General features: G+C 48.9%; 1 protein-coding gene across 1 annotated transcript; it reads left to right on the top strand.

Moving 5' to 3' along the window:
- The first annotated feature begins 17,112 nt into the window (after nucleotides 1-17,112).
- Nucleotides 17,113-85,979, top strand: PTCH2 (patched 2). Its single transcript, XM_077450820.1, has 24 exons — nucleotides 17,113-17,630; nucleotides 23,345-23,537; nucleotides 49,729-49,918; nucleotides 50,848-50,917; nucleotides 51,903-51,994; nucleotides 57,444-57,639; nucleotides 57,947-58,068; nucleotides 58,981-59,128; nucleotides 59,407-59,538; nucleotides 60,033-60,188; nucleotides 60,920-61,012; nucleotides 61,113-61,238; nucleotides 67,139-67,257; nucleotides 67,348-67,753; nucleotides 67,854-68,166; nucleotides 68,581-68,723; nucleotides 69,602-69,782; nucleotides 69,881-70,161; nucleotides 70,912-71,049; nucleotides 71,277-71,419; nucleotides 77,965-78,064; nucleotides 80,114-80,389; nucleotides 80,835-81,338; nucleotides 82,849-85,979. The coding sequence occupies exons 1-23, from the start codon at nucleotides 17,484-17,486 to the stop codon at nucleotides 81,336-81,338; spliced, it is 4,269 nt and encodes a 1,422-aa protein (XP_077306946.1). The 5' UTR covers nucleotides 17,113-17,483; the 3' UTR covers nucleotides 82,849-85,979.
- The last annotated feature ends 58,200 nt before the right edge of the window (nucleotides 85,980-144,179 follow it).

Consider the following 144,179-nt stretch of genomic DNA (forward strand, 5'->3'; position numbering starts at 1 on the left):
GTGCCTCAGTTCCATCTCTCTCTAGTAGGGGGAAATGAGCCATACCTCCGCCTACTGGAGACAGACGGAGCTGAGCCACGCCTCCCCCTACTGGAGAGAGACGGAACTGAGCAATGGCTCGCCTTACTGGAGAGAGATGGAACTGAGCCACGCCTCCCCCTGCTGGAGAAAGACAGAACGGAGCCACGCCTCTCCCTGCTGGAGAGAGATGGAACTGAGCCACGCCTCCCCCTACTGGAGAGAGACAATTCTGACCCAGGCCTCCCCTACTGGAGAGAGACGGAACTGAGCCATGGCTCCACCTACTGGAGAGATACAGTACTGAGCCACGCCTCCCCCTGCTGGAGAGAGACAGAACTGGGCCACGCCTCCCCCACTGGAGACAGAAGGAACTAAGCCACGCCTTCCCCTACTGGAGAGAGAGACGGAACTGAGCCGCGCCTCCCCATACAGGAGAGACACGGAACTGAGCCACGCCTCAGCCTACTGAAAAGAGACAGAACTGAGCCACATCTCCCCCTACTGGAGAAAGACGGAAATGAGCCGCACCTCCCCCTACTGGAGAGAGACGGAACTGAGCCACGCCTCCACTACTAGAGAGACGGAACTGAGCGACGCCTCCCCTACTGGAGAGAGACAGAACTGAGCCACACCTCCCTCTACTGAAGAGAGATAGAACTGAGCCACACCTCCCCCTGCTGGAGAGAGATGGAACTGAGCCACACCTCCCCTTACTGAAGAGAGACAGAACGGAGCCACGCCTCCCCCTACTGGAGAGAGACGTAACTGAGCCACGCCTCCCCCTACTGGAGATAGACGGAACTGAGCCACGCCTCCCTTACTGGAGAGAGACGTAACTGACCCACGCCTCCCCCTACTGGAGATAGACGGAACTGAGCCACGCCTCCACTACTAAAGAGACGGAACTGAGCCACGCCTCCCCTACTGGAGAGAGACGGAACTGAGCCACACCTCCCTTTACTGGAGAGAGACAGAACTGAGCCACACCTCCCACTGCTGGAGAGAGATGGAACTGAGCCACACCTCCCCTTACTGAAGAGAGACAGAACTGAGCCACCCCTCCCCCTACTGGAGATAGACGGAACTGAGCCACGCCTCCCCTACTGGAGAGAGACGTAACTGAGCCACGCCTCCCCCTACTGGAGATAGACGTAACTGAGCCACGCCTCCCCCTTCTGGAGAGAGACGGAACTGAGCCACACCTCCCCCTACTGGAGAGAGACGGAACTGAGCCACACCTCCCACTGAAGAGAGACAGAACTGAACCACGCCTCCCCCTACTGGAGATAGACGGAACTGAGCCACGCCTCCCCTACTGGAGAGAGAGGTAACTGAGCCACGCCTCCCCCTACTGGAGATAGACGGAACTGAGCCACGCCTCCCCCTTCTGGAGAGAGGCGTAATTAAGCCAAACCTCCCCCTATAGGAGAGAGACGGAACTGAGCCACACCTCCCCCTACTGGAGAGAGACGTAACTGAGCCACGCCTCCCCCTACTGGAGAGAGATAGAACTGAGCCACGCCTCCCCCTACTGGAGAGAGACGGACCTGAGCCACGCCTCCCCCTACTGGAGAGAGACGAATCTGAGCCATGCCTCCCCCTACTGGAGAGAGAAAAAACTGAGCCACGCCTCCCCCTACTGGAGAGAGACGGACCTGAGCCACACCTCCCCCTACTGGAGAGAGACGGAAATGAGCCACGCCTCTGCTACTGGAAAGAGGTGGAACTGAGCCATGCATCCCCCTGCTGGAGAGAGACGGATCTGAGCCACGCCTCCCCCTACCGGAGAGAGACGGACCTGAGCCACGCCTCCCCCTACTGGAGATAGACGGAACTGAGCCACACCTCCCCCTACTGGAGAGAGAGACGGAACTGAGCCACTCCTCCCCCTACTGGAGAGAGAGACGGAACTGAGCCACTCCTCCCCCTACTGGAGAGAGACGGAACTGAGCAACTCCTCCCCCTACTGGAGAGAGACGGAACTGTGCCACGCCTCCCCCTTCTGGAGAGCGACGGAACTGAGCCAAAGTACCCCCTGCTGGAGAGAGACAGAACTAAGCCTTGCCTCCCCCTACTGGAGAAAGGCAGAACTGAGCTATGCCTCTGTCTCTCTCCAGTAGGGGGAGGCGTGGCTCAGTTCTGTCTCTGTGCAGTAGTGGGAACTGAGCCATGCCTCCGCCTACTAGAGAGAGACAGAATTGAGCCACGCCTCTGTCTCTCTCCAGTAGGGGGAGGCGTGCCTCAGTTCCATCTCTCTCCAGTAGGGGGAACTGAGCCATACCTCCGCCTACTGGAGACAGACGGAACTGAGCCACACCTCCCCCTACTGGAGAGAGACGGACCTGAGCAATGGCTCGCCTTACTGGAGAGAGGTGGAACTGAGCCACGCCTCCCCCTGCTGGAGAAAGAGAGAACGGAGCCACGCCTCTCCCTGCTGGAGAGAGATGGAACTGAGCCACGCCTCCCCCTACTGGAGAGAGACAGATCTGACCCACGCCTCCCCCTACTGGAGAGAGACGGAACTGAGCCATGGCTCCCCCTACTGGAGAGATACGGTACTGAGCCACGCCTCCCCCTTCTGGAGAGAGACGGAACTGAGCCACGCCTCCCCCTGCTGGAGAGAGACAGAACTGGGCCACGCCCCCCTACTGGAGAGAGAAGGAACTAAGCCACGCCTTCCCCTACTGGAGAGAGAGACGGAACTGAGCCGCGCCTCCCCATACAGGAGAGACACGGAACTGAGCCACGCCTCCGCCTACTGGAGAATGAAAAAACTGAGCCACATCTCCCCCTACTGGAGAAAGATGGAAATGAGCCACACCTCCCCCTACTGGAGAGAGACGGAACTGAGCCACGCCTCCCCTACTAGAGAGACGGAACTGAGCCACGCCTCCCCTACTGGAGAGAGACGGAACTGAGCCACACCTCCCTCTACTGGAGAGAGACAGAACTGAGCCACGCCTCCCCCTACTGGAGAGAGACGGAAATGAGCCACACCTCCCCTTCCTCTAGAAAGACGGAACTGAGCCACACCTCCTTTACTGGAGAGAGACAGAACTGAGCCACACCTGCCCCTATTGAAGAGAGACGGAACTGAGCCACACCTTCTTTACTGGAGAAAGACGGAAATGAGCCACACCTCTCCTCTGCTGGAGAGAGAGATGGAACTGACCCACGCCTCCCCCTGCTGGAGAGAGACAGACCTGACCCACGCCTCCCCCTGCCGGAGAGAGATTGAACTGAGCCACACCTCCCCCTGCTGGAGAGAGACGGAACTGAGCCACGCCTCCCAGATGATGTCATCAGTCTGCTGCAGGCAGGAGAAAGCATTTCCTCAGTCTCCCCTCCCCCAGTGATCAGACCTTGTAACAAGGTAAAAGGAAGCATCAGGGACACTGTGCGTTGCGCTATCCTATGTGGTGTGTAGGGGATAAACAAAACTGAGCCCCGCCTCCCCCTACTGGAGAGAGACGGAACTGAGCCACGCCTCCCCTACTGGAGAGAGACGGAACTGAGCCACACCTCCCCTACTGGAGAGAGACGGAACTGAGCCACGCCTCCACTACTGGAGAGAGACGGAACTGAGCCACGCCTCCCCTACTGGAGAGAGACGGAACTGAGCCACACATCTCCCTACTGGAGAGAGACGGAACTGAGCCACGCCTCTGTCTACTGGAGAGAGATGGAACTGAGCCACGCCTCCCCCTACTGGAGAGAGATGGAACTGAGCCACGCCTCTGTCTACTGGAGAGAGATGGAACTGAGCCACGCCTCCCCCTACTGGAGGGAGACGGAACTGAGCCACTTCTCCCCCTACTGGAGAGAGATGGAACTGAGCCACATCTCCTTTACTGGAGAGAGACGGAACTGAGCCACACCTCCCCCTGCTGGAGAGAGACGGAACTGAGCCACGCCTCCCCCTTCTGGAGAGAAACGGAACTGAGCCACGCCTCCCCCTACTGGAGAGAGACAGAACGGAGCCATGGCTATCCCTACTGGAGAGATACGGTACAGAGCCACGCCTCCACCTTCTGAAGAGAGGCGGAACTGAGCCACGCCTCCCCCTACTGGAGAGAGAGGTGGAACTGACCCATGACCCCCCTGCTGGAGAGAGACAAATATGAGCCACACCTCCCCCTACTGGAGAGAGACTGAACTGAGCCACACCTCCCCCTACTGGAGAGAGACGGAACTGAGCCACTCCTCCCCCTGCTGGAGAGAGACGGATCTGAGCAACGCCTCCCCCTACTGGAGAGAGACGGAATTGAGCCACGTCTCCCCTTGCTGGAGAGAGACAAAACTGACCCACGCCTCCCCCTGCTGGAGAGAGACAGATATGAGCCACATCTCCCCCTACTGGAGAGAGATGAAACTGAGCCACGCCTCCCCAACTGGAGAGAGGTGGAACTGAGCCACGCCTCCCCCTACTGGAGATAGACGGAACTGAGCCACGCCTCCCTCTTCTGGAGAGAGGCGGAATTGAGCCACACCTCCCCTACTGGAGAGAGACGGAACTGAGCCACACCTCCCCTACTGGAGAGAGACGGAACTGAGCCACGCCTCTCCTACTGGAGAGAGACGGAACTGAGCCACGCCTCCACTACTGGAGAGAGACGAAACTGAGCCACGCCTCCCCTACTGGAGAGAGACGGAACTGAGCCACACATCCCCCTACTGGAGAGAGACGGAACTGAGCCACGCCTCCCCCTACTGGAGAGAGATGGAACTGAGCCACGCCTCTGTCTACTGGAGAGAGATGGAACTGAACCACGCCTCCCCCTACTGGAGGGAGACGGAACTGAGCCACGTCTCCCCCTACTGGAGAGAGATGGAACTGAGCCACATCTCCTTTACTGGAGAGAGACGGAACTGAGCCACACCTCCCCCTGCTGGAGAGAGACGGAACTGAGCCACGCCTCCCCCTTCTGGAGAGAAACGGAACTGAGCCACGCCTCCCCCTACTGGAGAGAGACAGAACGGAGCCATGGCTATCCCTACTGGAGAGATACGGTACAGAGCCACGCCTCCACCTTCTGAAGAGAAGCGGAACTGAGCCACGCCTCCCCCTACTGGAGAGAGAGATGGAACTGACCCATGACCCCCCTGCTGGAGAGAGACAAATATGAGCCACACCTCCCCCTACTAGAGGGAGACTGAACTGAGCCACACCTCCCCCTACTGGAGAGAGACGGAACTGAGCCACTCCTCCCCCTGCTGGAGAGAGACGGATCTGAGCCACGCCTCCCCCTACTGGAGAGAGACGGAATTGAGCCACGCATCCCCTTGCTGGAGAGGGACAAAACTGACCCACGCCTCCCCCTGCTAAAGAGAGACAGATATGAGCCACATCTCCCCCTACTGGAGAGAGATGAAACTGAGCCACGCCTCCCCAACTGGAGAGAGGTGGAACTGAGCCACGCCTCCCCCTACTGAAGATAGACGGAACTGAGCCACGCCTCCCTCTTCTGGAGAGAGGCGGAATTGAGCCACACCTCCCCCTATAGGAGAGAGACGGAACTGAGCCACACCTCCCCCTATAGGAGAGAGACGGAACTGAGCCACACCTCCCCCTACTGGAGAGAGACGGAACTGAGCCACGCCTCCCCCTACTGGAGAGAGACGGAACTGAGCCACCCCTCCTCCTACTGGAGAGACACGGAAATGAGCCACGCCTCTGCTACTTGAGAGAGGTGGAACTAAGCCACGCTTCCCCCTGCTGGAAAGAGACAGATCTGAGCCACGCCTCCCCCTTCTGGAGAGAGACGGACCTGAGCCACGCCTCCTCCTACTGGAGAGAGACGGAACTGAGCCACGCCTCCCCCTGCTGGAGAGAGACGGAACTGAGCCACGCCTCCCCCTACTGAAGAGAGACGGAACTGAGCCACGCCTCCCCCTACTGGAGAGAGACGGAACTGAGCCACACCTCTCCCTACTGGAGAAAGACGGAAATGAGCCACACCTCCCCTACTGGAGAGAAACATCACTGAGCCACACCTCCCCCTACTGGAGAGAGATGGACCTAAGCCACGCCTCCCCCTGCTGGAGAGAGACGGAACCGAGCCACTCCTCCCCCTACTGGAGAAAGACAGGACCGAGCCACGCCTCCCCCTACTGGAGAGAGATGGAAATTAGCCACACCTCCCTACTGGAGGGAAACGTCACTGAGCCACGCCTCCCCCTACTGGAGAGAGACTTAATTGAGCCAAGCCTCCCCCTGCTGGAGAGAGCTGGAACTGAGCCACACCTCCCCCTGCTGGAGAAAGAAGGAACTGAGCCACACCTTCCCTACTGAAGAGAGACGGAACTGAGCCACGGCTCCCTCTACAGGAGAGAGATGGAACTGAGCCACACCTCCCCCTACTGGAGTGACACAGAACTGAGCCACGCCTCCCCCATCTGGAGAGAGATGGAACTGAGCCACACTTCCCCTACTGGAGAGAGACGGAACTGAGCCACACCTCCCCCTACTGGAGAAAGAGATGGAACTGACCCACGTCTCCCCCTGCTGGAGAGAGACAGATCTGAGCCACACCTCCATCTCCTGGAGAGAGAGATGGAACTGACCCACGCCTCCCCCTTCTGGAGAGAGATGGAACTGAGACACGCCTCCCCTACTGGAGAGAGGTGGAACTGAGCCACACCTCCCCCTGCTGGAGTGAGATGGAACTGAGCCACACCTCCCCCTACTGGAGAAAGACGGAACTGAGCCACACCTCCCCCTGCTGGGGAGAGAGAGATGGCACTGACCCACGCCTCCCCCTTCTGGAGAAAGACGGGACTGCTCCACACCTCCCCTACTGGAGGGAGAGAGATGGAACTGAGCCACGCCTCCCCCTACTGGAGGAAGATGGAATTGAGCCACGCCTCCTTTACTGGAGAGAGATGGAACTGAGCCACGTCTCCCCTACTGGAGAGAGACAGAACTGAGTCACACCTCCTTTACTGGAGAGACACGGAACTGAGCCACACCTCCCCCTGTTGGAGAGAGATGGAACTGAGCCACGCCTCACCCTTCTGGAGAGAGACGGATCTGAGCCACGCCTCCCCCTACTGGAGGGAGAGAGACGGAACTGAGCCACGCCTCCCCTACTGGAGAGAGACAGAACTGAGGCACTCCTCCTTTACTGGAGAGAGACGGAAATGAGCCACACCTCCCCCTGTTGGAGAGAGATGGAACTGAGCCACGCCTCACCCTGCTGGAAAGAGACGGAACTGAGCCACGCCTCCCCTACTGGAGAGAGACGGAACTTAGGCACTCCTCATTTACTGGAGAGAGACGGAACTGAGCCACACCTCCCCCTGTTGGAGAGAGATGGAACTGAGCCACGCCTCACCCTACTGGAAAGAGACGGAACTGAGCCACGCCTCTCCCTACTGGAGAGAGAGATGGAACTGACCCATGCCTCCCCCTTCTGGAGAGAGACGTGGAACTGACCCATGCCTCCCCCTTCTGGAGAGAGAGATGGAACTGACCCACGCCTCCCCCTGCTGGAGAGAGACAGATTTGAACCACGCCTCCCCCTTTTGGAGAGGGATGGAACTGAGCCACACCTCCCCCTACTGGAGGGAGAGAAACAGAACTGAGCCACACCTCCCCCTTCTGGAGAGAGACAGAAGTGAGCCACACCTCCCCCTGCTGGAGAGAGACGGAACTGAGCCACACCTCCCCCTTCTGGAGAGAGAGATGGAACTGACCCACGCCTCCCCCTACTGGAGAGAGACGGAACTGAGCCACGCCTCCCCCTTCTGGAGAGAGAGATGGAACTGACCCACGCCTCCCCCTGCTGGAGAGAGACAGATTTGAGCCACGCCTCCCCCTTCTGGAGAGAGATGGAACTGAGCCACAACTCCCCCTACTGGAGGGAGAGAGATGGATCTGAGCCACACTCCCCCCTTCTGGAGAGAGACGGAACTGAGCCACACCTCCCCCTTATGGAGAGAGAGAGATGGAACTGAGCAACGCCTCCCCCTACTGGAGAGAGATGGAACCGAGCCACACCTCCCCCTACTGGAGATAGACGGAACTGAGCCACGCCTCCCCCTTCTGGAGAGAGACAGAACTGATCCACGCCTCCCCCTACTGGAGATAGATGGAACTGAACCACGCCTCCCCCTACTGGAGATAGACGGAACTGAGCCACGCCACCCCCTTCTGAGAGAGACGGAACTGAGCCACGCCTCCCCCTGCTGGAGAAAGACAGAACTGAGCCACACCTCCCCCTTCTGGAGAGAGACGGAACTGAGCCACACCTCCCCCTCTGGAGAGAGAGATGGAACTGACCCACGCCTCCCCCTACTGGAGAGAGACGGAACTGAGCCACACCTCCCCCTACTGGAGGGAGAGAGACAAAACTGAGACACACCTCCCCCTTCTGGAGAGAGACGGAACTGAGCCACACCTCCCCCTACTGGAGGGAGAGAGACAAAACTGAGACACACCTCCCCCTTCTGGAGAGAGACGGAACTGAGACACCCCTTCCCCTTCTGGAGAGAGAGATGGAACTGACCCACGCCTCCCCCTACTGGAGAGAGACGGAACTGAGCCACACCTCCCCCTTCTGGAGAGAGAAATGGAACTGACCCATGCCTCCCCCTGCTGGAGAGAGACAGATTTGAGCCACGCCTCCCCCTTCTGGAGAGAGATGGAACTGAGCCACACCTCCCCCTACTGGAGGGAGAGAGATGGAACTGAGCCACACCTCCCCCTTCTGGAGAGAGACGGAACTGAGCCACACCTCCCCCTACTGGAGATAGACGGAACTGAGCCACGCCTCCCCCTACTGGAGTGAGACGGAACTGAGCCACGCCACCCCCTACTGGAGTGAGACGGAACTGAGCCATGCCACCCCCTTCTGGAGAGAGACGGAACTGAGCCACGCCTCCCCCTGGTGGAGAGACGGAACTGAGCCACGCCTCCCCCTACTGGAGATAGACGGAACTGAGCCACACCTCCCCCTACTGGAGATAGACGGAACTGAGCCACGCCACCCCCTTCTGAGAGAGACGGAACTGAGCCACGCCCCCCCTGCTGGAGAAAGACGGAACTGAGCCACGCCTCCCCCTGCTGGAGAGAGACGGAACTGAACCACGCCTCCCCCTGCTGGAGAGAGACGATACTGAGCCACGCCTCCCCCTGCTGGAGAAAGACGGAACTGAGCCACGCCTCCCCCTGCTGGAGATAGACGGAACTGAGCCACGCCTCCCGCTACTGGAGATAGACGGAACTGAGCCATGCCACCCCCTTCTGAGAGAGACGGAACTGAGCCACGCCCCCCTGCTGGAGAAAGACGGAACTGAGCCACGCCTCCTCCTGCTGGAGAGAGACGGAACTGAACCACGCCTCCCCCTGCTGGAGAGAGACGATACTGAGCCACGCCTCCCCCTGCTGGAGAAAGATGGAACTGAGCCACGCCTCCCCCTGCTGGAGAGAAATGGAACTGAGCCACGCCTCCCTCTGTTGGAGATAGACGGAACTGAGCCACGCCACCCCCTTCTGAGAGAGACGGAACTGAGCCATGCCTCCCCCTGCTGGAGAAAGACGGAACTGAGCCACGTCTTCCCCTGCTGGAGAGAGACAGAACTGAGCCACGCCTCCCCCTGCTGGAGAGAGGCGGAACTGAGCCACGCCTCCCCCTGCTGGAGAGAGACGGAACTGAGCCACACCTCCCCCTACTGGAGAGAGACGGAACTGAGCCACGCCTCCCCCTACTGGAGAGAGACAGAACTGAGCCACGCCTCCCCCTGCTGGAGAGAGACGGAACTGAGCCACGCCTCCCCCTGCTGGAGAGAGACAGAACTGAGCCACGCCTTCCCCTACTGGAGAGAGACGGAACTGAGCCTGTCACTCCATCTCTAATTTATAGCCGCCGAAGCACCAAAGGTGAAAATGGTCCCCTCCCCACCGGACAACGTTTATTTACATTGCACGCATTTTAGCAGGGGGATTGATAACGCGTTTATCTGATAGATTGCCATTAATAATTGCCAGATTGATAACACACACGGACCGGAATCCATTTTGCCGTCTTCACAAATAGCCAAAAAACAAAAATGTTTTATCAATCTGGCTTATTTGTAATATAAAATACAATTTTCACCTCTTCTTTTCATTTAGTGAACTCAGGGCTGCCGATTTCCTGCTGCCTGTTTGCAGCCACTTCCTGTCTACATATATCGATACAATGATGACATTTATCAGGGAGGGGCCCCTGATGGTGACTACAGCCGACCATGTCTGTGTACTGTGTGCTGATTGGCCACTTATAGTTCCCATTGTAATGGGGTGACAACACAGGAGCACAATTAGGAGAGAAGGAAAGAGCGTTGTCACCCGATAACAGGAAGTGCCTGAGCAAAGACCTCCATGGCGGGATCCAGGAACTCCATGATTATAAATCTATGGTCGGTCATGTGACTTCTTCTGGAATCTTCTTCCAGATCTGTGCCGTCATCCAGTATGAGCCTTCCTGTAATAAAGACCGCCCACTGCTGCCCTCTCTCATTGTCTCCGCCCCTCCTGTCATTTTCTGCAGTGGGTGGAGCCTTTTGGTCCACTCCCACATCTCTGCTCTCTGTACAGGTCAGTGATGATGTCACTGTTACTTTTACAAGGTAATATCTGGGTTTACAAAGTGCATTTATATCTTTTGTGTGTAATAAGGAATAAACCCCCTAAATGCAGACCCCAAATCCCAACCCCCTCAACGCAGACCCCAAATCCCAACCCCCTCAACGCAGACCCCAAATCCCAACCCCCTCAACGCAGACCCCAAATCCCAACCCCCTCAACGCAGACCCCAAATCCCAACCCCCTCAATGCAGACCCCAAATCCCAACCCCCTCAACGCAGACCCCAAATCCCAACCCCCTCAATGCAGACCCCAAATCCCAACCCCCACAACACCGACCCCAAATTCCAACCCCCCCAACGCAGACCCCAAATCCCAATCCCAACACCCTCAACACCGACCCCAAATCCCACCCCCTCAACACCGACCCCAAATCCCAACCCCCACAACACCGACCCCAAATTCCAACCCCCCCAACGCAGACCCCAAATCCCAACCCCCTCAACACTGACCCCAAATCCCAATCCCAACACCCTCAACACCGACCCCAAAATCCCACCCCCTCAACACCGACCCCAAATTCCAACCCCCTAAACGCAGACGCCAGTTCCCAACCCCCTCAACACCAACCCCAAATCCCAACCCCCTCAACACTGACCCCAAATCCCAACCCCAACCCCCTCAACACCAACCCCAAATCCCAACCCCCTCAATCCCAACCCCAAATCCCACCCCCTCAACACCGACCCCAAATTCCAACCCCCTCAACGCAGACGCCAATCCCAACCCCCTCAACACTGACCCCAAATCCAAACCCCCTCAACACCAACCCCAAATCCCAACCCCCTCACACCGACCCCAAATCCCAACCCCCTCAACACTGACCCCAAACCCCAACCCCCCTCAACCCCTACCCCAAATCCATACCCCCTCAACACCGACCCCAAATCCCAACCCCCTCAACACCGACCCCAAATCCCAACCCCAACCCCCTCAACACCGACCCCAAATCCCAACCCCTCAACACCGACCCCAAATCTCAACCCCCTTAACCCCAAATCCCAACCCCCTCAACACTGACCCCAAATCCCAACCCCAACCCCCTCAACACCGAACCCAAATCCCAAACCCTCAACACCGACCCCAAATTCCACACCCTCAACACCGACCCCAAATCCCAACCCCAACCCCCTCAACACCGACCCCAAATCTCAACCCCCTTAACCCCAAATCCCAACCCCTCAACACCGACCCCAAATCTCAACCCCCTTAACCCCAAATCCCAACCCCCACAACACCGACCCAAATCCCAACCCCAACCCCCTCAACACCGACCCCAAATCCCACCCCCTCAACACCGACCCCAAATCTCAACCCCCTTAACCCCAAATCCCAACCCCCTCAACACCGACCCCAAATTCCAACCCCACCCTCTCAACAGAGACCCCAAATCCCAACCCCCTCAACATTGACCCCATATCCCAATCCCCTCAACACCGACCCCAAATCCCACCCCCTCAACACTGACCCCAAATCCTAACCCCAACCCCCTCAAAACTGACCCCAAATCTCAACCCCGACCCCAAAACCTAACCCCAAATGCCAACCCCAACCCCCTCAACACTGACCCCAAATTCCAACCCCACCCTCTCAACGCTGACCCCAAATCCCAACCCCCTCAACACTGACCCCAAATCCCAACCCCAACCCCCTCAAAACCGACCCCAAATCCCACCCCCTCAACACCGACCCTAAATCCCAAACCCAACTCCCTCAACACCAACCCCAAAACCTAACCCCAAATCCCAACCCCAACCCCCTCAACACCAACCCTAAATCCTATCCCCAACCCCCTCAACACCAACCCCAAATCCTAACCCACACCCACACAATGCCATCCCCAAATACTGAACCCAACTCCCTCAACACCAACCCCAATCCTAACCCCAACCCCCTCAACACCGATCCCAAATCCTATCCCCAACCCCCTCAACGCTGACCACAAATCCTAACCCCAACCCATACAACGCCAACCCCAAATCCTAACCCTAACCCCCTCAACACCAACCCTAAATCCTATCCCCAACCCCCTCAACACCACCCCAATCCTAACCCCAACCCCCTCAACACCGATCCAAATCCTATCCCCAACCCCCTCAACGCTGACCACAAATCCTAACCCCAACCCATACAACGCCAACCCCAAATCCTAACCCTAACCCCCTCAACACCAACCCCAAATCCTAACCCCAACCCCCTAAACATCAACCCCAAATCCTAACCTGAACCACTCAACCTGAACTTCAATCCACCAACCTCCGTAATCTCAACACCAACCCCAAATCCTAACCCCAACCCCCTCAATACCAATCCCAAATCTTAACCCCAACCCCCTCAACACCAACCCCAAATCCTAACCCCAACCCCCTCAACACCTACCCCAAATCCTAACCCCAACCCCCTCAATACAACCCCAAATCATGACCCCAACCCCCTCAACACCAACCCCATATCCTAACCCCAACCACCTCAATGCCGACCCCAAATCCTAACCCCAACCACCTCAACACCAACCCCAAATCCTAACCCCAACTCCCTCAACACCGACCCCAAATCCCAACCCCCTCAACACCAACCCCAAATCCTAACCTGAACTGCTCAACCTGAACTTCAATCCTCCAACCTCCGTAATCTCAACAACAACCCCAAATCCTAACCCCAACCCCCTCAATACCAACCCCAAATATTAACCCCAACCCCCTCAACACCAACCTCAAATCCTAACCCCAACCACCTCAATGCCGACCCCAAATCCTAACCCCAACCCCTCCACATCAACCCCAAATCCTAACCCCACCCCCTCAACACAAACCCCAAATCCTAACCCTAACCACCTCAATGCCAACCCCAGATCCTAACCCCAACCCCCTCAACACCAAACCTAACTCAAACCTTCTAACTCTAAACCCCTATCCTCAACCCCAATCCCCTAAACCTATATCCATAACCCATCCCTATAGCCCTAACCTCTAATCCTAAACGTCTATCCCTAACTTCAGTCCCTAACCTTAACCCCGATCCCTTAACCCTAACCTTCTAACCCAACCCCCTAGTTCTAACCCTAACCTTCTATTCCCCAGCCCCCTAATTATAACCCTAACCTTCTAACCCCCTAGTTCTAACCCCCTAGTTCTAACCCAAACATTCTGACCCCTATCCTATCCTAACCTTATATCCCTAACTCCAGTCCCTAACCATAACCCCAATCCCTTAACCCTAACCTTCCAGCCCCTAGTCTTAACCCTAAACCCAACCCCCAATAACCCCAACCCTCTAAAAAGGAAACCCTTTAACCCCTATCCTATCCTAACCACCTATCCCTAACTCCAGTCCCTAATGTTGGCCTCAATCCCCTAACCTTCTAACCCCAATTCTCTAAACCTAACCCCAAACCTTCTAACTCTAACCCTCTATCTTGATCCCCAATCCCTATCCCCTTAAACCCATCCTCATAAACCTCTAAGCTCAACACCTTAACTCTAGAGATTCTGCTTTACTGCTTTGTACAGGTCCTTTCTAGACACCTTATCTTGCAGCTGGCTTTATCTCAGCAGTTGCTCAGCTTACTAGGCTCCGTTCCCGCTAGTGTGACTTTGGACACATAAAGTCGCATGACAAGTCGCAGCCCATTGATTTCAATGGCACCTGTTCTAATCTATGCGACTTAATGCCACAGGGACTTGGAAAAGGTTTCCGCACTTTGATGTATTTTTCTTGCAGTTTGAGTGGCAGACGGTGTAAAGTTGCATTAAAGTCGCATCAAAGTGGCACTCCAGATTCGCACTCGAAAGCACACAAATGTGGAGGGAAATCTATGAGTCTGGCTATAAGAACGGAGAGCTTTATTGATTTGACGGTTACATCGATCGCGGCTTCCAGGTAAATTTTACAATAATATCAGAGAGGCGTCTTTGTTTCCCGCAGCCTGACTGACCTGGGTGTGCTGGCTCTTGTAGTTCCTCCAGCATAAAGTCAGATGTAAATGGGGGCCCCCCCCCGGATGTCGGGCCCCTGATGGAGTCCTGACAGATACAAGGAGATTACAGAAATCAGTAATTGCTGCAAGCTGGCGGGATGGATGGAGAGGGGTTTGGGGGTGTATTTGGTGACACACACATTGTTTGTGCAGAGAAGTGAAATGGAGCATTTAGCGGGTGGGAGGGAAGAGAGGGGCCCGGCCTTTCACCGAAATATACACAACCCCTTACATAAATAATCCATCTCAACGCTGCAATCTCCTTTCTATAAACACATGTCTGCAAAAATCAACTGCAGAAAAAGAAGGGAAGGTCTGGCTCCGCCGCCGGCCGCCTGCCCCACATTTTATTCTTTTACTATTTCCAAAGCTGAATAAAAACAAAAAACAACAAATTCTTCATTCCTAACGATAAACATCCCAAAATTCCCCCAAAAACTCCACTCTGACCCTCTCTTCACGCCGCTCGCTCGCTCGCTCGCCCCCATTTTTATTTTGGATGGGAGGTATAAAAAAAATTGCATTTTAAGATGACAATTTTTAAATGAATATTTGTGCCGCTCATTTTGGGTTCAATTCTTGTAGTTTAGACTTTATTTATTTTGTTCCCCAAAAATGTTTTCAAATTGGGGTTCAAAATGTCGGCCAAACGTCGCCCAATCCCCTACGAAGACATATCTTCCATTCCCCCCGATATTTTCTGGGGTGCGATCGTTTAGATTGTGGTAAAACTTTGTTTCACCTTTACCAAGTTTATTTTTCATGTTGATGAGTTTGGTCCGGGGGATTTTTTTAGGGTGATACTGAGCTTGGGGCTTGTGAAAAACTGGGCTCTGCATTTTTGGGGGGGGGGGGGCTGTAAGTGTGTGCAATTTGGGGGCAGGGTTTTTTTGAGGGGGGTGGGTGTCTGTAATTCTTGGGATCTGTGCACAGGTGTGTGGGGTCCATTATTATTATTATTTTTGTGTGTAAAGTAATCTTTACTTAAGAATTTTGTAAAAATGAGGGCAAGTTATTTTTTTTTTTGGGGGGGGGGGGGGTATGTGTGCAGAATTTGGTGTCAGTTAATTTTCTGGGGAGGGTTAAAATTGGGTTCCCTTATTTTTTGTAGGGGTGTGTAAAAATCAGGATCTGGTTTTTAGTTGGGGTGTATTCAATATTGGGGGTCTGGTATTTTGGGGGGATTTGTAAACTTTGGGGTGTGTGCTGAATGTTGGGCCCTTTTTGTTTTGCAGGGTGTGTAGAATGGGGAGTCTTTTTTTGGGGCAAGGTTTAAATTTGGGGCCCGTTATCTTTATTTATTTATTTTTGGCAGAGTCATTTTTTTGGGGGGGGGATGTAAAATATAGGGTACATTATTATTTTACAGACTATATAACATTTAGAATCATTCTTTTTGTAGGGGTAAATACATTTTGGGGTCTGGTTTTATATATATGTGTGTGTATATATATATAAATACAAGACCCAAAATGCATACACCCTCCAAGAAAAACATTCTAAATTTTATAATACAGTCTGTAAAATAATAATATAGATAATTATATATATATATATATATATATATATATATATATATAATGAACCACAAATATTACACCCCCCTAAATTGAATACGCCCCCCAAAAATCAGACTCTGTTTTCTTTTTGGGTGGGGTGTATAAAATTTGGGGTCTGATTTTTTTTTTGGGGGGGGGTTGATTTGGGGTCTGTTATTTTTATCTATTTACTATTTTAGTGCAGGATATGTAAAATTTGGAGCATGCTTTTTTTTTGGTGTTTTTTTTTGGGGGGGGTGTTAAAATTTGGGGTCTGCTTTCTTTGTATTTTTATTTTTTTTGGAGGGTGTTTTAAATTTGAAGTCAGTTTTTATTTTGGGGGGGGGGTGTAAAATTTGGGGTCTGTTTTTTTTTTCTGGGTGTATACAATTTGAAGTCAGTTTTTTTTAGGGGGGCAAAATTTGGGGTCTGTTTTTTTTTGGAGGGTGTATTAAATTTGAAGTCAGTTTTTTTTTGGGGGGGGGTTGTAAAATTTGGGGTCCTTGTTTTTTTGTCCCTGACTTACAATAGTTGAGGTTGCAGCTGTCTCTGTGCGGCACTAAATAAGAGGTGAAGGGCTGTGTGGGAAGGGTGGGGTGAGGGCTGTTTGGACAGAGCAGGGTGGTAAGAAATTTGTAGCATTTGGAGGTCTGTGAAGCGAGATTCCTGTAAAGAATTGTGCGGCTTCTCTGGCTGCCCCCCCCCCCTCCTCCTCCTCCTCCTCCTCCTCCTCCTCCTGTGTCCCCACATTGATTTGAGAGAGAAGCTGCAGCCTGGGTGGTCCTGGGCTCTCCTCTCCCTCCTCACATTGGGGAGCTGTTGCTTAGCAGCTAATAATAGGACTTGTTTAGAGAGTAATTTGCCTTTTCCTCAGCCAATGAGATTCTCCGCACATTTCCATGCGATCCCCCCCCCCCCCCCCCCTTCCCTTTCTCTCTCTTTTCAGGGACTGTGAAGAGTTGCCTTCAGCACAGATGCTTGGAATCAGGACACAGGAGTGAACCTTCTCCTCTCTTCCTGGGATTTCCTGCCTTCCCGTCACTCTGGGACACGCTATTTGCCCCGAACACCGCTTCCGAATAGAACCCCCCCCCCATCCCCTCTTTTTGCAATTTGCGCTGGAAGAAGCATGAAGAGCAGCCCGGGATCTAAGGATTTGCCCACCTAGATGGACCCCCCTCATTTTCTGGATGCCGATAATTCCTGCATGGATTTTACCGATCAACTAGCTGAGCCTGTGATTTTCGAGAACCTTTGAGGACCGAAGGTCGCTGACGCCTGTGGTACCCCCGCCGTCCAACCGCTTCCTATAGGATTCCAATGGCCCCTGTTCCCCCCAATACGGGGGAAGGCGGCTTCACACATTTACCTTCTGGCTACAAAACTTCTTACCCGGCTCCGAGCGCCGACCTTCTGCGGAGACCCAGCTACTGCCACGCTGCTTTTGCGCTTAAGCAGATTGCCAAGGTGAGTGTCGGAACAGACAGTCCTGACCAATTGTATGGGGGGTTTTCTAATGTGTGTCACATTCTACTATCTAATGAAACCTTTCTGAACCTTCTAACCCCAGAGGAACCCCTCAAATCATTTTCTGAAGCCCCTAAAACCAATTCATTGGTGGTCAGTGGGAAGAATGTTCCTTACATTGGTGATCAGTGAGAAGAACGTTCCTTACATTGGTGATCAGTGAGAAGAATGTTCCTTACATTGGTGATCAGTGAGAAGAACGTTCCTTACATTGGTGATCAGTGAGAAGAATGTTCCTTACATTGGTGATCAGTGGGAAGAATGTTCCTTACATTGGTGATCAGTGGGAAGAATGTTCCTTACATTGGTGATCAGTGAGAAGAATGTTCCTTACATTGGTGATCAGTGAGAAGAATGTTCCTTACATTGGTGATCAGTGAGAAGAATGTTCCTTACATTGGTGATCAGTGAGAAGAATGTTCCTTACATTGGTGATCAGTGAGAAGAACGTTCCTTACATTGGTGATCAGTGAGAAGAATGTTCCTTACATTGGTGATCAGTGAGAAGAATGTTCCTTACATTGGTGATCAGTGAGAAGAATGTTCCTTACATTGGTGATCAGTGAGAAGAATGTTCCTTACATTGGTGATCAGTGAGAAGAATGTTCCTTACATTGGTGATCAGTGAGAAGAATGTTCCTTACATTGGTGATCAGTGAGAAGAATGTCCCTTACATTGGTGATCAGTGGGAAGAATGTTCCTTACATTGGTGATCAGTGAGAAGAATGTTCCTTACATTGGTGATCAGTGAGAAGAATGTTCCTTACATTGGTGATCAGTGGGAAGAATGTTCCTTACATTGGTGATCAGTGGGAAGAATGTTCCTTACATTGGTAATCAGTGAGAAGAATGTTCCTTACATTGGTGATCAGTGAGAAGAATGTTCCTTACATTGGTGATCAGTGAGAAGAATGTTCCTTACATTGGTGATCAGTGGGAAGAATGTTCCTTACATTGGTGATCAGTGAGAAGAATGTTCCTTACATTGGTGATCAGTGGGAAGAACGTTCCTTACATTGGTGATCAGTGAGAAGAATGTTCCTTACATTGGTGATCAGTGAGAAGAATGTTCCTTACATTGGTGATCGGTGGGAAGAATGTTCCTTACATTGGTGATCAGTGAGAAGAATGTTCCTTACATTGGTGATCAGTGAGAAGAATGTTCCTTACATTGGTGATCGGTGGGAAGAACGTTCCTTACATTGGTGATCAGTGAGAAGAATGTTCCTTACATTGGTGATCGGTGAGAAGAATGTTCCTTACATTGGTGATCAGTGAGAAGAATGTTCCTTACATTGGTGATCAGTGAGAAGAATGTTCCTTACATTGGTGATCAGTGAGAAGAATGTTCCTTACATTGGTGATCAGTGAGAAGAATGTTCCTTACATTGGTGATCAGTGGGAAGAATGTTCCTTACATTGGTGATCAGTGAGAAGAATGTTCCTTACATTGGTGATCAGTGAGAAGAATGTTCCTTACATTGGTGATCGGTGGGAAGAATGTTCCTTACATTGGTGATCAGTGAGAAGAATGTTCCTTACATTGGTGATCAGTGAGAAGAATGTTCCTTACATTGGTGATCGGTGGGAAGAATGTTCCTTACATTGGTGATCAGTGAGAAGAATGTTCCTTACATTGGTGATCAGTGAGAAGAATGTTCCTTACATTGGTGATCAGTGAGAAGAATGTTCCTTACATTGGTGATCGGTGGGAAGAATGTTCCTTACATTGGTGATCAGTGAGAAGAATGTTCCTTACATTGGTGATCAGTGAGAAGAATGTTCCTTACATTGGTGATCAGTGGGAAGAATGTTCCTTACATTGGTGATCAGTGGGAAGAATGTTCCTTACATTGGTGATCAGTGAGAAGAATGTTCCTTACATTGGTGATCGGTGGGAAGAATGTTCCTTACATTGGTGATCAGTGGGAAGAACGTTCCTTACATTGGTGATCAGTGAGAAGAATGTTCCTTACATTGGTGATCGGTGAGAAGAATGTCCCTTACATTGGTGATCAGTGAGAAGAATGTTCCTTACATTGGTGATCAGTGAGAAGAATGTTCCTTACATTGGTGATCAGTGAGAAGAATGTTCCTTACATTGGTGATCAGTGGGAAGAATGTTCCTTAGATTGGTGATCAGTGAGAAGAATGTTCCTTACATTGGTGATCAGTGAGAAGAATGTTCCTTACATTGGTGATCGGTGAGAAGAATGTTCCTTACATTGGTGATCAGTGAGAAGAATGTTCCTTACATTGGTGATCAGTGAGAAGAATGTTCCTTACATTGGTGATCAGTGAGAAGAATGTTCCTTACATTGGTGATCAGTGAGAAGAATGTTCCTTACATTGGTGATCAGTGGGAAGAATGTTCCTTACATTGGTGATCGGTGGGAAGAATGTTCCTTACATTGGTGATCAGTGAGAAGAATGTTCCTTACATTGGTGATCAGTGAGAAGAATGTTCCTTACATTGGTGATCGGTGAGAAGAATGTCCCTTACATTGGTGATCAGTGAGAAGAATGTTCCTTACATTGGTGATCAGTGGGAAGAATGTTCCTTACATTGGTGATCAGTGAGAAGAATGTTCCTTACATTGGTGATCAGTGAGAAGAATGTTCCTTACATTGGTGATCAGTGAGAAGAATGTTCCTTACATTGGTGATCAGTGGGAAGAACGTTCCTTACATTGGTGATCAGTGAGAAGAATGTTCCTTACATTGGTGATCGGTGAGAAGAATGTTCCTTACATTGGTGATCAGTGGGAAGAATGTTCCTTACATTGGTGATCAGTGAGAAGAATGTTCCTTACATTGGTGATCAGTGGGAAGAATGTTCCTTACATTGGTGATCGGTGAGAAGAATGTTCCTTACATTGGTGATCAGTGGGAAGAATGTTCCTTACATTGGTGATCAGTGGGAAGAATGTTCCTTACATTGGTGATCAGTGAGAAGAATGTTCCTTACATTGGTGATCAGTGGGAAGAATGTTCCTTACATTGGTGATCAGTGAGAAGAATGTTCCTTACATTGGTGATCAGTGAGAAGAATGTTCCTTACATTGGTGATCAGTGAGAAGAATGTTCCTTACATTGGTGATCAGTGAGAAGAATGTCCCTTACATTGGTGATCAGTGAGAAGAATGTTCCTTACATTGGTGATCAGTGAGAAGAATGTTCCTTACATTGGTGATCAGTGAGAAGAATGTTCCTTACATTGGTGATCAGTGAGAAGAATGTTCCTTACATTGGTGATCAGTGGGAAGAATGTTCCTTACATTGGTGATCGGTGAGAAGAATGTTCCTTACATTGGTGATCAGTGAGAAGAATGTTCCTTACATTGGTGATCAGTGGGAAGAATGTTCCTTACATTGGTGATCAGTGGGAAGAATGTTCCTTACATTGGTGATCAGTGGGAAGAATGTTCCTTACATTGGTGATCAGTGGGAAGAATGTTCCTTACATTGGTGATCAGTGAGAAGAATGTTCCTTACATTGGTGATCAGTGAGAAGAATGTTCCTTACATTGGTGATCAGTGAGAAGAATGTTCCTTACATTGGTGATCAGTGAGAAGAATGTTCCTTACATTGGTGATCAGTGGGAAGAATGTTCCTTACATTGGTGATCAGTGAGAAGAATGTTCCTTACAAACAATTATATAGATCATTGTTGTCATGCAGCTGTCACTGCTGAGTGACATTGGCCCTGAACCCTGTAGATCACCATTAGATGGGAGGTCAATCAACTACAGGTCAAGGAACCCCCAGCACGCTCTGGAGGAACCCTGGTTGAGAATGGCTGAACTAACGCATTTTATGTAACTGTACTTATCTATTAAGAATGCCAATTATAGGCAACTTTTGGTCTTCCAATATCGGAGGATCTACAAGTCCCTCCAGGTGACGGGCCGATCGGTCCTGGACTTGTTCTTCTCCCGCACTGGACATATGATAATAATATAATTTATGTCCCAAAACTTCTCCTGTTGGTTCTCAGATGTTCAAAAGTCCCTCCTTCACCGTCCTGCTGCTAAACCATTTATTGCTTTGCCAGAATCCTGCGTTTGTCTGGCTCTCGGGGTTGGACGTTTTTGTGGCTTTTTGGAAGTATTAAACTTTTGTTTTCACTTAAAGTCTTGTGTGGGGACGGGGGGCCGCACTCCCACCCAGCACATGTGCGAATGGAAAACCCATTCCCTTGCATGACTCCTCTTGTATTTTGGTTTTTATCGCCGGGGTGGGAAAGCAGAGGGAACAGCGGAGGGGATCAAGGCTGTGGAATCTGGCAGGAACACGGCCTGGCCCGGCAGGGGAAGCGTTAAAGACCCCCTTTCCTACCTCTCAGGCTTAGGGAGCTCTAATATCCTAAACCCCTCCTTCTGTGTCCTTACTCTCCGTCTCTTTTACTGGTTGCCCAAAAAGCTGACAATCTGCAGGTGTGGTGTACCGGGAGCCTAGCTTGGCTGGCGTTTGCCATCCCGGTGAACATTGTTGGTAGTGTTGTAGAGCTGTGACAACCTCTGCTTTCTCCTCCTGGAAGAATTTGTTATGTCTACCCGAACTTGTCCTTATCGGTGGAATGTGACATAGTCGGGAGTTTATATAAAGTTCTCCCAGGAAGCGAAGAATGGTCTCCTGCTGCGTGGGGAGAATGCCTATGGGTTGGGCACAGATGGCTCCGGCACAGAAGGAGTTACCAGGGGCAAACTCTCTGCAGGCGGTGGCTGTCAAGTTGGGGGGTCTATTCATCACTTATCGATTTTTGGATTGTGTCCTCCTTGGGCAGAACATCTGAGTGGTGACTTGACGTTAGTCAGAGGGAGGAAGTCTTGCGGGCATTACATAAGCAGGACCACCTGCGTTCGAAAAAGAAAAAAAAAAAAGCTTCCCTTTGCCACAGCATAGCACTCCCCCCCCCCCCCCTTCTTAGTCCCCCCTCTGTGGTTGGCATTGGTTCAGTTTTCCAGCCACAGGGGACTGGCAGGCTTCTGTCACTGGCCACAGCAATGTGTGGACACCATGGCCTCCTCACCCTTGAATTTCTGAAGGCTTCTCTCTAATTTGTGCCATAGCTCAGAATGTCTCGGCTTCCTCTTCCCATAATCCTCTCTTCCTTATAACCTGTCAACTAGAACCCCCTCCCCCCCCCCCTTCCCACTTCATTGCTGGGAACACAAGCCATAAGGGTCCAGGAGACCAGGTGGGCCAGTGGGCAGTTTAATAAGTCATCTGGGTTTTTCCCATCGTCAGAACAAACTTTTATGACCCTGAAAGCTCATGTGCAATATCTGTCCCATAAAAGTTAGAACAACCTGCGTGGAGCAAGAGGTCAGTGCATGACACATGTTGCAGAGTGCTCCTGTACGGTGTGGGGGGGGGGGGGGACATCTGCGTTTAATCATCCCGCTGGCACAACATACAAAAAAAAATCGTGGTGGCAAGTTTGTGCGTCAATGTTATTGCTCCTTGTGTGCCAAAGTCCTCCTGAGCAGGTACCCGCCACAGCGCCACCCGAAACGTGTTGACTTTTTCATTGAATTAGAATGTAGACCAATCCAGTAGTATTTATCGAATGGTTGTATGCTTGGTCCAGTCATGTGTTATGTCACGTATTAATGGCGCCAACTTTTTTTTTAACACTTTCTTCCTTAGGGTAAGGCGGTAGGCCAGAAGGCTCCTCTTTGGCTCCGTGCTCAGTTCCAGGCGCTGCTCTTCTCCTTGGGATGCTCCATTCAGAGGCATTGCGGGAAAGTACTATTTGTTGGACTTTTGGTTTTTGGCGCTCTGGCTGTGGGCCTGCGGGTGGCATCCATCGAGACGGACATCGAACGGCTGTGGGTGGAAGGTGAGTGACCACAACGTTTTGATGCTGTTTGACGTGTTGAATAAAAAAAATGCCTTTGGTTTTCTGCCTTTGCTTGAAGGCCGGCTGGGAGTTGTAGTCTGGCAGCGTGAGCAGAAACTGAACGTCTTAAGCTCTGAAACGTCCTTCTGGGACGCAGCGAAATTTATTGTGGCATTAAAAAGTTTGTTGATTATTTGTGTGCTGGCTTGTCCCGCTCAGTCCGTGCGTAGATCGCCTTCAGATTTATTGTGCAAACTCGACACTTCTCTGCTGGAAAGCCTGGCTGCTGCTAGTGTACTAGAATATAAAAAAACCCAGAGGCTCGGCGTACAGGGGAAGCAGTGTTGCAGGGGAGCGCCGTGTAACAGAGAGGTGTTATGCACCGCAGACAGAGCGCCAGTTATGCTCCCCCGGTACTGGCCCGCTGGGCAGTAAATACAAGCAGGGGCGCATTTACAATTCACAACTTCGCCTGGCGAAATGTTAGGAAGAGCGCCTCGGCAAACAGAACTAGAGGTGTTTCTGTACGCTTGGACACGAGTGGAGGGGGGGGGGAATCCACTTCTGCCATCCAGCCATAAGGGGCGACCGCCAAGCTTGCCATGAATTCCCAGAAACATGAAATAATAGCTGCTGCAGAAGCACATTCTGTTGGTCTTGTTGGGTCGTTGCCTTGTTTGTGGTAGAACTTCTTAGTGTGCCATCAATAGTTAAGACGTAACTTCTAGTGCATCTCAATGGTAAACCTCTGTTAGGTTTCTGCCCATCTGTGTCCCATTGGGGAGAATTCCCTTCACTTCCTGTCCTGTAGACACAACAGGAAGCAATCTCTCTTAGTTGTCCCCAAAATAACTGCATCCATTGGAAAGTTTCCACTCTACTGCTGTTTTGGTGACAACTTAAAATTTGAGATTGCTGTTTTGGGGATAGTGGTGATCAGGACAAGAGGATGAATCTCTCTAATGGGGACTCAGACAACAATAACCCTTCCTCAATCCATACATAATGTAATAGAATTGTATCTTTGGATACACATGGAGTTACTGGCTATAATGATCAGCTGCAAGGAAAAAAACCTTTAAAGTTGTTAATATCAGGTGGTGTCCAACTCCAGTCCTTGAGGACCGACATCGGCAGGTTTAGGAGTGATTGGAGTCCAGGGAGTAGAATGACTCTCCATCCTGAAATCCTGGTCTGTATGCGGCCATGAAGGACTGGAGCTGAACATTTGTGACCTATATTAACCTACATTGTTCTTTGTATGAACGTTGTGTCTCCATCTCTATGTGATCGTTGTGTCTCCATCTCTATGTGATCGTTGTGTCTCCATCTCTATGTGATTGTTGTGTCTCCATCTCTATGTGATTGTTGTGTCTCCATCTCTATGTGATTGTTGTGTCTCCATCTCTATGTGATTGTTGTGTCTCCATCTCTTTGTGATCGTTGTGTCTCCATCTCTATGTGAACGTTGTGTCTCCATCTCTATGTGATTGTTGTGTCTCCATCTCTATGTGATCGTTGTGTCTCCATCTCTATGTGATCGTTGTGTCTCCATCTCTATGTGAACGTTGTGTCTCCATCTCTATGTGATCATTGTGTCTCCATCTCTATGTGATTGTTGTGTCTCCATCTCTATGTGATTGTTGTGTCTCCATCTCTATGTGATTGTTGTGTCTCCACCTCTATGTGATCGTTGTGTCTCCATCTCTATGTGATCGTTGTGTCTCCATCTCTATGTGAACGTTGTGTCTCCATCTCTATGTGATTGTTGTGTCTCCATCTCTATGTGATTGTTGTGTCTCCATCTCTATGTGAACGTTGTGTCTCCATCTCTATGTGATTGTTGTGTCTCCATCTCTATGTGAACGTTGTGTCTCCATCTCTATGTGAACGTTGTGTCTCCATCTCTATGTGAACGTTGTGTCTCCATCTCTATGTGATTGTTGTGTCTCCATCTCTATGTGATTGTTGTGTCTCCACCTCTATGTGATTGTTGTGTCTCCACCTCTATGTGATTGTTGTGTCTCCATCTCTATGTGATTGTTGTGTCTCCATCTCTATGTGATCGTTGTGTCTCCATCTCTATGTGATCGTTGTGTCTCCATCTCTATGTGATTGTTGTGTCTCCATCTCTATGTGATCGTTGTGTCTCCATCTCTATGTGATTGTTGTGTCTCCATCTCTATGTGATTGTTGTGTCTCCACCTCTATGTGATTGTTGTGTCTCCATCTCTATGTGATTGTTGTGTCTCCATCTCTATGTGATCGTTGTGTCTCCATCTCTATGTGATCATTGTGTCTCCATCTCTATGTGATTGTTGTGTCTCCATCTCTATGTGATTGTTGTGTCTCCATCTCTATGTGATTGTTGTGTCTCCATCTCTATGTGATCGTTGTGTCTCCATCTCTATGTGATTGTTGTGTCTCCATCTCTATGTGATCGTTGTGTCTCCATCTCTATGTGATTGTTGTGTCTCCATCTCTATGTGATTGTTGTGTCTCCACCTCTATGTGATTGTTGTGTCTCCACCTCTATGTGATTGTTGTGTCTCCATCTCTATGTGATTGTTGTGTCTCCATCTCTATGTGATCGTTGTGTCTCCATCTCTATGTGATCATTGTGTCTCCATCTCTATGTGATTGTTGTGTCTCCATCTCTATGTGAACATTGTGTCTCCATCTCTATGTGATCGTTGTGTCTCCATCTCTATGTGATTGTTGTGTCTCCATCTCTGTGTGATCGTTGTGTCTCCATCTCTATGTGATCATTGTGTCTCCATCTCTATGTGATTGTTGTGTCTCCATCTCTGTGTGAACGTTGTGTCTCCATCTCTGTGTGAACGTTGTGTCTCCATCTCTATGTGATCGTTGTGTCTCCATCTCTTTGTGAACGTTGTGTCTCCATCTCTGTGTGAACGTTGTGTCTCCATCTCTATGTGATCGTTGTGTCTCCATCTCTATGTGATCGTTGTGTCTCCATCTCTTTGTGAACGTTGTGTCTCCATCTCTGTGTGAACGTTGTGTCTCCATCTCTATGTGAACGTTGTGTCTCCATCTCTTTGTGATTGTTGTGTCTCCATCTCTATGTGATTGTTGTGTCTCCATCTCTTTGTGAACGTTGTGTCTCCATCTCTATGTGAACGTTGTGTCTCCATCTCTATGTGAACGTTGTGTCTCCACCTCTATGTGAACGTTGTGTCTCCATCTCTATGTGAACGTTGTGTCTCCATCTCTATGTGATTGTTGTGTCTCCATCTCTATGTGATTGTTGTGTCTCCATCTCTATGTGATTGTTGTGTCTCCATCTCTATGTGATTGTTGTGTCTCCATCTCTATGTGAACGTTGTGTCTCCACCTCTATGTGATTGTTGTGTCTCCACCTCTATGTGATTGTTGTGTCTCCATCTCTATGTGATTGTTGTGTCTCCATCTCTATGTGATTGTTGTGTCTCCATCTCTATGTGATTGTTGTGTCTCCATCTCTATGTGAACGTTGTGTCTCCATCTCTATGTGAACGTTGTGTCTCCATCTCTATGTGATTGTTGTGTCTCCATCTCTATGTGAACGTTGTGTCTCCATCTCTATGTGAACATTATGTCTCCATCTCTATGTGATTGTTGTGTCTCCATCTCTATGTGATTGTTGTGTCTCCACCTCTATGTGATTGTTGTGTCTCCATCTCTATGTGAACATTATGTCTCCATCTCTATGTGATTGTTGTGTCTCCATCTCTATGTGAACGTTGTGTCTCCATCTCTATGTGATTGTTGTGTCTCCATCTCTATGTGAACGTTGTGTCTCCATCTCTATGTGAACGTTGTGTCTCCATCTCTATGTGAACGTTGTGTCTCCACCTCTATGTGAACGTTGTGTCTCCATCTCTATGTGAACGTTGTGTCTCCATCTCTATGTGAACGTTGTGTCTCCACCTCTATGTGAACGTTGTGTCTCCATCTCTATGTGAACGTTGTGTCTCCATCTCTATGTGAACATTATGTCTCCATCTCTATGTGATTGTTGTGTCTCCATCTCTATGCGATTGTTGTGTCTCCATCTCTATGTGATCGTTGTGTCTCCATCTCTATGTGAACGTTGTGTCTCCATCTCTATGTGAACATTATGTCTCCATCTCTATGTGATTGTTGTGTCTCCATCTCTATGCGATTGTTGTGTCTCCATCTCTATGTGATCGTTGTGTCTCCATCTCTTTTTGAATGTTGTGTCTCCATCTCTATGTGAACATTGTGTGTCCATCTCTATGTTCCTGGCTCTCTGAAAGGTTATTACTCCACAGATTGGAACCTCCAATCGAATATTGGCTTATCAGTGATGGTTTTGTAGGTCTGTGTTACCCAACTGGTCAATGTTTTATGTCTAATTCATGTTGAATGTCTCTTTGTTGTTTCTGGCTTATTTTTGCTTTATTCTGCTCACTGGGTGCATTTCATGCCCTTGGTTATTGCTCCTTTTGAGTTGTAGTTCATGACCCGGGATCAGGCCCAGGGGTTAAACTATAGAGCCCTCACACCCCAGCAGCCCCCCTCCCCTACCTTCTATCTAGATAAGCTAAATAAAAGGACTGAGGCTGCTGAGATGAGGACCCCAGGCAGTGTGTGCTTGATTGTAAAGGATGGGGTATGGGGGTCCGTGGAAGGGGACACACACAAGGGCTCCATACTTTTCACAGGCCGTCAGGAACGTAGCATATACAAAGTCAGTGAAAACAAACTGAGTATTAGAGCTCAAGGCTCTCATAGGCTGCTTTCTGTAAGCAGGAAGAGCAGAGGGGGGTGGTGGAGGGGAATGCTCCAAACTTGGGTGGTCACCATAGGTAGTGGGTGGTCTAGGACCTAATAGGAGGGCTACAAAAGGCTTGTTGCTGAAGCTGACGAGATGGTAAGCAGCTGTGTCTCGTAAGGGAGGGGGATGGGAAGTCTGTTAAACATATACTGCCATATATATGGGTTAAAAATAACTTCGATCTATACTGGACTTTATATATGTACAGACAGAGGAAGCTCCCAGAGATACATTGTATAAAAGATACTTTACATAAATCATAAATATATAAAAATGTATTTAATTTGGAAATTTGAAGTGCTAAAAAATCTTACAACAAATTACCAAGAACACTGAGCCAGTCACATCAGTCTCTGTACAGAGGAGCTTACACCCTAATGTCCCCTCCCCCCACAGTCACATCAGTCTCTGTACAGAGGAGCTTACACTCTAATGTCCCCTCCCCCCACAGTCACATCAGTCTCTGTACAGAGGAGCTTACACCCTAATGTCCCCTCCCCCCACAGTCACATCAGTCTCTGTACAGAGGAGCTTACACTCTAATGTCCCCTCCCCCACAGTCACATCAGTCTCTGTACAGAGGAGCTTACACTCTAATGTCCCCTCCCCCCACAGTCACATCAGTCTCAGTACAGAGGAGCTTACACTCTAATGTCCCATCCCCCCACAGTCACATCAGTCTCTGTACAGAGGAGCTTACACCCTAATGTCCCCTCCCCCCACAGTCACATCAGTCTCTGTACAGAGGAGCTTACACTCTAATGTCCCCTCCCCCACATTCACATCAGTCTCTGTACAGAGGAGCTTACACTCTAATGTCCCCTCCCCCCACAGTCACATCAGTCTCAGTACAGAGGAGCTTACACTCTAATGTCCCATCCCCCCACAGTCACATCAGTCTCAGTACAAAGGGGCTTACACTCTAATGTCCCCTCCCGTCACAGCAGTCTCTGTACAGAGGAGCTTACACTCTAATGTCCCCTCCCGTCACAGCAGTCTCTGTACAGAGGAGCTTACACTCTAATGTCCCCTCCCGTCACAGCAGTCTCTGTACAGAGGAGCTTACACTCTAATGTCCCCTCCCCCACATTCACATCAGTCTCTGTACAGAGGAGCTTACACTCTAATGTCCCCTCCCGTCACAGCAGTCTCTGTACAGAGGAGCTTACACTCTAATGTCCCCTCCCCCACATTCACATCAGTCTCTGTACAGAGGAGCTTACACTCTAATGTCCCCTCCCGTCACAGCAGTCTCTGTACAGAGGAGCTTACACTCTAATGTCCCCTCCCGTCACAGCAGTCTCTGTACAGAGGAGCTTACACTCTAATGCCCCCTCCCCCACAGTCACATCAGTTTCTGTACAGAGGAGCTTACACTCTAATGTCCCCTCCCCCACAGTCACATCAGTCTCTGTACAGAGGAGCTTACACTCTAATGTCCCCTCCCCCCACAGTCACATCAGTCTCTGTACAGAGGAGCTTACACTCTAATGTCCCCTCTCCCCACAGTCACATCAGTCTCAGTACAGAGGAGCTTACACTCTAATGTCCCCTCCCCCCACAGTCACATCAGTCTCTGTACAGAGGAGCTTACACTCTAATGCCCCCCCCCCCCCAATAGTCACACACTATTATTATTATACATGACCAGATCAGTAAAGGGGGTGCAATCTATAACATGGGGGGGGGGGGCAGATCCTTTCAGCAGCCCAGACAATCGCTGTTCACATGTGGGAAGTTGGAGTCTATATAGCGGGAAGCCATCTTGTATCCTGGGCTGACCTTAGCGGGGGATCTGCGTCTTACTAGGAAGGTCAATGAGTCTCATTTATATTTCTGATTGTGACATATTAGTGTAAATGACAAAATAACGAATGGCTCAATTAACCTGGCCTGTCAGCACAGATAAAAGCGATGGAGTCCGTCACTCCTGATAACAGAGTCGTAAAGACAGTAACAGATGTTCAGAGGCCTCCTCATGTGCTGCGAGCCAAAGCCCCTTCCATGCACATGAGGAGTTATGCTTTTTTATTTGATAATATTTCTGATAAGTCCTGCACCCGGGGTCCCCCCCGCCGTCCAATCTCAGGGGCCCGGCAGCGCAAAGCGATTTTTTAAAATTGAGTCTGGAGTACATAAACTTCAATTTCCAGAGAATTAGTCAGCGAAATAAAGAACAGATTGCAGATTAAGGGCGGACAAAGTGTAAACATCTGTCTGGGGGTGCCGGCTTTGAAACCGTGCGAGGCGACACTAACCTGTCACATTAGTTAATGGCAGAACAGATAACTTTGGTGTCGCGAGCCCCTCCCCCACGGGTCTCATTAAACAAACGCTCTTCGCAGAGGTGGGCGAATATCATCCTGTAATGGGATTATTAGCCAAAATCTCAATTAGAAGCTTGTTGTGTTCTATCATCTTTAATTAGGTTTGTTTGTTGTCTTGGTTTACATGTCTGGTGTAGGCCGAAGCCTGTCTGGTAGTAACTACGATTTTGAAAGCATCTTTTTTTTTTTTTTGATCCTCCAGATATATGAACTGTGTTTATACATAACATATATTGTACATATTACTATTATACAACATGATTTATATATTATTATTATGCAAGATTTATATATTATTATTATACAGGATTTATATAGCGCCAACAGTTTGTGCGGGACTTTACAACATGAGGGCAGACAGTACAGTTACAATACAATTCAATACAAGAGGGATATAAAATGATGTATTTTCTTTATATAAACAATGCCAAGGCTTTACGTCAATAATGCACCCAATTAATATTTATATTTAATTGAATTTTTGCTATTTTTGTAATTAAATTTTGGGATGAGGTGCTGTATCTAGACTGGACCTCTTGCCACACAATTTCCACAAAAATATTTATATTTAATTGAAGTTGCCTCTGAAAAATGAAGCCATATAATCTCTTTCCTGTCAGGCGATAGTCACCTTGGTTAATTGCAAAACAGATAACTTTGGTGTAGCGAGCCCAACAATCACCGTGACTAACGAAACACATTTTTTCCGGAGGTGGGCTAATATCGTCCTGTAATGGGATTACCAAAAATCTAATTTAGAAGCTTGTTGTTTCCTATCATCATTAATTAAGTTTGTTTTTCTCAGTCATGTTTTGGTTGCCATGTTGGCAACAATGGCTGGTGTAGGCCGAAACCTGACTGGTAGTAGCTAAGAATTCAAGAGCTTCTTTTAGATTCTTTAGGTATATATATATATATATATATATATATATATATATATATATATATAATCATATATTGTACAGTACATATATAAAATAATTCATAATGTCATCGCTCCACTTAATAATGCAACCAGCTGACCCTTATGAAGTCCTAAACATTCTTTCCCTTAATGTATTCCTTGCATTAAGATAAAAAATGCTTAGACATCCTTATTCCCATTTACCCCCCTTTTACCTACCTGAGCCCTCATTCCATCCAGCACTGTGATCTTCTCTCCCCTCACTTTCGTGTCTCACAGGCTTTGCTGGGGCATCAGGAGCCATTGCTGTTGTCAATCAAAGCCAGTTATTAGGGAGCAGGGGCCGAGTCCCGCTGTTTGTGTCGAACGCAGCTGGGGGGCTTGGGAGCGAGCACGTGTGAGTGCCCCCATGGGAAGCGGCTTCCTGTGGGAGCACTGGCCCTAGAGGAGAAGCCAGGTGTACCGGCAGGGAACCCGAAAGGATGTTCGGGGGAATTTCACAGAGCAGGTAAATATAGAGATGTTTGTTATTTAAAATAAAAAATAAATTACCTGTACAACCACTTTAAGGGCCGATTCACTCTAGCACAATGCCAGAACCAGCACGATTCCAGTGCCGGTTCCCACACTCCCAGGTAGTTCACACTGCCCTATGCGAACTGCTGTGGGTGTCAGTAGAAAGTTAATGCAAACTGTCAAAGGGAACAGGAATCGAATCCCATGGGTGTGAACACCCATGCGATCCGATTCCACTGCGGACCAAAAAAAGGTCCTGCACCATTTTGGTGGGAATGCGGTGCAAATTCATCCATACAATCTGTATGGCTGAATTCAATTTGCATTGCAAAGACATTAGCCTAGCACAGCCTTATAATCTTTTTCAAATCATGTGATAGTAATCAGTTAATCACAGAACAGATCATTTTGGTGTCGCAAGCCTTCCCCACCCTCCGCAAAAATGCCGGGAGCAGTAGCATTTTGGCAGAAAAAACGATTGACGCTTGTAACCGCACCTAAGCCCAGGTTTACACTGGGGAAAGAAATCGTGTGAGTTTAGCCGAACTCGCACAATTTCATTCCCGCATGTCAGTCCCGACTTCGGGGGCGATTTCAGAGACATGTGTGCGGGTTGCTGCACAGGTGTCAATGAAAATCACATTCCTGAAGTCTCCAAAAGTAGTACAGAAACTACTTTTGGAAATCGGTGCGGCGTCGCAAATGCGTCGTCGCACCGATTCGGATGGTGCCATTGCCAGAAATTGTGTGAAGCAGGACTTAAAGGCATGTTTAGCACTTGAGCGTTAATTCATTTCAATGGCCAGATTAAATGATTACCGGTATTCTGGTCAATGAAATTAATTAGCGCCTAAGTGCTTGACGTCTGTAAATGCGCCTGAATGCTTGTAAAAGTGCTAGACACTTTTTACAAGCGTCAGGTGTTTTTTCTGCAAAAAAGCTGCTGCCAGGAGAAAAGTTTTCTAGTAGAGTTTTCAAAACGACCCGTGTCCATGAGGCCTTAATTAGGTTTGTTTTTTGCCAGTCATAATTTTGTTCTTTCGAGTTTTGGTTTCCATGTCATGTTAGCGACAATAGTGGGTGTAGGCCGAAGCCTGACAGGAAGTAATTAAAGCCTTGTACACAGGATCAGATTTTCGGATGATCGTTTGTCCGTTTTTTGTGGCATGCTAGTCTCATGTTGAAAGGGAAGAGGTTACTCACCATACGAAAATTCTCGTATGACAGAATTCAACTTCAGAAGTGATAATTTTGCACGTATTCTTTCGTTTCTGAGCATGCGTAGTCTTGCTCATATGATTTTTTTTGGATGATAACCGTACTAATTAAACAAAAATCGGATGTTGTGTTCACATCCGACAAAAAATTTATAGTTGGCACATCTAGCTTTTGTCGTACGTAAAATCAGAATCGGCTGTCGAAAGTACCATACTAACAATCTGAAAATCGGCAGATCGTTAGTCGGACGAAATTTAAACCTTAAGGATTCAAAAACATATTTTTATTTTTAGATACTTCAATATATATATATTTCCTTTCAGGTTATAGTAACTTGTCACCTTAGTTCATGGCAGAACTGATAACTTTGGTGTCGCAAGCGTTCCCCACCACCTTCGTCTGATTAGCTCTTCACAGAGGTGGGCAAATATCATTCTGTAATAAGAAAAAATTCTGTAAAAAAAAAAGCCAAAATCTCAATTTGAAGCTTGTTGTTTTTTGTTTTGTTTTTATCCATTTTAATTAGAAAGTTTGTTTATTTCCAGTCATGTTTTGTTCTTGGGAGTTTTGGTTTACATGTTAGCAACAATGGCTGGTGTAGGCCGAAGCCTGACTGGTAGTAACAAAAAATTCAGAGGTATCTTTTTTTGGATCCTTCAGGCAGATATTTATTATATATTATTCTTCAGGCAGATATATATTATATATTATATATTATATATATTATATATATATATATATATATATATATATATATATATATATATATATATATTATTCACTGAACATATATAAAAATAATTGTTTTATATAAATAATGGCATGGTTTTACTTTAATAATGCAGCCAAAGACGTTAATTAGGGTTGCCGTCCTTCCTGTAAAGCCCTATAACCTCTTTCTTATCAGGCGTTAGTAACCTGTCACCTTCCGTAACTCTGGTGTCGCAAGTTTAAACCCCCCCCCCCCCCCCAGGGGTCTCATTAAAAAGGTGGGTTAATAACATACTGTAATGGGATTAATAGTCAAAATCTCCCTTTGTATAATCTTTAATTAGGTTTGTCTTTTTCCAGTCACGTTTTGTTCTTGGGAGTTTTGATATTTATATTAGCAACAATGGCTGGGGTAGGCCGAAGCCTGACTGGTAGTAACCTGTCACCTTAGTTAATTGCAGAATAGATACATTTAGTGTCGCAAGTCTTCCCCACCCTCCACATCTCACTAAACAAATGTGGGCGAATCATGTCCTATAATAAGATTATTATCCAAAATCTCAATTAGAAGCTTGTTGTTTTTTTATCATCTTTAACTAGGTTTTTTTTTTCCAGTCATGTTTTGTTCTCTGGGAGTTTTGGTTTCCATGTCAGCACTAGGAATGGCGGGCTGGAGCGTGTTCGGGATCCCACCTGCCCGATCCCGCCAGGAAGCAGACGCCGCCAATCTCCGCAGCTGCGCAGATCGGGAAATGCCTCACTGCCTGTGATCAGCCGTGTGCAGTGTCGGCTTCCTGGCGACCCGAGCCCAGCTCTATTACAACGCCCGATCCTCCCTTTTATACTCTCATTCCCATAGCTCCCAACTGTCCCTGATTCCGAGAGACTGTCCCTGGTTTGGAGCAATGCCCCTCTGTCCCTCTTTTCTCCTCATTTTGCTCTGATCTATATAGTTGTATAAAAAAGTGGTTTACAGTGCTAAATCTTTCATCCAATTTCTAAATTGCTCCATTTGTAAATTTCAAAAGCCAATATAAACAAATAGTAATGGTAAAAAAAAAAAAAACACTTGTGGGTTTAACTAATCATCTTTTTTGTAGAATTCTCCTTTAAGGGGCGTGGCAGGGTGTGTGTCCTATGCCTGCTTACTTTTGCTGATAGGTGTCCCTCATTCCCATCTCAGATAGTTGGGAGGTGTGTGTGCTAGGGTTGCCACCTTTTCTTCAAGTCAAACCCGAACAGTTTTGTGGCGTACAGAAATTTCTTTTTTATAGTATAAGCTATACATATATTTTGCTACTAAATAACATTTCTAATCATATGTATATAAGTTAATAACAAAAGTCCTCTTTTACATCAGAGTCCACAGAGTTCCCCTTTTACCTCTGAACTCTGGGGACTCTGACATGAGGGATGCTCTGTGAACCCTGATTTATGGGGGACTCTGCTGTAATGGGAAACACTGGTGTAAAGGGTAACTCTGATGTAAGGGGTGCTCTGAGAACCCTGATTTGACTTAGTGTACTCTCTCTGAGGAAGGAGAGGGAAGGGGGGAGACTTCATTCAGAGACAGGGATGGATGGTGAGCTCACTCACCCCTTGGCAGTCTGCACCTCTCATTCAGATGGATCTGAGGCTGCTGGATTTCAAATTTCCAGCCTCAACTTTCCTTTTCTGAGGCACAGCACCGGGGATTGGAGTGTGAGCAGACACAGAGGAGTAGGGATGGGGGGGAAGAGGTGCAGATCAAGCCCTCTCTCTTCTCCCGTCTGTATGTGTTGGTGGGGGGGTGGAGGGTATGGTTTGTTAGTGGTGGCTTTGGGCAGTGTGAAAGACAGTGTAACAGACACTCTCAGCAGTGAAAACTGCAGCCAGAAACCCTGCTGGGAAACCATAGTCCAGTCTAAATAATGTGTCCGGGTTTCATACAGTCTGAAACCTGGACGCATGATTCCAAACCCGAACTGTCCGGGTGAATCCTGGACAGGTGGCAACCCTAGTGTGTGCATTCCTATCAATAGCATTGGCCCCAGCTGCATTGTAAAGGGCCAGGTGATAGCCTTAAGTCTTATGGCCCGCACACACAACCCGAAAATCGGACAACAGATCGTCCATTTTTTTATTTTATATTTCCATGCTAGTCACATATCAAATATGGAGAAGTTACTAAAGTGATGAAAATTCTCGTGCGACAGAATAAAAAATGGGAAGTGACATCATGTGTTGTATTTCTATTGTATTTTCGGACGACAACTGTACTGAGTAAATGAAAATTATACGATCTGGGATCGTTCGAGGAAAATGTTCATGTTTGTCCGATTGGATAATATCGGATGAACTGTCGTGATCGGCTCTCGAAAGGCTCTCTACTAACGTTCCGACTAGCATGCGATCGCTTTAAAATCTGTATTTTTGAATCGTGTGTACGGGGCCATTATTGTCCGCACTACTGGTTGCTATGGTTACCACGGGCCACCTTTGGATGTTACTAGTCGTGATTTATCTTTTTATAGTGAATGAAATATATACAAAAGGGGATTGATATGAAGACTGGGGCAAATGTACCTGTGCTGCCGTCAGGCGTCACTTTCCACTGGACCCTGTCAAATAGTCAAATATCATCATTTTAACCGCTGGCGAGGTTTTTATTTTTTTATCCAAAATACTTTCTTTCTTTCTTTTTTTTTGGTTTTGTAGAGATGTCTGTATGACGTGACTTTATTTGCTGCCGTTTTTGGGAGCCGCCCCCCCCCCCATCCCCCGGGGGCTCGGACTTGGCATCGCCGGCCTTTTCAGGGTCAGTTTCGGCAGAAACTCGGGGGGAAGTGTGAGGCTCTGGTAAGGTCGGGGGATGTCTTTTTCTCCTCTCTGTCCAGTTTGGAGGAGAAGAATCCAGCAGGACATTCATGGCCGCACACAATGGGCCAGTCGGAGCGGCTCCTGCGCTGTGTATGATGTGGAGTGCTTGGCCAGGCCGGAGCCTTGTTGTGGCGTTTATATAGGGTGTGGGAAAAGGGAAAGGAAAATGTCTGGTTGAAGCTTTTTTGTGGCCTGGAATATAAATTCACCAGGGTGCCTTTTGCGCCAAACCCGGCCACTCCACCCTAAAGCCATCTTTTATTAAGGAGGAGTCCGCCCTCCTTAATGTTTTATATTGACGCATAACGGCAGACATTGTGGACATTACTATAACAAACAACCTTTCTGTTTACATTTCTGATGAAATATCAAAAAAAGTTCAAACATTGCGTTCCGGGGTACGCAGAACTCTTCCTTCCTCCAAATGTGATTGGCTCGCTGCTTTTTCCAGTATCATGTGATTGGAGCAGAGCAGACCATCCCACTTCCTTTAGTTTGAGGAAGTTCTAGTCTCTTGCAGGATCTACAGAGCAGTAGCAGGTAAAGCGTGCAACCCTCCCGTAGTATATGCCATTAACTTTTTTTTTTTTTTTACTATAGAGTCTTCTTCACACCTCAGTGGTCTGGTGTGTAGTGCATGTTGTGTCATTTTGAATGAACTACAAGTCCCAGCAAACCGTTTTCATCACCATACGGAATGTTACAATCTCTGCATCGTTCACTTTGAGTCATTTATAATCCTGATCTTTTGGATCAATATTTGATTGTAAGCTCTTCTTAGAATGTATCAGTGTTGTATGAAGTCAAATAATGCCTACCAGGCCCCTGGCCTGCTGAGAGCTGTAGTTCCTCCAAAAGCTGCTGCCTGGTTAATCCAACTGGCATTACATTTTAGACATTTTAGGGAATGATTTTGCTACGTAAACAGTTACCAACAACAACAAAAAGAACATTCTCTACTGTAAATGACCTGGTAGACTGGAAACCGGTGCTCTAGCCCAGATGCCTTTAAATTGTAGAAATAATCCTCTAATACAATGAAGCCGGCTACTCGGTAACATCCATTTCAACAATCCTTTATTCGCTACATGGCAGGAAACAGCAGTAACACCCTAACGCGTTTCGTCTGGAGCCTTGCTTATATTATTATATGTAAGGCTTCGGACGAAACGTGTTAATGTGTTGCTGCTGTATCCTGCCATGTATCCAATAACAAATTGTTGCAATGGATGTTCATTTTTCTCTGGCCCTTCAGGCATTATTCCTCCTACTGACACCAATGATGGGGCACTATTCCCCCCACTGACACCAATGATGGGGCACTATTCCTCCCACTGACACCAATGATGGGGCACTATTCCTCCCACTGACACCAATGATGGGGCACTATTCCTCCCACTGATACCAATGATGGGGCACTATTCCTCCCGCTGACACCAATGATGGGGCACTATTCCCCCCACTGACACCAATGATGGGGCACTATTCCCCCCACTGACACCAATGATGGGGCACTATTCCCCCCACTGACACCAATGATGGGGCACTATTCCCCCCACTGACAACAGTGATGGGGCACTATTCCTCCCACTGACACCAATGATGGGGCACTATTCCTCCCACTGACACCAATGATGGGGCACTATTCCTCCCACTGACACCAATGATGGGGCACTATTCCCCCCACTGACACCAATGATGGGGCACTATTCCTCCCACTGACACCAATGATGGGGCACTATTCCTCCCACTGACACCAATGATGGGGCACTATTCCTCCCACTGACACCAATGATGGCACACTATTCCTCCCACTGACACCAATGATGGCACACTATTCCTCCCATTGACACCAATGATGGGGCACTATTCCTCCCACTGACACCAATGATGGGGCACTATTCCTCCCACTGACACCAATGATGGCACACTATTCCTTCCCCTAATACTAAAGACGGATATTTTCTACTCCCATTGGCCACACTCCGGCCCTCTGAAAGTCTGAATGACAGTAAACTGGCCCATTGTTTAGAAAGTTTGGAGACCCCTATATTAGAGAATTATAAATAACCACCAATATTGGTACATTTTCCCGATTCAGCCAATTGGATGGTAGCTTTAGGCGAGATCCGACGTGGAATCTAATGTCGCCTATTACATCACGGGCCGTAATTACCCCATAAAATGCGTGTGGATGATTTATAGCGCCCCTCACCTGACAGCGAAGGTCAGGCCGCTTGATGTACGCGCCATTCCCCCAAATCCTGTACTTAGCGATGATTAGGAGCCTTCAGAAGACAAGGTACAATTTAAAGACGCTCTTCATCTAGGTAACGCAGACATCAAAGACGCCCCATTTATATCGTCCCGCCGATCGATTTGTAAACGTTCTACCAGACGCCGCCACATTGTGAAAGTCGGAGGAGGAGATTCATTATGCACAACATATTAAGATATAAAGAGAAAAACGAAACGTGAATGGAGAAGAGTTTTGTTTTTAGACAGGATTATGGTAATTTCTCCAAGGCACGGTGGGCCGCCATTGGCCGGCCTTTCATTATAGAGACCTTGTTGAGTTTTGGATTCATTAAATCCTCAATGTTGTCTGGAGCAGGTAAAAAAATGTTGCCTGCGAGACACATCCTCTTGAAGCAATGTGGGGCCTTTCACACAGGCCTTAATCCTGATAATCCAGTCCCTGAGCACTCGGCCCGGGAACACTAATGCAGATCTCCTCCGAGGGGTCTCCATGGCGTCAGGGGGATGTAATTCCGCCTTGGGGGGGTCTGCATTTCTCTCGGGTTTTGAGGTATGCTGCATTTAAAAATGGAGCCTGAGAAGTGTGCAATGGAACACCGCCAACCTGTTCACAATTCTGCTTTCCATCTGAGCTCTGCTGTAATGTCCTCTGCGAATCGCCTCATTGTGAGGAATCCCATGTCTGGTGCTGGTTCCTGAGCCACCACAATGATCCGTCTCGGTGTTCTCAGCTCCGCCCACTGATGGCCCCTTACTGCACTCCGTGGCTTCAAACCCCCTTATTATGGAGACAGCGAAGTCCTGGGAACACCAGTTCCTGAGCCACCACAATGATCCGTCTCGGTGTTCTCAGCTCCGCCCACTGATGGCCCCTTACTGCACTCCGTGGCTTCAAACCCCCTTATTATGGAGACAGCGAAGTCCTGGGAACACCAGTTCCTGAGCCACCACAATGATCCGTCTCGGTGTTCTCAGCTCCGCCCACTGACGGTTCTCTGTTGTGGGTAGAGAGAGAAGTCACACGAATTCATGAATACGGATCCAACCTCCTGACCAGAACCTTCACATAATGCAGCTTTGGCTGTTCACTATTTTCACTTGTTGCAGTTAAAATCGATTTATATATAATGAGTGAATGAGCCAGTCCAGGAATCTTATATTGTTGACAGTATCTGACAAAAGTCAGTACACCCCTAAGTGAAAATGTCCAAATTAGGCCCAAAGTGTCAATATTTTGTGTGGCCGCCATTATTTTCCAGCACTGCCTTCACCCTCTTGGGCATGGAGGTCACCAGAACTTCACAGGTCGTCACTGGAGTCCTCTTCCCCTCCCCCATGATGACATCACAGAGCTAATGGATGTTGGAGACCTTCCCCTCCTCCACCTTCCCTCTGAGGATGTCCCACAGATGACCAATAGGGTTTAGGTCTGGAGACATGCTTGGCCAGTCCATCACCTTCACCCTCAGCTTCTTTAGCAAGGCAGTGGTGGTGTTGGAGGTGTGTTTGGGGTGGTTATCATGTTGGAATACTGCCCTGCGGTCCAGTCTCTGAAGGGAGGGGGTCATGCTCTGCTTCAGTATGTCACAGTACATGTTGGCATTCATGGTCCCCTCAATGATCTGTAGCCCCCCCCAGTGCCGGCAGCACTCATGCAGCCCCAGACCATGACACCCCCACCACCATGCCTGACTGTAGACAAGACACACTTGTCTTTGTCCTCCTCACCTGGTTGCCCCCACACACGCCTGACACCATCTGACACCAAATACCTTTATCTTGGTCTCATCAGAGCACAGGACATGGTTCCAGTAATCCATCTCCTTAGTCTGCTTGTCTTCAGCAAACTGTTTGTGGTCTTTCTTGTGCATCATCTTTAGAAGAGGCTTCCTTCTGGGACGACAGCCATGCAGACCAATTTGATGCAGTGTGCGGCGTATGGTCTGAGCACTGAAAGGCTGACCCCCCACCCCTACAACCTCTGCAGCAATGCTGGCAGCACTCATATGTCTATTTCCCAAAGACAACCTCTGGATATGACGCTGAGCACGTGACCTCAACTTCTTTGGTGGACTATGGTGAGGCCTGTTCTGAGGGGAACCCGTCCTGTTATACCGCTGTATGGTCTTGGCCACCGTGCTGCAGATCAGTTTCAGGGTCTTGGCAATCTTCTTATAGCCTAGACCATCTTTATGTAGAGCAACAATTCTTATCTTCAGGTCCTCAGAGAGTTCTTTGCCATGAGGTGCCATGTTGTACTTCCAGTGACCAGTATGAGAGAGTGAGAGCGATAACACCATTATGGTGCATCAATGAGTATAATATTCACACTTTATTAAGCCAATTTAAAGGGGTTGTAAAGCCTTGTGGTTTTTCACTCACACATTCTATGCATTAAGGTGAAAAACTTCTATAGTGCAGCACCCCCCCAGACCCCCCACTTTTACTCACCTGGGCCCGGTCTATCCACCACTGAGAACGAGCATGCCCGCTCCAGCCGGTGTCTCGGGTCCTGATTGGATTGATAGCAGAGCCCGTGGTGTGAACACACTCCAAAAAAAACTCCACCCCCCGGTGCAAAAAAAAAGTGCACACCAAAAAGTGCGCAGGGTGTACATACAGTCCTCCAAAATGGAGGGCCCTTGCCCTGATCCCCGGGGACTTATATATATTTATTTATTACATTTTTATTACTAGTTGTATTTATTTATTTATTTATTTATTTATTATCTTTTTCTTTTTTCGTTTTATTTATTTATTTATTTTACTTTTTTGAGTGCAGATCTATGTTTTTTCGTGTAATCCCGCCCTCCCCCCACCACCGCCACCAACTCTAGAAGACGAACCATCGGTCGCTTAGCTAAGCCAACCATTCCCAACCAATCAAAATGTTAGCCTATTGCGGGCGTTCTGTGACCCGGGATGAGTTAATGGCGCCCCGTTTCTGGCCGGCTGGTATTTTCTTTCCTCGGTGTTTGGCGCGCAGCGTATGCCAAGGCGGCGGTGTGTGCGCTGGCAGGGCCTCAGAGCCCCGTGGAAAGTGTGCCTGTGTGTGGCTGTTATCACATCTGCTGCTGAAGGGAAACGTAACCGTAGGGTGGGAAGATTTCCTGTTTAAACATGACTGGGTACGAGACGAGAGAAAAAAAAAACCCCTGCGTTAACCCCTTCCGCGCCGCGCCTTCCACCCTCCCCTCCTCCGATACGCCTTCCGCCAGTGGAATGCGCTGTTTATTTTGCGAGCAGAGCCGGGATTGACAGATTTAATGCAGCAGCCGTATCCAAATATTGGGAATGTATAATGTTCCCCTCGCTTTATTTTTACTGGGTGCGGGAACTGCGCCGCCGAGGCCCCGTGGAAGTAAAGGAGTTAATGACGCAGGCAATCCAAACAGCGTAAGCCCAGGATCGGCCGTAAAAAAAAAAAAAACCCCACCGGCGTCCGCCCATACCACACGCTCACCTGCCCGTTTTAAGACCTGCCGCGGGAGGTGAAATATGTCGCGGGCGCGCTCGCACGTGTGCGCTACTTTCTGTCTCAGGAAATGTCAGCCATTCCTGACCGCCAGTCAACCGGCAGCGGATCCCGCGGCGGTCTGGGCCCCTCCGATTCATGCGCTGGCTGTAGCAAAAGGGCCTATTCATTAATGGTAGGCACCATGTACCTTCTATTTGCCCGCCAGGAAAGTTCCACACTTTCCCGTAGCAATTGGTTGGATTTGCTGATCTAAGGGTCGCCATACTTGTTACAATCTTTGTACAATCGACTTTAGATTTACCAAACTTATGGAAAGGGAGGACCTACCTAAACTAGCCAATTCATTTCTAACCAATACAGAAGGTTCCGCGCTTTTCAGTAGTGTTTGTTGAGATTTGCTGATCTAAGGGTCGTCATACCTGTTACCATCTGACCATACAATCTTTGTACAATCGACTTTAGATTTACCAAAATTATGGAACGGGAGGACCTACCTAAACTAGCCAATTCACTTGTATCCAATCAGGGAGGACCTTGCACGGCATAGCTTGTGGTAGATCTAAGGCTTGCTCGGTAACATGCACAAAAACGCGTGCTTTCCCGACACGAACAGAAACGCGATGCCCCTTTAGCAGACGCACGACGGTGCAAATAATTGTTAAATGCCGCGGCACCGCGTGGTTTGGTGCGGCGCATTTTTGAAAAAGGGGCCAGGGACTCTTTTTCCGAGATTCTTGTGCAAATATAATCTGTTTCATCATTTGTTGCTGCATTTTTCATGTCTATTTATATATTTATTTTCCTTTTTTAAGGGGTCAAAGGTTAGGGTTAGGGGTTCATTTATTTATTTATTTACTTATTTCTTTATTTTGTTAGGTTAGGGGTTAGGGTGTGATATATGGTTGGGGCTTAATATTTGGGTTAGGGGTTTATGAGTGTAAGGGGTTAGTATTAAGGTTAGGGGTTAATATTTGGGGTGTTTTTTGTGGTTTTTTTTTTATTATTTATTTTCATAAAATGTTTGCATGTGAGCAACAAAATGCACTAAAGCGCCCAAATCTCGCGTTTTCATGTATTTCTAAGAAACAAAAAACACTTTATAAACGCACAAATCTGCCCGATTGGAGCTACAAAAAACCTCCAGGAATTTGATGTGAGTTGTAGTGGAGACGTGATCCGTCTCCAGGGAGAGGAGTTGATTTTTCCTCCTGCAGTGTTTTGGGGTACAGAGCGCTCTGGTGGATTTTTGGGGGTACAGAGCGCTCTGGCGGTGTTTTGGGGGTACAGAACGCTCTGGCGGTGTTTTGGGGGTACAGAGCGCTCTGGCTGTGTTTTGGGGGTACAGAGCGTTCTGGCGGTGTTTTGGGGGTACAGAGCGCTCTGGTGGATTTTTGGGGTTACAGAGCGCTCTGGCGGTGTTTTGGGGGTACAGAACGCTCTGGCGGTGTTTTGGGGGTACAGAGCGTTCTGGCGGTGTTTTGGGGGTACAGAACGCTCTGGCAGTTTTTTGGGGGTACAGAACGCTCTGGCGGTGTTTTGGGGGTACAGAGCGTTCTGGCGGTGTTTTGGGGGTACAGAACGCTCTGGCGGTGTTTTGGGGGTACAGAGCACTCTGGCGGTGTTTTGGGGGTACAGAGCGCTCTGGTGGATTTTTGGGGTTACAGAGCGCTCTGGCGGTGTTTTGCGGGTACAGAACGCTCTGGTGGTGTTTTGGGGGTACAGAGCGTTCTGGCAGTGTTTTGGGGGTACAGAACGCTCTGGCAGTGTTTTGGGGGTACAGAGCGTTCTGGCGGTGTTTTGGGGGTACAGAACGCTCTGGCGGTGTTTTGGGGGTACAGAGCGCTCTGGCGGTGTTTTGGGGGTACAGAGCGCTCTGGTGGATTTTTGGGGTTACAGAGCGCTCTGGCGGTGTTTTGCGGGTACAGAACGCTCTGGTGGTGTTTTGGGGGTACAGAGCGTTCTGGCGGTGTTTTGGGGGTACAGAACGCTCTGGCAGTGTTTTGGGGGTACAGAACGCTCTGGCAGTGTTTTGGGGGTACAGAGCGTTCTGGCGGTGTTTTGGGGGTACAGAACGCTCTGGCGGTGTTTTGGGGGTACAGAACGCTCTGGTGGTGTTTTGGGGGTACAGAGCGCTCTGGCGGTGTTTTGGGGGTACAGAGCGTTCTGGCGGTGTTTTGGGGGTACAGAATGCTCTGGCTGTGTTTTGGGGGTACAGAGCGCTCTGGCGGCGTGCGATCCGTTGGCGGCGGTGTTTGTACTTAGGCACCACCCTTAATTTCTTCCAATCTCCAATAGTCATTTGCAGGCAATGCAGAGAGGTGACCTGTGTTGCAGAAGATGCCCCACGTGCTGGGAAATTTCCATGGTCTATTTCCAGTAATACCACAAGCGGGTCCCACATCGGTGGCGGTGATTGGTGGTGGCTTCCATAAAGGACCAGTCAGAGCTGAGTAAAAGGCAAGAGGCCATACACAGAAATAAAAATTGGAATCTCACCAGGTGCAGCTGGCAGTTGAAGGTTCGGGGTGTCCGGGGGGTCCGGGGTGTCCGGGGGCGAAGTGAGGAGTTTTGTTTTACATTCTGATGTAGAATAATCGCCTCCTTCCTGATCTGTACATGGTGCGTGTGATTGGTTCTGAAGGTGGGGCTCATCTGCCAACCCCCACCGTGACCCATGGACCGCCAATGACAAGGGCCAGTCCAGCTATGAATCCCATCCCCCCTATGGGGAGGACATGCTGGGGGTTGTAGTCACAGAACCGAGCCAAAGATTCCTGGCAGCGATCTTTAGTAATAAAAATGTGGAGGATCCGCTGGAGACCCGGACTAACTTCCCCCTAGCTCTGTGTATTTATTGGATTTTAGAGTGTAAGCTCCTCTGTACAGAGACTGATGTGACTGTGGGGGGAGGGGACATTAGAGTGTAAGCTCCTCTGTACAGAGACTGATGTGACTGTGGGGGGAGGGGACATTAGAGTGTAAGCTCCTCTGTACAGAGACTGATGTGACTGTGGGGGGGGAGGGGACATTAGAGTGTAAGCTCCTCTGTACAGAGACTGATGTGACTGTGGGGGGAGGGGACATTAGAGTGTAAGCTCCTCTGTACAGAGACTGATGTGACTGTGGGGGGAGGGGACATTAGAGTGTAAGCTCCTCTGTACAGAGACTGATGTGACTGTGGGGGGAGGGGACATTAGAGTGTAAGCTCCTCTGTACAGAGACTGATGTGACTGTGGGGGAGGGACATTAGAGTGTAAGCTCCTCTGTACGGAGACTGATGTGACTGTGGGGGAGGGGACATTAGAGTGTAAGCTCCTCTGTACAGAGACTGATGTGACTGTGGGGGGAGGGGACATTAGAGTGTAAGCTCCTCTGTACAGAGACTGGTGTGACTGTGGGGGGGGGGGACATTAGAGTGTAAGCTCCTCTGTACAGAGACTGATGTGACTGTGGGGGAGGGGACATTAGAGCGTCAGCTCCTCTGTACAGAGACTGATGTGACTGTGGGGGAGGGGACATTAGAGTGTAAGCTCCTCTGTACAGAGACTGATGTGACTGTGGGGGGGGGGACATTAGAGTGTAAGCTCCTCTGGTGAATAGACTCATGTGACTGGCTCAGTGTTCTCTGTAATGTGTTGAAAGATTTTTTAGCACTCCAGCGGTTGCCAGGCCATGCTGAGACTTGTAGTTCTCCAGCTGTTGGGGTGGTTGGCCCAGTCTCGGTCTCTTGTTTGCCATCCATGAAAAGCGATGTTATTTCTGGAGATTCCTCGTATTTGGGGTTTTGACCTTTCGTTCTTCGGTCTTGGACAATTAAAGCTCTCTTTCCGTCCGGTCTGGGCTGTAGCCCCATCTTGCGTGGGAGTGTGTGTCTGCATCTCGCCGATGACTGTAACATTCGTCTAGTTCACATGGCGAGCAGATGACACGGCACCATGGGTGGTCCAGATGGGTGAGGGGAGGCAGCAGAGGGGGGTGGATATTAGGCCCCTTGTAATTACTAAATTTCCTCCAATACAAACTTCTTCATGTCCGTGGCGGTGAGAGGGGAAGCCATTGAGTGGTTCCTGGTCTCCGGCGCTACATCTGGCCGCCTTTGGTGCCGTTTTCAATATTTCAAGGTGACTTCAGTTGTCGCAGATCTCCCCAGTTATCCATCCGGCTGCCGTGGCCAAAAACAGAGTTTCTTATGTATAAAATTCCAGAGCGACCAAAAAACGCTCATTCAGTTTCCGGTATCATTCCAGTTCATTCCATAAATCCAGGGGTCACGTTCCTCACTCATTACAACTAAAGAAGTGGCCTGGAGAAGCTGAGAAACGTCTTCAACATTACAGAATGAGTCCAGACTACTATCAGACTATGGCCTGGACCAACCTTCACGGAAGATGACCTCTCCAGGCTTGTCCAGACTACTACCAGACTACGGCCTGGACCAACCTTCACGGAGATGACCTCTCCAGGCTTGTGCAGACTACTATTAGACTACGGCCTGGATCAACCTTCATGGAAGATGACCTCTCCAAGCTTGTCCAGACTACTATTAGACTATGGCCTGGATCAACAAGAACCTTCACGGAAGATGACCTCTCCAGGCTTGTCCAGACTACTATGAGACTATGGCCTGGACCAACCTTCACGGAGATGACCTCTCCAGGCTTGTGCAGACTACTATTAGACTATGGCCTGGATCTACAAGAACCTTCACGGAGGTTCTTGTGTGATGGCCGGGCGATCAATGACTCCAGGGATATTGTCTTTGGCCTGGCTGCCTAGTAGGTACAAAAAAGATAGAAAAACAATAAAATACTACTCCCAAACATGTGGTGAATAAAAGCTTGTAGAAACCACTCAGATGTGGCAATCAGTCCTAAAACCGACAGTCTCCAGGAAACAAGAGGGGAGGAGCTCAGAATCGCTGCTGGCCGATGCGTTTTGAAGGAGCCAGAGGCTCTGAGGAAGTATGTACTCCTTCGAAACGCGTCAGTCAGCAGCAATTCTGAGCTCCTCCCCTCTTGTTTCCTGGAGACTGTCGGTTTTAGGGCTGAGTGGTTTCTACAAGCCTTTATTCACCACATGTTTGTGAGTAGTATTTTATTAATAAATCCTCTCAGGATGATGCACAAGGCCGGGGCGCTTCTTCTTTTTATCTTTTTAGCCAATCCCTGCCTGATCCAAACTGAAAAAAAAAGAAGCGTTTTGGATTTAGATATACACCAAGATTCATTTTAAGTTTGGCTCCAGGAGAAGAAGGGGTCTCAGTGTGTACAGCTAGAGGACTAAGTACCTGGGCTGCTGCAGGAGAGGACTGGGCCGGGGGGGCCAGGAGGGGGGGGGGGCAATTGCCCCCCGGGCCGCTCTGATGCCTCATTCATAAAAAGGCTGCACTGCTTCCACCACAGACTTGCCTAAAGGTTTCCTGGTGAAGAGGAGTAAAAAGTCTCTTCTAATGGCACATGGCTCCCGATCACACACACATATATATATATACGCACAATTGTCAGTTAAAGCAACGTAGTGCCGTATCGCAAGACGTGGCCTGGTCATGGGGGGGGGGGGTAGATCTTCTGGAGGGCGAGGGGCTAATATTTAAAATACATATTCCAATATAGTCACAAAGGAAAACAGCGTAAAAGCATTACAATGATGTCAGTCCACCACCGAACACATGACTAGCGCGTTTTCCTCAGAGCTGAGCTCTGCCCCCTGCTGGTGGTGGATTGGCATTGCCATGCTTTCACAATATTTTCCTTGGGGGGTATATTGCAATATGTGTTTTATTATTAAAGAGTCTCACAGTCGTGCGCTAGGCTGGTGCTCCTCCTTCTTGGGCTTTTCTTCTAGGAGGGAATGGCGGGCAGACACCTCCAGGGCCGGCTTTTCCCAGCAATTGCCTGGAATCATCCAATATGGCCAGTCGCTGTTGGCTGGGAGTGTCTGACCCGCGGGCACCATCCCCCAGTCCGGCCACTGACCACCCGAGGGAACTTTTCTGTGCCAGGGTGGCGGCAATCTTTAGAGTTTGATATCAAAGTAGCAAAGCCTACCATAAAAGTATTTTTAATTAAAAAATTCCTTAATTATAAGCTCAAAAAGCGTAAAAAACAAATCGGTATGAAGCCGTCAGCGCACCAGATGAAGGCGCAAAATGCATTAAAATGTTTTGGTATCAAAGGCTTTGCTGCTAAATATTACCTGAGCGCCAACATTTGGGATCAGGTTTCTTTCTGCTTCGATCTGCGGGGTCCTTCGCTTCGTAGCGCGCCGCGGCTGGGTGTGGAATCTGCCCGTCCCGCCCGCGGTCCCCCCAACAGGTGCCCTCCTGTAACCTAAACTTGTCACCGGCCTGGTTTGTGGAAGGAGCGGGTCACCTCTAGCGGCTCTTCTTCCTCCCAATCTTCCTAGGCTTCTCGCTGTTTGAAGTCGGTCTCCTCGGTCCCCCTGCCTCCTCTTTTCATGTCTGTTCTCTGGGTTAATTAGGGAGTTGAAATTCCTCAGCCGCTCTCAATGGGCTTTGAAGCCCCAGATGGACCCGCGCTGCTTCAAATTAGCACTAATGACGAGAAACTTTCTTTCTTCCTCACAAAGTTCGCAAAGCGGAGGACTGAATACCCGGGTGATGCGGTTCCCATAGTCCTGACAGTTCATTATGACAAGACACAATTTAACCCACTTCCTGCCGGGAGAGATTGTGAGGTCCCGTCGCCCCGTGGCCACAGGAAAACGTTTCATAGTCGGACCCCAGAGAGTTTCAGGGATCAACATTTCCTTACGGCGAGCTATCGATCGGCTGCTTGCCCGTGCTTATTCTGATTACCCAGAATCCTCTTGGGTGGTGCTACCACTAAGCCCCGATGGTTGTGTGCAAAAGCATGCTGGGGTTTCTGGTTCCTTGCGCTTGATATAGTATTAGATGTAGAGAAGGAAAAGTATCCCATAGGCCACACATCGCTGCAAGTCCCACGGTAAATGAATATGTGCCAGACTCAGCCAGGGCTCCAACCAGGCAATGAACCCAACGCGTTTCGCTATGCCCCCATTAGCTTAATCATGGGGAACAATAGATATAGAGAAGCTGTACATATGTTAACACCTGTTTCTTCTGATTTCTTCTCTAGCCGGGAGCCGAGTTAGCCAGGAGCTCCGGTACACGAAGGAAAAGCTGGGCGAAGAATCGGTTTACACGTCTCAAATGCTGATCCAGACTACGAAGAAGGAAGGGGAGAACGTACTGACTCAGGAAGCCATGATGACCCACCTGAACGCCGCGCTGGCCGCCAGCAAAGTCCAGGTCTCCATGTATGGAAAGTAAGTAGGCCAGTTTTGGAGGGTTGGTGGGATTTTGGGGTTTTAGTGAACGCACAGAAGTGCCATTCTATACCTGTTCTGATATCAGTGGTAGATGTCTGTTAGCTGTATGGCCAGTAATTCCTTGATTTGGGTTCCTCCATTAAAGGGTAACTCCACTTTCATGGGAAAAATAAAGAAAAAAATCTTCAGTCACTGTAACTTTCTGTAAAATTCAATATGGCAGCCTGGAGGTGCTATATGTACCATGGGTGTATGGGCCGCCCACAGAAATGGCATTACCAGCTTGTGTGATTGGGTCATCGATTTCCTCAGAAGTCTACACTAAGATACAAGTTAGATTTTAGGCATCCTCTGCAACACTGATTTCAGTTTTGGCACTCCCAAAAGGTTAGATATTACACCTGAAGAGGTGCAGGCCCTGCAGCTCTTCTCCTTTGAGAGTTGAACCAGGCCCTTCTATTCATAAACCCCAGACCCCTCCCATTCACAAACCCCAGACTCCTCCCATTCATAAAATCCAGACCCCTCCCATTTGCAAACCTCAGACCCTTCCATTCACAAACCCCAAACCCCTCCCATTCACAAACTCCAGACCCCTCCTATTCTCAAACCTCAGACCCTTCCCATTCAGAATCAGTCTGCAGAAGACATGCTGAAATAGCTATTTCTTCAGAGCAAGGAAAGGTAGGAATCTGCAACGACATTTGTTACAATCCCTGCAATGTACAGACTGAGATCACCCAGAGGGGGAGTTTTTTTTTTTTAAAGTGGAGTTACACTTTAACATGGCTCTTCTAAACAGGGCACCTTCTTCTACTGTCCTACAACACTACTCTAAAGGATCTGAGATGCTTCACAACTTCTCGGGTGGGGACAGAAGAATCTCAGTCTGCCAGGAACGTCATCGATATATCTTTGTCTTGCAGGTCGTGGGATCTGAACAAGATTTGCTACAAGTCTGGTGTGCCGATTATCGAAAACGGGATGATTGAGCGGGTGAGTGGACGGGAACTGCAATGCTCCTCTTTTATATACCCAGGAACCTCACTGGCTGGTCGGCTATTATGGAGTTTTTCATAACAATGTCCAAATGTGCCGATTTCTTACCCAGAATTCAACACCTGCCCATTTTTTAGAGCTTTAGCTTCAAATTTTTGGGTGATACAGGTTATTTTTTTATCTCTCTGTAGAGAATTTGGAGGATAAGTGTTTTTTATTGGCTAACCTAACTTGTTAAAGAAGAAAGCTTTGTTCCTTGGTCAGGTTTATGAGATGATATAATGTAAATACATGAAGACTGATGATTTTGGAGATCTAAATTTTTGGAAGATGAGGAGAAATGCTGGTGTTGCATTGTCTGAGGAGACTCTTCAGACTCTACTGTTAGTATATACAGAAACTTATTTTGGCTGCTGCGGTGGACAGGGCTGGCTGTTGCCATGCAGTACAGAGGCCAAGTGCTATTAAACCATAAAGAGGGGATGCATCCCTGCATTTGGTCTCTCACTGGTTTTCCCCTCGGTGTGGGTGCTGTGGACAGTGACTGGCATGATTGTTTTCTGTGGAAGGTTGTCAGGGGGATGTGATGAGCGCCAATCCTCCTTTCTTTCACACAGTGTTGAAAGGGGAGGGCTGTGGTTCACAGCAATCACATAGTACAGAGCCATTCTGATTGGCTCTATACATTTTGTCTGTGACCTGCACTATTCTAGTGACATTCGCAGACAGTGGGAGCACGCATGGTGCACATGACCTCTCTTTAACTAACCTACTAGAATAAAAGGTGCCTGCACCAGCTGATTGCCTACAAGGGGAGGGGCTTAAGTCAGCCATTAAAAGGAATCACTTGCACTCCAAATTTTCTGCATTAAACGATGGCTAACACGGTACAGTACTCTACTAATGACATCTTACATTAGATGCACACATTTCTGGTGAATATATTGGGTTTAATTGCCTGTATTCATGGTGTTTCCAACAGATGATCGAAAAACTGTTCCCTTGTGTGATCGTCACCCCACTGGACTGCTTCTGGGAAGGTTCACAACTGCAAGGAGGCTCCGCCTACTTACCGTAAGTAAACCCGCATCCTTCTCTGTTTAGAATTGTGCCCATGTATGGTATCCTATGATCAAAGCGCCATGTTCACCATTAGAATGGTAGTAGACCATGTATTGTGTGTTGAAACAGCCAACCACTTGGGTTCAACAAACCCGTTGGACGTCTTCTGTTGCACCCCAGATATCAATGGCACCAAAAATAACCCCCCACCCCATCTTATGTCTCGCCCTTCAGCCACCTTATCCAACCTAATGTCAGTTAGTCAGCCATTCACTGGGAACGGTTTTGGTCTCCTCTCCAAAGACCCATTGGATGTTTTCTGTTTCACCCCCAGATATTGATGGCACCCACAATCCCCCCCCCATGTCTCAGATCTCGCCCTCCAGCCTCCTTGTCCAAGCCAATGTCAGTTTGTCATCCATTTACTGGGAACAGTTTTGGTCTCCTCGCCAAAGACCCGTTGGACTTCTTCTATTGCACCCCAGATATTGTTGGCGCCCCCCTTATCTCAGATTCTGCCCTTCAGCCACCTTATCCAACCTAATGTCAGTTAGTCAGCCATTCACTGGGAAGGGTTTTGGTCTCCTCGCCAAAGACCGGTTGGACTTTTTCTGTTGCACCCCCACATATCATTGGGGCTTAGAACCCCCACCCTGTCCCAGATCTCACCCTTCAGCCTCCTTGTCCAAGCCAATGTCAAGGAACGGTCTTGGTCTCCTCGCCAAAGACCCGTTGGACTTCTTCTATTGCACCCCAGATATTGTTGGCGCCCCCCTTATCTCAGATTCTGCCCTTCAGCCACCTTATCCAACCTAATGTCAGTTAGTCAGCCATTCACTGAGAAGGGTTTTGGTCTCCTCGCCAAAGACAGGTTGGACTTTTTCTGTTGCACCCCCACATATCATTGGGGCTTAGAACCCCCACCCTGTCCCAGATCTCACCCTTCAGCCTCCTTGTCCAAGCCAATGTCAGGGAACGGTCTTGGTCTCCTCGCCAAAGACCAGTTGGACTTCTTCTATTGCACCCCAGATATTTTTGGCACCCTCCCTTATCTCAGATTCCAACCTGCAGCCATCTTGACCAAGCTAATGTCACCTTATACCTTCCCGGCCACCCTGCCTCCTTCTCCGTCCTGCCAATTATGTGTCTATTAAGGCTGCAGGACTGCGGAGAAGAGTGGAGGTTTTTTTTTTTTTTTGACGAGGGGAGGGTAAGTGGAAGGGGGGGGGGAGGGAAGAGAAGATGGAAGCTGGGACAAAAGCCTCCATTCTTTCTGTTTACAAGTGTGTTTATCTATATGGGGCCCAGGCCGAGCTGCTGCTTTGTCAGCAAATGGTAACACAGTGTATTCTCATGCTAATGATCCAGTAAATAGCAGGCAGTTGCTAAACAAATTGAAATGCTGCCATTATTCAGAGTCCGGCTGGAATAAAGAACGAGGCAGAGAGAGAGAGAGAGAGAGGGGGGCACTGCAAGAAGGAGAGAGGGGGCGCTGCGCTGACCACTGCGTCAGTTTGATGGGTTTCTACCCAATCCCCATCAATAATCCAATACTAAGGGACACTTTCTTTTTTTTTAAATGCCAAAAAGTAAAATTCAGTCCTTGATGACCTCTAATTTATTCTGTTTTTGGGCTTTCATGCAGTGCAAACTCCAAGTCCTCCGACCAACAAGGTACTACAAGTCCCAAGCCTGCTTAGACTTGTAGTCCAAAAGCAAAGAGGATCTTGCCCCGAAGGGAATTTAAAAATAATGGCATGCCCTTTAAGGCCAGTAGGCCTGGCGACTTGTAATTTATTTATTTTTTTCATGGGGGTCGCTCTGTTCCCCTTCTTCCGCTTGAGTTCAGCCCTGGGGATCTCTCCCTCTTTTTTTTTTATAAGCGAGAGGCAGAGAGAGTGAAGCCCGCTCAACAAAGGAGCAGCAATGTGTGCAATAAACAAAAGAGGCGAGTTGGCTTCAGTGAAGCAAGAAAGGGCAGATAAAGGGGCTTCACTGTGGAAGCAGCCGCTTGGTATGTGGGAATCCTGCGAGAAGCGGGGCCTTGTTTTTCTAGCCAGTTTTAATGAATTATGGCACTGCCCCCTCCCTCGCCCGGCAAAATGTGTGTGTGCGCGCGCTTGTGTGTCCCCTTTTCTCTAGACATTATGTCCCTCTCGCAGAGATCCAATTCTCCCGTCGGCTTCGGACCCGGGGACCTCCGTTCCCCCGAATTTTCTGCTGTTTTGCACCTTGTACTGGGGAGGGGGGGGGGGATGTTTTGGATGATGGGTAAGCTTGGTGAATGAGGGACCCCCGCCTCTTGGTGCACATGTTACCTCTCTTTCTCCTCTGCGGACCTCCTTCCCCCTCCCGTCTCCCCCCTCGTTCACCTCTTTTTATCAGGGGGCTTGAGAAAACACAGAACCTTCTCCTGAGGGGTCATCACATCTTTTGGAGGAGAAGAAATGGGAATTTCTCAGCTTCCAAAGAAGGGGGACGCAGAGACCCATACTCTCTCTAAGCTGGTTGTTTGGGGGGCCCAAAAACGGGCACTGGAGCCCCCTTTTCATGAGGGAAGATTGTATTACACAGTTTAACCCATTCAGGCCTAGGAGGAAGGTTCACTCGTCGTGGGGGCTGCTGGATCCATTGATAAAGGAGGCCACATTGCCCTGGACTACAGCCTCTCCTTATACCTTCTACAGCACCACATTTAATGGTGGCGCTAGGCCATTGGTCCACCATATCTAGACTTCACTCGTCACACTTACTTGATATAAACTAAACAGGATGCATAATACTTCAGATTTAGAATAGGTGTCCCTCTTGAAAGATTCTCCCTCAATACCTGTTCTGGTGACAACTCAGAATTTTGGGTTTTCCAGTCACGTTACGTCTCAGGGTTTCCAGTTTGAAAGGTGCAGTGTGATCTCTAAAATGTATTTTAATACATTTATTCAGAGAGATTTCATTCTAATACATTTGTTTTTGGAGTTTTACAATTTACAAAGACAGCAAGGGGCAGCACAGTGGTGTAGTGGGCGGCACAGTGGTGTAGTGGTTGGCACAGTGGTGTAGTGGTTAGCACTCTCACCTAGCAGTAAGAAGGGTTGCTGGTTCAAATCCCAACCACGACACTACCTGCCTGGAGTTTGCATGTTCTCCCTGTGTCTGCGTTGGTTTCCTCCGGTTTCCTCCCACAATCCAAAGACATGCAGGTAGGTTAATTGGCTTCTGTCCAAAAATTGGCCCTAGTATATGAATGGGGACCTAGGATTGTGGGCTCCTTGAGGGTAGGGACTGATGTGAGTGTGTAATGTACGGGGATAGGGACCATTGTAGACACTCACTCAGGTTGAACTGGATGGACTGGTGTCTTTATTCAACCTTTCTAACTATGTAACAATGAAGCAAGGAACCTGGTGTTGGCCAAGGCTACAGCCAGAGACCTGGAACAATACTACCCAAAAAGTCACATTGGTTTTATCATCTATAGATGGGACATAGTTACCTGTTATCAGGGCAACTCTGTGGCCAAGTCATTGCCAAGGGGGGCAGTCGGGGTGGGAGTCTGAGGACAAGAAAGAAAGTGGAAGTATGGAGGAGGAGAAGAAAAGGGCAGATCAGGAATGAGGGGGGTAGAACCTCGGGGCTGGGGAAATCCTCATAAATCCATGAAACATCCAAGACTAGGTGATAAATAGTCAACGGAGAGCAATGAGAATCCTAAGATAGGCAGTTATCCATGGGCCCCAAACTTCTTAGCGGTCCCCAGTAAGGCCGATAGTTTTTATTTTTTTCAGAGAGATTTATGTAGACAAGTCTTCTGTCCCAATTGGAATATTTGTTTCCTAAATTCAGATTTTAGATACAGTTGATGTTCTCACAATCACAGCCACGTGTGGACAATGATTCTTTTATAAATTGGAAGTTTCCATAACTTGTTAGAATGCTGATGGGGGAGGGGAGGGGGGGCATCTTCCTACCCGCCACTGATTTCCTGTCTAGTAAGCCCTAAGAAAGAAATGGCAATTGTTAATTTGTAGCCCAAAATGGCAGCTAAGGCAAAGCAATGCAGGAAATGTTCGATACAAATGTATCGCTGATCGCTTTGGGTGTACTGCTCCTTTAATTGAGGGCCCGGCGGGATTGTTCCCATGTGGACAGTCCGGGATCAGATCCCTAGGAATCCCCTTTCCCTCCCGATAATGTCTTATTCTCAGGCATCCAAGCGCCCCCGCGCTCTCGCATCCCCGATTACCCAGAGTGCCTTGCGGGCTCCCCTGCTCTATCAAGATGTTACGGAGTCGCTGTTAATTGGCCTGACTTGCGCTGCGCGCTGAAGTAATGGCAGCACACAGCTTTGTTCCTCTGTGTAACAGGATAATACATGCTCTTTTTCTCGGGCATCTGGCACGCCTCGCTGGTTAAGGGGGGATCCGGCCCCCGGGAGCAAACTCCCATCCTGCGAGGTGAAGGCGAGCGAGCGACAAGCCGCATTTCAATAACAAAGAGAGATTTAATATCAATTTTTTTTCTTCCTTCACCTCAACTTCCCTCTAAGTGCTTAAAGTGGAATGTAAACAGTCTGCGTGTCAGCGCCGGCCCCGCGCCTCCGAGATCTGCCGAGCCCTGGGCTCAGGACAAGCAATCCCTTATATATGTCATCATTGGGAATTCTAACAGTAGCATAGCACCAACATAGTCCAGAGCACCACAGGAGCTTACACTCCAATGTCCCCTCCCCCCACAATCACATCAGTCTCTGTACAGAGGAGCTTACACTCTAATATTCCCTCCCCCACAGTCACATCAGTCTCTGTACAGAGGAGCTTACACTCTAATGTCCCCTCCCCCACAGTCACATCAGTCTCTGTACAGAGGAGCTTACACTCTAATGTCCCCTCCCCCACAGTCATGTCAGTCTCTGTACAGAGGAGCTTACACTCTAATGTCCCCTCCCCCCACAGTCACATCAGTCTCTGTACAGAGGAGCTTACACTCTAATGTCCCCTCCCCCCACAGTCACATCAGTCTCTGTACAGAGGAGCTTACACTCTAATGTCCCCTCCCCCCACAGTCACATCAGTCTCTGTACAGAGGAGCTTACACTCTAATGTCCCCTCCCCCACAGTCACATCAGTCTCTGTACAGAGGAGCTTACACTCTAATGTCCCCTCCCCCCACAGTCACATCAGTCTCTGTACAGAGGAGCTTACACTCTAATGTCCCCTCCCCCACAGTCACATCAGTCTCTGTACAGAGGAGCTTACACTCTAATGTCCCCTCTCCCCACAGTCACATCAGTCTCTGTACAGAGGAGCTTACACTCTAATGTCCCCTCCCCCACAGTCATGTCAGTCTCTGTACAGAGGAGCTTACACTCTAAGCCTGATCAGGCTCACCACCAATCTTCCTGTATAGCAGGCTTGGCCCGGACTCCGGGGCCCCTCTTATAACGTGGATATTTCTTCCTCAGGGGAAGGCGGGACATCCAATGGACAAACTTGGACCCGATGCAGCTGATGGAGGAACTCGGGCAGTTCACCAGTCTGGACGGCTTCAAAGAAATGCTGGACAAGGCGGAGGTGGGACAGGCGTACATGGAACGTCCGTGTCTGGACCCCACCGACTCCGAGTGCCCGGACAGCGCCCCCAACAAGAAGTCACAAAAGGTCAGTCCATTGAAATGACGGGGGAGGGTTTAGATAAGGGGACCCCCAGGAACTGACAGGCCCACTGTGCCGGGACAAGAATAGTTAGTACTGAAGGTCGCCCAGAATTATTACACCTTTTACCGCCCCCTCCTGATAAAGCGCCTAAGCTGGCCGCCTCTCCTGCCTACCCCTCAGATCTGGTGACACCGTGCCAGGAAGTGCCAGTCCCGGTAGGACCGCAATATCTGGTGGACCTTTTGGTTTTCTTTTCTTATTCAATTTATTATAATCCCATTTCTAAATGTTATGAATTCTTCTCTTCCAGAGCCCGGATATCGTCGCCACTCTCCAGAACGGCTGCCACGGCTTTTCCAAGAAGTTTATGTACTGGCAGAAGGATCTCATCATGGGTGGGATGGCGAAAGGAGCAGATGGAGAGCTGAAGAGGTATGAGGTGTATTGTGTTATCCAGTGCCAAATCTGCACAATCTGGTGCCAAACCTGTACAATCTGGTGCCAAACCTGTACAATCTGGTGCCAAACCTGTACAATCTGGTGCCAAACCTGTACAATCTGGTGTCAAACCTGCACAATCTGGCGCCAAATCTGCACAATCTGGCGCCAAACCTGTACAATCTGGTGTCAAATCTGTACAATCTGGTGCCAAATCTGTACAATCTGGTGTCAAACCTGTACAATCTGGCCCCAAACCTGTACAATCTGGTGTCAAATCTGTACAATCTGGTGTCAAATCTGCACAATCTGGTGTCAAATCTGCACAATCTGGTGTCAAATCTGCACAATCTGGTGTCAAATCTGCACAATCTGGTGTCAAATCTGTACAATCTGGTGTCAAACCTGCACAATCTGGCGCCAAACCTGTACAATCTGGTGTCAAATCTGTACAATCTGGTGTCAAATCTGCACAATCTGGTGTCAAATCTGCACAATCTGGTGTCAAACCTGCACAATCTGGCGCCAAACCTGTACAATCTGGTGTCAAATCTGTACAATCTGGTGCCAAATCTGTACAATCTGGTGTCAAATCTGTACAATCTGGTGTCAAACCTGTACAATCTGGTGTCAAACCTGTACAATCTGGCCCCAAACCTGTACAATCTGGTGTCAAATCTGTACAATCTGGTGTCAAATCTGCACAATCTGGTGTCAAACCTGTACAATCTGGCCCCAAACCTGTACAATCTGGTGTCAAATCTGTACAATCTGGTGTCAAATCTGCACAATCTGGTGTCAAATCTGTACAATCTGGTGCCAAACCTGTACAATCTGGTGCCAAACCTGTACAATCTGGTTGTCTTCTCCCCCCACTAACAGCCGTCTGTTCTATTTATTTTGCAGTGCTGAAGCTCTGCAGACCATGTACCTCCTGATGAGCCCCGGGCAGCTCTATGAGCATTTCAAAGATGACTACGAGATCCACGACATCAACTGGAACGAGGAGAAGGCGGCCGCCATCTTGGAGGCGTGGCAAAGGAAATTTGTCGAGGTGAGCAAAAGAAAAAAAAAAAAAGATCTTTCTGGCAAACGAGTTGTGTTGGTGTGTGAGGTCATCGGCGAGTTACATATATATAAGATACGCCCCCTGCTGGTCAGTCCCGCTGACAATCCTCCTCTTCTGGATTCCGAGAGCACCCCCCCCAATCAGAAGAAGGGGGAGGAGATCCACTTTAAGGAAGGATTCCGCTCTAATAATAGAGACTTTGCCGGGAGTTTCACCGATTGGACCGATCTCTGACCACACGGCTTTTTCTTCCTTTCCCGCAGAAAGCGCAGCAATCCGTCGGGCAGAACGGCTCGCAGGACATCCACGCCTTTTCCACCACCACCTTGAATGACATCATGAAGTCCTTCTCTGACGTCAGCGTCATCCGTGTTGCTGGCGGCTACCTACTGATGGTAAGAAATATCACCGGCGCTTCATCGCTTTTCATCTGTAGTAGAAGCAATGAAACATTCACTGCGGGGGAGTCTCAGCGATTGATTCACCACCAGTGAACGTTTAGTGGAATTGTGTATGTCTGTCCATCCGGTACAAAGCTCCGCAGCTCAGCACATGGAGGGACGGGAGACCGGGTTCTTCTCCGCTGCAGTTCAGTAACACTGAGGGGTCTTGTCCCTCCCCCAGCCTGTGATTGGACAGTGAAAGGAGAAGCAGCAGACTGATGAGCTCATCTGTCTGTCACTCTGCTCTGCATTGTTTGCATAGGAGCACTGCAACACGACTGATTGGCTCCTTGTGCTGCTTCTCCTTCTGCAAGCCTGAGCTCTGCTGTATAGAGATACTTGGATTTATAAAATATATTTATATTAATATCGGCCGTTATCTTCCCGCGACGCATGACGGGGAAGTGAAAATATTGCAATACTTACAACGTCTTCTCTTCTTCCAGCTGGCGTATGCTTGTGTCACCATGCTGCGATGGGATTGCTCCAAGTCTCAGGGAGCGGTGGGATTGGCCGGCGTCCTCCTCGTGGCCCTATCCGTGGCCTCGGGCCTGGGGCTCTGCTCTCTGCTCGGGATCTCCTTCAACGCCGCAACCACCCAGGTACGCCAATTCTCCTAAATGGGAGTTTATAGCCTGTGAAAGTTATTTTAGGTGAAAGCGGCGGGTCGTCACCGCTGCGGGTCGGTACCGGTGCGGGTCGGTACCGGTGCGGGTCACAAGCCGGCTATCTATAGATTATATTGAGATTTAAAGGTCAGCCATATGTGAGCATTACAAGCCAGTAAAAAAAGTGAAAGGTCAGCGATGGCCAATAAACTTCCCAATAACAGCTAAAAATACATTATAGTCCTCCAACCACCTGCCGATCGCTCACAGTAAATATACGCACATGATCGGCCTTGTTCCAGGTTTGGGGCGCGCATGCGTGTGCCCCCTGCTGACCCGATTAGACAAAGCACAGATTGGGCAGCTGATTTCAGCAAATGATGATTTTGGTTCAAATCAGCTGATTGCTTGTGTGTCCAATCACAGAGTTCAGGGACGCCTGTGTACAGGGAACAGCGATCTGTCTGCTTCTTCTCTCTGCAATGCAGGAAACAAAAACAGGGACCAGCAAAAATACCAGCAAAGCTCAATGTGGGGGAAAAACTGATATAAATGTCATCTGGGTACGGTGTCACATGACCGCGCAAAGTAACACGGTGCTGAATAGCAAAATAATGTGTGGTCATCGGGGGAGGGGACCTTCCGGAGGTCAAGAGGTTAAATAAGAGGTTTCGGAAGGTCCGTCCCTGGGGTCCTCTGACCAACTATCTGCCCTTCTCTTGCAGGTCCTGCCCTTTCTTGCTCTGGGGATCGGCGTGGATGACATGTTCCTCTTGGCGCACGCCTTCACTGAAACCGGACGAAGTACCCCACTTAAGGTTTGTAAAGAACTGCCACCCAATCACCCCCCACCCCCTCCCCCACCGCCAACCCTAGGGGGGCGAGACGTCTCATACTTCTGTCCCCTCTCTGTCTCAGGAAAGGACGGGCGAATGTCTCAGGCGTACCGGTACCAGCGTGGCTCTGACTTCCATCAATAACATGATTGCCTTTTTCATGGCGGCTTTGGTGCCAATCCCGGCACTGAGGGCCTTCTCTCTGCAGGTAAGGGCAGCGCTCCTCTCCTCTCCTCTCCTCTCCTTGTTATTAGATTAGAATGCTGTGTGGGGTTGGGAAATACCGCAAGGATTTCCGGGGTTTGACCTCAAAGTCCCGGACTCCCGGCCATCCAATAGGATGGTGGCCTTCAGGATATGTCCTGCTTGTTATTATTATACAAGATTTATACAGAGCCAACAGTTGGCACAGTGCTAGGAGGTCTTGCTCATAGGAGCTTACAATCTAAAAGGCAGCGTTAAAGAGCCTCTAAAGGCTCACTGACACCAATGATGGGGCACTATTCCCCTCACTGACACCAATGGCGGGGCACTATTCCTCCCACTGATATCAATGATGGGGCACTATTCCTCCCACTGATATCAATGATGGGGCACTATTCCCCCCACTGACACCAATGATGGGGCACTATTCCCCCCACTGACACCAATGATGGGGCACTATTCCCCCCCACTGACACCAATGATGGGGCACTATTCCACCCACTGATACCAATGATGGGGCACTATTCCTCCCACTGATATCAATGATGGGGCACTATTCCTCCCACTGATACCAATGGCGGGGCACTATTCCTCCCACTGACACCAATGGCGGGGCACTATTCCTCCCACTGATATCAATGATGGGGCACTATTCCTCCCACTGATACCAATGGCGGGGCACTATTCCTCCCACTGACACCAATGATGGGGCACTATTCCCCCCACTGATACCAATGATGGGGCACTATTCCTCCCACTGATATCAATGATGGGGCACTATTCCTCCCACTGATATCAATGATGGGGCACTATTCCCCCCACTGACACCAATGATGGGGCACTATTCCACCCCACTGACACCAATGATGGGGCACTATTCCACCCCACTGACACCAATGATGGGGCACTATTCCTCCCACTGATACACACTATTTCTTCCCCTAATACCAAAGATCCTGACCATTGTTTACTCCCATTGGGCACAGCCCAGCCCCCCCCCTAAAGTCAGAAGGACAGTAAACTGACCCTTTGTTTAGAAAGTTTGAGACCCCTAGCCTAAGGGCAGACAGAGCAGAGCACACAGCTTGATAGATTGGGGTAGGGAATTCCAGAAGATATGGAAGGCCCTGGAGAAGTCCTGAAGGTGATCATAGAAGTAGGGGGCGAGGGAGATGGAGAGCAGGAGGTCTTTGGAGGAGCGCAGAGGACAAACATTGAAAATCTCATATTTTAGGGTCTAGAAAGTGATATCAGAGAGGGTGGGGGAGGGGGCTGTCCATGGCTGTCCTTCCATCCCAGTGACCCCACAGCCCAGTGAAAGGTGACACCCTTCCAGAGGTCTCTAATGGCGATCCGCAGGGCTGATCAGGTGAAAGGTGACTTCAGTACAAAGGATTGGGATGCATTCAGATGTCACTTCCCTGAGGGCATCTGGGGAAGGGGAGGGGGCTTTGCCTCTCTGGGTGGTCCGGGAGATAAGGGTGGACAGAAGGTCTGGAGATGTCCATGGAGCAATATCCAGTGTGGAATGTTATTTCAGCTTTATCTGCACTTGTAGAGACCGTATGGTGATTGTGTCTCCTGCTGCCTAAAGAAAACCTCATTACAAAAGTGTTGGAATAAAATTAGGCAAGACGGGCGGCTTCATGATGAGAACTTGTCCCGACATGGAGGTGCCTGTCCTCCGGGGGGCGTGTTTCCTCCAAGACCTATATTGTAGCTTTATTGGCTTCTATCCAAAGGCTGATTTGTTTTTTTAATTATGGCTCTTATTAGCTGGAAAGTTTGAACAGATGGGGCAATCTGAACATTGACTATCACTTATCTCCACATTGACTGTCACTTATCTCCACATTGACTGTCACTTATCTCCACATTGACTGTCACTTATCTCTACATTGACTGTCACTTATCTCCACATTGACTGTCTCTTATCTCCACATTGACTGTCACTTATCTCCACATTGAATGTCACTTATCTCCACATTGAGTGTCACTTATCTCCACATTGACTGTCACTTATCTCCACATTGACTGTCACTTATCTCCACATTGACTGTCACGTATCTCCACATTGACTGTCACTTATCTCCACATTGACTGTCACTTATCTCCACATTGACTGTCACTTATCTCCACATTGACTGTCACGTATCTCCACATTGAATGTCACTTATCTCCACATTGAATGTCACTTATCTCCACATTGAATGTCACGTATCTCCACATTGACTGTCACTTATCTCCACATTGACTGCCACTTAGCTCCACATTGACTGTCACTTATCTCCACATTGACTGTCACGTATCTCCACATTGACTGCCACTTAGCTCCACATTGACTGTCACTTATCTCCACATTGACTGTCACTTATCTCCACATTGACTGTCACTTATCTCCACATTGACTGTCACTTATCTCCACATTGAATGCCACCTATCTCCACATTGACTGTCACGTATCTCCACATTGACTGTCACTTATCTCCACATTGACTGTCACTTATCTCCACATTGACTGTCACGTATCTCCACATTGACTGTCACTTATCTCCACATTGACTGTCACGTATCTCCACATTGACGGTCATTTATCTCCACATTGACTGTCACTTATCTCCACATTGACTGTCACGTATCTCCACATTGACTGTCACTTATCTCCACATTGACTGTCACTTATCTCCACATTGAGTGTCACTTATCTCCACGTTGACTGTCACGTATCTCCACATTGACTGTCACTTATCTCCACATTGACTGTCACTTATCTCCACATTGACTGTCACTTATCTCCACATTGACTGTCACTTATCTCCACATTGACTGTCACTTATCTCCACATTGAATGCCACCTATCTCCACATTGACTGTCACGTATCTCCACATTGACTGTCACGTATCTCCACATTGAATGCCACCTATCTCCACATTGACTGTCACGTATCTCCACATTGACTGTCACTTATCTCCACATTGACTGTCACTTATCTCCACATTGACTGTCACGTATCTCCACATTGACTGTCACTTATCTCCACATTGACTGTCACTTATCTCCACATTGAGTGACACTTATCTCCACATTGAATGCCACGTATCTCCACATTGACTGTCACGTATCTCCACATTGACTGTCACTTATCTCCACATTGACTGTCACTTATCTCCACATTGACTGTCACTTATCTCCACATTGAATGTCACGTATCTCCACATTGACTGTCACGTATCTCCACATTGACTGTCACGTATCTCCACATTGACTGTCACTTATCTCCACATTGACTGTCACTTATCTCCACATTGAATGTCACGTATCTCCACATTGACTGTCACTTATCTCCACATTGACTGTCACGTATCTCCACATTGACTGTCACTTATCTCCACATTGACTGTCACTTATCTCCACATTGACTGTCACTTATCTCCACATTGACGGTCATTTATCTCCACATTGACTGTCACTTATCTCCACATTGACTGTCACGTATCTCCACATTGACGGTCATTTATCTCCACATTGACTGTCACTTATCTCCACATTGACTGTCACTTATCTCCACATTGACTGCCACGTATCTCCACATTGACTGTCACTTATCTCCACATTGACTGCCACTTATCTCCACATTGACTGTCACTTATCTCCACATTGACTGTCACTTATCTCCACATTGACGGTCACTTATCTCCACATTGACTGTCACGTATCTCCACATTGACTGTCACTTATCTCCACATTGACTGTCACGTATCTCCACATTGATTGTCACGTATCTCCACATTGACTGTCACTTATCTCCACATTGACTGTCACTTATCTCCACATTGACTGTCACTTATCTCCACATTGAGTGTCACTTATCTCCACATTGACTGTCACGTATCTCCACATTGACTGTCACTTATCTCCACATTGACTGTCACTTATCTCCACATTGACTGTCTCTTATCTCCACATTGACTGTCACTTATCTCCACATTGACTGTCTCTTATCTCCACATTGACTGCCACGTATCTCCACATTGAATGTCACTTATCTCCACATTGACTGTCACGTATCTCCACATTGACTGTCACTTATCTCCACATTGACTGTCACTTATCTCCACATTGACTGTCACTTATCTCCACATTGACTGTCACGTATCTCCACATTGACTGTCACTTATCTCCACATTGACTGTCACGTATCTCCACATTGACTGTCACTTATCTCCACATTGACTGCCACGTATCTCCACATTGAATGTCACTTATCTCCACATTGACTGTCACGTATCTCCACATTGACTGTCACTTATCTCCACATTGACTGTCACTTATCTCCACATTGACTGTCACTTATCTCCACATTGACTGTCACTTATCTCCACATTGACTGTCACTTATCTCCACATTGACTGTCACTTATCTCCACATTGACTGTCACTTATCTCCACATTGACTGTCACTTATCTCCACATTGACTGTCACGTATCTCCACATTGACTGTCACGTATCTCCACATTGACTGTCACTTATCTCCACATTGACTGTCACGTATCTCCACATTGACGGTCACTTATCTCCACATTGACTGTCACTTATCTCCACATTGACTGTCACTTATCTCCACATTGACTGTCACGTATCTCCACATTGACTGTCACTTATCTCCACATTGACTGTCACGTATCTCCACATTGACTGTCACGTATCTCCACATTGACTGTCACTTATCTCCACATTGACTGTCACGTATCTCCACATTGACGGTCACGTATCTCCACATTGACGGTCACTTATCTCCACATTGACTGTCACTTATCTCCACATTGACTGTCACGTATCTCCACATTGACTGTCACTTATCTCCACATTGACTGTCACGTATCTCCACATTGAATGTCACGTATCTCCACATTGAATGTCACGTATCTCCACATTGACTGTCACGTATCTCCACATTGACTGTCACTTATCTCCACATTGACTGTCACTTATCTCCACATTGACTGTCACTTATCTCCACATTGACTGTCACTTATCTCCACATTGACTGTCACTTATCTCCACATTGACTGTCACGTATCTCCACATTGACGGTCACTTATCTCCACATTGACGGTCACTTATCTCCACATTGACTGTCACGTATCTCCACATTGACTGTCACGTATCTCCACATTGACTGTCACTTATCTCCACATTGACTGTCACGTATCTCCACATTGACTGTCACTTATCTCCACATTGACTGTCACGTATCTCCACATTGACTGTCACGTATCTCCACATTGACTGTCACGTATCTCCACATTGACTGTCACTTATCTCCACATTGACGGTCACTTATCTCCACATTGACGGTCACTTATCTCCACATTGACTGTCACGTATCTCCACATTGACTGTCACTTATCTCCACATTGACTGTCACTTATCTCCACATTGACTGTCACGTATCTCCACATTGACGGTCACTTATCTCCACATTGACGGTCACTTATCTCCACATTGACTGTCACGTATCTCCACATTGACTGTCACTTATCTCCACATTGACTGTCACTTATCTCCACATTGACTGTCACGTATCTCCACATTGACTGTCACGTATCTCCACATTGACGGTCACGTATCTCCACATTGACTGTCACTTATCTCCACATTGACTGTCACTTATCTCCACATTGACTGTCACGTATCTCCACATTGACTGTCACTTATCTCCACATTGACTGTCACTTATCTCCACATTGACTGTCACGTATCTCCACATTGACTGTCACTTATCTCCACATTGACTGTCACTTATCTCCACATTGACTGTCACGTATCTCCACATTGACTGTCACTTATCTCCACATTGACGGTCACGTTTCTCCTTCATTTCTTCGTTGTGTCTCTTCCAGGCGGCTGTGGTGGTTGTATTCAATTTCGGGATGGTGTTGTTAATATTTCCGGCCATCTTGAGCTTGGACCTGCAGCGTCGGGAGGACCAGAGGTTGGATATTCTCTGCTGCTTCTACAGGTAGGGGGCGCACAGATCTATCAACGCTTCACACCTCAGTTTTTTGGAGTTTTTGTGTCTCTGAAGTGTCTTTCTCTTCCCTTCATGCAGCCCCTGCTCTTCCAGAGTGATCCAGATTCAGCCTCAGGAGATCCCTGATGCTAATGACAACCACACTTACCACCCTTCCCCGTATGGCAATCCCACCATCACTACCAGTACCCAGATCACCACCACCGTGCAGGCCTTCACCCAGTGCGACTCCTCTGGACACCATATTGTCACCATTCTGCCGCCCACCTCCCAGATCTCCACCTCGCCCTCGGTTGTCATGCCCACAATGGATCCTCTTGGCTCCCAGGTGTTCAACTCCTCCAGTTCCACTCGGGATCTGCTGGCCCAGATGGATGACACCAAAGCAGGCCGAGAGTGCGTTCCTCTGCCTTTCCTAAAGTGGAGCCTCTCCCAGTTTGCTCGCGAGAAGTACGCCCCTCTGCTGCTCAAACCCGAGACCAAGGTAATTGCACCGAGCGCACCGCAGCTTCCTAGACTAAACAGTATGGGCCGTAATGAACGCCGATACTCAGATACTCATACCTCTGCTTTTCCTTTTGCAGGGCATTGTGGTGGCCTTGTTCATGGCACTGTTAGGCCTCGGCCTGTATGGAACCACCATGGTCCACGATGGTCTCTACCTGACTGACATTGTCCCGCGAGAGACTAAAGAATACAACTTCATCTCCGCCCAGTTCAAATATTTCTCCTTCTACAACATGTTCATCATTACCAAAGGCGGCTTCGACTACCCAAAAGCCCAGGCGTCTCTCTACGAGCTTCACGAGTCCTTCGATTCTGTCAAATTTGTGGTACGGGAAGAAGGGAGGGAGCTGCCCAAAATGTGGCTCCATTACTTCCAGGACTGGCTGAGAGGTAAGACGGGAGTCAATACGCAATACCCAAGCTCTACTGCTTCATTAGTATATGTGCAGCTGAAGACCGGTGCTCATGGCTGGGGAGTGCAGTCCCTATACAATTAAACTCTACCCAATATAAGCCGGCCAATCGGTATACTCCAAAATCCAAGTCTTTATTAGCTACATGTAAAATACGCAGTGAATACACCCAACGCGTTTCAGCCATGGCAGGGATGATAAGCAAGGTCTGCATCATAGTCTTCTGCTGCTCCTCAGTGGTAGAAGAACTACAAATGTGAAGTAACAGTTCTGCTTGTTAATATCTTGTCCTCAGAGCTGACGCTTTTGGAGTAGAAGTAGTTCAGATGGGTCACATAACCCCCATGAAGTAGTTTGGTCATTGTTCTTATGATCTCCACCTCTCGCCCAGGTCTCCAGGTCGCGTTTGACAAAGACTGGGAATCTGGCCGCATCACGCCAGACAACTACCGCAACGGCACCGAAGACGGAGTCCTGGCCTACAAACTTCTCATTCAGACCGGGAATAAGAAAGATCCCTTTAATCTTGACCAGGTAAAGTCATGCTTACTGCGATTTCACTGCACACTGTGAGCTTCACACAAATATGCGGCCTCTCGGAGGGTGGGCCTTGGCGCAGAGCGGCCGCAGATTTGCGTACCTCATTGCACAGCTGTGCCGAGAGTGAATGCCCTGCGAGCTCCCGACACATGTGACCACCTTGGCAGCCAATCATGGCGGTCACATGATCATAAACCTTGCCCCGCCTCCCGGCATCTGAAACCCCTTATGGGCTGGGAGGCGCCGGTGCCATGGGGTTAGACAGGGGAGTAACTATAGGGGGTGCAGCAGTTGCGACCGCAACTGGGCCCTGTGATGCAGGGGGCCCATGCAGCCCCCTCTACATATGGCCAGCAGCAGCATAGGCAGCTAGCACACACTATTACATACCCCCTCCATATCCCCCCTGGGGACAGGGGCCCCTTCTCACATGGGGACAGGGACCCCCACCTCCCCTGGGGACAGGGACCCCTTCTCACCTGGGGGCAGTATCATCTGCCCTGGAGAAAAATACCTCATCTCTTCTGGGGACGGGGACCCAATCCTGCCTAGGGACAGTCCCCCAATGGGGCACCTAAAAATGTAAGAAAATAAATAAATAAAAACTACTGATACCAGTGGTGGAAGTACAGGGCTCACAAAGGTCATACCTGTGACCACGCCCTGGAGTTCCACCGCCGGACTCGGAGGGAAGGGCCCTTGCTGGGGTTCAGGGGGGCCCTTCATGGTTTCTTGCATTGGGGCCCTGAAGGTTCTAGTTACGCCACTGGGGTTAGACCTGCCATTATCATGTTGATGGGGGGGGGGGGGGAGGGGTGCCAGTCATTCCTCGATGAGCCGTCTCTAATCACAAGTTTTCTCCTCCTGAACAGCTAACCAGACGGCGTTTGGTGGACGGGAACGGCCTCATCCCTCAGGACGCTTTCTACATCTACCTAACGGTTTGGGTCAGCAACGACCCCCTGGGCTACGCCGCCTCCCAGGCAAATTTTTACCCCCAGCCGCCCGAGTGGATCCACGACCGCTACGACACGACCGGGGAGAACCTGAGAAGTAGGTTTTATGGTGATTATGGTGAACATTGATTATTTCTAATAAACCGTATCCGGATCTATAAGTGTCTCTGACCTCTCGGCTTCCCTTCTCTTCAGTCCCAGCGGCAGAACCCATCGAGTTTGCCCAATTTCCATTCTACCTGAACGGCCTGCGCCAGACGTCAGACTTTATCGAGGCGATCGAGAGCGTGCGATCGGTGTGCGATGAGTTCGCCAAGCAAGGAGTGTACAGCTACCCCAGCGGGTACCCCTTCCTCTTCTGGGAGCAGTACATCGGGCTCCGGCATTGGTTCCTCCTGGCGATAAGCATCGTCTTGGCGTGTACCTTCTTGGTGTGCGCCATCCTCCTGCTCAATCCCTGGACCGCTGGCATCATTGTAAGTACCTGCAGATGTTCTTACATTATGAGATTGCATTGCTAGATATTGTTATGTGGGTAGAAGTGCCCCCCGTGTGACTGGAGCCCAGGTGCCCAACTGCCCAACCTGCGGCCCAAGGGCACGGCTGCTGGTAGAAATCATTTTTATAATTGTATTATTTATTTTATTACATTTTTTGAACAGCCCTGTGTTTGTCTGTGTGTGTGTGTGTGTGTGTGTGTGTGGGGGGGGGGTGAAATATTAGGGGTCTAGACAGACCCCCAACATCTCACTTTTGAGAAAGAGATTGAGGACACAGATTCCTCATTCCTTTCTCAGATGAACAGGAAGCACTCTGTACACAGGCTACCTGTTCATTAACAAACTGAAGCACTGATTACACAGGGAGGGCCATGGGGGGAGGGTGGTTTGAGTAATTGTACCCACTCCTGCTGCTCTGGGCCCCCCTGTTGAACTTATGGGGCCTGGACCCTGTACAGGAGGAGAGGTGGTACCCCTTTACCAGTGGCCCTGCCCCAAGGGTAATAACAGGGGATCTCTAGAAGTCCTATGTCACATGTCCCCAGACTCCTACCATTTCCTGTGGTTGTTCTTCAGTCTTCTGTAGTATTACCAAGATTGCATATTATATGTGGCCCTTTGGTGACCTCTGGGGCCGCATTTAAGGCCCCTCTATATCTCAAGCTGACTAGAAGTACCACTATTAAACAGACGTCAGGTTATCACCGCGTTCCTTTGTCTCCGTAGGTCTTCGTCTTGGCTATGATGACGGTGGAGCTGTTCGGAATTATGGGTCTCATCGGCATTAAGCTGAGCGCCATTCCCGTGGTCATTCTCATCGCTTCCGTTGGGATTGGTGTTGAGTTCACCGTCCATGTGGCTCTGGTAAGTCACCAACAGGTCACCCCACACACCAGATCCTTCCAGTTTATCCTTTATCAGTAAAATGATTCTCACCATTATAAGGAAAAAAAACAATATTGTCAGAAATTTGTCAGCATGCTGGAGAATTCTCACTTAGTTAAACCCCAATGTTCCTGATTAGACGAGAGTCACATTGAGGTTGATTAGACTGTAGAATGTACAATTAATATATTTGTATTTTCCTCCAGGGTTTCCTCACGGCTATCGGTGACCGGAACCAGCGCTCGGTCCTGGCTCTGGAACACATGTTCGCTCCGGTGTTGGACGGCGCCATTTCCACCCTTCTTGGAGTCCTGATGCTCGCAGGGTCTGAATTCGATTTTATTTTAAGGTATGGTTCCAAATGTCATTCATTTTGTGTCCCGCTCCCCTCCTCCCCTACAACTTGATTTGTACAGCAAGGCCCCACCCCCTGAGAGCCATCCAGCTCCCCACCTATCCACAACCTGAGGTCCCACCCCCTGAGAGCCATCCAGCTCCCCACCTATCCACAACCTGAGGTCCCACCCCCTGAGAGCCATCCAGCTCCCCACCTATCCACAACCTGAGGTCCCACCCCCCGAGAGCCATCCAGCTCCCCACCTATCCACAACCTGAGGTCCCACCCCCTGAGAGCCATCCAGCTCCCCACCTATCCACAACCTGAGGCCCCACCCCCGAGAGCCATCCAGCTCCCCACCTATCCACAACCTGAGGCCCCACCCCCTGAGAGCCATCCAGCTCCCCACCTATCCACAACCTGAGGTCCCACCCCCGAGAGCCATCCAGCTCCCCACCTATCCACAACCTAAAGGGTCCCACCCCCTGAGAGCCATCCAGCTCCCCACCTATCCACAACCTGAGGTCCCACCCCCTGAGAGCCATCCAGCTCCCCACCTATCCACAACCTGAGGCCCCACCCCCGAGAGCCATCCAGCTCCCCACCTATCCACAACCTAAAGGGTCCCACCCCCTGAGAGCCATCCAGCTCCCCACCTATCCACAACCTGAGGTCCCACCCCCTGAGAGCCATCCAGCTCCCCACCTATCCACAACCTGAGGTCCCACCCCTGAGAGCCATCCAGCTCCCCACCTATCCACAACCTGAGGTCCCACCCCCTGAGAGCCATCCAGCTCCCCACCTATCCACAACCTGAGGCCCCAACCCCTGAGAGCCATCCAGCTCCCCACCTATCCACAACCTGAGGTCCCACCCCCGAGAGCCATCCAGCACCCCACCTATCCACAACCTGAGGTCCCACCCCCGAGAGCCATCCAGCTCCCCACCTATCCACAACCTGAGGTCCCACCCCCTGAGAGCCATCCAGCTCCCCACCTATCCACAACCTGAGGTCCCACCCCCGAGAGCCATCCAGCTCCCCACCTATCCACAACCTGAGGTCCCACCCCCGAGAGCCATCCAGCTCCCCACCTATCCACAACCTGAGGTCCCACCCCCGAGAGCCATCCAGCTCCCCACCTATCCACAACCTGAGGTCCCACCCCCTGAGAGCCATCCAGCTCCCCACCTATCCACAACCTGAGGCCCCACCCCCTGAGAGCCATCCAGCTCCCCACCTATCCACAACCTGAGGTCCCACCCCCGAGAGCCATCCAGCTCCCCACCTATCCACAACCTGAGGTCCCACCCCCGAGAGCCATCCAGCTCCCCACCTATCCACAACCTGAGGTCCCACCCCCGAGAGCCATCCAGCTCCCCACCTATCCACAACCTGAGGTCCCACCCCCGAGAGCCATCCAGCTCCCCACCTATCCACACACAGGTCTGTAGAACAAAGTCCCACCTCTCTGAACTGTCCCGTTCCTCACCTGCCCCACATCCTGATCTGAACATCGGGGGTCTAACCCCCTCTGAGCCACCCAGTTCCTCCAGTAATGAGCCCCTCACTTTCCTGGCCCCACCATCCAATCCCCTCGCTTTATATTTTCACGCCTCCAATTATCCTCTGGGTGGAAATAATTTGCCCCCTCCAGGGGCGAAGGGGTTAGGTTCATTTTTGGGTCTGCGAAAAAAACAAAACAAAAATTCCCCGCGTCGGTTTGACGTATTTTGTACTTTGAGCGACTCCTAAAGCTTTGTTGGCGAGGAACGATCGCCTGCGTGCGCTTTTCTTCTTCTTCTTCTTCTTCTTTTTTTTTTCAAAAGACACTCAGCAGTCTGAATCCCATCCAGAGCCTTTCAACCTGGGAGGTCTTGTTTAGAAGAGCGGGGGAGGAGGGAGCCGGGCAAGTCCTAGCTGATCAGGAAATAGCACAACTATCCCTCATGTAAACAGACGTTTTGTGCGCAGCGCCGTATAAACAGCTAAAAGCCCTACAGAGATCTGAGAGCGCCCCCCCTCCCCCCCCCCAACCGCCAACCCAGCAGGCCTGCGTATGCGGACCCCCTCCTAAACTAAACACTGACTGGAGGGAGATTACAAGACCCAACATAAACATCACAGCCCACTTCTAAGAACTATACTGATTCACAGCTTGGCACCGACCGCGCTTAACCCTTACGCCCTCGCCGCTTCCACGCGCTGGAGCCCGGCTAGCGTGCGGACCTGACTTTTCCTGTGAGCGCACCTTCCGTCTATACAGAAAAAGAGAAAAGACCCTCTGGCTGGACCGCGTTCCTGGCGCGGCACCAGGTGACCCAGTTCTGCTCACGTCAACTCGCTCCGGTTTTATACGGTGCCAAAGACGCTCCCTTCATCCCGACTCTCACAGGCTCCAAGGATCTCCCTTCCCCCCTCCGATGGATGGAAAGAGGGGGGGAGGGGGAGAGCAGAGTTCAGGAAGCCAGGGGCAGCGGCATTGACAGGCATGCAGCCTCTGGGGACCCCTCCTCCTCCAACCTCAGATCCAGGAGCCCCAAAACTCTCGCCGGAGCTCGCCGTCCTGTACTGCGCCCGCCATCCGAATCTCACCAAAAATCCCGCCGGAGCTCGCCGTCCTGTACTGCGCCCGCCATCCGAATCTCACCAAAAATCCCGCCGGAGCTCGCCGTCCTGTACTGCGCCCGCCATCCAAATCTCACCAAAAATCCCGCCGGAGCTCGCCGTCCTGTACTGCACCCGCCATCCAAATCTCACCAAAACTCCCACCGGAGCTCGCCATCCTGTACTGCGCCCGCCATCCAAATCTCACCAAAACTCCCACCGGAGCTCGCCGTCCTGTACTGCGCCCGCCATCCAAATCTCACCAAAACTCCCACCGGAGCTCGCCGTCCTGAACTGCGCCCGCCATCCAAATCTCACCAAAACTCCCCCCGGAGCTCGCCGTCCTGTACTGCGCCCGCCATCCGAATCTCACCAAAGCTCCCACCGGAGCTCGCCATCCTGTACTGCGCCCGCCATCCAAATCTCACCAAAACTCCCACCGGAGCTCGCCGTCCTGTACTGCGCCCGCCATCCAAATCTCACCAAAAATCCCGCCGGAGCTCGCCGTCCTGTACTGTGCCCGCCATCCAAATCTCACCAAAACTCCCACCGGAGCTCGCCGTCCTGTACTACGCCCGCCATCCAAATCTCACCAAAACTCCCACCGGAGCTCGCCGTCCTGTACTGCGCCCGCCATCCAAATCTCACCAAAACTCCCACCGGAGCTCGCCATCCTGAACTGCGCCCGCCATCCAAATCTCACCAAAACTCCCACCGGAGCTCGCCGTCCTGTACTGTGCCCGCCATCCAAATCTCACCAAAACTCCCACCGGAGCTCGCCGTCCTGAACTGCGCCCGCCATCCAAATCTCACCAAAACTCCCACCGGAGCTCGCCATCCTGCACTGCGCCCGCCATCCAAATCTCACCAAAACTCCCACCGGAGCTCGCCGTCCTGAACTGCGCCCGCCATCCAAATCTCACCAAAACTCCCACCGGAGCTCGCCGTCCTGTACTGTGCCCGCCATCCGAATCTCACCAAAACTCCCGCCGGAGCTCGCCATCCTGTACTGCGTCCGCCATCCAAATCTCACCAAATATCCCACCGGAGCTCGCCGTCCTGTACTGCGCCCGCCATCCAAATCTCACCAAAACTCCCACCGGAGCTCGCCGTCCTGAACTGCGCCCGCCATCCAAATCTCACCAAAACTCCCACCGGAGCTCGCCGTCCTGTACTGTGCCCGCCATCCAAATCTCACCAAAACTCCCACCGGAGCTCGCCGTCCTGAACTGCGCCCGCCATCCAAATCTCACCAAAACTCCCACCGGAGCTCGCCATCCTGCACTGCGCCCGCCATCCAAATCTCACCAAAACTCCCACCGGAGCTCGCCGTCCTGAACTGCGCCCGCCATCCAAATCTCACCAAAACTCCCACCGGAGCTCGCCGTCCTGTACTGTGCCCGCCATCCGAATCTCACCAAAACTCCCGCCGGAGCTCGCCATCCTGTACTGCGTCCGCCATCCAAATCTCACCAAATATCCCACCGGAGCTCGCCGTCCTGTACTGCGCCCGCCATCCAAATCTCACCAAAACTCCCACCGGAGCTCGCCGTCCTGAACTGCGCCCGCCATCCAAATCTCACCAAAACTCCCACCGGAGCTCGCCGTCCTGTACTGCGCCCGCCATCCAAATCTCACCAAAACTCCCACCGGAGCTCGCCGTCCTGAACTGCGCCCGCCATCCAAATCTCACCAAAACTCCCGCCGGAGCTCGCCATCCTGTACTGCGTCCGCCATCCAAATCTCACCAAATATCCCACCGGAGCTCGCCGTCCTGTACTGCGCCCGCCATCCAAATCTCACCAAAACTCCCACCGGAGCTCGCCGTCCTGAACTGCGCCCGCCATCCAAATCTCACCAAAACTCCCACCGGAGCTCGCCGTCCTGTACTGTGCCCGCCATCCAAATCTCACCAAAACTCCCACCGGAGCTCGCCGTCCTGAACTGCGCCCGCCATCCAAATCTCACCAAAACTCCCACCGGAGCTCGCCATCCTGCACTGCGCCCGCCATCCAAATCTCACCAAAACTCCCACCGGAGCTCGCCGTCCTGAACTGCGCCCGCCATCCAAATCTCACCAAAACTCCCACCGGAGCTCGCCGTCCTGTACTGTGCCCGCCATCCGAATCTCACCAAAACTCCCGCCGGAGCTCGCCATCCTGTACTGCGTCCGCCATCCAAATCTCACCAAATATCCCACCGGAGCTCGCCGTCCTGTACTGCGCCCGCCATCCAAATCTCACCAAAACTCCCACCGGAGCTCGCCGTCCTGAACTGCGCCCGCCATCCAAATCTCACCAAAACTCCCACCGGAGCTCGCCGTCCTGTACTGCGCCCGCCATCCAAATCTCACCAAAACTCCCACCGGAGCTCGCCGTCCTGAACTGCGCCCGCCATCCAAATCTCACCAAAACTCCCGCCGGAGCTCGCCATCCTGTACTGCGTCCGCCATCCAAATCTCACCAAATATCCCACCGGAGCTCGCCGTCCTGTACTGCGCCCGCCATCCAAATCTCACCAAAACTCCCACCGGAGCTCGCCGTCCTGAACTGCGCCCGCCATCCAAATCTCACCAAAACTCCCACCGGAGCTCGCCGTCCTGTACTGCGCCCGCCATCCAAATCTCACCAAAACTCCCACCGGAGCTCGCCGTCCTGTACTGCGCCCGCCATCCAAATCTCACCAAAACTCCCACCGGAGCTCGCCGTCCTGTACTGCGCCCGCCATCCGAATCTCACCCTCAAGTCTTTATTTTGTATCTTTTACCCCAAAAATGGTTTGCGAAACTTTCCTCGGGCCAGAAAATAAATAAAAATAAAAGTCAAACCGTAATTGGATGACACAGGCAGAGCTGTACACGGCGGCCAATCAGCTTCTAACTTCAGCTTCTCCACTGAAGCTTTGACAATAAAACCTGGAAGCTGATTGGTCACTGTGTACGGCCAGGTCCTGTGTGCTCCAGGCTCCAATCACACCCGGACCATTACGGAATCGCCAGCAGAACTCGGCGATTCTGCCCACAATTCCAGAATCACGGCAAAGCGCGGGAACGTGCTTCTTAACAGCACCCCAACCGCGCTGCAATTTTTCTGTGGTTTTCGTGTGATAAATCGGAGGAAAATCGCAACACGTGAATCTTGTCGCCCAAAAAAAAAGATATTAATTAAGCTTATTGCAAAAATCCTTTAATATATGTTGGAATTTATGCTCTAAAAAATGCCATTTACAGGGTTCTGTCTGTATACCCGAAATGGGGGCGGAGCTTCTATTGGGCGCCAGCGTCTTGGGTTTGCGATTTCGGAACGTCCAAGGCGAGTGCGGTTTTCTTCACCGGTTCAGTTGCAGATTTTTACTGGAATTCGCACCTAAACCCAAAATCGCACAGGACCCTTTTCAGAAAAGGACCGCGGCCGCCCCGGACGTGCGACTCCACTGAAAGCCGTCCGATTCACATGATGCAAATCAAATGCAGACAAAAACGCATCGGATTGGCATATATGTGAACCGAGCCTAAATCTCCCCCATCCTAAACAATTCCACTTGTTTTTTTTTCAATCCCTGCCGCTCTCCTGCGACCTCTTTGCAGCCACTTCCTGCACTGCAGTAATGACTCCATAGCATTTTTCATTGCGGGTTTTCTGATGGTGACAACTTGTAACCCCCATTGGAGGCCCAGGAGACGGGGTGACAACGCATGAGCAGAACCCAGAGGCGGGGCAGAGCGTTGTCACCCTGTAACAGGAAGGACCTCCATGGCGGGATCACCCGGGACTGTCATTAATAAAAGCTGCAGATTGTGAAATGCGATGAGGATTCAGCGATTGGGTCACGCGTTTCTCTCTCCCGAGCCAATCGTTTTATTTGTGAGTTTTATAGAAAATGTAACACAATTGTAGCGCAAAGTTTCTCCTACAAACAGTATTTGAAGCGTCTTCCTTCTTGTGATTGGCAGGTATTTCTTCGCTGTGCTCACCATCCTCACCATCCTGGGACTGCTGAACGGGCTGGTGCTGCTGCCGGTGCTGCTCTCTCTGATTGGACCGCCTGCAGAGGTGAGTCACATGACCTTCACACAGGGAGGGTCAGGATTGGGGGAAATCCTCGCATGTGTTCTCATTTATTACACACGTTGGGTTATTATCAATAATCACTTCTAGATGGCCTTACATTGTGTATCTTTGCTGTTCCATATTTACATTGATATTGATTGGCGTTTGCTCAATTGAACGTTTTCCTGTCTGGGAGAACGTCCAGCATACATGAGAGAGAATCGCTGCATAAAAGGGGCCATTTATGAAATATTTGCTGAGCCGTTCATCCAGCAAATCTGCATGTACAAAAACCCAATGTTCTTTAGGCCATGCCCACTTCTGAACGAATGTTCTTTTATTATGGGCAGTAGTAAAGTACCAGATTATGGCCAATAGGTGGAGCTGAGGAGCAAAGGAAATGCAAATGTCTTTGTAACAAGAGAAACAATGTAATAATTCCAGAGAACGCTAGAGGGGATGAGGAAATGAATCTCTGCAACTCCATCTGGCTATAAGGTGGTTAAAAGTGACCGAAAATTACCACAAGTATGACAAGTCCTCAATCATGGCCAGTATGCAGCCCTCAGGGGCCACAGTCAGGCAGACCCCCCCCCATCCCCCACATCTAGTGTATGGCCCTCAGGGGCCAGAGTCAGGCAGACCCCCCATCCCCCACATCTAGTGTATGGCCCTCAGGGGCCAGAGTCAGGCAGACCCCCCATCCCCCACATCTAGTGTATGGCCCTCAGGGGCCAGAGTCAGGCAGACCCCCCCATCCCCCACATCTAGTGTATGGCCCTCGGGGGCCAGAGTCAGGCAGACCCCCCCATCCCCCACATCTAGTGTATGGCCCTCAGGGGCCAGAGTCAGGCAGACCCCCCATCCCCTACATCTAGTGTATGGCCCTCAAGGGCCAGAGTCAGGCAGACCCCCCCACCCCCCACATCTAGTGTATGGCCCTCAGGGGCCAGAGTTGTGCAGACCCCCCATCCCCCACATCTAGTGTATGGCCCTCAGGGGCCAGAGTTGTGCCGATCTCCACCATCCCCCACATCTAGTGTATGGCCCTCAGGGGCCAGAGTCGGGTAGACCCCCCCATCCCCTACATCTAGTGTATGGCCCTCAGGGGCCAGAGTCAGACAGACCCCCCATCCCCCACATCTAGTGTATGGCCCTCAGGGGCCAGAGTCGGGTAGACCCCCACCATCCCCACATCTAGTGTATGGCCCTCAGGGGCCAGAGTTGTGTATGGCCCTCAGGGGCCAGAGTCGGGTAGACCCCCACCATCCCCACATCTAGTGTATGGCCCTCAGGGGCCAGAGTTGTGTATGGCCCTCAGGGGCCAGAGTTGGGCAGACCCCCACCATCCCCCACATCTAGTGTATGGCCCTCAGGGGCCAGAGTTGTGCAGACCCCCCATCCCCCACATCTAGTGTATGGCCCTCAGGGGCCAGAGTTGTGCCGATCTCCACCATCCCCCACATCTAGTGTATGGCCCTCAGGGGCCAGAGTTGTGTATGGCCCTCAGGGGCCAGAGTCGGGTAGACCCCCACCATCCCCACATCTAGTGTATGGCCCTCAGGGGCCAGAGTTGTGTATGGCCCTCAGGGGCCAGAGTCGGGTAGACCCCCACCATCCCCACATCTAGTGTATGGCCCTCAGGGGCCAGAGTTGTGTATGGCCCTCAGGGGCCAGAGTTGTGTATGGCCCTCAGGGGCCAGAGTTGGGCAGACCCCCACCATCCCCCACATCTAGTGTATGGCCCTCAGGGGCCAGAGTTGTGCAGACCCCCCCATCCCCCACATCTAGTGTATGGCCCTCAGGGGCCAGAGTTGTGCCGATCTCCACCATCCCCCACATCTAGTGTATGGCCCTCAGGGGCCAGAGTTGTGCAGACCCCCCCCCCATCCCCCACATCTAGTGTATGGCCCCTTGAAGGCAGACCACCAACTATAATTTACAACCATTGTGTGGCCCTTGGAGGGCCAGAGTTGTGCCCCAGCCGTCCTCTACAACCAATCAGCTACCAGGATGTAGTATGTGATATGTGGATATTATCTCTTTGTTTAGGTGACTCCTGCAGACAACAGCGACCGCCTGCCGACCCCGAGCCCGGAGCCGCCCCACCTCAACCACCACACCTTCTATGTCTGCCGCAAGTCCGGAGGAAGGGAGGGGCTCAGCGACATGGAGGACTCCTCGGATTATTACTCCGAGACCACCGCCACCTCCGGGATAGAGGAAGACGACCCGCAACTCTACGAGCGCAGCGCTTATATCATTCCCCCCAAACCGTCACACATCCTGCTGGAGGCCAGCAAGAACCCCACCTACCCCAAAATCATGGTGAGATTTCCTGACGCACGCTAAGCGGGGGATGGGGGCGGACCTACAAATCCCACCCACTCCCTCTTTCCCAGTTATGGGTGGGTAGTGAGGGGCCCAGTGGGGGTCTACTATATGCACCTGTTGGGTTCGGGTTGCCATTTCTGGAAGTTGTCCCCCCTCCCCCATCCTTAATATTCCAGTAGTGGGTGGGGTGCCGATGTGCTCAGTTGCCCCCCCCGTCTCTTATCCGTCTCTTGTGATAGTATTACAGATTGTTAAAGTTGATCCCCCCACCCCCACCCCTTCTTCCGTCTTCCTCCCGGATTTCCCTCATCCGCACCCAGATGTTCTCTGAGATCTTTTTTAGGAAGTCTAAATGCGTCATTTTGAAACATTTTGATACTTAATGAGCTGAAGCTCCGCCCACATTGCAGATTTTTATACTTTCCATCTTATTTTGCAGTTGGTGAAGCCTTGCAAAGGGAGCCAAGAAGATTCCCCCAAAGACGGCGACGGTCACGCCGACCCCCTTCCGCCGCCGGAATTCACCAGGAGCGCCGGGCCGGACTTCAAAGACTTTCAGGAGGCGAGAGACTGGAGAAAGAGGCATCAGCCGCCTCCCGCCTCCCAGGGGCCCCATGCATGGACTAAGCAGGCCCCCACTTCTAGGACTCAACACAGGCCCCAAGGTCACAGGACTGTCCCCCCGGCCTACTGCGCCAAAGTGACCGGGCCGAGCGGCTCCATCACCACGGTGACCGCCACCGCCTCGGTGACCGTCGCGGTTCATCCCAACTTGCCGGGAGCCACGCAGAGTTACAGCCACAGAGGCTTCGAGGACAGTGAAAAGGACTGTACAGAGCACAAGCCCGCGTGGGGGCGGAGCAAATGCAACCAGGTGGAAGTGTACGAGTTGGAGGATCTAAAGCAAGACCGGAGACAAGATGGCTCCTCCGCTGTGCACTAGGTCAGTGTCCTGCTCAGTACAGCATACCTACCAACATATTAGTCCCGCCCCCCGCACACACTCGACACGCCCATCTTCTGGGCGGCTCTGCCCAAAGCACGCCCATTTTCTGGTTGGCCCCACCCCCACTCACACTTGAGACATCCACCTTCAAGGTGGTCCCACCAAGATCCCGCCCACTTTCTAGGCCCTCATATTTAAGGGTGTATCTACCCGGAAAGTGGCGGCAGTCCCCGCGGTTTGTGTAGTAAATCAAATAAGGGCGACGCCAATTTTTGTGGGACACCATCGGGGCAGAGGACTGAGATCCTGGACTGTCCCAGCAAATCCAGCCTGCGTCTGAATTAAGAACTGTCCGTGTTGCCTAACAGTAACCCAAAAGCCAACATCGCCTGGCCTGATCTCATTGGTGGCTGGAGGCATCGGACAGTTTTTATTTCAGGCTCTTTGCTGAGTGGTTGGGGAATTTCTCTGTCCGCTTTCAGCCACAGCCGCTGCTTTCATCGTAGAAATCCAAAAGTAAGTTTAATATTAATCAATTGAAGGAGACCACGGGTGTGAGGCCGCCCCGGACCGCGCATGCACACAACAACCCCCGCTGCCAACAAAAGCGTACATTAGCCCTGGAATGTGACCATTTTCAGCTCGAGTGGAGTCAGCAAACTACAGGCTGTGCGTTTTCCAACGCATGAAATGTACTGACAGACGCACGGCGCCCTAAAGCCACCACAAGGAGCTCATTGGTCAAAGCAGCCTATGTCTGCCACCAGGTGGCCAATGGCAGCATTGCAAGATTTAGAATGTCCTTCAAGGCTAACTCCATCTTTCAGACCTTGCTTCATGTCAGACCTTGATTTAGGGTGTAACATGAAACATAGTCAGCATTCACAGCCCAACCCCCCCTCCGAACCACACCCCCAACTTTCAGGATTGCAGGGTTCTTCTCCCTGTCGACTCCTGTCATTATTTTAAATTAGACCGTCCATTCCCGGTGGAGCCATGTCATTCACTGACTGCAGTAGAGGGACTGGACTTCTCAATGGAGCACAAGAGCTGTGACATCACATGACATGACATCACATGACATCACATGACATCGCATGACATGACATCACATCACATGACATCGCATGACATCACATGACATGACATCACATGACATCGCATGACATCGCATGACATGACATCACATGACATCGCATGACATGACATGACACGACATGACATGACATGACATGACATCACATGACATCACATGACACGACATCACATGACACGACATCACATGACATCACATGACACAACATCACATGACATCACATGACACGGCATCACATGACATCACATGACATGACATCACACGACATCACATCACATGACTTGGAGTCCTGACCCGGGGGGATTCTCGGATGCTTTCCAGGCTGGAATGCTGATAAATCTATAAATGGAATTTTTTTCTGTTTTGCACACATTTTATAAATGTTAACATTTTTTTATTCTTATTTTTCAGGTGGCCCCCCCATGGCAAGCTGCACCCCTGTATATAAACCCAACAGGAACTTGTACAGAGAAAATAAAAGGACATTGATTATAAATATTATAATAATATTATTAATACGAGAGAAGTATTAGAGACGACATCCTTTATATTTTAATATGGAAATCAACAGAAAAATTCTATTTAATAAGCTGACGACGATAATGTACTGTGAGGGGGGGGAAGGGGCGCCGCTCACCGGAGGCTGATACGGGACAGGCGGCCACCACCCCCCCCCCCCCCCACCGACATCTACGCTCGATCCCTATTTAACCCGCAAATCAACTCGCCAGTCTTGCTGCTAATGTTAACGTTCTGATGCTGGAGTGGAATTGGAGGAAAAGAAAAAAAAAAACACGGACTTTACCGCCATGACGGCGTTCTACGCAGTGTGCCTTCCTGATGAAGAAAATCCCCCCCCCCCCCCAATAATTGTATACATTAGGAAATGTTTTGGCTGTATGTTCTCCATAGTAAGGATTGTATAGGCAGGAGGATGAGATTTGTATTTCACCGCCAGTCGCAGGTTTCTACATGGCGTACCGCAGGGGCCGGTAAATCTGCTGCAGACTGAGGCTAACCTCTTGTCAAGGTGAATTATTTGTAAGATATTTATTAAACGTGTTAATCGGCCGCGTCACGTGAGCGGATCGTTCTGTCACCAGGGGCAGGCACCGCTTGTTTCTATGTAGTCTCTCTCTCGCCAGCCGGGCCAGTCACGAGGGAGCAATTCCATAGAGAACAATGGTGGGCTCTGCTGGGTGATGGTGGCCCTTTATGTAGCGGTCAGCAAGAGGTTAATCCCATTCTGTAATAAGCCATGAACATTTCTATGAGATGACAAGCCTTTTATATCTGTATTCATGACATCCGGATTCATAAAGTATTCTCATATATGGGGTTGGCTGCTGACTTTGTAATCTTTTATCCTTCATTGTGACCATAAGGATGAAGATACAACTTCAGTTTTGTCCATCACTCCATAGATATCTTCAATTGTCTCCAAAATTCCCACATAGATCTTCAATTGTGTCCAAAATTCCCACATAGATCTTCAATTGTGTCCAAAATTCCCACATAGATCTTCAATTGTGTCCAAAATTCTTACAAAGATCTTCAATTGTGTCCAAAATTCTTACAAAGATCTTCAATTTTGTCCAAAATTCTTACAAAGATCTTCAATTTTGTCCATAATTCTTACAAAGATCTTCAATTTTGTCCAAAATTCTTACAAAGATCTTCAATTGTCTCCAAAATTCCCACATAGATCTTCAATTTTGTCCAAAATTCTTACAAAGATCTTCAAATTTGTCCAAAATTCTTACATAGATCCTCAATTTTTTCCATAATTTTTACATACGTCCTAAATTTATTTTATAATTCTTACATAGATCTTAAATTTTGTCCCAAAATTCCCACATAGATCTTCGATTTTGTCCATAATTTTTACAGAGATCTTCGATTTTGTCTAAAACTCTCACATACTTCAAATTTGTCCAAAATTCTTACATTGATCCTCAATTTTGTTCAAAATTTTAACATAGGTACTCAATTTTGACCATCATTTTTACATAGAACCTCAGTTTTGTCCATAATTTTTACATACATCTTAAATTTCTTTCATAATTCTTACATAGATCTTCAAATTTTGTCCAAAATTCTTATATAGAGCCTCATTTGTTTTCCATAATTTTTTACATTGATTCTCAATTTTGGCCCAAATAGATCTTCGATTTTGTCCAAAACTCTCACATACTTCAAAATTTGTCCAAAATTCTTACATTGATCTTCAAATTTGTCCAAAATGCTTACGTTAATCCTCAATTTTGTTTCAAATTTTTACATAGAATCTCAGTTTTGCCCATAAATTTTACACACATCTCAAATTTCTTTCAGAATTCTTACACAGATCTTCAAATTTGTCCAAAATTCTTATATACATCCTCATTTTATGTCCATCATTTTTCCGTTGATCCTCAATTTTGTTCAAAATTTTTTCATACATCCTAAATTTCTTTCAGAATTCTGACACGCACTTTCAATGTTGTCCTCGGTGATACATGCACAGCCTCTGTGGCGTCCATCATTCTCTGCGCACATCCTTCATTTGAAGTATACTTGTCCACCTTTATTTCCTCCATGGCAATGTACAGGTGTCCTCCATTACCCAGAATGCTCAGTCCTACCCGACATCTATGCAAACCTTGACAGGGATGACCTGCCTGTGAGTTACATTGTACCTCCTGGGTGTGTCCATCACAAACATTGTTTTGTAGTTTGAAACAATTCTGATATCCGTTCAGTAGCACCCCCCCCCCCCCAAGTCTTAAATCTTTCCATCACCACACGATCGATATTTCACCTGACAAAATGCTTCCTATGGAATGTTTCAGTAACAATAAGTTACAATTTTGTAAAAAAAAGGAAACCGACCTCCGCGGTCCAGGATAAGCTTATGAGTGAAATGTGACCTTTAAGCCCCTCCCCCCCACAACTTGTAGCACTGCAAATTTCTATTCACGAAAACACGTCTAGTTCACCTTTTCCAGCACCGTTCCGCCACACACACTGCTCCAGCACTGAAGTGGTTAATGCCCACTATGTCTTCGCTGTGAAACCTTTATCCCTTTTTTTTTATCCCCCTCCCCCCTCCCTGTCCCTTCTGGGACTTTCTTCTATTTGTCCCTGTTTAGGGGACCCTCATAGTATTCAGACAGTTTTACCTAATATAATATTAATTATTATTTTATTATTAGCGTGCTGTATATATATTTTTTGTTGTTGTGAACCGGCAGCTTGTCTAACCTCTTAAAGTATATAATAATAATAATAATAATAATAATATAACCCTTTACAGGCTGCCGACGGGATCTGCGGGGGCCGGCCCTACCAAGCTGCCCGCGGCTCCTCTTGGCGGCCCCCGTAAAGGGTCGGTCTATGTGTTTTGTGTCTATTTTATAGACTGAAGCTTGGTCACTGTGCTCTATAAATTATTTATATTAAAAGGAAAAAATAATTTATTTTTGTAGTTTGTACAGAAGTTTAGCCGTTCAACTGGAGGCATATTTTTAAAAGAGTAAAATATATATTATATATAATTATAATCTCCGGCTCCTGTCTTTTGTTGGGTAATTGTTATAAAAATTGTTTGAGACTCTTTTTTCCTCATGGAGTGTTTTTAGCCCCTCCCGGATGGCGGGGGAGGCGGGCCTTTAAAAAAAAAAAAATTTAATAAATCTGGGTTTCCTGATCATGTGATTGGCTGTCAAAATGATCAGGTGATCGGGGGGCCCCATCCTACCAGCTACCAATCATTGCTGAGAACCTCGCGGTCGCCATGCTGGGGGGGCCGCACGATTGAGCGCGCTACCCGCACAAAACAGCGATGGCGTATTTTAAAAATCCACCTTTGTGCTGCCATAATTTATGCAATAAATGAACTTTTATTAAGATATATGAATGTATTAACCCCTTCACGCCTGAGGGTGAAAACAAATCTAAATTGCTCAGCACAATATTGCGACTTTGACACGTGTGATACAAAAAAACAGAAAAATGCAGCGCTGTGTGATACTGAACCTCACAAACGTATCGATAGCGCCATAAACAATGCAAATCAATATTGCTAAAAAATTTAACTATGAACATAAAAAAACATATATATATATTTTTATGCTGCATTTTTATGTTATTTATATATATATATGTTTTCACAGATTATGGAATTGAGATCAATGCTGAGCAGCTGTGAATTTGCACACCTTTGTGTCACAGGAATTATTATAGCACACCGGACGCCGGGCTATAATCTCTAGAGAGTCGCTCACAAGATTTATATATATTATATTGTTTGACGTGTTGTACAAATCATCACAACTACTTTGTGCATCTGGGTGGGTTATACTGCATTGTTTCCTCTGATAAATTGGGCTTTAATTTGGTGGAAAATAGTAAGGGATATCTCTTTTTTTTATTATTTAGTTTTTTTTATTATTATTATCAAATGAAAACTGGCCTAAAATTGTAAAAAAAAAATAAAATAAAAAAAAAAAAAAAAAAAATATATATATATATATATATATATATATATATATATATATATATATATATATATATATATATATATATATATATAATTTAATTTAGCTGTAAATTTCTTGTTACCACTATAACCTACCACCAATGAACAGCCCAAAATAAATTCTCCTGCTGTGGACGATCACAGCGATACCACATATTGTATGCTAGGTGATGTTTTTATTCGTAGTACACCCCAGAAACAACGCATTTTATTTATTTATTTATTTGTCCTAACTAATACACACTGATGCTAATTAAAATAAATAAATAAAAAAATAAAAATAAAATAAAAATAAAAAATAAATATATATATATATATACTGACACTGACCTTGGACCCTTACGTGACCCAAACACTAATGCTACTTTCACACTGGGGCACTTTACCGTGGTTTGAGCTGCGCTTTTCACCCCCACTAGCGGCCGAAGAAAGGGTTAAAATCGCCCGTGTTGTGGGGCTTCCGAAGCGATTTTCGGGTGCATTCCAATGGGCGGGGGCGGTGGTGGAGGAGGGGGTCTATGCTGCGCTCCTAAACCACCCCAAAGATGCGGCTTGCAGGACTTTTTTTCCCATCCCGGAAGCGCCCCGCCCCGGGGTGAAGGCGCTCGGGCGCTCACACTGGGGTGACAATGGAGGCGCTTTACAGGCGCTATTTTTAGAGCTAAAATGCCTGAAAAACGCCTCCAGTGTGAAAGGAGCCTTACTCTGACACTCACCGAGATTAGACATTCACCGAGGTATTTTTTATTATTTCTGCGAGGAAAGAGAAAGTTACATTCTGTATTTCCTCTCCATTTACAGAAAGAAAAAAACACACACAGTGGCGGCTTCACAGCGACTGATCACTCCACCCGGTGCCAAAAAAAAAGTGCCCAAACATATAAAGAGAGACACAAAACATGTAACGGGTGTACTATGATCTTCCCTGGGAAGGACCGTACCCCCATCCCCTGGGGGCGCTAGGCTCCGGACGGGGACTGGGGTCCTCACTGGCAAAAAGGCTTGGCCCTAGAGGCAGATGCAAAAAAATGGTACAGATCACTCACTGTGTCCATTCAGAAAAGGAAGAGACTGGTAAATTAAATATTTATTAGCCCCTTCCCCCGCTCTCCATCCTGAGACATCCCCCGCAGAAGCTGGTGAGAGAGGAGGGAAGTTGGCAGCACTGTAAGGGGGAGGTAGAGGCGCCAAGAAGCAGGTGAAAGTGGTACTGAACAGGATGATTATGGTGTGCACAGGCACACCCGTCACACCCTGCACGCACACCTGTGGGGACACAAAAGGTCGGGATAGACTGGCCGGAAATTAATCTGACTTCTGACTATGGAGGGGTCTGTCTTCAGGAAAGCCCCTCACCAAATACCTAGTGGACCAGCTTCGGCCCAGGTAGACCATGTCAGGAGCCTTGTACCCCCAGGAAGTTGGGGGTTAGAGCCCCTTCCTCTTCATAGGTTAGGCCATTCTGTATCATCTGTGCTCCCGATCACATGATTGGCTATCACAGTGGTCACTCAGTAAATCCCGCCCCGTATTCGGCTTCTCCTCTGTTATATGGTATCAATTTGTACTAGTCAGAGGATAAAATGGTAAAAGAAATAAAAAAAAATTGTCTGGATAAAATAGGTCTGGTAGATCCGGGCTTGTTCTAGGTTAGTGTCAGGGTCAAAGGGGTCAGAATTTTTTCGGTAGGATGAAAAAATCATTGCAGATTGAATGTTCTCACACTGTGAGTGCAGGGAGCCATTGGCCCGCCTCCTGGATGAGTGCAGGGAGTCACTGGCCCGCCCCCTGGATGAGTGCAGGGAGTCACTGGCCCGCCTTCTGGATGAGTGCAGAGTGTCATTGGTCCGCCCCCTGGATGAGTGCAGGGAGTCATTGGTCCGCCCCCTGGATGAGTGCAGGGAGTCATTGGACTGCCCCCTGGATAAGTGCAGAGTGTCACTGGCCCGCCTCCTGGATGAGTGCAGGGAGCCATTGGCCCGCCTCCTGGATGAGTGCAGGGAGTCACTGGCCCGCCCCCTGGATGAGTGCAGGGAGCCATTGGCCCGCCTCCTGGATGAGTGCAGGGAGTCACTGGCCCGCCTCCTGGATGAGTGCAGGGAGTCACTGGCCCGCCCCCTGGATGAGTGCAGGGAGTCACTGGCCCGCCTTCTGGATGAGTGCAGAGTGTCATTGGTCTGCCCCCTGGATGAGTGCAGGGAGTCATTGGTCTGCCCCCTGGATGAGTGCAGGGAGTCATTGGACTGCCCCCTGGATAAGTGCAGAGTGTCACTGGCCCGCCCCCTGTATGAGTGCAGAGTGTCACTGGCCCGCCTCCTGGATGAGTGCAGAGTGTCATTGGTCCGCCCCCTGGATGAGTGCAGGGAGCCATTGGTCCGCCCCCTGGATGAGTGCAGGGAGCCATTGGTCCGCCCCCTGGATGAGTGCAGGGAGTCATTGGCCCGCCCCCTGGATGAGTGCAGGGAGCCATTGGTCCGCCCCCTGGATGAGTGCAGGGAGCCATTGGCCCGCCCCCTGGATGAGTGCAGGGAGCCATTGGTCCGCCCCCTGGATGAGTGCAGGGAGCCATTGGCCCGCCCCCTGGATGAGTGCAGAGTGTCATTGGTCCGCCCCCTGGGGGATGCAATAATATATCACCTTGCAGTCACAATGCAGTGGCATTCATATCATCACCACACTTTCCATCATTGAGGACCGCCCAGCAGTGGGGAAGAGGAACCGGCATGTCACATGACTGTCCATTTTTGTGAATATAAAAACAATGTAAAAAATATATGTGGTGGAGGGGAAAATATTATCGGGTCCTAATGGTGCATTGAATGTAAACACCCACATGGTGTGAGCAAATAAACATTGTGGGTTCGCAGTCCTCCGACCACTCATAACACAGGAGACGTTTAGGATACGCCTGTTGTAGCACATGCAGTGTTACCGGTCCTTACCTGCAGATTCCCATCTGTTTTAAAATCCTCCTCCTCACTGAAGGGGTTAATCATTGTTATGCATCCAAAACAGGAGTTTAATGTGTACATGATAATACCCAACACCAAAAACTCAGCCAAACTGCCCATCCATATCCTAGACCCAACACCAAAAACTCAGCCAAACTGCCCATCCATATCCTAGACCCAACACCAAAAACCTAACCAAACCTCTACACCTTATCTTAGCCCCACCACCCAACCTTCAACCAAACCTTCATTCCTTATCCTACACCCAACTCCCAAGACCTAACCAAACCCCCTACACCCTATTCTAGACCCAACACCAAACCCCCAATCCGTATCTTAGCCCCAACACCTAACACTCAAACCAATCCGCCTATCTACATTATATCCTAGACCCAACACCAAAGACTTAACCAAACCTCCACACCTTATCTTAGCCCCACCACCCAACCTTCAACCAAACCTTCATTCCTTATCCTACACCCAACTCCCAAGACCTAACCAAACCCCTACACCTTATCTTAGCCCCACCACCCAACCTTCAACCAAACCTTCATTCCTTATCCTACACCCAACTCCCAAGACCTAACCAAACCCCCTACACCCTATTCTAGACCCAACACCAAACCCCCAATCCGTATCTTAGCCCCAACACCTAACACTCAAACCAATCCGCCTATCTACATTATATCCTAGACCCAACACCAAAGACTTAACCAAACCTCCACACCTTATCTTAGCCCCATCACCCAACCTTCAGCAAACCTTCACTCCTTATCCTACACCCAACACCAAAGACTTAACCAAACCTCTACATTTTATCCTAGACCTAAGACGCAACCAAACCCCCAATTTTAGTCCTACACCCCAACACCTTACACTCAGCCAAACCCCCAATTTGTATACTACCTAGACCCAACACCGAAGACTTAACTAAACCCTGACACTTTATCCTAGACCCAACACCTAACACTCAAGCAAGCCCCACATCCGTATCCTAGCTAGACCCAACCCCCGAAGACCTAGCCAAACCTCTACACCTTATCCTCTACCCAACACCTAACACTCAAAAAAGAAAACCTACACCTGTTTCTTAACCAAACACCTACATCTTATCCTAACCCCAATACTGCACTCAGCCAAATCCTACACCTTATCCTAAAACCAAGGCTTTACCCCGACTGCCCCTTATAGTCTGCATGGCAAAAAAATCAAGTTTTTTATCATGAAAAGCACCTGTTTTCACCTCTTCCATGCCAGCGCTGCTGATCCCCTCCAGTCTCATTCAGACACTTCCCGTCCACTTGCACTGGCTCCAGCATCGTCTGCACATCATTTCTCTGGACGGGTTTACTGATAATGACAACAGTGGACCAAAACAACTTCATTTGTGTCTCCATCAGAGGGCGATGTGACAAGGTGACAACCCAGGAGCAAATCTTGGGGACATATTTCACCACATAACAGGAAGTGCCCGATCAAGGTCCCTCATGGCAGGATCACCAGGAATTATTTTAATGAAAACAATTGAAATGACCTTATCATGTTAACCACTTGCCACCGGACAACCCCCCCCCCCCCCCCCCTTCCTGCCCAGGCTAATGTTCACCTTTCAGCGTTGTCACACTTTGAATGACAATTACGCGGTCATGCTACACTGTAACCATGTGACATTTTTATCATTTTCTTCCCACAAATAGAGATTTCATTAGGTGTTAGGTGGTATTTCATCACCTGGGGGGGGGGGGGGGGAGGAGAGTGAAAATTTGGAGAAAAAAATATTTTCTTAGTTTCTGTTATAAAACTTTGTAAATAAGTAATTTTTCTTCTCCACTGATGAGCACTGATAGACAACACTGATGGGCACTTATATACGGCACTGATGGACACTGATAGATGGCACTGATATGCGGCACTCATGGGCACTGACAGGCATCACTGATGGGCATTGATGGACGACACTGATTGGTGCTGATAGATGGCACTCATGGGCACTGATATGCGGCACTCATGGGCACTGATATGTGGCACTCATGGGCATTGATAGACAACACTGAGGGGCAGTGACAGGCATCACTGATGGGCATTGATAGACGACACTGATTGGCGCTGATAGATGACACTGATATGCAGCACTGATAGGCATCACTGCTGGGCACTGATAGAGGACACTGATGGGCATTGAGATGCGGCACTGATGGGTACTGATAAACAACACTAAGGGGCACTGACAGGCATCACTGATGGGCGCTGATAGATGACACTGATATGCGGCACTCATGGGCACAGATATGCAGCACTGATGGGCATTGATAGACGACACTGATTGGTGCTCATAGATTATGCTGATGGGCACTGATATGTGGCACTGATGGGCACTGATAGATGGCACTCATGGGCACTGATCAACAACACTGATGGGCATTGATAGACGACACTGATGGGCATTGATAGACGACACTGAGGGGCACTGATATGCTGCACTGATAGATGGCACTGATGGGCACTGATATGTGGCACTCATGGGCATTGATAGACAACACTGAGGGGCAGTGACAGGCATCACTGATGGGCATTGATAGACGACACTGATTGGCGCTGATAGATGACACTGATATGCAGCACTGATAGGCATCACTGCTGGGCACTGATAGAGGACACTGATGGGCATTGAGATGCGGCACTGATGGGTACTGATAAACAACACTAAGGGGCACTGACAGGCATCACTGATGGGCGCTGATAGATGACACTGATATGCGGCACTCATGGGCACAGATATGCAGCACTGATGGGCATTGATAGACGACACTGATTGGTGCTCATAGATTATGCTGATGGGCACTGATATGTGGCACTGATGGGCACTGATAGATGGCACTCATGGGCACTGATCAACAACACTGATGGGCATTGATAGACGACACTGATGGGCATTGATAGACGACACTGAGGGGCACTGATATGCTGCACTGATAGATGGCACTGATGGGCACTGATATGTGGCACTCATGGGCATTGATAGACAACACTGAGGGGCAGTGACAGGCATCACTGATGGGCATTGATAGACGACACTGATTGGCGCTGATAGATGACACTGATATGCAGCACTGATAGGCATCACTGCTGGGCACTGATAGAGGACACTGATGGGCATTGAGATGCGGCACTGATGGGTACTGATAAACAACACTAAGGGGCACTGACAGGCATCACTGATGGGCGCTGATAGATGACACTGATATGCGGCACTCATGGGCACAGATATGCAGCACTGATGGGCATTGATAGACGACACTGATTGGTGCTCATAGATTATGCTGATGGGCACTGATATGTGGCACTGATGGGCACTGATAGATGGCACTCATGGGCACTGATCAACAACACTGATGGGCATTGATAGACGACACTGATGGGCATTGATAGACGACACTGAGGGGCACTGATATGCTGCACTGATAGATGGCACTGATGGGCACAGTTGGGGCTGCACTGATTATTGGTATGGATGCCCTGTGGCGTGGTCAGTGGGAGGAGCCAATAACCAGCATGTCCTCCTGTGCTCAGTGCTGGGAGGTTCTGGGGGGGCGTCTAGAGACCCCCTCCTGTAGCTGTCATTCGGCTATAGTGTGGTTGGGAAGAGGTTATCCGGCCATAGACGAATGAAAACTCGGAGTCAATCGTCTTTCACATCATTAGTGTAGCGGCGGCTCTGACATTCGATCGTTTGCACTATTTTTGTTTTTTCAATTGATAAAATTTTTTGGTTTTTGACTCGTCTGTCTATAAAGAAAAAATGACACGTAGCGCTTTATCAGTAAGTATTAAAGTACAAATATATAAGTGAATATATATATATCATAAGACAGATAAATCAAAACCAAGATTCTTAGTGCTCCAGGAGCTCAAAATTCTAAACATTAATTAAGTGAAAAAATAATATAATCATATAAAACTTATTCATAGAAAAGTGATATTAAAGTCCCAAAAAATAACTTCGGTGTCAGATTAGGTAAAAACTTCCAAGTGTATTCTTCGTAGATCCGCCGCCAGCGTGGAATTGTAGGAGGCTCACACAAGACCCGGACACAAGACCCGGACTCTGCTAGGCGTTTCCCTCCAAGTCATGTCGGCTTATAGATGGAAATCAGCCCAATGAATGTAGGTAGTCCACCGACTCAACTTGCACCGCAACATCAATTTGGCAAAGGTAGGTGGTTATCCAGTGAAGGACGGCGTGCTGATATCATACATAGAACCATAAAAATAGGAATCCAACACAGCGTAATATTGTCACCAAAATAACTTTAATATAAAAGGTGAATAAAAACACTCACATTTCGAGGGTATCAAAAAACAGCATATATAAAGGTGTATGCAAGCGATGTCTGCAGAGGAATCAACCCAACGCGTTTCGACTACGGAGTCGTCATCTGGGGTGACGCCCGTCTATGGTCGGCCAAAGTTTACATTGAAAAAAAAGAGAAAGCCTGGCGCATTTTGTATGGCATCACCCCTCAGGATTGTGAGGATAGACCAGACAGTATTTACAAAGAGATTTTATTATATCAAAAAATAATTACATAGTAGAAACATTAACAGATCAATGATAGAAAAACACAAGTATAGCAGAATAGTCTCTAATCTGTGATCGGCGCTCTCATACACGCACGGAGGAGAAGGACGCCTGGGGGGTGGAGCCCCCTATGGACGGGCCCCCCCTGTCCAATCTGTGATCGGCGCTCTCATACATGCACGGATGAGAAGGACGTCCCGTGGGGGGGGGGGCGCCCCCTATGGACGGGCCTCCCCTGTCCAATCTGTGATCGGCGCTCTCATACACGCACGGATGAGAAGGACGTCCCGTGGGGGGGGGGGGCGCCCCCTATGGACGGGCCGCCCCTGTCCAATCTGTGATCGGCGCTCTCATACATGCACGGATGAGAAGGACGTCCCGTGGGGGGGGGGGGGCCGACTATGGACGGGCCCCCCTTGTCCAATCTGTGATCGGCGCTCTCATACACGCACGGATGAGAAGGACGTCCCGTGGGGGGCGCCCCCTATGGACGGGTCGCCCCTGTCCAATCTGTGATTGGCGCTCTCATACATGCACGGATGAGAAGGACGTCCCGTGGGGGGGGGGGGGGGCGCCCCCTATGGACGAGCCTCCCCTGTCCAATCTGTGATCGGCGCTCTCATACACGCACTGATGAGAAGGACGCCTGGGGGGGGGGGGCGCCCCCTATGGACGGGCGGTCCCTGTCTCCAATCTGTGATCGGCGCTCTTATACACGCACGGATGAGAAGGACGCCTGACATGTTTCAGACGATTTCTCCTTCCTCAAAGGCTTCATGTCATCCATAGGAAACATCTTCTATAATGTAAAGATATGTAAGTGTTAGTAGAATAGAACAATCATATGGAGAGATATTCATGAAATTATGCAGTCAGTCTCGGTGCACAAGGTGACGATGTGGTCATCCGGAATGGGCGTGGCACATTACGGACGGCGCCAATCGTTACCAAACAGAGGGGAAATAACGCCGTGTGGGTGTGGCCGGCGCACAGGACTGCCCACAGAGGGTGTGGCTGTGATGTGGAGCCAATCAAATAGCCTGGAGGACAGGAGCCGAGCGAACCGAATTTAATCTGCAAGGACTCCCATTGGTTGGAGCACCACCCCCATCAGAGTGAGGTCAGCCAGTAAGTGGGAAAGTAAACCTGCGGCCTCCAGTCTGTGGGAAGCAGAGAGGACGGCGCTAATGAAGGTTTAATGGAGCATCAAAGCATTTAACAATGTCTGTTAGTATTAAATCTCTGAGACTAAACCTCACATGAAGGAGGTCTGAGCAGGCGACCCGCCCACAGCGGCGAGTGTCAGCGGTGTGAGTGCCGCCGCCGCCGGTCTATAAATGGGAAGTGGAGCCATTACAGAGAGCTGAGTGTGGGCGGAACTCACCCCAAACTTCAGCCGTGGCTGATGAGGCAGACCATTGCGCCCACAGGCTGTAGGGGTCTGCGACAGAGTCCCCAGACGAGACGGCGCGCAATGAGGTCACGCCCCAAAGGGGGCAGGGCCGGGTCCCGCGTCATGACACCACCGGTGCGTGTGCGGCCCGCCTCCCTGCGCTCCAGGTGGAAGGAGACCGGTCGAAGCGGCCGAATTCCTGAGGGCCAAGAGAGCCAGAACCACCGCCGAGCGGGGATCGGGCGTCTCCCACCCACCGGGCAGTAATACGGAGCGAACGGACAGAGGCCTCCAGGCCAGAATAGGAAATAAATGATATATGTATAAAATGCACATAGGGGCACTATAAGCCCCCGTACACACGGTCGGACATTCTGCCAACCAAATCCGTCGGATTGTGTCCGAAACTGTTGCATACACACGGGTCGGGCCAAGTTGTCGAAAAATCTGATCATTCAGAACGTGATGACGTAATTTCGTTACGACGGGACTACATTCAGGCTAGCAGCCAATAGCTCTGATGTAGGAATTTGATCTGAGCATGTGTGGCACTTTGTCCGATCGGAATTCTCTACACATGATCGGAGTATGTCCTATCGGATCAGTTTGTCGGAAAATATTTCTAACAAGTTGGAAAATTTGGTCCGACGGATATTCCGACAGAATCAGTCCGATGCAGACCACACACAGTCGGAATATCCGACAACACGGTCCAATAAGAAACATCCCGACGGATTCTCCGACCGTGTGTACAAGGGCTAAGGCTTGAAAAGGAAAAAGAAACGTGCGCCACCTAGTGGTTGGAAAACAAAAAGTCCAGCCATGAAAGTCACGATGGTACATAAACACACAATATAAATCGATGCTAAAACAATAAAAAACAGAACAATGATTCATGTATTACAATGATATATATAATATACAAAAATGATATACGAAAAAAAATGAATAATAAATATAATGCAAAGTGACGCTGGAGGTAAGAATGAGGAAAACACAAATGTATAAATATAGCCATGAAGGACCACAGGCAATAATACAGGGAATAAAGAGAATAAAGTGGGGGAAGGGAAAACCCACCACAAATCAATACTTTTTTTTGCCATTTTTTTAAAGCAATTTTTTAAAGGTGCGATTCGCAAACGTCTGAGGAGAAACCCTCCAAAAAATCTCCTTTTTGGCTCTAATTGTTATCAAGGAAAGTGACGGTTCCTCAAAACCGGCCGCACCCGGCCTTCGCCCCAAACCGCTATTGGCCTCTGTCCCTTTTGCCCAATACATTAGGGCCGGGCGCAACTTCTCTAACGATGACGACTGTGACCGGGAGGCTGCTATACGACAACGATTACCTACCGGAGGAGATTCTTACACAGGCCTACAAAAAGCCCGGGAAGGCCGAGGGAGGAGCTTCACTTCTCCAAGAAAAGCGAATCTCCTCATCATGAGATATTGGTAGCAGCAAGAGAAGCCCCGGATTGGAAAACTGGAAGGGGGAAGACGAGGGGCTGGCATGACAGGGTGACTGAAGGGGTTAAGGTGAGAGAGGGAGGAGAGAGGGGTGTGTCAGCAAGTGTGAGGGGGCAGAGCAATACAAAAAGGGGTGGAGTCAGGAACGGGGACAGTGAGAGGAAAAGATGAATGGAGGAGGCAGTTTCCCCCCCGCCCCCCCCCCCCTATTGTTTGGTATGATGGTTGTTGGTCGTGTTCTGTTTGTCTGTTATTCTTTTTCAGGTTCGGTCATCACAGCGGGATGGATCGGAGGGGGCGGAGGCGGTTCATCTGGTGGTCTTTGACGGTTGGCGGTAAATCAGTGGTGATCTAAATAAAGGGGGTGGGGGGGCTCATTGGTGGTAGGCGCCCCTCCGGTGTATTCCTGAATGAGGGATGGAATACTGGTGTGTTTCTCTGAGGCCGCGTACACACGGGCGGACTGTTCGCCCAACTTTGTCCGCTGAACAGTGTTTGGGCGGACAGTCCGCTCGTGTGTGGGCTTTCAGCGGACAGTTTCAGCGGACAGTTTGACGGACAAGGTTTTTCGGAATTTCCGAAAAACTGTCCGCTGAAACCTTGTTTCAGCGAACAGTCCGCTCGTGTGTAGGCTTGTTCGTCAAACAAAGTTGCGCGCATGCTCAGAAAGGATTTTCACGCCGAAAGCTATAATGCAGTGTATAGGACGTCGTATTTTTCGTCCCGTCGTACGTGCCGTTCACGTCATCGCGCACGGTTTCAGCAAACTGTTCGTACGTCGTGTGTGGCCATGTCCGTCCATGCTAAGTTTGAGCGGACTGTTTGCCGAAACTGTTGGACGGACAAAGTTGGGCGAACAGTCCGCGCGTGTGTACGCGGCCTGATGGAAGTTGTCTCTGCGGTCACAGCTGGAGGCCTGGTTATGTTAAAGTGGGTAGTGGGGCAGTGAGTTGGTTATTTTGGGGATTATGTTGGGTCACCATCAGAGATCACCAGACTGCGGTTATTATATGTTTAATGTTAATTTGTTGTATATAGACATTTATATATATATATTTTGGTTGGAGTCATTTATTGGTTATTGTGTAATAAAGGCTGTTATGGCCATTATACCCCAAAGAAGGTGTGGTGTCGTCATTTAGGTAAAAGATTGGAAGGGGGTGTTGAGGGGTATAGTGGGTAACAGCAGAATGGAGAGGATCATTTTAGTCTACACTGGTCATGGACAGGTCAGGGCCACATGGCACAGGCATTGGCACCCTTTGTGCCTATACAGCCCCTTATCACCTATAGAAGAGCTATTGGTCCTCAGAGAGTTCAAGGCCAAGAGACGTGAACACAACGCGTTGGCGGGAGTTACAACTACTGCAAACACATTGACACCAGCAAATCGCTACTGTTACCCAACGGAGAACCTTTTAACTCCAAACACTTTGTGAACTGTCGTACCATGGGGGGATGGGGGGGGGGTTTACCCAATGCGGTGCGAATGTAACTATTTTTTCATAGGTACAACAAAATGACCTTCTTGGCAACACATTTATCGCCATTCAGTTATCATTGCCAGAAAGGACCCCGATCTCCCCATTGGCTGACATTGTCGCACTATGCATGCGCATGGCACCCCCAAAGTTCACTTTTTGGCACTAGATCACATTGCCAACAACCTTAGAGGAGGCGACTCCAACAAGGCATAGCTGGATTTCCCACCTTCTCCTCAGGGGTTTGCAAATTGGACCTTTAAAAAAAAAATCTAAAAATAAAAACCTTGATTTGTGGTGGGTTTTCCCTTCTCTTTATTCCCTGTGGTCCTTCATGGCTATATTTATACATTTGTTACATAGTTAGTGAGGTTGAATAAAGACACCAACCTGAGTGAAGTGTCTACAATTGTCCCTATCCCTGTACATTGCACTCACATCGCTCCCTACCCTCAGGGAGTCCACAATCCAAGGTCCCCATTCATATATTAGGGACAATTTTGGACAGAAGCCAATTAACCTCCCTGCATGTCTTTGGAGTGTGGGAGGAAACCGGAGTACCCGGAGGAAACCCACACAGGCACAGGGAGAACATGCAAACTCCAGGCAGGTAGTGTCGTGGTTGGGATTTGAACCAGCGGCCCTTTTCTATTGCTAGGTGAGAGTGCCGCCCGCTACACCGCTGTGCCGCCCACTACACCGCTGTGCCGCCCACTACACCGCTGTGCCACCCACTACACCACTGTGCCGCCCACTACACCACTGTGCCGCCCACTACACCGCTGTGCCGCCCACTACACCGCTGTGCCGCCCACTACACCGCTGTGCCACCCACTACACCGCTGTGCCTCCCACTACACCACTGTGCCGCCCACTACACCGCTGTGCTAAAGTTTGGGGTGAGTTCCGCCCACACTCAGCTCTCTGTAATGGCTCCACTTCCCATTTATAGACCGGCGGCGGCGGCACTCACACCGCTGACACTCGCCGCTGTGGGCGGGTCGCCTGCTCAGACCTCCTTCATGTGAGGTTTAGTCTCAGAGATTTAATACTAACAGACATTGTTAAATGCTTTGATGCTCCATTATACCTTCATTAGCGCCGTCCTCTCTGCTTCCCACAGACTGGAGGCCGCAGGTTTACTTTCCCACTTACCGGCTGACCGCACTCTGATGGGGGTGGTGCTCCAACCAATGGGTTCGCTCGGCTCCTGTCCTCCAGGCTATTTGATTGGCTCCATGTCACCGCCACACCCTCTGTGGGCAGTCCCGTGCGCCGGCCACACCCACACGGCGTTATTTCCCCTCTGTTTGGTAATGATCGGCGCCGTCCGTAATGTGCCACGCCCATTCCGGATGACCACATCCTCACCTTGTACACCGAGACTGACTGCATCATTTCATGAATATCTCTCCATATGATTGTTCTATTCTACTAACACTTACATATCTTTACATTATAGAAGATGTTTCCTATGGATGACATGAAGCCTTTGAGGAAGGAGAAATCGTCTGAAACATGTCAGGCGTCCTTCTCATCCGTGCGTGTATGAGAGCGCCGATCACAGATTGGACAGGGGAGGCTCGTCCATAGGGGGCGCCCCCCCCCCCCACGGGACGTCCTTCTCATCCGTGTGTGTATGAGAGCGCCGATCACAGATTGGACAGGGGGGGCCCGTCCATAGGGGGCCCCCCCCGGCATCCTTCTCATCCGTTCGTGTATGAGAGCGCCGATCACAGATTGGACAGGGGGAGCCCGTCCATAGGGGGCGCCCCCCCCCGGCGTCCTTCTCATCCGTGCGTGTATGAGAGCGCCGATCACAGATTGAACAGGGGCGGCCCGTCCATAGGGGGCTCCACCCCCCCCCCAGGCGTCCTTCTCATCCATGCGTCTATGAGAGCGCAGATCACAGATTGGACAGGGGGAGCCCGTCCATAGGGGGCTCCACCCCCCCCCCCAGGCGTCCTTCTCATCCATGCGTCTATGAGAGCGCAGATCACAGATTGAACAGGGGCGGCCCGTCCATAGGGGGCTCCACCCCCCCCCCAGGCGTCCTTCTCATCCATGCGTCTATGAGAGCGCAGATCACAGATTGGACAGACAGGGGAGGCCTGTCCATAGGGGGCGCTGCCCCCCCCAGGCGTCCTTCTCATCTGTGCGTCTATGAGAGTGCAGATCACAGATTGGACAGGGGCGGCCCCTCCATTGGGTATAGCCCCCCTCCCCCTCCAGGCAGTCAAAAAATAATAATAATAATCTAAAAAAAAAAGAAAGGGCCCTTAAGTGCACTGTGTTTGGACGCCGGACACATTGCACCTATGGGAAGCGCCACGTCTGCAATCATGAGATGGCGCTTCATTTGCGGGTGTTTAGCCCGCTTTGCAGCGCTTTCTGAAACGCCGAGTAGCTTCCGCCTGTTGGTATTGTGTATTACTACGGCCGGGCGGTTTGATTGACATCTGAGTTTAATGTCACTTCCTGTTTTCTCTCCAATTGTGCCCAGGAGAGAGGAAGCAGGAAGTATGAGAGGAGCGGAACTCCCCACAGGAGACATCGCTGGAGAGGACAACACACTGCAAGGTAAGTAAGGGGGGGGGTTTGATGTGAGGCTGCAATTGATGGTGACACAGGCTGCATGTAAGGAGGGACTCTGCTGGGGACGCCTGATGTAAGGAGGGACTCTGCTGGGGGCACATGGTGGCAGGCGACGTGGCTAGTGACACGCTCATGGCTCCCACTGATTCTGCATTATGGTGAGTTGAATGATTTCATTTCATATTACAATGTAATAATAGAAATAATGCCCTTCAATCATCCTGACACCATAACAATCATGGCGCCGGGATGACTGAAGTGCTAATGCCGGGTGTTTGGAGTATCTTTATCTGCTGACGGTTAAACTTTCTAGAATACACACATTTCTGTTGTTGTGTAGGATCTGGGCCTGCTGTCCCTCCATCCCTCTCTCCCTCCTGTCCCTCGTTCATCTCAGACAATAACCACACCACCTTAGAGCCACGCCCACTATTTTGCTGAAACCACGCCCGTTTTCACCAAGTGGGAGGAGTCAAAAGGGAAGGGCGGAGTCTGGCGTCCCCCCCATCTAAAAACGTCACCAGCCGCCACTGATATTGGAGGCTATTCTGCTTTTCTATCATTATTGGTTTTATTGTTTCTATTATGTAATTATTTTTGATATAATTAAATATCTTTGTAAATACTGTCTGGTCCGTCCTGAGGGGAGAAGCCGTACAAAATGCGCCAGGCTTTCTCTTTTTCTTTTCTTGATTTTTGGATTGGGCAGAGCGGATCACAGACACTGTCACTGTCACCCTCAAACGTATTTATTTAACGTTTACATTGAAATGAAAATACAATCAATAGAAACAATCCTCCCGTTATCCTTCATAATAACAAATAATGGGGGGGATTTGTACTGGGGGGGGGGGATTTGTACTGGGGGGGGGATTTGTACTGGGGGGGATTTGGGTACAGTGTGACATGACTGCGCAGTGCTGAGTAGAAAAGAATGTTCGGGTCATAAAGGGGGGAAACCTTCTGGGGGTCCGATAATTACAGCTCAACAAAAATAATAATAATAATAATAATAATAATAATAATAATAATAATAGACTTTGTATCGTTGATCCTGAATGATGTCATTCTTGCTGGTCTCTCATATTGTCACTTTCTATGTGGAAATCACTGAGCCCCTCCCCCCCCCCCCCCGCGCAGCTCCCTGGTGGGAATGCTCCCCTGGGTCTAGCGCCCCCCTATGGTAAGAACTGAGCGGAGCCTTTTATCACAGGGAAAGAGAATTTACATGACACAGGAAGCCCCCCACATGCCCCTGCTTGAAAAGAATTACACAAATTGCTACAATTAAAACATCAGAGAGAAGAACGACCAATCAGAATCAGCGATACGAATCTATGAAATAATAAATCACAGCGACCGTCTGCGAGTGCGACTGACCCCCCAACACCACAAACACCAATCAGGGGCAATGATAATATGCTGCGTTCACACTGAGACATTATGGTTTTATTTATATATCTCTGACATATACCACAGCGCTGTACAGAGATCACTGAGCCAATCACATCAGTCTCTGTACAGAGGAGCTTACACTCTAATGTCCCCCCCCCACAGTCACATCAGTCTCTGTACAGAGGAGCTTACACTCTAATGTCCCCCCCCACAGTCACATCAGTCTCTGTACAGAGGAGCTTACACTCTAATGTCCCCCCCCCCCCCCACAGTCACATCAGTCTCTGTACAGAGGAGCTTACACTCTAATGTCCCCCCCCCCCCACAGTCACATCAGTCTCTGTACAGAGGAGCTTACACTCTAATGTCCCCTCCCCCCACAGTCACATCAGTCTCTGTACAGAGGAGCTTACACTCTAATGTCCCCTCCCCCACAGTCACATCAGTCTCTGTACAGAGGAGCTTACACTCTAATGTCCCCTCCCCCCACAGTCACATCAGTCTCTGTACAGAGGAGCTTACACTCTAATGTCCCCTCCCCCACAGTCACATCAGTCTCTGTACAGAGGAGCTTACACTCTAATGTCCCCTCCCCCACAGTCACATCAGTCTCTGTACAGAGGAGCTTACACTCTAATGTCCCCTCCCCCCACAGTCACATCAGTCTCTGTACAGAGGAGCTTACACTCTAATGTCCCCTCCCCCCACAGTCATATCAGTCTCTGTACAGAGGAGCTTACACTCTAATGTCCCCTCCCCCACAGTCACATCAGTCTCTGTACAGAGGAGCTTACACTCTAATGTCCCCCCCCCCCCACAGTCACATCAGTCTCTGTACAGAGGAGCTTACACTCTAATGTCCCCTCCCCCCACAGTCACATCAGTCTCTGTACAGAGGAGCTTACACTCTAATGTCCCCTCCCCCCACAGTCACATCAGTCTCTGTACAGAGGAGCTTACACTCTAATGTCCCCTCCCCCCACAGTCACATCAGTCTCTGTACAGAGGAGCTTACACTCTAATGCCCCCCCCCCCACAGTCACATCAGTCTCTGTACAGAGGAGCTTACACTCTAATGTCCCCTCCCCCCCACAGTCACATCAGTCTCTGTACAGAGGAGCTTACACTCTAATGTCCCCTCCCCCACAGTCACATGCACTCTGTACATTACACACTCCTGACCCCTGTACTCTGTACATTACACACACCTGACCCCTGTACTCTGTACATTACACACTCCTGACCCCTGTACTCTGTACATTACACACTCCTCACCCCTGTACTCTGTACATTACACACTCCTCACCCCTGTACTCTGTACATTACACACTCATGACCCCTGTACATTACACACTCCTGACCCCTGTACTCTGTACATTACACACTCCTCACCCCTGTACTCTGTACATTACACACTCATGACCCCTGTACATTACACACTCCTGACCCCTGTACTCTGTACATTACACACTCCTGACCCCTGTACTCTGTACATTACACACTCCTCACCCCCGTACTCTGTACATTACACACTCATGACCCCTGTACATTACACACTCCTGACCCCTGTACTCTGTACATTACACACTCCTGACCCCTGTACTCTGTATATTACACACTCCTCACCCCTGTACTCTGTACATTACACATTCCTCACCCCTGTACTCTGTACATTACACACTCCTCACCCCTGTACTCTATACATTACACACTCCTGACCCCTGTACTCTGTACATTACACACTCCTCACCCCTGTACTCTATACATTACATACTCCTGACCCCTTTACTCTGTACACCACACACTGCTGACCCCTGTACTCTGTACATTAAATACTCCTCACCCCTGTACTCTGTACATTACACACTTCTGACCCCTGTACTCTGTACATCACACACTCCTGACCCCTGTACTCTGTACATTACACACTCCTGACCCCTGTACTCTGTACATCACACACTCCTGACCCCTGTACTCTGTACATTACACACTCCTCACCCCTGTACTCTGTACATTACACACTCCTGACCCCTGTACTCTGTACATTACACACTCCTGACCCCTGTACTCTGTACATTACACACTCCTGACCCCTGTACATTACACACTCCTGACCCCTGTACTCTGTATATTACACACTCCTGACCCCTGTACTCTGTACATTACACACTCCTCACCCCTGTACTCTGTACATTACACACTCCTCACCCCTGTACTCTGCACATCACACACTCTTGACCCCTGTACTCTGTACATTACACACTCCTGACCCCTGTACATTACACACTCCTGACCCCTGTACTCTGTATATTACACACTCCTGACCCCTGTACTCTGTACATTACACACTCCTCACCCCTGTACTCTGTACATTACACACTCCTGACCCCTGTACTCTGCACATCACACACTCTTGACCCCTGTACTCTGTACATTACACACTCCTGACCCCTGTACTCTGTACATTACACACTCCTCACCCCTGAACTCTGTACATTACACACTCCTGACCCCTGTACTCTGTACATTACACACTCCTGACCCCTGTACTCTACATTACACACTCCTTACCCCTGTACTCTGTACATTACACACTGCTCACCCCTGTACTCTGTACATTACGCACTCCTGAGCCCTGTGCATTACACACTCCTGACCCCTGTACTCTGTGCATTACACACTCCTGACCCCTGTACTCTGTACATTACAAACTCCTGACCCCTGTACTCTGTACATTACACACTCCTTAACCCTGTACTTTGTACATTACACACTCCTCACCCCTGTACTCTGTACATTACACACTCCTCACCCCTGTACATTACACACTCCTCACCCCTGTACTCTGTATATTACACACTCCTGACCCATGTACTCTGTACATTACACACCCCTCACCCCTGTACTCTGTACATTGCACACTCCTCACCCCTGTACTCTGTACATTACACACTCCTGACCCCTGTACTCTGTACATTACACACTCCTGACCCCTGTACTCTGTACATTACACACTCCTGACCCCTGTACTCTGTACATTACACACTCCTGACCCCTGTACTCTGTACATTACACACTCCTCACCCCTGTACTCTGTACATTACACACTCATGACCCCTGTACATTACACACTCCTGACCCCTGTACTCTGTATATTACACACTCCTGACCCCTGTACTCTGTACATTACACACTCATGACCCCTGTACATTACACACTCCTGACCCCTGTACTCTATACATTACACACTCCTTACCCCTGTACTTTGTACATTACACACTCCTCACCCCTGTACTCTGTACATTACACACTCCTGACCCCTGTACATTACACACTCCTGACCCCTGTACTCTGTATATTACACACTCCTGACCCATGTACTCTGTACATTACACACTCCTCACCCCTGTACTCTGTACATTGCACACTCCTCACCCCTGTACTCTGTACATTACACACTTCTGACCCCTGTACTCTGTACATTACACACTCCTGACCCCTGTACTCTGTACATTACACACTCCTCACCCCTGTACTCTGTACATTACACACTCATGACCCCTGTACATTACACACTCCTGACCCCTGTACTCTGTATATTACACACTCCTGACCCCTGTACTCTGTACATTACACACTCATGACCCCTGTACATTACACACTCCTGACCCCTGTACTCTGTACATTACACACTCCTTACCCCTGTACTTTGTACATTACACACTTCTCACCCCTGTACTCTGTATATTACACACTCCTGACCCCTGTACATTACACACTCCTGACCCCTGTACATTACACACTCCTGACCCCTGTACTCTGTACATTACACACTCCTCACCCCTGTACTCTGTACATTGCACACTCCTCACCCCTGTACTCTGTACATTACACACTCCTGACCCCTGTACTCTGTACATTACACACTCCTGACCCCTGTACTCTGTACATTACACACTCCTCACCCCTGTACTCTGTACATTACACACTCCTGACCCCTGTACTCTGTACATTACACACTCCTCACCCCTGTACTCTGTACATTACACACTCATGACCCCTGTACATTACACACTCCTGACCCCTGTACTCTGTATATTACACACTCCTGACCCCTGTACTCTGTACATTACACACTCATGACCCCTGTACATTACACACTCCTGACCCCTGTACTCTGTACATTACACACTCCTGACCCCTGTACTCTGTACATTACACACTCCTGACCCCTGTACATTACACACTCCTGACCCCTGTACTCTGTATATTACACACTCCTGACCCCTGTACTCTGTACATTACACACTCCTCACCCCTGTACTCTGTACATTACACACTCCTCACCCCTGTACTCTGCACATCACACACTCTTGACCCCTGTACTCTGTACATTACACACTCCTGACCCCTGTACATTACACACTCCTGACCCCTGTACTCTGTATATTACACACTCCTGACCCCTGTACTCTGTACATTACACACTCCTCACCCCTGTACTCTGTACATTACACACTCCTGACCCCTGTACTCTGCACATCACACACTCTTGACCCCTGTACTCTGTACATTACACACTCCTGACCCCTGTACTCTGTACATTACACACTCCTCACCCCAGAACTCTGTACATTACACACTCCTGACCCCTGTACTCTGTACATTACACACTCCTGACCCCTGTACTCTACATTACACACTCCTTACCCCTGTACTCTGTACATTACACACTGCTCACCCCTGTACTCTGTACATTACGCACTCCTGAGCCCTGTGCATTACACACTCCTGACCCCTGTACTCTGTGCATTACACACTCCTGACCCCTGTACTCTGTACATTACAAACTCCTGACCCCTGTACTCTGTACATTACACACTCCTTAACCCTGTACTTTGTACATTACACACTCCTCACCCCTGTACTCTGTACATTACACACTCCTCACCCCTGTACATTACACACTCCTCACCCCTGTACTCTGTATATTACACACTCCTGACCCATGTACTCTGTACATTACACACTCATGACCCCTGTACATTACACACTCCTGACCCCTGTACTCTGTACATTACACACTCCTTACCCCTGTACTTTGTACATTACACACTTCTCACCCCTGTACTCTGTATATTACACACTCCTGACCCCTGTACATTACACACTCCTGACCCCTGTACTCTGCACATCACACACTCTTGACCCCTGTACTCTGTACATTACACACTCCTGACCCCTGTACTCTGTACATTACACACTCCTCACCCCAGAACTCTGTACATTACACACTCCTGACCCCTGTACTCTGTACATTACACACTCCTGACCCCTGTACTCTACATTACACACTCCTTACCCCTGTACTCTGTACATTACACACTGCTCACCCCTGTACTCTGTACATTACGCACTCCTGAGCCCTGTGCATTACACACTCCTGACCCCTGTACTCTGTGCATTACACACTCCTGACCCCTGTACTCTGTACATTACAAACTCCTGACCCCTGTACTCTGTACATTACACACTCCTTAACCCTGTACTTTGTACATTACACACTCCTCACCCCTGTACTCTGTACATTACACACTCCTCACCCCTGTACATTACACACTCCTCACCCCTGTACTCTGTATATTACACACTCCTGACCCATGTACTCTGTACATTACACACCCCTCACCCCTGTACTCTGTACATTGCACACTCCTCACCCCTGTACTCTGTACATTACACACTCCTGACCCCTGTACTCTGTACATTACACACTCCTGACCCCTGTACTCTGTACATTACACACTCCTGACCCCTGTACTCTGTACATTACACACTCCTGACCCCTGTACTCTGTACATTACACACTCCTGACCCCTGTACTCTGTACATTACACACTCCTGACCCCTGTACTCTGTACATTACACACTCCTCACCCCTGTACTCTGTACATTAGACACTCATGACCCCTGTACATTACACACTCCTGACCCCTGTACTCTGTATATTACACACTCCTGACCCCTGTACTCTGTACATTACACACTCATGACCCCTGTACATTACACACTCCTGACCCCTGTACTCTATACATTACACACTCCTTACCCCTGTACTTTGTACATTACACACTCCTCACCCCTGTACTCTGTACATTACACACTCCTGACCCCTGTACATTACACACTCCTGACCCCTGTACTCTGTATATTACACACTCCTGACCCATGTACTCTGTACATTACACACTCCTCACCCCTGTACTCTGTACATTGCACACTCCTCACCCCTGTACTCTGTACATTACACACTCCTGACCCCTGTACTCTGTACATTACACACTCCTGACCCCTGTACTCTGTACATTACACACTCCTCACCCCTGTACTCTGTACATTACACACTCATGACCCCTGTACATTACACACTCCTGACCCCTGTACTCTGTATATTACACACTCCTGACCCCTGTACTCTGTACATTACACACTCATGACCCCTGTACATTACACACTCCTGACCCCTGTACTCTGTACATTACACACTCCTTACCCCTGTACTTTGTACATTACACACTTCTCACCCCTGTACTCTGTATATTACACACTCCTGACCCCTGTACATTACACACTCCTGACCCCTGTACATTACACACTCCTGACCCCTGTACTCTGTACATTACACACTCCTCACCCCTGTACTCTGTACATTGCACACACCTCACCCCTGTACTCTGTACATTACACACTCCTGACCCCTGTACTCTGTACATTACACACTCCTGACCCCTGTACTCTGTACATTACACACTCCTCACTAGTGATGGACGAACGTTTCGCCCGGCGGTCGTTTCGCGGCGAATTTCCGACATTCGCGGTCCGCACGTTCGAACGCCTTTTTCCGTCGTTCGCCGCGGCGGACTTACGTGTTTAATGTATACAAGAACTTTAACCTTTGGTGACACGTTTATCATGTGATACAGGACAGCCAATTGAGACATGACAGCACATGGACACTTGGACATTCCCCCTAACCTATAAATACACCCGATCCGGTGGCCATTTTACATTCTTTCTTCTGTTACGATAGGGACAGGTTCCTGTGTGGAGTAGGGAGAGATAAACCACTAGCTATTTGGTACACAAAAGTTCTTTTCAGGACTGGTATAGGTGTTAGGTGTTGATAGGTTTGCTGTGCTGCTGATTCTTGCAGCAGCCTGAGTGTCTTTTGTCAGTTTAGAGAAAGGGAAAGGACGGTGTATGCTACAGGGACAGCCAGATTAGTCTTTCATCATCATCATCATCATCATCATCATTAGCTGTTACTATCAAGGTCCACAAAAGAGCTGTTCCAGTAACCACTAATCGTTCTCTTTTTTTGCCAATTTGTATAGGGACAGGAAGGAAGCAGTGTTGTCAGGCAGTGAGGGTAATTTTAAAGACTTGCTGTTATTATTAGTTCCACAAAGGTTCTTTTCAGGACTGGTATCAGTGGTACAGTAATAGGCTTGTACATGTATAATATTCTTTCTTCCAAATATAGAAAGGATATTATACTTGACTGCTGCCCTTCTGCTGCAGTCTGCTAAACATTCACAACTCACTTGTTCCACAAAAGTTCTTATAAGGACTGGTAACTTGGTATAGGGTGCTACGGTACATAGGCTTGAGTGCGGTACAGTCTGCTGTTCTGTAAGGACCGCTATCGGTCCACAATAGATAGGGTTGACGTGCACCACTGCTGACCGCTGCCCTATACTGCAGCAGTCCTTCAGCGGTATAGGGACTGACGTACAGTCTGCTAAACACTAATACACAACCTGCTTGGTCCACAAAAGTTCTTATAAGGACTGGTAACTTGGTATAGGGTGCTACGGTACATAGGCTTGAGTGCGGTACAGTCTGCTGTTCTGTAAGGACCGCTATCGGTCCACAATAGATAGGGTTGACGTGCACCACTGCTGACCGCTGCCCTATACTGCAGCAGTCCTTCAGCGGTATAGGGACTGACGTACAGTCTGCTAAACACTAATACACAACCTGCTTGGTCCACAAAAGTTCTTATAAGGACTGGTAACTTGGTATAGGGTGCTACGGTACATAGGCTTGAGTGCGGTACAGTCTGCTGTTCTGTAAGGACCGCTATCGGTCCACAATAGATAGGGTTGACGTGCACCACTGCTGACCGCTGCCCTATACTGCAGCAGTCCTTCAGCGGTATAGGGACTGACGTACAGTCTGCTAAACACTAATACACAACCTGCTTGGTCCACAAAAGTTCTTATAAGGACTGGTAACTTGGTATAGGGTGCTACGGTACATAGGCTTGAGTGCGGTACAGTCTGCTGTTCTGTAAGGACCGCTATCGGTCCACAATAGATAGGGTTGACGTGCACCACTGCTGACCGCTGCCCTATACTGCAGCAGTCCTTCAGCGGTATAGGGACTGACGTACAGTCTGCTAAACACTAATACACAACCTGCTTGGTCCACAAAAGTTCTTATAAGGACTGGTAACTTGGTATAGGGTGCTACGGTACATAGGCTTGAGTGCGGTACAGTCTGCTGTTCTGTAAGGACCGCTATCGGTCCACAATAGATAGGGTTGACGTGCACCACTGCTGACCGCTGCCCTATACTGCAGCAGTCCTTCAGCGGTATAGGGACTGACGTACAGTCTGCTAAACACTAATACACAACCTGCTTGGTCCACAAAAGTTCTTATAAGGACTGGTAACTTGGTATAGGGTGCTACGGTACATAGGCTTGAGTGCGGTACAGTCTGCTGTTCTGTAAGGACCGCTATAGGTCCACAATAGATAGGGTTGACGTGCACCACTGCTGACCGCTGCCCTATACTGCAGCAGTCCTTCAGCGGTATAGGGACTGACGTACAGTCTGCTAAACACTAATACACAACCTGCTTGGTCCACAAAAGTTCTTATAAGGACTGGTAACTTGGTATAGGGTGCTACGGTACATAGGCTTGAGTGCGGTACAGTCTGCTGTTCTGTAAGGACCGCTATAGGTCCACAATAGATAGGGTTGACGTGCACCACTGCTGACCGCTCACCTATACTGCAGCAGTCCTTCAGCGGTATAGGGACTGACGTACAGTCTGCTAAACACTAATACACAACCTGCTTGGTCCACAAAAGTTCTTATAAGGACTGGTAACTTGGTATAGGGTGCTACGGTACATAGGCTTGAGTGCGGTACAGTCTGCTGTTCTGTAAGGACCGCTATCGGTCCACAATAGATAGGGTTGACGTGCACCACTGCTGACTGCTGCCCTATACTGCAGCAGTCCTTCATCGGTATAGGGACTAAGAGTTTTGTCACAGGGTCATTTAAAAAATGACAGGCAGAGGAAGAGGCAGGCCCTTCCGCAGGGGTGGTAGGGGTAGGGCAGGAGCAACAGGCTTGAGCCAAAGTGGGAAGTTGCAGAAGGTGCGTTCAATTACTTTAAAGGATGCACCAGACTTGGTTGAGTGGCTCGCTCAGCCTTACTCTTCTGCACCCTCCTCATCCTCTCGATCTGCACCCTCTTCTTCACTCTCTGCTATGTGCACCCCCAAAGACACTACCACCAACAACACGACCACCACCACCACCACCACATACCTTCCGCTTGAGTCACTGGAATTATTTTCCGATCCATATCAAGAGGACATTTCTGATGCGCAGCCACTCTTGGTATTGGATCAGGAAGAGGAGGTAGCAACAAGCGCTACTCAGCAGTCTGACGCCAGTACCCAGATCAGCCCAAGGAGGAGGTTGGTCCCCGGTGTTGCTGCCTACTCCGAGATCTCTACTTATAGCGGTGGGGAAGGTGACGTTGATGATGACGTGTCTAGTGATGTCACGTGGGTGCCCACAAGAGAGGAAGAGGAGGGGAGTTCAGAGGGAGATATGGACCAGCAGATAGGGAGGAGAAGCAGCAATGACTTACATTGCACAGCAGGGACAAAGCAGACTGCAAATGTATCAGGAGCGAGTCATCGACCATGTACGGTCACATCTGGCGCTCCCAGGACACCGGCACATGGCTCCGCAGTGTGGGCTTTTTTTAACGTGTCCGCTGCTGACAATAGCGTTGCCATCTGCAATCTTTGCAGTCAACGCGTTAGTCGCGGTAAGCCCAATACTCACCTAGGGACGACCGCCTTAAGAAGGCACATGAGCAGCCATCACCGAGCCCAGTGGGAGCAACGGAACACACAAAGCCACACTGCAGGCTCTCACCGTCCAGCCTCGTCTTCTACTTCTCCTTCTCCTCTCTCCTCACAATTGTCCTCCACTCCACCTTCCATCACGCCAAGCTCACATTTTTCTGCAAAAAGGCAGGCTTCCGTGGGCCTAATGTTTGAGCGTAAAAAAATGATGACGCCGGATAACCCTCTTGCCCAACGATTGACGGCTGGCTTGTCAGAACTCATAGCCCGCCAACTACTGCCATATAAACTGGTGGACTCGGAGGCCTTTCGCAAATTTGTGGCCATTGGAACACCACAATGGAAGGTCCCAGGAAGGAAGTATTTCTCAGAGAAGGGCATCCCAGAGCTATATGGCCATGTTCAGCGGCAAGTGAATGTATCTCTGGCACACAGTGTCGGTGCCAAGATACATCTGACCACAGACACGTGGTCTAGCAAACACGGGCAGGGAAGGTATATCAGTTTTACTGCCCACTGGGTGAACCTTCTGACGGCCGTCAAGCATGTAACCCGTGGCACCCGTGTAGATTTGGTTTTACCGCCACGGATTGCATGCAGGCCTGACTCTTCTTCTCCTCCTCCTACTCCATCCTCCTCCCTCTCCTCCTCAGCTGCCTCCTCCTTTTCCGCTGCTAGCGTCTCTTACGCTGCACCGCCCAAGCTCCCCAGAACCTATTCCACATGCCAGGTGAGACGTTGCCATGCCGTGCTGCGTCTGTTGTGCCTGGAAGCAAAGAGCCACACTGGCCCGGCACTCCTTTCAGCTTTGCGTTCACAGGCAGATGAGTGGCTAACACCGCTCAATTTGACAGTTGGTAAAGTGGTGTGTGACAACGGTGCCAATCTGCTTAGCGCATTGAAACAGGGCAAAATCACGCACGTGCCGTGCATGGCACACGTCTTAAACTTGGTCGTGCAGCGATTCCTTGTCAAATACCCTGGGGTCCAGGACATCTTGCGGCAGGCAAGGAAAATCTCGGCCCATTTCAGAAGATCTTACACGGCCATGGCTCGCCTTGCTGACATTCAGCGGCGACACCATCTGCCGGTCAGACGTCTTATTTGCGATTGCCCGACGCGATGGAACTCAACCTTCTATATGCTTGATAGGCTGCTCCAGCAGAAACGTGCAGTTAACGTCTACCTGTATGAACTCTGCGAAAGAAACGGTTCTGGGGAGCTGGGTTTTTTTTCACCGCGCCAGTGGCTGCTCATGCGCGACACATGCAGACTTCTGCGGCCATTTGAGGAGATCACCAAACTGGTCAGTCGCAGCCATGGCGCCATCAGTGACATGGTACCTTATGCCTTCTTTCTGGAGCGTGCATTGCGTCGTGTCATTGATCAGGCTGTGGAGGAGCAGGAGCGGGAAGATGAGGAAGTCGCAATGCTGGATGAATTCCCAGGGGGGGCTACTCTATCTGAGACAAGTCAACAACAGGAGTCTGATGAGGAGTCAGAGGAGGATGGTGCCGGGGCGGATGAGCAGGAGCAAGAAGAGCATGCTTTAAACCTTTCTGGGATCCCTGTTGTGCGAGGATGGGGAGAGGAGAATGAAGAGGACGACATTATCCTGGATGATGAGCAGGAGCCAGGCCACCACACCGCTTCCACTTTAGTGCAAATGGGGGCCTTCATGCTCCAGTGTTTTAATAGGGACCCCCGTATAAAAAGCATGAGGGTCAAGGACCAGTACTGGGTGGCAACGTACTTAGACCCCCGGTACAAACACAAAATGGCGGAAATGTTACCGCCGTCGCAGAGGGCTGTCAGAATGCAGCACTTCCAGGCCTTGCTTCGAGAAATGCTGCATTCTGCTTTTGCGTGCGCTGGCAGAGGAGCAATTCCCACTCCCAGAGAAGGATTTGCGGGTACCAATCCAACAGCGCCTGCAAGAAGAGGCCGGTTTGAAGATGTGTTGGTGACTTCGGATATGAGGTCATTCTTTCAGCCGACCCATCGACAGGTGTCATCCGGATCCAGCATCAGGGAACGCCTAGACCGTCAGGTGTCCGACTACATCGGGTTAACGGCCGATGTGGACGCTCTGAGGAGTGATGAACCCCTAGACTACTGGGTGGGCAGGCTTGACCTCTGGCCAGAGCTTGCCCAATTTGCAATCGAACTGTTGGCTTGCCCCTCATCCAGTGTCCTGTCCGAAAGGACGTTCAGCGCAGCAGGGGGGATTGTGACCGATAAGCGCACTCGCCTAGCTCACGACAGTGTTAACTACCTCACATTTCTAAAAATGAATGAGGCATGGATCTCGGAGGAATTCAACACATGTGACCAGTAGACCATGTATATGTCTATAAACTATTTTTTTAATCAAGCACACAGACCTTCTTAATTCATTTGGCTCACTTCCTTGACCCAAAAAAGCACACCGTACTATATGCCCCTACCCTCCTCTTTGAAGAGGTTGAGCGGTGTCATATTTCTACTGGGGCTGCTTATGATATCCCTGTGCTGTGCTGACTTCCTCCTGGGGGTTCTTATTATGAAGGGATCACACTATCCCTGTGCTGTGCTGACTTCCTCCTGGGGGTTCTTATTATGAGGGGATCACACCATCCCTGTGCTGTGCTGACTTCCTCCTGGGGCTGCTTACGGTGCTGCTGTCAGTGCTGTATGTCACGGTGCTGCTGTCAGCGCTGTATGTCACGGTGCTGCTGTCAGCGCTGTATGTCACGGTGCTGCTGTCAGCGCTGTATGTCACGGTGCTGCTGTCAGCGCTGTATGTCACGGTGCTGCTGTCAGCGCTGTATGTCACGGTGCTGCTGTCAGCGCTGTATGTCACGGTGCTGCTGTCAGCGCTGTATGTCACGGTGCTGCTGTCAGTGCTCTGTATTACGGTGCTGCTGTCAGATGCCTCTATCACGGTGCATGTGTCATTCCGGTATGTCACGCTGCTGGTGATCATCTCCTGCACCCTCTTCTTTGCCTACCCTGGTCCCTGACCTTCCCTCTCCTCCATTGCCTTCATTAGCTCCATAGTCCTGAATTGTTAGAACAATTTCCCAAATAAAATAAAAATGCTTGTAGTTATCGATCCCAAATTCACCTCATACATGTATTATGTCATTGTCCAGATGGTGGGACTACGTTTTACCCCCTAATAATTACCACGTGGCCGCAAATTCGACATGAAGGTTTGCAAAGTTCGCCTCCCATTGAAGTCAATGGGGCCCGCGGCGAACGTTCGGTTTCGCGAACGTTTGGGTCCGTTCGCATTTCGCTTTCGCGAAACGTCCCGTCGGAAGTTCGTCCATCACTACTCCTCACCCCTGTACTCTGTACATTACACACTCCTGACCCCTGTACTCTGTACATTACACACTCCTCACCCCTGTACTCTGTACATTACACACTCATGACCCCTGTACATTACACACTCCTGACCCCTGTACTCTGTATATTACACACTCCTGACCCCTGTACTCTGTACATTACACACTCATGACCCCTGTACATTACACACTCCTGACCCCTGTACTCTGTACATTACACACTCCTGACCCCTGTACTCTGTACATTACACACTCATGACCCCTGTACATTACACACTCCTGACCCCTGTACTCTGTACATTGCACACTCCTGACCCCTGTACTCTGTACATTACACACTCCTGACCCTTGTACTCTGTACATTACACACTCCTGACCCCTGTACTGTGTACATTACACACTCCTCACCCCTGTACTCTGTACATTACACACTCCTGACCCCTGTACTCTGTACATTACACACTCCTCACCCCTGTACTCTGTACATTACACACTCCTCACCCCTGTACTCTGTACATTACACACTCCTCACCCCTGTACTCTGTACATTACACACTCCTGACCCCTGTACTCTGTACATTACACACTCCTGACCCCTGTACATTACACACTCCTGACCCCTGTACTCTGTACATTACACACTCCTGACCCCTGTACTCTGTATATTACACACTCATGACCCCTGTACATTACACACTCCTGACCCCTGTACTCTGTACATTACACACTCCTGACCCCTGTACTCTGTATATTACACACTCATGACCCCTGTACATTACACACTCCTGACCCCCGTAATCTGTACATTACACACTCCTGACCCCTGTACTCTGTACATTACACACTCATGACCCCTGTACATTACACACTCCTGACCCCTGTACTCTGTACATTACACACTCCTGACCCCAGTACTCTGTACATTACACACTCCTGACCCCAGTACTCTGTACATTACACACTCCTGACCCTGTACTCTGTACATTACACACTCCTCACCCCTGTACTCTGTACATTACACACTCCTGACCCCTGTACTCTGTACATTACACACTCCTGACCCCTGTACTCTGTACATTACACACTCCTCACCCCCGTACTCTGTACATTGCACACTCATGACCCCTGTACATTACACACTCCTGACCCCTGTACTCTGTATATTACACACTCCTGACCCCTGTACTCTGTATATTACACACTCATGACCCCTTTACATTACACACTCCTGACCCCTGTAATCTGTACATTACACACTCCTGACCCCTGTACATTACACACTCCTGACCCCTGTACTCTGTACATTACACACTCCTGACCCCTGTACTCTGTACATTACACACTCCTCAACCCCGTACTCTGTACATTACACACTCATGACCCCTGTACATTACACGCTCATGACCCCTGAACATTACACACTCCTGACCCCTGTACTCTGTACATTACACACTCATGACCCCTGTACATTACACGCTCATGACCCCTGTACATTACACACTCCTGACCCCTGTACTCTGTACATTACACACTCCTGACCCCTGCACTCTGTACATTACACACTCCTGACCCCTGTACTCTGTACATTACACACTCCTGACCCCTGTACTCTGTACATTACACACTCCTGACCCCTGTACTCTGTACATTACACACTCCTGACCCTTGTACTCTGTGCATTACACACTCCTGACCCCTGTACTCTGTACATTACACACTCCTCACCCCTGTACTCTGTACATTACACACTCCTGACCCCTGTACTCTGTACATCACACACTCCTCACCCCTGTACTCTGTACATTGCACTCTCTTCACCCCTGTACTCTGTACATTACACACTCCTGACCCCTGTACTCTGTACATTACACACACCTGACCCCTGTACTCTGTACATTACACACTCCTGACCCCTGTACTCTGTACATTACACACTCCTCACCCCTGTACTCTGTACATTACACACTCCTCACCCCTGTACTCTGTACATTACACACTCATGACCCCTGTACATTACACACTCCTGACCCCTGTACTCTGTACATTACACACTCCTCACCCCTGTACTCTGTACATTACACACTCATGACCCCTGTACATTACACACTCCTGACCCCTGTACTCTGTACATTACACACTCCTGACCCCTGTACTCTGTACATTACACACTCCTCACCCCCGTACTCTGTACATTACACACTCATGACCCCTGTACATTACACACTCCTGACCCCTGTACTCTGTACATTACACACTCCTGACCCCTGTACTCTGTATATTACACACTCCTCACCCCTGTACTCTGTACATTACACATTCCTCACCCCTGTACTCTGTACATTACACACTCCTCACCCCTGTACTCTATACATTACACACTCCTGACCCCTGTACTCTGTACATTACACACTCCTCACCCCTGTACTCTATACATTACATACTCCTGACCCCTTTACTCTGTACACCACACACTGCTGACCCCTGTACTCTGTACATTAAATACTCCTCACCCCTGTACTCTGTACATTACACACTTCTGACCCCTGTACTCTGTACATCACACACTCCTGACCCCTGTACTCTGTACATTACACACTCCTGACCCCTGTACTCTGTACATCACACACTCCTGACCCCTGTACTCTGTACATTACACACTCCTCACCCCTGTACTCTGTACATTACACACTCCTGACCCCTGTACTCTGTACATTACACACTCCTGACCCCTGTACTCTGTACATTACACACTCCTGACCCCTGTACATTACACACTCCTGACCCCTGTACTCTGTATATTACACACTCCTGACCCCTGTACTCTGTACATTACACACTCCTCACCCCTGTACTCTGTACATTACACACTCCTCACCCCTGTACTCTGCACATCACACACTCTTGACCCCTGTACTCTGTACATTACACACTCCTGACCCCTGTACATTACACACTCCTGACCCCTGTACTCTGTATATTACACACTCCTGACCCCTGTACTCTGTACATTACACACTCCTCACTCCTGTACTCTGTACATTACACACTCCTGACCCCTGTACTCTGCACATCACACACTCTTGACCCCTGTACTCTGTACATTACACACTCCTGACCCCTGTACTCTGTACATTACACACTCCTCACCCCTGAACTCTGTACATTACACACTCCTGACCCCTGTACTCTGTACATTACACACTCCTGACCCCTGTACTCTACATTACACACTCCTTACCCCTGTACTCTGTACATTACACACTGCTCACCCCTGTACTCTGTACATTACGCACTCCTGAGCCCTGTGCATTACACACTCCTGACCCCTGTACTCTGTGCATTACACACTCCTGACCCCTGTACTCTGTACATTACAAACTCCTGACCCCTGTACTCTGTACATTACACACTCCTTAACCCTGTACTTTGTACATTACACACTCCTCACCCCTGTACTCTGTACATTACACACTCCTCACCCCTGTACATTACACACTCCTCACCCCTGTACTCTGTATATTACACACTCCTGACCCATGTACTCTGTACATTACACACTCCTCACCCCTGTACTCTGTACATTGCACACTCCTCACCCCTGTACTCTGTACATTACACACTCCTGACCCCTGTACTCTGTACATTACACACTCCTGACCCCTGTACTCTGTACATTACACACTCCTGACCCCTGTACTCTGTACATTACACACTCCTGACCCCTGTACTCTGTACATTACACACTCCTCACCCCTGTACTCTGTACATTACACACTCATGACCCCTGTACATTACACACTCCTGACCCCTGTACTCTGTATATTACACACTCCTGACCCCTGTACTCTGTACATTACACACTCATGACCCCTGTACATTACACACTCCTGACCCCTGTACTCTATACATTACACACTCCTTACCCCTGTACTTTGTACATTACACACTCCTCACCCCTGTACCCTGTACATTACACACTCCTGACCCCTGTACATTACACACTCCTGACCCCTGTACTCTGTATATTACACACTCCTGACCCATGTACTCTGTACATTACACACTCCTCACCCCTGTACTCTGTACATTGCACACTCCTCACCCCTGTACTCTGTACATTACACACTCCTGACCCCTGTACTCTGTACATTACACACTCCTGACCCCTGTACTCTGTACATTACACACTCCTCACCCCTGTACTCTGTACATTACACACTCATGACCCCTGTACATTACACACTCCTGACCCCTGTACTCTGTATATTACACACTCCTGACCCCTGTACTCTGTACATTACACACTCATGACCCCTGTACATTACACACTCCTGACCCCTGTACTCTGTACATTACACACTCCTTACCCCTGTACTTTGTACATTACACACTTCTCACCCCTGTACTCTGTATATTACACACTCCTGACCCCTGTACATTACACACTCCTGACCCCTGTACATTACACACTCCTGACCCCTGTACTCTGTACATTACACACTCCTCACCCCTGTACTCTGTACATTGCACACTCCTCACCCCTGTACTCTGTACATTACACACTCCTGACCCCTGTACTCTGTACATTACACACTCCTGACCCCTGTACTCTGTACATTACACACTCCTCACCCCTGTACTCTGTACATTACACACTCCTGACCCCTGTACTCTGTACATTACACACTCCTCACCCCTGTACTCTGTACATTACACACTCATGACCCCTGTACATTACACACTCCTGACCCCTGTACTCTGTATATTACACACTCCTGACCCCTGTACTCTGTACATTACACACTCATGACCCCTGTACATTACACACTCCTGACCCCTGTACTCTGTACATTACACACTCCTGACCCCTGTACTCTGTACATTACACACTCATGACCCCTGTACATTACACACTCCTGACCCCTGTACTCTGTACATTACACACTCCTGACCCCTGTACTCTGTACATTACACACTCCTGACCCTTGTACTCTGTACATTACACACTCCTGACCCCTGTACTGTGTACATTACACACTCCTCACCCCTGTACTCTGTACATTACACACTCCTGACCCCTGTACTCTGTACATTACACACTCCTCACCCCTGTACTCTGTACATTACACACTCCTCACCCCTGTACTCTGTACATTACACACTCCTCACCCCTGTACTCTGTACATTACACACTCCTGACCCCTGTACTCTGTACATTACACACTCCTGACCCCTGTAAATTACACACTCCTGACCCCTGTACTCTGTACATTACACACTCCTGACCCCTGTACTCTGTATATTACACACTCATGACCCCTGTACATTACACACTCCTGACCCCTGTACTCTGTACATTACACACTCCTGACCCCTGTACTCTGTATATTACACACTCATGACCCCTGTACATTACACACTCCTGACCCCCGTAATCTGTACATTACACACTCCTGACCCCTGTACTCTGTACATTACACACTCATGACCCCTGTACATTACACACTCCTGACCCCTGTACTCTGTACATTACACACTCCTGACCCCAGTACTCTGTACATTACACACTCCTGACCCCAGTACTCTGTACATTACACACTCCTGACCCTGTACTCTGTACATTACACACTCCTCACCCCTGTACTCTGTACATTACACACTCCTGACCCCTGTACTCTGTACATTACACACTCCTGACCCCTGTACTCTGTACATTACACACTCCTCACCCCCGTACTCTGTACATTGCACACTCATGACCCCTGTACATTACACACTCCTGACCACTGTACTCTGTATATTACACACTCCTGACCCCTGTACTCTGTATATTACACACTCATGACCCCTTTACATTACACACTCCTGACCCCCGTAATCTGTACATTACACACTCCTGACCCCTGTACATTACACACTCCTGACCCCTGTACTCTGTACATTACACACTCCTGACCCCTGTACTCTGTACATTACACACTCCTCAACCCCGTACTCTGTACATTACACACTCATGACCCCTGTACATTACACGCTCATGACCCCTGAACATTACACACTCCTGACCCCTGTACTCTGTACATTACACACTCATGACCCCTGTACATTACACGCTCATGACCCCTGTACATTACACACTCCTGACCCCTGTACTCTGTACATTACACACTCCTGACCCCTGCACTCTGTACATTACACACTCCTGACCCCTGTACTCTGTACATTACACACTCCTGACCCCTGTACTCTGTACATTACACACTCCTGACCCCTGTACTCTGTACATTACACACTCCTGACCCTTGTACTCTGTGCATTACACACTCCTGACCCCTGTACTCTGTACATTACACACTCCTCACCCCTGTACTCTGTACATTACACACTCCTGACCCCTGTACTCTGTACATCACACACTCCTCACCCCTGTACTCTGTACATTGCACACTCTTCACCCCTGTACTCTGTACATTACACACTCCTGACCCTTGTACTCTGTACATTACACACTCATGACCTCTGTACATTACACACTCCTGACCCCTGTACTCTGTATATTACACACTCCTGACCCCTGTACTCTGTATATTACACACTCATGACCCCTGTACATTACACACTCCTGACCCCCGTAATCTGTACATTACACACTCCTGACCCCTGTACTCTGTACATTACACACTCATGACCCCTGTACATTACACACTCCTGACCCCTGTACTCTGTACATTACACACTCCTGACCCCAGTACTCTGTACATTACACACTCCTGACCCCAGTACTCTGTACATTACACACTCCTGACCCTGTACTCTGTACATTACACACTCCTCACCCCTGTACTCTGTACATTACACACTCCTGACCCTGTACTCTGTACATTACACACTCCTCACCCCTGTACTCTGTACATTACACACTCCTGACCCCTGTACTCTGTACATTACACACTCCTGACCCCTGTACTCTGTACATTACACACTCCTCACCCCCGTACTCTGTACATTGCACACTCATGACCCCTGTACATTACACACTCCTGACCACTGTACTCTGTATATTACACACTCCTGACCCCTGTACTCTGTATATTACACACTCATGACCCCTTTACATTACACACTCCTGACCCCCGTAATCTGTACATTACACACTCCTGACCCCTGTACATTACACACTCCTGACCCCTGTACTCTGTACATTACACACTCCTGACCCCTGTACTCTGTACATTACACACTCCTCAACCCCGTACTCTGTACATTACACACTCATGACCCCTGTACATTACACGCTCATGACCCCTGAACATTACACACTCCTGACCCCTGTACTCTGTACATTACACACTCATGACCCCTGTACATTACACGCTCATGACCCCTGTACATTACACACTCCTGACCCCTGTACTCTGTACATTACACACTCCTGACCCCTGCACTCTGTACATTACACACTCCTGACCCCTGTACTCTGTACATTACACACTCCTGACCCCTGTACTCTGTACATTACACACTCCTGACCCCTGTACTCTGTACATTACACACTCCTGACCCTTGTACTCTGTGCATTACACACTCCTGACCCCTGTACTCTGTACATTACACACTCCTCACCCCTGTACTCTGTACATTACACACTCCTGACCCCTGTACTCTGTACATCACACACTCCTCACCCCTGTACTCTGTACATTGCACACTCTTCACCCCTGTACTCTGTACATTACACACTCCTGACCCTTGTACTCTGTACATTACACACTCATGACCTCTGTACATTACACACTCCTGACCCCTGTACTCTGTATATTACACACTCCTGACCCCTGTACTCTGTATATTACACACTCATGACCCCTGTACATTACACACTCCTGACCCCCGTAATCTGTACATTACACACTCCTGACCCCTGTACTCTGTACATTACACACTCATGACCCCTGTACATTACACACTCCTGACCCCTGTACTCTGTACATTACACACTCCTGACCCCAGTACTCTGTACATTACACACTCCTGACCCCAGTACTCTGTACATTACACACTCCTGACCCTGTACTCTGTACATTACACACTCCTCACCCCTGTACTCTGTACATTACACACTCCTGACCCCTGTACTCTGTACATTACACACTCCTGACCCCTGTACTCTGTACATTACACACTCCTCACCCCCGTACTCTGTACATTGCACACTCATGACCCCTGTACATTACACACTCCTGACCCCTGTACTCTGTATATTACACACTCCTGACCCCTGTACTCTGTATATTACACACTCATGACCCCTTTACATTACACACTCCTGACCCCCGTAATCTGTACATTACACACTCCTGACCCCTGTACATTACACACTCCTGACCCCTGTACTCTGTACATTACACACTCCTGACCCCAGTACTCTGTACATTACACACTCCTGACCCCAGTACTCTGTACATTACACACTCCTGACCCTGTACTCTGTACATTACACACTCCTCACCCCTGTAGTCTGTACATTACACACTCCTGACCCCTGTACTCTGTACATTACACACTCCTGACCCCTGTACTCTGTACATTACACACTCCTCAACCCCGTACTCTGTACATTACACACTCATGACCCCTGTACATTACACGCTCATGACCCCTGTACATTACACACTCCTGACCCCTGTACTCTGTACATTACACACTCATGACCCCTGTACATTACACGCTCATGACCCCTGTACATTACACACTCCTGACCCCTGTACTCTGTACATTACACACTCCTGACCCCTGCACTCTGTACATTACACACTCCTGACCCCTGTACTCTGTACATTACACACTCCTGACCCCTGTACTCTGTACATTACACACTCCTGACCCCTGTACTCTGTACATTACACACTCCTGACCCTTGTACTCTGTGCATTACACACTCCTGACCCCTGTACTCTGTACATTACACACTCCTCACCCCTGTACTCTGTACATTACACACTCCTGACCCCTGTACTCTGTACATTACACACTCCTGACCCTTGTACTCTGTGCATTACACACTCCTGACCCCTGTACTCTGTACATTGCACACTCTTCACCCCTGTACTCTGTACATTACACACTCCTGACCCCTGTACTCTGTACATTACACACTCCTGACCCCTGTACTCTGTACATTACACACTCCTCAACCCCGTACTCTGTACATTACACACTCATGACCCCTGTACATTACACGCTCATGACCCCTGAACATTACACACTCCTGACCCCTGTACTCTGTACATTACACACTCATGACCCCTGTACATTACACGCTCATGACCCCTGTACATTACACACTCCTGACCCCTGTACTCTGTACATTACACACTCCTGACCCCTGCACTCTGTACATTACACACTCCTGACCCCTGTACTCTGTACATTACACACTCCTGACCCCTGTACTCTGTACATTACACACTCCTGACCCCTGTACTCTGTACATTACACACTCCTGACCCTTGTACTCTGTGCATTACACACTCCTGACCCCTGTACTCTGTACATTACACACTCCTCACCCCTGTACTCTGTACATTACACACTCCTGACCCCTGTACTCTGTACATCACACACTCCTCACCCCTGTACTCTGTACATTGCACACTCTTCACCCCTGTACTCTGTACATTACACACTCCTGACCCTTGTACTCTGTACATTACACACTCATGACCTCTGTACATTACACACTCCTGACCCCTGTACTCTGTATATTACACACTCCTGACCCCTGTACTCTGTATATTACACACTCATGACCCCTGTACATTACACACTCCTGACCCCCGTAATCTGTACATTACACACTCCTGACCCCTGTACTCTGTACATTACACACTCATGACCCCTGTACATTACACACTCCTGACCCCTGTACTCTGTACATTACACACTCCTGACCCCAGTACTCTGTACATTACACACTCCTGACCCCAGTACTCTGTACATTACACACTCCTGACCCTGTACTCTGTACATTACACACTCCTCACCCCTGTACTCTGTACATTACACACTCCTGACCCCTGTACTCTGTACATTACACACTCCTGACCCCTGTACTCTGTACATTACACACTCCTCACCCCCGTACTCTGTACATTGCACACTCATGACCCCTGTACATTACACACTCCTGACCCCTGTACTCTGTATATTACACACTCCTGACCCCTGTACTCTGTATATTACACACTCATGACCCCTTTACATTACACACTCCTGACCCCCGTAATCTGTACATTACACACTCCTGACCCCTGTACATTACACACTCCTGACCCCTGTACTCTGTACATTACACACTCCTGACCCCAGTACTCTGTACATTACACACTCCTGACCCCAGTACTCTGTACATTACACACTCCTGACCCTGTACTCTGTACATTACACACTCCTCACCCCTGTAGTCTGTACATTACACACTCCTGACCCCTGTACTCTGTACATTACACACTCCTGACCCCTGTACTCTGTACATTACACACTCCTCAACCCCGTACTCTGTACATTACACACTCATGACCCCTGTACATTACACGCTCATGACCCCTGTACATTACACACTCCTGACCCCTGTACTCTGTACATTACACACTCATGACCCCTGTACATTACACGCTCATGACCCCTGTACATTACACACTCCTGACCCCTGTACTCTGTACATTACACACTCCTGACCCCTGCACTCTGTACATTACACACTCCTGACCCCTGTACTCTGTACATTACACACTCCTGACCCCTGTACTCTGTACATTACACACTCCTGACCCCTGTACTCTGTACATTACACACTCCTGACCCTTGTACTCTGTGCATTACACACTCCTGACCCCTGTACTCTGTACATTACACACTCCTCACCCCTGTACTCTGTACATTACACACTCCTGACCCCTGTACTCTGTACATTACACACTCCTGACCCTTGTACTCTGTGCATTACACACTCCTGACCCCTGTACTCTGTACATTGCACACTCTTCACCCCTGTACTCTGTACATTACACACTCCTGACCCCTGTACTCTGTACATTACACACTCCTGACCCCTGTACTCTGTACATTACACACTCCTCAACCCCGTACTCTGTACATTACACACTCATGACCCCTGTACATTACACGCTCATGACCCCTGAACATTACACACTCCTGACCCCTGTACTCTGTACATTACACACTCATGACCCCTGTACATTACACGCTCATGACCCCTGTACATTACACACTCCTGACCCCTGTACTCTGTACATTACACACTCCTGACCCCTGCACTCTGTACATTACACACTCCTGACCCCTGTACTCTGTACATTACACACTCCTGACCCCTGTACTCTGTACATTACACACTCCTGACCCCTGTACTCTGTACATTACACACTCCTGACCCTTGTACTCTGTGCATTACACACTCCTGACCCCTGTACTCTGTACATTACACACTCCTCACCCCTGTACTCTGTACATTACACACTCCTGACCCCTGTACTCTGTACATCACACACTCCTCACCCCTGTACTCTGTACATTGCACACTCTTCACCCCTGTACTCTGTACATTACACACTCCTGACCCTTGTACTCTGTACATTACACACTCATGACCTCTGTACATTACACACTCCTGACCCCTGTACTCTGTATATTACACACTCCTGACCCCTGTACTCTGTATATTACACACTCATGACCCCTGTACATTACACACTCCTGACCCCCGTAATCTGTACATTACACACTCCTGACCCCTGTACTCTGTACATTACACACTCATGACCCCTGTACATTACACACTCCTGACCCCTGTACTCTGTACATTACACACTCCTGACCCCAGTACTCTGTACATTACACACTCCTGACCCCAGTACTCTGTACATTACACACTCCTGACCCTGTACTCTGTACATTACACACTCCTCACCCCTGTACTCTGTACATTACACACTCCTGACCCCTGTACTCTGTACATTACACACTCCTGACCCCTGTACTCTGTACATTACACACTCCTCACCCCCGTACTCTGTACATTGCACACTCATGACCCCTGTACATTACACACTCCTGACCCCTGTACTCTGTATATTACACACTCCTGACCCCTGTACTCTGTATATTACACACTCATGACCCCTTTACATTACACACTCCTGACCCCCGTAATCTGTACATTACACACTCCTGACCCCTGTACATTACACACTCCTGACCCCTGTACTCTGTACATTACACACTCCTGACCCCAGTACTCTGTACATTACACACTCCTGACCCCAGTACTCTGTACATTACACACTCCTGACCCTGTACTCTGTACATTACACACTCCTCACCCCTGTAGTCTGTACATTACACACTCCTGACCCCTGTACTCTGTACATTACACACTCCTGACCCCTGTACTCTGTACATTACACACTCCTCAACCCCGTACTCTGTACATTACACACTCATGACCCCTGTACATTACACGCTCATGACCCCTGTACATTACACACTCCTGACCCCTGTACTCTGTACATTACACACTCATGACCCCTGTACATTACACGCTCATGACCCCTGTACATTACACACTCCTGACCCCTGTACTCTGTACATTACACACTCCTGACCCCTGCACTCTGTACATTACACACTCCTGACCCCTGTACTCTGTACATTACACACTCCTGACCCCTGTACTCTGTACATTACACACTCCTGACCCCTGTACTCTGTACATTACACACTCCTGACCCTTGTACTCTGTGCATTACACACTCCTGACCCCTGTACTCTGTACATTACACACTCCTCACCCCTGTACTCTGTACATTACACACTCCTGACCCCTGTACTCTGTACATTACACACTCCTGACCCTTGTACTCTGTGCATTACACACTCCTGACCCCTGTACTCTGTACATTGCACACTCTTCACCCCTGTACTCTGTACATTACACACTCCTGACCCTTGTACTCTGTACATTACACACTCATGACCTCTGTACATTACACACTCCTGACCCCTGTACTCTGTATATTACACACTCCTGACCCCTGTACTCTGTACATTACACACTCATGACCCCTGTACATTACACACTCCTGACCCCTGTACTCTGTACATTACACACTCCTGACCCCAGTACTCTGTACATTACAAACTCCTGACCCCTGTACATTACACACTCCTGACCCCTGTACTCTGTACATTACACACTCCTGACCCCTGTACTCTGTACATTACACACTCCTGACCCTTGTACTCTGTACATTACACACTCCTGACCCCTGTACTCTGTACATTACACACTCCTCACCCCTGTACTCTGTACATTACACACTCCTGACCCCTGTACTCTGTACATCACACACTCCTCACCCCTGTACTCTGTACATTACACACTCTTCACCCCTGTACTCTGTACATTACACACTCCTGACCCCTGTACTCTGTACATTACACACTCCTCACCCCTGTACTCTGTACATTACACACTCATGACCTCTGTACATTACACACTCCTGACCCCTGTACTCTGTATATTACACATTCCTGACCCCTGTACTCTGTACATTACACACTCATGACCCCCTGTACATTACACACTCCTGACCCCTGTACTCTGTACATTACACACTCCTGACCCCAGTACTCTGTACATTACACACTCCTGACCCCTGTACATTACACACTCCTGACCCCTGTACTCTGTACATTACACACTCCTGACCCCAGTACTCTGTACATTACACACTCATGACCCCTGTACTCTGTACATTACACACTCCTCACCCCTGTACTCTGTACATTACACACTCCTGAACCCTGTACTCTGTACATTACACACTCCTCACCCCTGTACTTTGTACATTACACACTCATGACCCCTGTACATTACACACTCCTGACCCCTGTACTCTGTATATTACACACTCCTGACCCCTGTACTCTGTACATTACACACTCATGACCCCTGTACATTACACACTCCTGACCCCTGTACTCTGTACATTACACACTCCTGACCCCTGTACTCTGTACATTGCACACTCCTGACCCCTGTACTCTGTACATTACACACTCCTTACCCTTGTACTCTGTACATTACACACTCCTGACCCCTGTACTCTGTACATTACACACTCCTCACCCCTGTACTCTGTACATTACATACTCCTGACCCCTGTACTCTGTACATTACACACTCCTGACCCCTGTACTCTGTATATTACACACTCCTGACCCCTGTACTCTGTATATTACACACTCATGACCCCTGTACATTACACACTCCTGACCTCTGTACTCTGTATATTACACACTCCTGACCCCTGTACTTTGTACATTACACACTCATGACCCCTGTACATTACACACTCCTGACACCTGTACTCTGTACATTACACACTCCTGACCCCAGTACTCTGTACATTATACACTCCTGACCCCTGTACTCTGTACATTACACACTCCTCACCCCTGTACTCTGTACAATACACACTCCTGACCCCTGTACATTACACACTCCTGACCCCTGTACTCTGTACATTACACACTCCTGACCCCTGTACTCTGTACATTACACACTCATGACCTCTGTACATTACACACTCTTGACCCCTGTACTCTGTACATTACACACTCCTGACCCCAGTACTCTGTACATTACACACTCCTCACCCCTGTACTCTGTACATTACACACTCCTGACCCCTGTACTCTGTACATTACACACTCCTCGCCCCTGTACTCTGTACATTACACACTCCTGACCCCTGTACATTACACACTCCTGACCCCTGTACTCTGTACATTACACACTCCTGACCCCTGTACTCTGTACATTACACACTCATGACCTCTGTACATTACACACTCCTGACCCCTGTACTCTGTATATTACACACTCCTGACCCCTGTACTCTGTACATTACACACTCCTGACCCCTGTACTCTGTACATTACACACTCATGACCTCTGTACATTACACACTCCTGACCCCTGTACTCTGTATATTACACACTCCTGACCCCTGTACTGTGTACATTACACACTCATGACCCCAGTACTCTGTACATTACACACTCCTGACCCCTGTACTCTGTACATTACACACTCCTCACCCCTGTACTCTGTACATTACACACTCCTCACCCCTGTACTCTGTACATTACACACTCCTGACCCCTGTACTCTGTACATTACATACTCCTGATCTCCATTAGACTCCTTTTTGTAGCACAGTAATTAAAGAACATTTTTGGATACCAGGACTGTGCCATATGTTGTCATGTACTCAGTGAGGCTTAATTTTGAAGCCCCTCCCATTCATAGTGCAATCGTGTCATGTCACGGGAAGCACAACGCCTAATTAGTCTCTTCTTGGTGCCCAAAACTGACCCCCCCCCCCCCCCCGGGATAAACTGCTGCACATCATTCCCCTGAACCAGTCCCGATAGTGACAGCGGCAGACAAAACCGCACAACGTGTGTCACCCCGACCTCTCCATCGGGGGACCATGTGACATCACAACCGGGGGGCGGGACAGAGTGTTGTCACCCCATAACAGGAAGTGTCTGAACTAAGACCTCCATGGCGGGATCACCAGGGATTATTTTAAAGCGGAGGTTCACACAAAAATGTAACCTCTGCTTTTCGGAACCCTCCCCCCCTCCGGTGTCACATTTGACACCTCTCAGGGGGGAGGGGGGTGCAGATAGCTGTCTAAGACAGGTATTTGCACCCACTTCCGGGCATAGACGGGGAGTCTACGCCTCTTCCTGTCCCCCTGCGCTGTCTGCAGGGACACACACGGGTCCCAGAGATATTGCGGACCACTTGCGACTTGCGCATGCGCAGTAGGGAACCTGGAAGTGAAGCCGCAACCCTTCACTTCCTGATTCCCTCACCGAGAATGGCGCCGGCAGCAGCCGAGAGCTGACTCCAGGAAAGGTAAGTGTCCATTTATTAAAAATCAGCAGATGCAGTATTTGTAGCTGATGGCTCTTAACCACTTGGGATCCGCGCTATTGCAAAATGACGGCAATAGCGCGGACCCACATTTTCGGGACTACGTCTATTGACGTAGTCCCGGTTATGAGCGGCCTGCGCGCCCCCTGAGGGGCGCGCGCGGCGCGCTCTGTGATCGGCGAGTCCGTGAGACTCGCCTGATCACCGATCCGTGTAAGGGGTCGATCCCGACCCCTTATCACGTGATCAGCTGTCAGCCAATGACAGCTGATCATGTGATAAAACGGAGCCGGTAATCGGCTAGTATTCCTCCTCGCGCTGACAGCGCGAGGAGAAAAAAAAAAAGCCGATCGCCGGCGGCCGTGTTCGGGACATCAGTCCCGATCACGGCCAGCAATATAAAAGGACACCTGCCCCCTGCCAGTGCCCACCTGCCACCCGCAGTGCCATCCTGAATAAAGTAAGTGCCCCCCTGTCAGTGCCACCCAGCAGTGCCCATAGTGCCCACAGTGCCACCCAGCAGTGCCCACAGTGCCACCCAGCAGTGCCCACAGTGCCACCCACAGTGCCACCCAGCAGTGCCACCCACAGTGCCACCCAAAATCTGCCTCAGGTGCTGCACCCCAGTGCCGCCCATCAGTGCCCAGCAGTGCCGCCCATCAGTGCCCAGCAGTGCCGCCCATCAGTGCCCAGCAGTGCCACCTATCAGTGCCACCTATCAGTGCCACCTATCAGTGCCCATCAGTCCCATCTATCTGTGGTACCTATCAGTGCCCATCCGTGCCACCCATCCGTGCCACTTATCCGTGCCACCCATCCGTGCCATCTTATCTGTGCCCATCTTTGCCCATCAGTGCCGCCTTATCTGTGCCCATCGGTGCCGCCTTATCTGTGCCTATTAGTGCCGCCTTAACTATGCCTATCAGTGCCCACCAGTGCAGCCTATCAGTGCCCACCAATGCAGCCCATCAGTGCCCACCAATGCAGCCCATCAGTGCCCACCAATGCAGCCTATCAGTGCCGCCTAATCAGCGCACTTCAATGAAGGAGAAAAATGACCCGTTTGCAAAATTTTATAACAAACTATTAAAACATGATTTTTTTTTTTTTTTTTTTGCATCTTTTTTTGTTTGTTTAGCAAAAAATAAAACTCCGAGCTGTGACTAAATACCACCAAAAGAAAGCTCTATTTGTGGGAAAAAAATGATAAAAATTTCATTTGGGTACAGTGTTGTATGCCCGTGCAATTGTCACTCAAAGTGCATCAGCGCTGAAAGCTGAAAATTGGTCTGGGACTGAGGGGAGTTTAAGTGCCCAGTAAGCAAGTGGTTAATCATTTTGTTTTAGGTGGAGCTCCTCTTTAATGAAAGCTGAAGGTTTAACGGGTCAGAAAAAATATCAACATGATAAATCTTCTGTGAGAGACATTGTATCTGATTTTATATCATTGTATCCGATTTTATATCATTGTATCCGATTTTATATCCTTGTATCCGATTTTATATCATTCTATCCGATTTTATATCCTTCTATCCGATTTTATATCATTCTATCCGATTTTATATCATTGTATCCGATTTTATATCATTGTATCCGATTTTATATCATTGTATCCGATTTTATATCCTTGTATCCGACTTTATATCATTGTATCCGATTTTATATCATTGTATCCGATTTTATATCATTGTATCCGATTTTATATCATTGTATCCGACTTTATATCATTGTATCCGATTTTATATCATTCTATCCGATTTTATATCATTGTATCCGATTTTATATCATTGTATCCGACTTTATATCATTGTATCCGATTTTATATCCTTCTATCCGATTTTATATCATTCTATCCGATTTTATATCCTTCTATCCGATTTTATATCATTGTATCCGATTTTATATCCTTGTATCCGACTTTATATCATTGTATCCGATTTTATATCATTGTATCCGATTTTATATCATTGTATCCGATTTTATATCATTGTATCCGATTTTATATCATTGTATCCGATTTTATATCCTTCTATCCGATTTTATATCATTGTATCCGATTTTATATCATTCTATCCGATTTTATATCCTTCTATCCCATTTTATATCATTGTATCCGATTTTATATCATTCTATCCGATTTTATATCATTCTATCCGATTTTATATCCTTCTATCCGATTTTATATCATTCTATCCGATTTTATATCCTTGTATCCGATTTTATATCATTGTATCCGATTTTATATCCTTCTATCCGATTTTATATCATTCTATCCGATTTTATATCATTCTATCCGATTTTATATCCTTCTATCCGATTTTATATCCTTCTATCCGATTTTATATCATTGTATCCGATTTTATATCCTTCTATCCGATTTTATATCATTCTATCCGATTTTATATCATTGTATCCGACTTTATATCATTGTATCCGATTTTATATCATTGTATCCGACTTTATATCATTGTATCCGATTTTATATCATTGTATCCGATTTTATATCATTGTATCCGATTTTATATCCTTCTATCCGATTTTATATCCTTCTATCCGATTTTATATCATTCTATCCGATTTTATATCCTTCTATCCCATTTTATATCATTGTATCCGATTTTATATCATTCTATCCGATTTTATATCATTCTATCCGATTTTATATCCTTCTATCCGATTTTATATCATTCTATCCGATTTTATATCCTTGTATCCGATTTTATATCATTGTATCCGATTTTATATCCTTCTATCCGATTTTATATCATTCTATCCGATTTTATATCATTCTATCCGATTTTATATCCTTCTATCCGATTTTATATCCTTCTATCCGATTTTATATCATTGTATCCGATTTTATATCCTTCTATCCGATTTTATATCATTCTATCCGATTTTATATCATTCTATCCGATTTTATATCATTCTATCCGATTTTATATCCTTGTATCCGATTTTATATCATTGTATCCGATTTTATATCATTGTATCCGATTTTATATCCTTGTATCCGATTTTATATCATTCTATCCGATTTTATATCCTTCTATCCGATTTTATATCATTGTATCCGATTTTATATCCTTGTATCCGACTTTATATCATTCTATCCGATTTTATATCATTGTATCCGATTTTATATCCTTGTATCCGACTTTATATCATTGTATCCGATTTTATATCATTGTATCCGATTTTATATCATTGTATCCGATTTTATATCCTTCTATCCGATTTTATATCATTGTATCCGATTTTATATCATTCTATCCGATTTTATATCCTTCTATCCCATTTTATATCATTGTATCCGATTTTATATCATTCTATCCGATTTTATATCATTCTATCCGATTTTATATCCTTCTATCCGATTTTATATCATTCTATCCGATTTTATATCCTTGTATCCGATTTTATATCATTGTATCCGATTTTATATCCTTCTATCCGATTTTATATCATTCTATCCGATTTTATATCCTTCTATCCGATTTTATATCCTTCTATCCGATTTTATATCATTGTATCCGATTTTATATCCTTCTATCCGATTTTATATCATTCTATCCGATTTTATATCATTCTATCCGATATCATTCTATCCGATTTTATATCATTCTATCCGATTTTATATCCTTGTATCCGATTTTATATCATTCTATCCGATTTTATATCCTTCTATCCGATTTTATATCATTCTATCCGATTTTATATCATTCTATCCGATTTTATATCCTTGTATCCGATTTTATATCATTCTATCTGATTTTATATCATTCTATCCGATTTTATATCCTTCTATCTGATTTTATATCATTCTATCCGATTTTATATCATTCTATCCGATTTTATATCATTCTATCCGATTTTATATCATTCTATCTGATTTTATATCATTCTATCCGATTTTATATCATTGTATCTGATTTTATATCATTCTATCCGATTTTATATCCTTGTATCCGATTTTATATCATTGTATCCGATTTTATATCATTCTATCCGATTTTATATCCTTCTATCCCATTTTATATCATTCTATCTGATTTTATATCCTTCTATCCCATTTTATATCATTCTATCCGATTTTATATCCTTCTATCCCATTTTATATCATTGTATCCGATTTTATATCCTTCTATCCGATTTTATATCATTCTATCCGATTTTATATCCTTGTATCCGATTTTATATCATTCTATCTGATTTTATATCATTCTATCCGATTTTATATCCTTCTATCCGATTTTATATCATTCTATCTGATTTTATATCATTCTATCCGATTTTATATCATTGTATCTGATTTTATATCATTCTATCCGATTTTATATCATTCTATCTGATTTTATATCATTCTATCCGATTTTATATCATTCTATCCGATTTTATATCATTCTATCTGATTTTATATCATTCTATCCGATTTTATATCATTCTATCTGATTTTATATCCTTGTATCTGATTTTATATCATTCTATCTGATTTTATATCCTTGTATCTGATTTTATATCATTCTATCTGATTTTATATCCTTGTATCCGATTTTATATCATTCTATCTGATTTTATATCCTTGTATCTGATTTTATATCATTCTATCTGATTTTATATCCTTGTATCCGATTTTATATCATTCTATCTGATTTTATATCCTTTGTGACATTGGGGGGGGGAGGGGATTGTTCTGCTCAGCGGTTGGATGCGTTTGGTAAGTTCACAGCAAACAGGAACTTTAGTTTAAGGCCATGGTAGCCGACATTTATTCAAAAGGAAGAAAATAAAACGAAAGTTCACACATGCACTTGGATGCTCACACAGGGGTTCTTCTCCCAAAAACAATAAATGAAAAATGCAGAGCCTCCTGGCTCTCTTCAGCAGTACTGCCACTTAGGCTTTACACTTCAGCCCTCTTGGCCATATAACAGGGTTCCTGTACAACGACTGCACCTCTCTTCAGCTTCCTTGCTGCTCAGGCCTTCCACTTCAGACTGTCTCCTTGGACGCACACAGCGTCTGTCTAGAAAGCAGCCCCTCACTGCTCTGATCCTCAGACTTGGATCTCTGGCTTTCACTAGTGCACACCTCGATTCCCTGGACACTCTGGACTCTCTCTTGACTCTCTCTGGACCCTCTGCACTCTCTGGGCTCCCTCTGGACTCTCTGGAATCTCTGCACTCTCTGGGCACTCTCTTGACTCTCTCTGGACTCTTTGCACTTTCTGGACTCTCTGCACTTTCTGGACTCTCTCTGCACTCTCTGGACTCTCTCTGCACTCTCTGGACTCTCTCTGCACTCTCTGGACTCTCTCTGCACTCTCTGGACTCTCTCTGGACTCTCTGGACTCTCTCTGGACTCTTTGCACTCTCTGGACTCTCTGCACTTTCTGGACTCTCTCTGCACTCTCTGGACTCTCTCTGCACTCTCTGGACTCTCTCTGGACTCTCTCTGCACTCTCTGGACTCTCTCTGGACTCTCTCTGGACTCTCTTGACTCTCCCTGGACACTCTCTGGACTCCCTGGACACTCTCTGCACTCTCTGCACTCTCTGCACTCTCTGGACTCCTTGGACCCTCTGGACTCTCTGGGCCCTCTCTGGCCTCTCTCTGGACTCTCTGGCCTCTCTGGCCTCTCTGTACTCTCTGCACTCTCTGTACTCTCTCTGGACTCTCTCTGGACTCTCTCTGCACTCTCTGGACTCTCTCTGGACTCTCTCTGGACTCTCTCTGCACTCTCTGGACTCTCTCTGGACTCTCTCTGCACTCTCTGGACTCTCTCTGGACTCTCTCTGCACTCTCTGTGCACTCTCTGGACTCTCTCTGGACTCTCTGGACTCTCTGGACTCTCTGCACTCTCTGGACTCTCTCTGGACTCTCTGGACTCTCTGCACTCTCTGGACTCTCTGCACTCTCTGGACTCTCTGCACTCTCTGGACTCTCTGGACTCTCTGGACTCTCTGGACTCTCTCTGGACTCTCTCTGCACTCTCTGGACTCTCTCTGGACTCTCTCTGCACTCTCTGGACTCTCTCTGGACTCTCTCTGGACTCTCTCTGCACTCTCTGTGCACTCTCTGGACTCTCTCTGGACTCTCTGGACTCTCTGGACTCTCTCTGGACTCTCTGGACTCTCTGCACTCTCTGGACTCTCTGCACTCTCTGGGCTCCCTCTGGACTCTCTGGAATCTCTGCACTCTCTGGGCACTCTCTTGACTCTCTCTGGACCCTCTGCACTCTCTGGGCTCCCTCTGGACTCTCTGGAATCTCTGCACTCTCTGGGCACTCTCTTGACTCTCTCTGGACTCTTTGCACTTTCTGGACTCTCTGCACTTTCTGGACTCTCTCTGCACTCTCTGGACTCTCTCTGCACTCTCTGGACTCTCTCTGCACTCTCTGGACTCTCTCTGCACTCTCTGGACTCTCTCTGGACTCTCTGGACTCTCTCTGGACTCTTTGCACTCTCTGGACTCTCTGCACTTTCTGGACTCTTTGCACTCTCTGGACTCTCTGCACTTTCTGGACTCTCTCTGCACTCTCTGGACTCTCTCTGCACTCTCTGGACTCTCTCTGGACTCTCTCTGCACTCTCTGGACTCTCTCTGGACTCTCTCTGGACTCTCTGCACTCTCTTGACTCTCCCTGGACACTCTCTGGACTCCCTGGACACTCTCTGCACTCTTTGCACTCTCTGCACTCTCTGGACTCCTTGGACCCTCTGGACTCTCTGGGCCCTCTCTGGCCTCTCTGGCCTCTCTGTACTCTCTGCACTCTCTGTACTCTCTCTGGACTCTCTCTGGACTCTCTCTGCACTCTCTGGACTCTCTCTGCACTCTCTGGACTCTCTCTGGACTCTCTCTGCACTCTCTGGACTCTCTCTGGACTCTCTCTGCACTCTCTGTGCACTCTCTGGACTCTCTCTGGACTCTCTGGACTCTCTGCACTCTCTGGACTCTCTCTGGACTCTCTGGACTCTCTGGACTCTCTGCACTCTCTGGACTCTCTGCACTCTCTGGACTCTCTGCACTCTCTGGACTCTCTGCACTCTCTGCACTCTCTCTGGACTCTCTCTGCACTCTCTGGACTCTCTCTGCACTCTCTGGACTCTCTCTGCACTCTCTGGACTCTCTCTGCACTCTCTGGACTCTCTGGACTCTCTCTGGACTCTCTCTGCACTCTCTGGACTCTCTCTGCACTCTCTGGACTCTCTCTGGACTCTCTCTGCACTCTCTGTGCACTCTCTGGACTCTCCCTGGACTCTCTGGACTCTCTGGACTCTCTCTGGACTCTCTGGACTCTCTGCACTCTCTGGACTCTCTGCACTCTCTGGACTCTCTCTGGACTCTCTCTGGACTCTCTGGACTCTCTCTGGACTCTCTCTGCACTCTCTGGACTCTCTCTGGACTCTCTCTGCACTCTCTGGACTCTCTCTGCACTCTCTGGACTCTCTCTGGACTCTCTGCACTCTCTGCACTCTCTGGACTCTCTGGACTCTCTCTGGACTCTCTGGACTCTCTCTGGACTCTCTGGACTCTCTGGACTCTCTGCACTCTCTGGACTCTCTGGACTCTCTCTGGACTCTCTGGACTCTCTCTGCACTCTCTGGACTCTCTCTGGACTCTCTGGACTCTCGCTGGACTCTCTCTGGACTCTCTCTGCACTCTCTGGACTCTCTCTGTACTCTCTGCACTCTCTGCACTCTCTGGACTCTCTGCACTCTCTGGACTCCTGCAGACCTCCTGTCTCTCTGGGAGGAGCCCGGGACCCACCTGCTCAGTCAGCCAGACAGACTCCTGGCTGTTCCAAAAACCCGGTCCCCGGATTGGAGATTCCGTCCCCCATAACACTATGGAACCTCCGGGCTCCGGGACCCCAACTGGATTTTACAAACCTTGGAGGATAAAACAGATTCCACATTAAATACCCCCGGAGCCCCTCAACCTGCCTATTTAAGAACCCCGGGCGGGAATTACTGGGGCAGGGACTGCACTGTCACACCTTCTATCACCATCAACAATATCGATGATTAAATAGCAAACCCGAGATCTGGAATTGAAGCGGAACACACATTATAAGATTTGCTCCTCGATTTCCCTCCTTCTATGTAGTAGAAGAGCCGGCCGGACTCCACATACATGGAAAGTGATTGCCGGTGACCTCATATTAGATGGTTTTGGTAAATCTAAAGAAGATTGTATGGTGTGTGTCCAGATTCAGTACGTAGTCTGCAGACCGCCAATCACTGCACAGCCGGGACAGAGGAGAATGGTGGCCGGTCCATATATCATCGCCGAGCGCACTTCCTGTCACTATATGATGTGCCGGGGGCCACCCAGGACTGGACAGAAGCCTGCCGGGTGACAGAGGAGACTAATCCACATGGAAGAGCCGCCTTCTATCACAACAATGGCAGCAGCCCACCCAGGCAGCCCCCCCCCCCCCCCGACCAGACATTAACCCTTTCACCACCCTCACACACTATTATTATTATACAGACAACACTGAGCCAGTCACATCAGTCTCTGTACAGAGGAGCTTACACTCTAATGTCCCCTCCCCCACAGTCACATCAGTCTCTGTACAGAGGAGCTTACACTCTAATGTCCCCTCCCCCACAGTCACATCAGTCTCTGTACAGAGGAGCTTACACTCTAATGTCCCCTCCCCCACACAGTCACATCAGTCTCTGTACAGAGGAGCTTACACTCTAATGTCCCCTCCCCCACAGTCACATCAGTCTCTGTACAGAGGAGCTTACACTCTAATGTCCCCTCCCCCACAGTCACATCAGTCTCTGTACAGAGGAGCTTACACTCTAATGTCCCCTCCCCCACAGTCACATCAGTCTCTGTACAGAGGAGCTTACACTCTAATGTCCCCTCCCCCACAGTCACATCAGTCTCTGTACAGAGGAGCTTACACTCTAATGTCCCCTCCCCCACACAGTCACATCAGTCTCTGTACAGAGGAGCTTACACTCTAATGTCCCCTCCCCCACAGTCACATCAGTCTCTGTACAGAGGAGCTTACACTCTAATGTCCCCTCCCCCACAGTCACATCAGTCTCTGTACAGAGGAGCTTACACTCTAATGTCCCCTCCCCCACAGTCACATCAGTCTCTGTACAGAGGAGCTTACACTCTAATGTCCCCTCCCCCACACAGTCACATCAGTCTCTGTACAGAGGAGCTTACACTCTAATGTCCCCTCCCCCACAGTCACATCAGTCTCTGTACAGAGGAGCTTACACTCTAATGTCCCCTCCCCCACAGTCACATCAGTCTCTGTACAGAGGAGCTTACACTCTAATGTCCCCTCCCCCACAGTCACATCAGTCTCTGTACAGAGGAGCTTACACTCTAATGTCCCCTCCCCCACACAGTCACATCAGTCTCTGTACAGAGGAGCTTACACTCTAATGTCCCCTCCCCCACAGTCACATCAGTCTCTGTACAGAGGAGCTTACACTCTAATGTCCCCTCCCCCACAGTCACATCAGTCTCTGTACAGAGGAGCTTACACTCTAATGTCCCCTCCCCCCCACAGTCACATCAGTCTCTGTACAGAGGAGCTTACACTCTAATGTCCTCTCCCCCCACAGTCACATCAGTCTCTGTACAGAGGAGCTTACACTCTAATGTCCCCTCCCCACCACAGTCACATCAGTCTCTGTACAGAGGAGCTTACACTCTAATGTCCCCTCCCCCACAGTCACATCAGTCTCTGTACAGAGGAGCTTACACTCTAATGTCCCCTCCCCCACAGTCACATCAGTCTCTGTACAGAGGAGCTTACACTCTAATGTCCCCTCCTCCCACAGTCACATCAGTCTCTGTACAGAGGAGCTTACACTCTAATGTCCCCTCCCCCACAGTCACATCAGTCTCTGTACAGAGGAGCTTACACTCTAATGTCCCCTCCCCCACAGTCACATCAGTCTCTGTACAGAGGAGCTTACACTCTAATGTCCCCTCCCCCCCACAGTCACATCAGTCTCTGTACAGAGGAGCTTACACTCTAATGTCCCCTCCCCACCACAGTCACATCAGTCTCTGTACAGAGGAGCTTACACTCTAATGTCCCCTCCCCCACAGTCACATCAGTCTCTGTACAGAGGAGCTTACACTCTAATGTCCCCTCCCCCACAGTCACATCAGTCTCTGTACAGAGGAGCTTACACTCTAATGTCCCCTCCCCCCCACAGTCACATCAGTCTCTGTACAGAGGAGCTTACACTCTAATGTCCCCTCCCCCACAGTCATGTCAGTCTCTGTACAGAGGAGCTTACACTCTAATGTCCCCTCCCCCACACAGTCACATCAGTCTCTGTACAGAGGAGCTTACACTCTAATGTCCCCTCCCCCACAGTCACATCAGTCTCTGTACAGAGGAGCTTACACTCTAATGTCCCCTCCCCCACAGTCACATCAGTCTCTGTACAGAGGAGCTTACACTCTAATGTCCCCTCCCCCCACAGTCACATCAGTCTCTGTACAGAGGAGCTTACACTCTAATGTCCCCTCCCCCACAGTCACATCAGTCTCTGTACAGAGGAGCTTACACTCTAATGTCCCCTCCCCCCCACAGTCACATCAGTCTCTGTACAGAGGAGCTTACACTCTAATGTCCCCTCCCCCACAGTCACATCAGTCTCTGTACAGAGGAGCTTACACTCTAATGTCCCCTCCCCCCACAGTCACATCAGTCTCTGTACAGAGGAGCTTACACTCTAATGTCCCCTCCCCCCCACAGTCACATCAGTCTCTGTACAGAGGAGCTTACACTCTAATGTCCCCTCCCCCACAGTCACATCAGTCTCTGTACAGAGGAGCTTACACTCTAATGTCCTCTCCCCCCACAGTCACATCAGTCTCTGTACAGAGGAGCTTACACTCTAATGTCCCCTCCCCACCACAGTCACATCAGTCTCTGTACAGAGGAGCTTACACTCTAATGTCCCCTCCCCCACAGTCACATCAGTCTCTGTACAGAGGAGCTTACACTCTAATGTCCCCTCCCCCACAGTCACATCAGTCTCTGTACAGAGGAGCTTACACTCTAATGTCCCCTCCCCCCACAGTCACATCAGTCTCTGTACAGAGGAGCTTACACTCTAATGTCCCCTCCCCCACAGTCATGTCAGTCTCTGTACAGAGGAGCTTACACTCTAATGTCCCCTCCCCCACACAGTCACATCAGTCTCTGTACAGAGGAGCTTACACTCTAATGTCCCCTCCCCCACAGTCACATCAGTCTCTGTACAGAGGAGCTTACACTCTAATGTCCCCTCCCCCACAGTCACATCAGTCTCTGTACAGAGGAGCTTACACTCTAATGTCCCCTCCCCCACAGTCACATCAGTCTCTGTACAGAGGAGCTTACACTCTAATGTCCCCTCCCCCCACAGTCACATCAGTCTCTGTACAGAGGAGCTTACACTCTAATGTCCCCTCCCCCACAGTCACATCAGTCTCTCTACAGAGGAGCTTACACTCTAATGTCCCCTCCCCCCACAGTCACATCAGTCTCTCTACAGAGGAGCTTACACTCTAATGTCCCCTCCCCCCACAATCACATCAGTCTCTGTACAGAGGAGCTTACACTCTAATGTCCCCCCCCCCCACAGTCACATCAGTCTCTGTACAGAGGAGCTTACACTCTAATGTCCCCTCCCCCACAGTCACATCAGTCTCTGTACAGAGGAGCTTACACTCTAATGTCCCCTCCCCCACAGTCACATCAGTCTCTGTACAGAGGAGCTTACACTCCAATGTCCCCTCCCCCCACAGTCACATCAGTCTCTGTACAGAGGAGCTTACACTCTAA

Source organism: Lithobates pipiens, unplaced genomic scaffold (assembly GCF_037356315.1).
Source record: "Lithobates pipiens isolate NorthernLeopardFrog02 unplaced genomic scaffold, aLitPip1_a1.2 Scaffold_23, whole genome shotgun sequence".
NCBI lineage: Eukaryota > Metazoa > Chordata > Amphibia > Anura > Ranidae > Lithobates > Lithobates pipiens.

Bases quoted from the DNA above. Each gene is read 5' to 3' on its own strand.
- PTCH2 (XM_077450820.1), top strand. From the start codon at position 17,484: ATGGCCCCTGTTCCCCCCAATACGGGGGAAGGCGGCTTCACACATTTA. The intron at 50,918-51,902 runs GTGAGTGGACGG...TGTTTCCAACAG, and splicing joins AAAACGGGATGATTGAGCGG to ATGATCGAAAAACTGTTCCC. The intron at 71,420-77,964 runs GTATGGTTCCAA...TGTGATTGGCAG, and splicing joins GAATTCGATTTTATTTTAAG to GTATTTCTTCGCTGTGCTCA.